The following is a 121,896-nucleotide window of genomic DNA, read 5'->3' on the forward strand; positions in this document are numbered from 1 at the left end:
GTCTTGAACAACCAAAAAAAAAAAAAAAAAAAAAAGAAAGAAAGAAAGAAAGAAAAAGAAAACCTATAAAAGTCGCTTTTGCAGTATTGAAATCCAGAAGGTTCCTAAGAGAATCCTTGAGATAAATCATTCTCTGCATGGACACAGAATTTGGCAAAGCAGCCCGGTGCTTTCTTTTATAAGAGTTGCTTTGCTAATGGTGTCTCTCCACAGCAATAGAACAGTGACTAAGACACTGTCAGAACCCTAACCTACAGAATGGAATGGAGAGCCTCTAGATTTAATGAGTAGAGGGGGCTTGACAGTTACTAAGATAGTTCTTTCTTTTTGATAATTAAAAAAAAATACTCCTGTATTAAATTTGTGATGGTAAATAGCAAACTATTCTTAAATTGATTAAAGAAGGAGATTATCTTATACTTACCAGGTTTGATGGGATGATAAATGGATTCTAAATTTTTTTGATGATGTGTGCCTTCAAAATATATTTTGTGTTTTCAGTAGCAATTTAATTCCTAGGAATTTATGGCATACTATGTTAGAGATTATATTAAAAACTCCCATTAAATGTTAATAAGATATTAATATTATATTATAAACATGATATATTTATTGAGATTATAGATTATCTATTTGATGCAGTATAATACACATGGCATAGAGTATACACAGAAAGGTATTAAATGGTCACAAATCATATGACTTAGATGTAGCCATACAAAATGCATTCAAGATAGATCTTTAAGTAATAAAGTCACAGAAACAAAAACAAAAACACAATAAAATACAACAAACCAAAAAGCTCTACAATTTCGCATGCACATATGAATTTATTGTTATAAACATGAGTGTTTTGCCTGCACAGTGTATACCAAGTGTGTACATGGTGCCCCACCAAGGCCAGAAGAGAGCATAGATACTCTGAAAAAGTGATGTTGTACCACCCAGTTGTGAGCTATCATGTGGGTGCTAAAAAACTGAATCTCAGTCTTCTTCAACAGCAACCAGTGCTCTTAGCCACTGGGCCATCTCTCTAGTGCTCCCCCCCCCCAATATATTTCACAAACACAGATACAAATAAAAGAACAAGGTGTCCCAATGTGTAAAGTTATTTTAGTAGTTGTTTGGAGTTATGATAACTGGTGACCAGCTTCTCCCCCCCCACATCTTTTTCTCTGCCCTGTCCATTCTCCCTTCCTTCTTTCTTCTTTCTCCCCTCTTTTTGGCTTCTTTCTGTTTTCCAAACATTTGGACATACATTGTGTTGTTTTGTTTGGTGTTCTTGTTAACTTTTTCATACATTTTCCTCTTTGGAGTTTTCTTAAGGAATTGAGGTGGGAAAAGAAGACAAAAGCTATTTGTATTTATCTTAAGCACTCAGTGTCCCTTTTCTTCATGATTCTAAGTTCTTTTACTCCGCAGATGAAGAGGAGTAAAACTAGGTGAGACCCAGAGTCCACTGTGTGGCTGAGCAGAAGTCTAGAAAGGCTTCTTTAGCTACTTCACAGTTTAGTTAAATAATTGATTTCTTTGTGCCCCTTAAATAGTTACAGGACTGTCCTGTGAACACCCAAATGTGGTATTTAAAAACTGTTTAAAATTTATTTTTTATTTCATATGCATTGGTGCTGGTCCCCTGTATATCTTGTAAGGGTGTTTGATACTCGGGAACTGGAGTTACAGACAGTTGTAAACTGCTATGTGGGTGCTGGGAACTGAACCCGGGTCCTCTGGAAGAACATTCAGTACTCTTAACTGCTGAACCATCTCCTCAGCCACCATAGCAGGGTTTTTTTACTTGTTTGTTTTTTGTTTTGTTTTTGTTTCTTTTTTTTTTTTTCAAGACAGGGTTTCTCTATATAAGAACCCCAGTTTTCCTGGAATTTACTTTGTAAACCAGGCTGTCCTCAAACTCACAGAGATCTGCCTACTTCTGAAATCTAGTACTTTACATATAATTGTTTCATGATATTTAATGTTATGCATTTTTCTCCACGACAGAAGAATTTCACTGTAGCTTTTATATGCACAACTAAAGTGATTTAGTGTTTAAGTTTATCACATCATTTTTTTTCTAATTAGCTAACTTTAGGTTTTTAAATAGTCTAATATCTGGCTAAAATTATTCAAGGGAGCCCCAAGCAAGCCATATTCAAAAGGGCCCTGATTAAAAAAAAAAGGTGGTAATAGAAATGATTAGTAAGTAATACAAAGTCATTGAGAGCAGCAATCCTAAGGCTCTGGATCTGACATTGAATTCTGAATTTGAGTTCAGATATTAAAGGTGGAGCATTATGGGAGTTGTTCAGTTCAGGTTCAGGGCATGCTGAGTGTTGAAAGTGGTATAGGCAGGACATTAAAAAACACTTTTTTGTAGTAACAGCCATATACATCTCATCAGCTGATGGTCTGAGCAGGGACAATATTAACCTCATAGTATGTGTGAAATTTTTGCTATATATATACTATATAATATATATATATATATATATATATATATTAACTATACTTTCCTGTTTTTCTTTTTTCCTGTTGTTGTTTTTGTTTCTTTCTTAAGACCCAGTTTTTCTATGTCTAGCCCTGATTGTCCTAGAACTCACTCTTACTAGTATACGACCCAAAAGTGGTCTTGAACTCAGAGATTCACCTTATCCCTGATTCCCAAGTGCTAGGGATTAAAGGTGTGTGCTACCACTGCCCAGCTAATAACTATATTTTCCAATCTTTTTTTAAAAGAAAGAAAGAAAAAGAAAGAAAGAAGAAAAATTCCATCAACACAATTATCAATAGTGCTTCATTAATCTGGAGAAACCAATCAAGAACCACTATTATTAGGATTGCATTATGATTCCTCTTTTGTACTTATGGGGACCTGTGGGTCACAGACCTAATGCTAGGGGTGCCAGGCCCAGGATTCAGGGAAGTGAGGATTTACCTAGAGGGAGATGGGAATAGCATGCTACTATGATCAGCATGTAGCAGGAAGAAGTCCTGGTAAGGAAAGGAAGAGCATTCCTTGAACAGGAAGATGGCCAGTCTTCTGGAGTTCCAGCAGCATCCTCTTACCTGTCTGTGCTTTGCAGTGGTATGTGCTTTTGCTGAGGGTACTGAGGATTGACCGAGTGAGCTATCTGTCCAGGCTGCCTGAGCTCCATTTAATCATTAAAATAGTTATTCTTCATTCTTGGGTCAGACTAATGAGTGATAGGGCATCTGGAAGCAATTCACCATGCTCAGGAATACCTGAGCTTCAACTGCACCTAATGGAAACCCATGGCCTCTGGCTCTGCTGCTTGGTCAATACCGAATTCTAAGTCCCCTTGTAGAATTCCACATTTGCCTTGGAAAATGTTTTAGAACAAATCAATAACAACTTCAAGGTAAAAAAAAAATCTACACACTTAACAGCTTTTTCCTTTGATATGAATGTGTAAATTGAATTCTGTCCCAAGTTTTAAAAAATAAAAATGGTTGACTTTCCAAAAATGTTTTCATTGGCTTTAGAAAACTAAAACACACCAGTGTTTGGGTGACTAATACTTCCTGTAAAATAAAGATAGATCAACACATAATTAAGTTCTGGCTGAGATATAATTGTTGTCTTGGAAACAGTTTTGGGTATGAATATGGTTATGTTAATGAAAGTCTCCCTGATTCCTAATGATGATACAGCTGATTAATTAGGCCAGGCTACCCACTTAAAGGAGTTAAGAAACAAACAAAACAAAATAAAAAAGCCCACAAAAATAATTCCGGAGAGGAGGAAGAGCGGTAAATCTCAGAATTGTTATTCGTTAGTGCTTGTAAATATTCTAGTCGGAGGAGTAGGCTACAAGTGCTTTCTGGGTCATTTGTGGTTTTCAAAGATCCTTCCTGTCGCACCAGCCAGAAAACGGGGAACTAGGCAGAATGCACACCATCGCCACTACTTCTTGAGGGTGACATCCCAGTGTGTCCTCTGTCCACAGCCCAGGTTCCAGCAGTTTTTGTCAGAAGTTCTACTTAAAGCAAAGCACTAAGGGGCGCCTGCAGGCGCTTAAGGGTTTGTCTGAGGCCGAGCATGAACTCATAGGGGTGAGAGCGCAGCTCAGCTTAGATCACCCTCACTCCGGTGTGCATGCGTCTGTGTGCGAGGGCGCCCGCGCGCACGTGTGTGTGTGTGTGTGTGTGTGGTGTGTACGTGTGGGGAGGTGTGTGCCAAAGGGGTGGGGTGAGGGGGAGGGAGCAGGGCCCTAGGTGCTGCACGAGGGGAGGGAGATCTCCCGCTCCCGCCTCTCCCCCAGGGGCACCAGCCACTGCCTGCTGGCCCGGTCACCTCTCGGTGACGCCACAGGCCCCGCGACCCTCGGGATCGCCGGCTGCGCGCCCCGCCGCAGGGACGGGGATGGCGCAGGGCTGACCGTCTCCTCCCGCCTCCCGGGAACTCTTCCGCCCCACCCGGGGCTCGCGGGACCGCCGCACCGCCCCGACCTGATTGCGGGCCGGGCCCCCTCAGCCTGAGGCCCTCGGCGTCCCCAAGACAGTGCCCGGCCGCGCCGGAGGAGGAGGACCACGACGAGGTGGAGGAGGAGGAGCCGGCTGCTCGCACACCGCGGCCCGGGAGCACGGGCTCCCCGGAGGGCGCTTGGGGCGTCCCGGCCCCGGAGGAGGGACCCGGAAGCAGAAGCGCCGCCGCGAGTGGAGCCGAGCCGTTTGCCCGAGCTGCCCGGCGCCGGCTGGGGGTCCCAGCGTCTGGATGGGCGGCGGCGGCGCGGGCCGCGGGCGGCGATGGGCGAGGAGCAGAGCACGGTGAGCGGCAGAGGCGGGGCGCGGGCCCCTGGCGGAGGCTCGGCGGGCCAGCCCGAGTCCCCCAGGCCGCGTGGGGACCGCACCGGGACAGCCGGGCCGCTCGCTGCCGCCTCCTCCTCCTCCTCCTCACGGCCGAACGGCGGTGGCGGCGGCGGCGGCAGAGACCCGGACTGCGTGGACGCGAGCGCCCAGGAGCCTGCGAGCAACCGGGCCCCGGCAGGGCAGCCCGCGCGACTGCCACTCACCGGGCCCCTGGACCCCCAGAGTCTGGAACTGCAGCTGGAGCGCGAGGCGGAGGGAGCGGGGCCACGAGAGGCGGCCCCCGGCCAGCAGCCCCCCGACGGGCTGCTCCTGGACGTGCTGGCCCAGCGACACCCGCCCTCCGCCAAGTCGCAAGTCTTCTGCTCCGTGTACTGCGTGGAGAGCGACCTGCCCGAGGCTCCCTCCGCCTCGTCTTCGTCGCCGCCAGAGTCCCCACCTCAAGCACCGCCGGGGCCAATTCCCGCCAGCCCGCCGCCCTCCTTCCCCAGCTCCCCGCTGTCGCTCCCGGCTGATCCCCTTTCCCCCGACGGCGGCAGCATCGAGCTGGAGTTCTACCTGGCTCCGGAGCCCTTCTCCGTGCCTGGCCTATTAGGAGCTCCACCCTACTCTGGCCTGGGAGGGGTAGGGGACCCCTATGCGCCCCTCATGGTGCTGATGTGCCGGGTGTGCCTGGAAGACAAGCCCATCAAGCCCCTACCCTGCTGCAAGAAGGCGGTGTGCGAGGAGTGCCTCAAAATCTACCTGAGCTCTCAGGTAACTCCCCACTACTCTCTGCCCACCCTCAGTCCTGGTCATTATGGCAGAGCATTAAGCTCCCTATCAAGGAAAAAGGTGACTAGGTTCTCTTACCCAGGGTCTCCAGCTAGCGTTCTGGTTGTTACTGAGTGTGTTTTACCTACACTAGTTTATTGGCTGGTTAACTCTGCTCTGAGATTCATTCAGGTTTTGGTTGGCAGCTGCAGGAGGAATGATTATTTGTCTGTGGATTGCATGCAAGAGCTTGTTCAGAGGAAGAGTAGAAAAACTGCCTCACAGGCCTGGCATCCCAGAAACTAACAGACAGTGAGCATAAAATAAATATTTGTGGAGCTGGTGAAGAGAAGGTTTGGAATTACTGTGTCAGAGCTTTGATAACCTGCATTTTAAATTCGTTGCCTTTGTATAGCCAGCGAAATGTAAAAAGGAAAAACTCTTGCCTACTCTTCTACACTGAAGTTAAAATACTTTTTCTCCACTGAAATTTTAAGCCAGCGCAGTACTTTTATTTCCTTAAGAGAGAGACAAAACAGAATGAGGCAAACAAAGCAGAGAGACTCGAGGTTTAACCAAACAGGCCCTCCACGTAACTTCCCTCCCTCCGCCTCCTCTGAAGGGCTTGTTGGTTTTTTTTTCTTGGAAAGCTTGAGAAACATAGCAGCCCTCCTTCATGGTTTTCAGTCTGTGGTGTTTCTGCCAGCGTTTTGCACAATCTGTAATGCCCTTTGATCCCATGTCTGATTGTCCTAGGCCTATTCATCTTTCAAAACCTTGTCTGTTCAGGTGCCAGCTTTTCTGTGAAGCTACTTTACCTCATCCTCCAGGCCCCTGCTCAGATATTTTAAAAATGTGTCTTCTAATCTTTCCCGCATTGAAATTGTTCCCTTCCTGTTTGTCTCGATAGACTGTCTGGACCCGGATTTGTTTGTCTGTATTGGCTGAAGGCAATTGAACAGGGCTCTGAACAGTGTGGTTCCTGTGTGTTTTATGGGCAGCTCCATTGCTGGAGTCTGGTCTGAAAGAGTGTAGTGTGCCCAACTGAAAGTGCAAAGGCAAACTTACACAGAATGGAATGTTACACTAACAGGAGCCCGGCCCAAGTGGCTGAGATTAGCCACATGCCTCTGAGAGACTATGGTGTCTGCTTTAGGATTTATCTACCAGTGGAGACTTAAAACAGGAATGTCTGCTGCTTGTTTGTGGTGGTTTCTATGACATTGCCCTTGTATGGGTAACGCTGGCTGCCGTCCATGTATACAACCTGATGGTGGGATCCAGACAATCCCAAGATATGGGCCTTGCTCCAGAGAACTCATGGTGAGAGCAAATGCATCAAATATATAGTACAGAATAGCATCTAATGAGATGTAAACACCGATACCAAGGAGCACTTAGCATTTATTCATTCATTCATTCATTCATTCATTCATTCATAGGCAGGGTGTTGCTATGTGGCTCAGAACTTCCTGAGTTCTGTGATTAACTTTGTCCTATTATGCCCAACTCCAGTCTTTAACTACTAAGTGCTCTTACAAACACCAGCTGGTTTTGTGGTGTTTAATGTCTATATTCCTGGTGGGTTGATACCCTACCTAACAGTTTCTTTTTTTATGATAGGCCTTTTCTCCGAAGTAGTTTTCTTTTCTTTTTGTCAGCATAAGTTGGTTTTAGGAAGTTGGTGGTGTTTTGCATTGCAATGAGAAGGGAGAGAAGGAGCAGGTTGAGTGCACAGACAACAACAGGCTCCTTTGAAGTGACAGTACTGTCTGAACTGTGTCTGCAATCTATGACATCAGGTGTTCCTGACCTCCCAAAGCAACCAGCAGGAATCCTGGCAGCAAGAAATGGACAGTATTTCAAACAATCACAGCACAAATTAAGTCCAGAATGGCAGGCATGCTTCTACTTCAGGGTGCTGTACTTGTACTCTGTGTCTAGGTATCTGCCTCCCTGTCCCTTGGATTTTCCATCTATCACCCCACCTTTGTGTCACATATCATCCTTCACATATCATCCTGTGGTCTTCACTGAGTGTCTTTATAGGTGTGCATTTGCATGTGTGTGTGCATGGGTTTTGCACATTTGTGCCTCTGCTACCCAATGATGGGTTGCAGGTATGCTCTCTTTATGTGGATGCTGGGCATTTGAACTCAAGTCCTCAAAACTTGAGCAGAAAATTCTTATCAACTGAGCCATTTCCCCAATCTTTGTGACTACCTTTTAAAGGCTGAACTTTATCCTACACTCCCTGTGTCTCTTCCTCGGTTTTTAGCTTTTCTCTATAGCACTAATCTACCTTGTTCCTAAGTAGATAGCTTCTGTGGAGACAGGATCTGTATGATTTTGTTAATTTCTACCTACTTAGCAGATAACAGATATTTGCTCAATAGGTACTGAATTTGTAAAGTCACCCCAGAAAGCTTAGGTTCTAAATTTTGCTCTGAACATTTTTGTATTTAAGATAAAAAATAAACTTAAAGCAGGTAAATGAAATAGGCTACATTTACTATTTGATCTAAAAGAGTTTAAGCAAACTTTTAGTTTATACAAACTTAAGTCTTTTTCCATTGGGTAAAATACAAGATCGTTGTTGTAATATTTCTGATATGATCCTGAATTTTAAGATCTCATCATCTTTATATTCAGAGGTCTATGTTTCATGGTCATCTATGCCTGAATCTTTTCATCAGTGAAATTTAACTGTAGACAGTGATCTGTGGAGAATCCACCAGTGCCTGAATGAAACTATGTTTTAATGTGTGGTTGCAGCCTTACTGAACCAAGGCAAGAGGCATTGCAGCCAGGCCTGATGGTACAGATCTGTAATCTCAGCGCCTTGGGAGTTTGAGGCAGAGAGATCACAAGTTCAAGGCTTGCCTGGGGAACTTTGTGAGTTCAAAGCCTCCCTGAGTAATGTAGTGAGACCCTGTCTCTAATTTTAAAGGTGTGTGTGTGTGTGTGTGTGTGTGTAGGGAGTGGCAGGAGGTTGGAATTATATATAGCTCAGTGGGGGAGTGCTTACTTAGCCTGGGTGTGACTTTAGGTTTGATTCACTATGCCAAAAACAAAACAACAGCAACAAAAATAGGCAGGGGAGATGTTGCATGTTTTCTTTTTTCTCATCTGATAAGATTTTTTTTGTCCTAAGCAAATGTGACAAGCCTTGATTTCAAGGTCTCTTAAGACCTTTGTGGGGCAAAGGATGTATTTAGAGACCTATTAGTGACATTTTTGGATTTGAGATTGTGCCACATGCTTAGTACATTATTTAACAACATTTAAGAATGTAAAGCAAATCAGTAATAAACATTTTATACAAACATTAAAAATGCATATTAATTGCGAGTTGGAATCGTGCCTGGTTAAGAGGACTCTTCTGAGGAACAGTGCTGTGATCTTTGAAAGAAGATAGGAATTTGGGAACTCGAAATGCTTTCAGACTTGGAACAGCAAAGACTCTTTCAGGGACTGAAGCTGGGGCCAAGGGTGATGAGTAGGTGTCAGCAGTGTTTCAGAACAGGCCACAGCAATTAGACAGTGACAGTATCTCAACGCTATGATGGGGTAGGGCGAATCTTGGTGGGATGACTTTATAGTGCATTAGGTTCCTTGTATCTTCTGATTGAACTGTAGATTAGAGCAGCAGTCACTGCACTGACTGATTTAGATGTCATGGCACACCAAGAGAGTGGGCCTTACCTTGGTTTATATTGCTTAGGTATATGCATGTTTTGTACATACATTTTTAGAAGTGCATTTCCCAGTGTCATACGTGGCTAACATAGTCCCCAGGATGCCAGCAATATCTCCCAGTTTCCCAGATTCTCCCAAGTTTGTTTGTTTGTTTGTTTGTTTTCGAGACAGGGTTTCTCTGTGTAGTCCTGACTATCCTGGAACTCACTTTGTAGACCAGGCTAGCCTTGAACTCAGAAATCCGTCTGCCTCTGCCTCCCAAGTGCTAGGATTAAAGGCATGCGCCACCATCACCCGGCTTCTCCCAAGTTTTGATCTCAGCTTATTTGGCCTTTGCCACATTATTCTAGGAAGAAAGATAATAATCTCTTGCCATCTTGGCTTTGTAGAATCTTTCCTTCATGATTCTGATTTAGACAGAACAATATCTTATAAACATGAAATATTAACATTTAGTACCTTGGATAACTCAAAGAAAGAACTGAGCCTACTCACAGACTAGGTCAAGGCAGGAGCTGCTGTGGGTTTTAGCATACTGCTCAGAAGAGCAGGAGACTGGTAGATTCCTATGACTTGGAATATGTACACCTGTCTGTCCCGTGGGTATTTATAGCAGCAAGGAACACATTTCTTCTACACAGTGTGTGGAAAACAGCTGTTACATGGTAATGCCCTAACAAGATGGTTACTGTAGTCACCAGAGGAAAGTGACCTAGGGCCAAAGGGAATTATCTTATTAATAAATCCAAAGCATCCAGTCGTTATAGGTAAAGAAGTTTAATTTAAATTCTTTTCTGTAAAGCAGGTAAACATCTTTTGTTTTATTGAACATGGAGTTTGAATATCATAGTCTTCAAATAGGTAAACTTACAGATTCTACCAAGCCAAATGTTTTGGTAATCCTGAAAGCGTGAACAATAATGTAAGCATGAACTCTATTTTGGGGTCACTTTACGGATTTCCAAAGTGAGAATTAAGGCCTCTGTATACCTCTCTCTCTCTCTTTGTCTCTCTCTCTCTGTGTATGTGTTGTTTGTGCATATTTAGGGGAATGTGTTAACATTTGTCTGCACACCTTTCTGACTTGTGCCCTTGTTTTCCTCTTCTCTTTCTATACTATTTCCCTTTACCAATTGTTTCTGTTTTTCTTTTTCTTATTGAAGTCTGTTTTTATCTGGCACTTAGTTTCCGCAGGGTAATCTTCCATCAAGAGCTGAGCTCTGGGGCCAACAGACCCTGGTACTCCTGCTCTGTGGCTGTTTTCCTTCTTTTACAGCTGGCTGAAAGAGAGGCTCTGTAGAACAGTCCTATACCACATGCCCCTGTTAAAGATCTCAGATTATACTCTAAGTACTACTGGCCTTCTGTATCAGCTGACACAGATGTGATTTTCATCATTCATTCATTCATTCATTCTGAGACAGGGTTTCTCAGGTTTGTCAAGATAGCTTTAACTATCCTGGAACTCATGTAGACCATGCTGGCCTCAAACTCAGAGAGATCTGCCTCCCTCTGCCTCCCAAGTGCTGGGATTAAAGGCATGTGCTACTGCCGTCTGGCTAGATGTGATTTATATTTTCCTTCTAGAGTGGATGGAACTCATTGTTTAGACTTGCAACACTCTTTAGTCCAGAGGTACTAGACAGAGTATTCTGGTAGAGGTTGAGTGCTCAGAATTTTAGTAAGAATTTGTGATAGGCAAAAGACAGGCAGCTGGTGGTAGTTTTTTACAATGACCCTATTTGCTATTTTTGCATTACTTTGTACACATGTTAAGTGGTCTCAAGAAACCGTCATACAAACTTGTATTTTTGTTTTCATCTAAAAGCTCTTTTTAAAGTGATTAGGTACTTGTTTCTCCTTTTCTTAATCTCTAGTAGCTTTTAAGATCATTATAGGAACCAACTAATTTTTTATTAATGTGTTATGATTTCTGTTACTATGTTTAATCCAAAATAATAATTAATAAATCTGTATATAGTTGTTCATAAGTATGTATATATACATATATATGTATATATATATACCTACACAAGCACACACCAACATGTATGTTTCAAAATACATTGCATTTATTGGAAATAGAATATTTGTAAGCACCCTCTTTATTTAAAATATTTACTCCAATGACTTAAGAGAAAACGTAATTTTAGCTAATTTTGCTTTGGTCCATTGATAACAGTTTCCCTGATGTTTAAAGAAAGAACTTTTTTTTTTTGTGATGCTGATCGAACCCAGGGCTGTATTATGCTCATCACGCGACTGGCCATGAAGCTTCAGTCTCCAACCCTAAAGTTAAAACAAGTATTTATTTTGTTTACACTTATTTTGTTAGAAGGATTTTACGTGCTTAACCAAAATGAAACTTCCTAAATCAGGTTCTGTCATAAAATGACAACTCACTTGTCTATTAAATATAATGTTCAATATCTCCCATTCTCTATTACTTCCAACCATCTCATTTATGTCATCTCTGTTGGGATAATTGTGCTTGAAATGTGTGTATATATTCACAATTACTGAGAACAACCGTCCATTCAAATCTAATCTCTAATCATTCTCATCTGTAGTTTATCATGCCATATTAGTTGACTTGAATGTTAGTAACTTCTGTATTCTAGGCACTTGTCTGCTCTCCAGAGAAAAGAAAAGAAAATAGCAAAATCTTTGGTTTGCTGGAGTTTATATGCTAGGCTATGAAGAAGATAATATGTAAATTATTTACTGTATTAGAGGCAACTAGAGCTATGGAGAAAAAAGAAACAAGGAAAAATTGATAAGTACCAAAGAGAGAATTGTTACTAAGTTTATCACTTGGGGGGGTGTTATAAACAGTTTCTTTTACAAAGTCCCTTTCCAGTTAAGACCTTTGTAAGCCAGCAGTTGAACAAACCATATGCTAGCACATCAGGAAATGGCAATAGAGTTTCAGAGGTGTGCCAAGAATGGCAAGCAGGCTCGTGTGGTTGATAATGGCAGGACTGGTAAGTGTGGTAAAATGACAGAAGGCGGAGACTTAAGACAATAGGCAGGCTTGCCTTTCATCTGCATACAATGGAAGCCACAAGGAAGTGCTGAACAGAAGTGTAGCCAGGTACATGTTCCTTTGAAGGGATTTAGAGTCTCTGGAGAAAGTGTTGTAAAGATCAAGTAGAAGTAAAAAGATCAGTTTGAAGATGATAGTATTATGCCAAGCAGGAAATGTATAGTTTAGACTAAAGTGAGAGAGATGTATGGTTTGAACGGTTTGAATTTTGAATATATTTTACTGATATAGCCAACAATTTACCGGATTTACTGATTGCATGTGACAAGAATTAAGGCCGATTCAAGATTTGAATCAGAACATTTAGAAAAGTGGGTTTGCCGTTCAGCAAGATGAAGAAGCCCGGTAGGAGGACAAGGTTTGGGAAAAGGGGGACTCGGAAAGGCTAAGTATAAAATGCTGTTGAGATGTTCATGAAGGACTGTCACAGGTGGTTAGTGTCTGGCACCAGAGGAGAGGTCTGAGCAGAAGATGTGAATCAGGCCATTGGTAATGTGTAGATGATATTTAATGTCTGAAGCCTGGATGATGTCACCTTGAGAGGGATAACAGAAGGAGGCTGAACACTGACTCTGGTCCTGTCAATTTGCACAGATATGACGGAGTGTGTGTCCCAGGAAAGAACCAGAATTTGGGAGGGAGAAGCCAGTTTGTCAAGAACAGAGATGAGTAAAGATGTCTTGAAAAGGGATGTGGACCAGGGCTGCAATGCTTGTTGGACAGTCATGAGGACCTGAGTTTGGAGCCCAGGTACCCACGTTAAAACTGGGTATTGTGGCACACGTCTATAACCCAAGTGCCAAGAAGGCAAAGATTTATTTACAAGAGATCTTATAAAGCAAGCAAACAAAAAAATCAAGGTGGAAGGTTCTTGATGCGGACTTTTAGTTTCCACACTGGTATATACAGGCAAGTCCATGTGTGCATACCCCCTATGTGTATACACACACACACACACACACACAAAATATAAGAAAGGAGTAATCTTCTGCTTCGTGTATCTGAGTCCCAGCAGGCTGATAACTGGAAGTGACCATCATCTTTCCCAACAAGGCTGCTAAATGTGAACAGATCTTTTTTCATTGGCAGTTGTGCAGTTGGCCTTCAGATTAGATTAGGTCCCAGTGAATAGGACAACTTACTTCATTTCAAAGTGTAGGTAATAGGTCAGTGGTTCTCAACCTTCCTAATGCTGCCACCCTTTAATAAAGGTTTAATACAATCATTTTGTTGCTCTTCCATAACTGTAATCTTGCTACTGTTATGAATTGCAATGTCAATATCTGATATGCAGGATAGCTGATATTTGACCCCTGTGAAAGGGTTGTTAGACACCCTCCCCCCCCAGGTTGAGAACGGCTATAGTAGGACATTCTATGAGAACACTGAGGATTGGAGATAGTCAATAACTTTCTCAAAGTCACTGAGTTAGCAAATGTTGAAGTGGGATTTAAGCTTAAATCTGTTTGGTTCTAGAGCTGGCAGCCGTTTTATATCCTTTAAATTAGTGAACTAATCAAAAAGGTGATGTTGACCAAAGACCTGGGAAAAGCTGGGACATAATGTTGTAAATAATTTCCATTTTCTCTGAGAGGGATGAGAAATGTACGGAGTAAGGAATTGTGAGGTGGGTCCATCCCTTTGGGAGGATTTACTGTCTCTTGAGAGCACACTGTGGGAATCAAGTGGAAGTGAAAAGCAGATTAGATGAAGAAGGGAGTATTCCAGGGAGGAAATGTTTATATCACACAGAATCCAATTCTCCCAACTGAAGGCAGAAAAGAAACATAGTTGTACAGTTTAAGAAAGTGGGAACTTCCCACAGAACTTAGCAGGGAAGGCTCCGGTGCTGAGTAACCAATGGGAGCTCAGTTTAGGAACCGGACTTAACTTGCTGCTTGCTTTTGTTGACTGTGCTCCTGTTTTCTTCCTTTGAGTCATTACTCTTTATTTTAACTTGCTTTTCACCACTCTTAGGAATGACATCCAGATGGCCCCCAGGCCTTTCCACAGTGTTTGGTGATGTTTACTCATTTACTCCTGTGGTTCAGGGGTCCTTCCTAGGCATTGCCTCGGGATACCATCCAAAGACCTTGCTCTTTCCGTTCTTGACTCTGTCTTTTGACCACTTCTAGCAGGATGCCCCCTCCACCCATACCTACCTGTACACAGTTCATCTTACATCTTCAAAATGGATTCCTGCTTCTGTTCTCTGCCTTCCCAGAGCCTGTTTTCTGCTTAAGGGGTTCCTGCTTGCATTAGTCATACCCAGTTCAGAAGCTCGGGGATGGGGGGTGGGGGGCGGGGTATATGCCTGAGTTTTTCTTTCTATCCCTGCATGCAGTTCTTTCTGCCCCATGTCCTAAGGTGTTTTTTGTTCAATAACTTTATTCATTTCTGCTGCCATTTCCTTTGCTCCTGCCCTCCACTTGACCCCCATCTTCTTAAACATTTTATCTTTATTTATGTGTGTATGTGTGTGTGTGTATGTATGTGTGTGCATGTGAGTGTATATCATATATATGTAGGTATATATGAGCAGAAAAATGCATGCATCCCCTGGAACGGGAGTTACAGTTGTGAGCCTTGGGTCCTCTGGAAGGGCATGGGAACACTCTTAACTGTGGAGTTGCCTCTTCAGTGGAGTCTGTGCCTCCTGGATTCTGGTGACTCCATCCTGGGCTCTAATCTTGCCTCCAATCTCTTTCCCAACACTGAAGGCAGAGGGTTCTTTAAAAGGCATGGCAATTTTTGGCTTTCTCCTTTTTAGTTGGCCATTGGTGGCCTCTTGCTTTTTGAATAAGAGTGTGAGCTTTGTGTGTATATGTCCCTACATGATCTGACGCCTGTGCTTTTCAAACTTTGTCCTCAAGTAGCCTCAAGCCTGTAGCCATGTTAAACTTTTTGTTCTTCGAAGACCCATGGCACTCTTGAGTCTTTGCCTTTGGTAGCATGGAGTCTGTCTGAGGAGAGCTGTCATTCTTTCCTTGTTGTGCACCTCTCTGCTGCTTCTGTTTCTCCTCATTTTTCTAGTCTCGGGTTAGATATTATGGATTAGCATTCTACCATTTTCATTTATGGCTATAAAACAGTGTTAAGAATCTTTCTGGAAGACTCTACTTATTTCCTTATATATAAATTGCCCCTTTCTTGCTCTGTGTTAGTATTAGATGATAAAAGAATGTGCAGGTAAAGAGCTTAGTTCTCTTTTGTTTAGGGACTTTCAGAACGTCTTGCTGGACAAGCGTGAGGGCCTGAGTTTGGATCTCCAGCACCCAGGAAACAAGTAGGTGTGATAGCATGCAGCAAACGAAGCTTAGGTGCAGCTAGGAAGCCTCTGCCTCAAACATGTACACATGTGATTCACACACGTACACTGTATATATATATATATATATATATATTTGTATGTGTACACATACAAATACACAAACTAATTTTCTTTTGTTCAGAAATAGTGCGTGTAAGGGGGTTTTCTTTATTTCATTAGATTTAATACATTTACAATGGTGTTGTCAATGTACATAGCTTTGTACTAGATAATGCTGTAGTTTAGATAGTGAATATCTTCTCAAGGGACCAGATGGTGGAGCCTTCTCTTCTGCTTGTGACCATATTCTGAACTGATAACATTCTTAGGTGGTGGGGACCAGGATAAGGAAGTTGGAACATTGTGGACATGGTTTGGAGGAGATATTGGGACTCTGCCATCTCTCTATTTTCTACTTTCTGGAGCCATGAGGTAGTAGCCTTCTCAGCTATGGACTCCCATTGAGGGATACTGTGCTGCCACCGTCCCAGTGCACCAGTACGAGTAACCAGGAACTGAAACCAGTGAAACTGACCTAGTCACGCTTTTTGTTTCTTATTAGTTGACAATCTCAGGTATTTTGTCACATTAAAACAAACCTAGCAGTCAAAACTGTCCTTTGAAATGAAACATTAACTATTTTCGTATCTTGCTTGAGAACCTGCAGAACTTTACTTCCATCCCCTCACACAAATATCTTGGTTCCTAATACTGCCTGTAGGACGTGGTGTGGTCTATGGTTTTAGCCCCTTTTGTCACCAAGTGTCTTCTTTCACGGCATAATATCCTTTCTGTGGTCAGCTTCTCTCGGCCCTCAGATCTCTGCCAAGAACCCATGTGACCCTTTCTTGCTGTCAGTGTTCTCAGAGTCCTTTCTACTTTGTCAGCATGTCCTCATACATGCTTGTAGGATGACTGCTGTTTGATTCTGGAATATCTAGGACTCTACTCAGTACCTTCTCTATTTTCATAACTAGCACCTTGGAGTGGCATCCAGGATAGTTAAGTGTTAATACTTATTAAAACCAAAGAGAGTGGTTAAAAATGGGGTAAGCTTAGGTTGGAAAGGTAAATATTTGAATCTTTTGACATACTATTGTACAATATATTTAAAATTTGAATGTGACTAGTTGCCATGACTGGAGTATGTCTTATACTGGCCCACCAATCACTGAAGAGTTTCTTCTCTGGTTGTAACCCTTGCTCTGGTAACTGTGCATGCTGCTTGATGAATATTTCCAGAACACAGGGACTTAAGATGACCATTTTATTTTGACCATGAGATGACACCGTAGGTCAGGAATTTGGGAACTGCTCAGATGGCTAGTTCACTCTTGGAGTTTCTCATGTGGTGGTCGTCAGATGTCAGGCTCACTCTCGGCTTGCAGCTGTTGTCAGGGAGTTCAGCTGTGGCTGTCGACCAAAGTGCCTGCTTGCCCCAGAGTTTTGCCTTAGAGATGGCTCTCTCTAAAGTTAGTGTCCAACCAGGCGAATGCCAGCTAATCGTTTCCACCCTGATTTGCAAGTACTCAGTGCCACCTGGGCAAAGCAATCACATGTCCACCCACGTTCAGTGGAGAGGGGTGTCCCTCTACTCCTTCAAGGACTTTAGAAACATATTTTAGTAACTATCACACAATTTCAGATAAAATCCTGATACATTGTTAATTTAGATGGTAAAAATTTTGGAGTGTATATTTTACTTTTGTTTGTGTTTTTCAAGACATGGTTTCTCTGTGTAGCCCTGGCTATTCTGGAACTCACTCTGTAGACCTGGCTGGCCTCAAACTCACAGAAATCTGCCTGCCTCTGCCACCCAAGTGCTGGGATTAAAGAAAGGCGAGGGCCACCACCTCCAAGGTTTTTACTTTGTTTAATGTTTATGTTTTCCTAACCATTTGCACATTTCCAATATATCATTATATTGGTTAATAAAATTTCATCCTGTATTTTTGTGTTTGAATAATTTTATAAGGGCTCATATGGAAACTATTCCTTCTCAGAATTACTTAATTTTACTGTAACTGATTACGTAATTTTACTGTATATTTTGGGGTCAAGCTCAACTTAATCATTCTGATTAGTATTACTTAAAAGCATTGTCTCTAGAAGAGCTTTCTTTATATCAGAATTTTAGTCACAATGGTAGTTAAAAATCTTCTTTGACAATTTTTACCTTTCTGATACAGCAGATTCTTTTATCATGTATATGGAACTGGTATTATATTTAAGGATACTTTAGAATTACCCCTCCTAGTTAATCCTTATTAGGTCACTGTTAGAGTTTTGTTGTTTATTGTAATCCTAGTGTGTGTGGATGATTGTATTGTTTGCTTAGTGTCTCCTTGAAGATGTAACTTGAAATTTCCAGAAGCAAGTGTTTTATACTCAAAAGTATGCTTCTCTGTACTTGAAGAAGAGGGGATCTGTAATAGAGGGGACCTATTAAAAGTGGGACCTATAATAGAGGGATCTATAAGAGAGGGGACCTGTAATGGAGGGGGATCTTTAATGGAGGGGATCTACAATAGAGGGATCTCTAATGGAGGGGGATCTCTAATAGAGGGATCTATAACAGAGAGGATCTGTAATGGAGGAGAATCTATAATAGAAGGGTCTATAACAGGGTGATCTGTAATGGAGGGGGATCTATAATATAGGGGTCTATAATAGAGGGAATGTACAATACAGAGATCTCTAATAAGAAGTCTTTTTCAATAGAGGGATCTGTAACGGAGGGGATCTACAATAGAGGGGTATATTGCTTGCATGATGTAGCCCTTTCCCCCTGGCTCAGGTAACTTAATTCAGGGATTAGTCCTTCACATGAATGACTAATCCCTTTTAAAGTCTTCCTAATCTACTGCCTCAATATTATTCTCTACTGTAGAACTGTACACTAATTATAGGCTACCTTGCAAATCATTTCTCTTTGTGGTATTCACTCTCGCTATGCTCCCTCATGTGATCACTGGCCATTCTTAATGAGGCTGATTAGCTCTGGCTTGTGTGTGGCAAGTACAGTTACCACAGCATTTTCTCCTAGTTGCTGAACAATCAAAAGCAGCAGGGAAATGAGACATTTGATTATAAGATATTTTCCCTAATAATTATAATTTAATTAGTTCATATCTATTTAAGAACAGCTGTCTGGTAAATGTAGAATCAACTTTGATGTGACCTTGTTGTCCTACACTTTCTGCTTGAATATGTGACCTTGGCAGGTAGGCCAGTTTCATCCCACTGCCAGACATACCCTGGACATGTCCCCATTTAGGTCTACTTAAGTGACTTCTCTCCCTATGTGCTACCATTGTTTTCTTCTCAAGATTGTTTGTGGAAGAAACACCTAATGATAGGTTCCCAAAATTTAAGAAAGGAATAGTATTTTGGTATATTTAACTTAAAATTATATGTGTGGGTGTGGGTGCTTGCATGCATACAAAAGCACTAACTCTGTGTGTGTGTGTGTGTGTGTATATGTATGTATGTGTGTGCTTGCATGCACACATATATACTGTGTGTGTGTGTGTGTGTGTGTGTGTGTGTGTGTGTACTGTCTGCTTGTTAACTTCAGAGTTCTGTATTTGTGTCACAAGGATATTTGCTGATTTTGAAAAACCCAGTTTACTCTTTCCCAAGTGTAGTTTGAATTGATCAAAATAGATAATTCTAACATTTACTTTTTGTGTTGTCCTGAGTTCTAACCTTACCTGTGAGTCAGTCTTAGTCTTAATGAGCAGGAAGTGCTTAGAGGGCAGGCTGATGAGGGAATGCAGAAAGGATAGCGAGGCTTTTCTGATTCATGGCTTCTGTCTGTGTATCTACTTGTTTAAAGACTTACAAATTTAGTGCTGTACGTTTAGTTGATAGTGTGCTACATATTTAGTGCTGTACGTTTAGTTGATAGTGTGCTACATATTTAGCAGCAACAACTTTCTCATAAGCTATGGGTGGGAGGCAAAAGTCAATCTAAGATTTATCAAACTTAGGCAAATGCAATGTTTTCATCTGTCATTGGGTAAGGCACTGTCTCAGATACAGTGAGTGTCCTCAGTGTCAAAATGAACAGAATGCAGATTTAGAAACCCAGAATCACCAACAGCTGACCAAATTTTCAAAACTAACAAGGGGAGTTCTATGGCATTGATTTATATGGCTAATTAATTCATTAAACTTAAGATGTAAAAAAAAAAGTCACTGGATCTTGTGGATTGTTCCATAATTAATTCATTAAAGTTAAGATGTAAAAAAAAAACAAAAAACAAAAAACAAAAAAAAACAGTCACCGGATCTTGTGGATTGTTCCATTTCAGAAGTCTCTTGGTTTGTTACAATCTTGATAGACCCTGTAGGTTTGCTCAGAGCACTAGCTAATGAGGCCAAGGTCAAGTGGGCAGTCTTCTCACAGTCAACTTGTTGATCAGTGGCCACATCCTTAACTCTGCATAGTTATGGAAGGACCTGAATGCTGCTGATCATAAGACCAGAGCTCAGATTAGTTTTGTCACCTTTTTTGAACAAACAAATCACAGATTGAACAGGCAGCCAAAAGTTTCAGAGCTTTCTCCAGAGAGGAATCCCATTTTCCAAAGCTTGCTTTTTCTTCACTAGAGTCAAGCATATAGAGATCGTCCTTCAGTTCACAGTGGACATAAGAGGAACATGGAAAGGAGGAACTCAACTTGAGTCTTCATATTCTATTAAAATGATTTAGCACACAGCATATTTGGGAGCATATACACATCTTTATGAGACATGTGGGTCTTTATATAGTAGTCCATGATCAGTTTTCCCAGAACATTTAAAAATATCAACAGGTGAAAATTAAGCTCCCCATGCAAAGATTAGGGTATGATATATGACACTAAATTGTATGTTACGGATTGTTGAGGACAGCCGTTCTAGGAAGAGACATATGTGCTTTTAGAAGTAGTGAAAGTTGGAACTTGGCTGGTATCTGAAAAGTGGATGTTGTTGTAGAAGGTGGTAGAAGGGGGCTAAGGGCTGGACACTTGTGATTTAGAGTAAGCAAACACACACACACACACACACACACACACACAAAATCAAAACACACTTGTGCAAATAGAATGTGTAGTTGACCATGGTTGGAGAGATGTGTGGATCAGTCCATGTAAGCAGCTACAACTGAGAGCTGTTGAGAAGTGGTGAGCGGAAGTAAGACCTCCCACAAAGTAGAGCCTAGGCTGGAGCCCCAGCTTAAGAGGGCTCCAACAGGACAAGGCCTGGCCTTCAAAAACAGAAGGGGGTAGTATGTGTGCAGCTGTGGAGGAGGGTGCACAGATCAGCTATGGGTCAGATTCTGTTGCTCCTCTGCAGAGTTGATACTTTACTCCAAGTGTGATGAGAACTCACTGGACCATTTGGTACAGCTGTAGAGATGTCATTAATGTTTTTAAAAAGATTCTCCCTTCTGTGTGGAGCGTAAACTGTGTTTCCAGGGGAGGATAGCGGCAGGGAGGTGACTAGGAGGCGGTTGCTGTGACAGCAGAGGGGCAGTGGATTTGCACTGTCATGCAGGTGCTGCAGATGGCTTGTCTGCATTATGTCTTCTTGCCTTTTGCCTTTCAAAGGTGTGGAGGGTGCTCTGCTGCAGCAGTAGACCCAGCCAGTGACTTCAGCCCTCTGTTGTAAGGCCTGGAGGTTGTGCAACCCTGTGCACCAGCTGCAGTCTTATCACCCAGGCAACACAGACAAATGTCTCCTTAGCTTGATTCTCCTGCCAGCTTTCCCCTGTCTAGGATGGCTTTCTGTTGGCTGGCTTGCTTTTGTGTAGTTTGGGGGCACTGTGTAAAAAGCCATTGCCCTAAAATATAGATGCATACATCTGTCTATATATTTTACTGTCTGTAGTTACTTTACCAATTATTAGAGCCAGCTTTTTGTCCCCTCCTCCTTTAAGTGCCTTTTTGTTTTTCTTGAAAGGAATTTTCTGCTTCATTTGATGCTTAGTACTTAGCCTTCACTACCCTGTAAAACAAACAAGAGCTCCATCCTCTCCTCATGTAGATAGCAAAGGTGCTATAGCCACAGCCGGTGCTGGTAGTTCTGTTTCGTGCATGCCCTTGTTTGTTGAGTTGGTTAGTAACTGCCCTTTGCTTCTCCACTTAATTGTGTTTAATTACCTATATTCCTCTTTCTGGTTCTTATTTTTGTAACAGTGTTCTTTTCTAAGTTACACTTCCTCTGCATTTAATGACACAGGCTCTGGGGTCACAGCTCCGCCATCCACAGGCTGTGCTGTTTTGATGTGGCTGTCCCGTTCTTTGTTTTCAGTAAGCGTATAATGATAAAATGACTGCTTAAACAAAGGTCTGCTCTGTTGGTTCTATGTTGAGTAACTGAGTTGCCCCTCCCTCCCACACATTGATTTATTTCCCTCAGTGCCTGAGGATTTCCTCTGATACATTCTATGTTTATTATAAGACCAGTAACATTTCAATTGACGTTAATTCCAGTGTGATGTTTTTCCATGTGTGAAAAATACTTCGTGTTAACCTTTAGCATAGATCTGTAATCCAGTATGATTTGCAGGTACTTTAGAAGAGTATAAACGTGTACATATGGTTCACTGTCAGTTGTTCAGCTTATTGCTAGAAGAAGGCAATTTACTGAGTATTGTTTACTAAATATAAGACATTTTCAAAGTAGATAGTGTGATCAGTGAAAGGTACTGGGTAGTGTCCAGGAATACTTCAATATTTTAAGTATTTATAAAATAAGTTTGGAAAACTGAATGGCTTCACTGTATTTTATGTTAGCAGAACATTTCAACTATACAGGAACTTGGACTCTTTTTGCCTTATTTTATCCTACTTTGTTTTCCCAAATGTTGCCCTTTTCATGAAGGTGTAGGCAGGTTGCCTGCCCATATGCTGCTCAGACTGCACAGGAGCCATAGAAACATCAGCTTTGTTTTGTTTTGTTTTGTTTTTTGAGACAGGGTTTCTCTGTGTAGGCTTGAAGTCCTGGAACTCAATATAGATCAGGCTGGCCTTGAACTCATAGAAATCCACCTGCTACTGCCTCCTGAGTGCCTGGATTAAAGGTGAGTACCACCAGCACCACCACCAGGCTCACCTTTTTTAAGAAAAAATAAAAGGTTTCTTTGTATTTAGTGTGTGTGTGTGTGTGTGTGTGTGTGTGTGTGTGTGTGTGTGGTATAAGTGTGGGTGCCCACAGAGATTAGAAGACATTAGATCCTTTGGAGCTGGAGTTAAGGGTAGTTGTGAACCACTCCACATGGGTACTTGGATCTGAACTTGGTCCATTTGGAAGAATAGCATGCACTCTAGAAAACACTTTTTAGAATTATTTATTTTATGCATATGTTTTGCTTACATTTGTGTATGTGCATCACATGTGTGCTCAGTGCCCACAGAGACCAGATAATAGTGTAAGATCCCTTGGAATTAGAGCTACAGACTATTGTGAGCTACCATGTGGGTGCTGAGAACTGAACTTGGCTCCTCTACAGAGCAATTGTTCCCCTTAAGTGCTGAGCCATCTCTTCAGCCTTTAACATGCTTGTTTAACTATTAAGACATCTCTCCAGTTCTTCTACCCTTGTTTGGTCATATTCATTGTAAAAGGTGATGCATTTCATAAATATATTTTACCCAGCTGTATCATGTACTTTGGCTATATTTGTTTCCCAATAACCCTCCTTTGCTGTCCTCAAGGGTCTGCTTACACTTTTATGTCATATATATGAGTAAATGTATATGCCTAATAAACGCATTTTCTTGTGAAATTTGTTGATTTTAATTTCACCTGATTCTATAATTTAGCTATATAGTTATACTACACTAAACAGATATGAAGGTACCTCAGGAATGCAGCCTTAAAGTTCTTTGGATATACTTTTGAGAGGATACCTGAAATATATAATAGTTGTTTCTAGTTTGGGGGAAGCTTTCCTACTGATGGCTATAGTGACTGCCTTATTTACACTCTCACCAGCAGTATCCAGTTTCTTCCTTCACACTCTCCCCAGAATTTTCTGTGGGGTGATGGAAGCACAGTGTGGTTTTGATGTCTATTTCTGTGATAACTAAGGATGCTTGAGCACTTTTCATTTACTTATTGTTCATTTGAACCTTTTTCCCCCTCCCACACCCCTTATACTGTATTTTTTGAAAAGTGTCTAATGGTTTCATTTATGCACTTATTAATGGCATTATTTGATTTGGGCTGTCATTTCCTCTCATTCTGTATGCTCATCTTGTTTTGTGATTTTGGTTAAAACTTAATAATTTCATGAACAACCTTTCATCAGTTCTCACTGTTATTTCTTCAGATGTTTGAACCCTTTTTAGAAAGTTCTTTTTTATGTGTTAGTTACTGCTTTGTTGATTTGACAGAATAGCCTGATAAAGGCAGTTTAAGGGAGGAAGGATTTATTTTGCCTGACAGCAGGCAGGGAAGTAAGGACAGCAAGAAGCTAAGGAAACTGGTTACATTGCAACCTTTGCCAGGAAGCAAATGTTAACATTCAGCTATTTGTCCTTTAGTCAGTGCAGAACTCCATACTACTGAGTAAGGCCACTCGTAGTTATGGTGACTCCTTCCATGTCTCTTCATATAATCTCGATAATCTCTTATAAGCATACCCAGAGCCTTGTTACTAGGTGACTCAACCTGACAATATAAACCATTATGTGCCTTTACTTGAAATGTTTTCCCCATTTTCCCCTTATGGTTTCAGAGTTTCAGGTCTTACTTGAAGCTCCTTGATCCATTTTGAGTTGTGTGGGAGAGACTCTTCACCGTGTGAAAAGTCAATTTTCCCAGTACCACTGTCGAATAAGGTGTCTTTTCTCCAGTGTATGTTCAGACCTTTTGTGGAAACTTTGATGGATATTTGGTGCATATTTGATTCTGAGTTTTTATTCTGATTTATCTATCTATCTTTGTTTTGGTTTTGCCTACAATTACTGTTTTGTAGTAAATTTGAAATTAGGTCTTGTGACTCTGTAGTGTTGTTTTTTGTGCTTTGGATTGTTTCAGCTATTCATTTAAGACCTTTGTTCCTCCTCCTATTTTTGTGAGGAATGTTATTAGAAGTTTGATGAGGATTACATAGATTCAGTAGATTCCTGATAATATAGCTATTTTCACAAATTTAATTTGGAACAGCTTTTAATATCTGTATAATATATAAATAGTCATACCTTTGATAACTTAGATATGAAAAGGCAAATGCTGATGAGTTCATGATATATCTAAGCAGTTTTTTAAAAAGTGTCATGTACTACCTTTGATCAGCTTGAGGGCTATGAAGAGTCAGCCATCTTTCTTCAGTTAGTAGTTTTGGCAAGGAAAGGAAAAACAGATAAGACTATCATTGTAAAATGACTTTTATAGAGTATCTTGTTTTCAATGAAATGAAAAGCATTTCTTAGGTAGTAGTCCATCCTTTTTTGAGGGAAATACGTTCTAAACACCCTAGTGGGTAGCCACAACTGAGGATGGAACTGAACTCTGTGTACTATGTTTAGATTTCCTATAGGTGCATCCATACATATAATAGTCTAACAAATTATGGCCAATAAGATTAACCGTAATAAGATTGGTAGCTTTGTCAATAATTAGATGAAATAGTGATAATGGCATAATACTTTAATAAGAGTGCAGTTTCTCAGCATACCTTATTGTGTTTGCTCCATGCTTGTCATTTTATGATGGTAGTATGAGATGCTAGCACATACTGTTCATGATCACAAGTGAGGCGAGGCTCCTTCATTTATTTCTGTTGTTGTGATAAAATACATCAACGTAAACCAATGTGGGGCAAAGGAGGGTTGTTTTAGGGTAGGTTACAGTCCTTTAGAGAAGTCAAGCTGGTCCCATCCACAGGCCAGAGCAGGAACAAATGCAGCATGCACGCATCCTCACTGCTCAGCTCATTCGCTCTCCCCTCATGCAGTTCAGGATCCAAATCCAGGCTGAGTCTTCCCACATCGAGTAATCAAGACAGCCCCTCTGGACAGACCCATAGGCCAATTTGATCTCCACAGTCCCTTAGAGACACTCTTAGGTGTTCTAAAGTAGACAGATACAACTAACTGTTGCAATGAGTGACACTAACATTGTATCATAGACTAGTATTTGCAGGTTATTGGAATACAAGCACAGGTATAACAACTGTTGGTCCTCTAACAAAGATGGATAAAACATGTCTAAGCAAGTACATACATGGGACAGAAGTGCTGGTCAAAATGATTTCTCATGTGCCACCAGGACCCACCCGGGACAACTATGCAACTTAAAACATTAATTATCTATTTTTATTTTCACTCAGTTGTTCAATCTAAAGTGGCCACCAGGTACCTGAAACCATGGAAAGAAAAAGCATAGTTAAGCTACATTTTCTATTTTCCACACTACCTGAAACACTCAGTCAATTAGTTCATGGACTGACTTCAGATGGTTATAAGACTTCATGGATGAAACTTGTACCTTGTGTTTGAGGCCATGGAGAAGATGAACCTGTGAAGAGCAGGACCTCTCTGGATACGGTCTCCTGGCACCTTGCTCTTTGTATACCTCAACTCTAAAACCTTAAGAGATGTGCCCATCGTTTATACGTTAACAACTGTAGGATATTTTGTTATAGTAGCCTAAACAGGCTTAGACAACGTCTTTGGTATTTTCTATGTTCATTTTAAACACTCAGAAGTATCCGTGTAAAATCAGATACAGAAGCATTGCCCCATCAGATTCCATTACTCTGTTACTCTCCTTTTTCTTTTGGGTTGACAGGGGTCTTGAACTTTTAACTATTTTGTAAAGCCAAAGATCACTGTTCATGCCAACACTTTGCCTTCTTCTGTAATCTCTCTTGTTTTAGTTAGTGCCAGGCTGGCCTTTCTCTCTGTGTTGAGAAAGTTGCAGGTTTATAATGGAGGGAGGGTAAGAACTGCTGGCCAAACAGACTTCCTCTTTTGATAGTGTCACATATTGATTTGAAATGTCCTCTCTTACTGTTGAGATTCCCTCTCTGTGGGTCTGTCTTTGACCCCTTACTTTTCATGCTAATGTATCTTGATTATTATATAATGTAGCTCCATGCTGGTAGATGTGCTGATCTCTGTAGAGTAGACTCTTCAAATTGTTTTTAGGAAATATTTATTTTTGTGTGTCAGTTAGTGCCTTGCTTGTGTGCAGTAAGTATACCACATGAGTGATGGTACTCACAGAGGCCAAAAGAGGGCTTTGGATTCTCTGGAACTGTAGTTATAGTTTGTTGTGAGCTGCCATATAGATGCAGAGATCTGAACCCTGTTTCCTCTGAAAGAACAGCAAGTACTCTTAAGCAGTTCCTCCAAAACCTCAAAGTAGATGTGTGTTTTACCAATTATTTGTGTAAGAGTTTAGTATCACCAGACTGTCTCGACCTGCCAGCTTCCAATAGCGACACAGAGACTTATATTTATGCATGCTTAGGCCTTGTAGCTAGGCTTGTTCCCAACTAGCGTATATTACTTAATTAACTCCTTTAAGTTCTGCCACGTGGCTTGCTGCTGCTCCTTCAGAGCCTAGCACCTGTTCCTTCCTCCGTGTCAGGCTGGAAAACCTTGAACTTCTTAGTTCTTCTTATAGTTCCTATCTCTGGCCAGATGGCCTGCTCTTTCTCTCCTGTCCTACAGTAGGCCATCACCTTTCTATTAAACCAATCAGAGGTGATGGAGAAGAATGTTTACAAAATATGATGCAGGTGCTGAGCAATTAGAGTAACAATAACAGAACACAGGCAATTTTCATCACTCCACTGGAACAAAAATCAACATTTGAATGACTAATACAACCTTTACACAAGGCACAAGAGCACTATACCAACAGTTCACTGTCTTGGTTAGAGTTTTTATTGCTGGGAAGATACATCATGACCACAACTACTCTTATGAAGGACAACATTTAATTGGGACTGACTTACAGTTCAGAGGTTTAGTCCATTGTCATCATGGTGGGAAGCATCATGGCACACAGGCAACCATAGACCTGGACAAGGAGCTAGGAGTTCTACCTTCAGACACTCAGACAGCAGAAAGAGGGAGTGACACTGGGCCTGGCTTGGACATTTGAAATCTTAAGTCCAACCCCAATGACACAGGTCCTCAAAGAAGACCATGTCCTTCCCAACAAGGCTATATACCTGCTAATATGCCACTTTCTCTGAGCCTATGGGGGCTATCTTCATTCAACCATCACAGTTACTTATTCAAAGGAATTCTCTAACACTTATCCACTCTTCTTCATACATCAAGGGTAGGCTAACACCTACCTTCTGTGAAGGACAAGACTGGACATACTTTAGGTTTTCCAGGTCAAAAGATATAAATCAAGAATTTTGTGCAGTTACTTTTAAGTACTAGAGAAAAAGTGTAATAGATTTGCACCTATTCTAGATAAAAAATTAAAAATGATAGTAGTTATACCAACAAGATACTTAAAATTTATGATGTTCATTAACTGCTGTAAAAATTTTTGTTTCAGGAAACAATTTGCTTGGTGAGAGTCCAAAGTTATCAGTGTTAATTGTGTCAATGTTGACATGTTCTTCTGTATTGGGATTTTATGCATTTCACTCTTGAACTGTCTTTTTACACAGACAGTGCCACATGCTGTGTCAGTCCACTGGTCCTGTGGGGTGCTCATGACTCTGAAGTCTTTCCTAGTATTTTCTTAGCTATAGTGTCAGTGCAGAATAAATAGTGCTTTGCTGTCTAATCTGCACTTCACTGCACCTGTCTTCAAAGTGTGAACCTGATGTCTATCTTTTTTTTTTCTGATATATAAAAAAAATAACAGCAACAATGACAACAATAATAGATACAATAGGACGCTGGAGGGATGACTGTTAAGAAACAACACTTGATGTTCTTCTAGAAGACCGGAATTTAGTTCTAATTTCTCATGTCTTGTCAATTATAACCTCCTGTAACTTCAGCTTCAGGGGGTCCAGCACCCTTCCTGGGCACCTGTACACATATGGCTCACCTATACACACAGAATATAAATATAAAAAGTCATTGAAAAGAAAAGAGTTGCCAGAGGATTATGCAAGTCCTTCAAAACTCTGTCGAGTTATGGGGTGTCTCCAGTTCCTAGTGACCTGAGCGGCACTTAGAGGGCTGCTCTGTATGGTGTGTGTTGTTGCAGCTGAGCTCTGCTCTTGCTGCACAGAAGCAGCCAGGGACAATGATAGCTCTCCAGCACGAGTATTGTTCCAAGCAAAGCTTTATTATTTGTGAGCATGGACATATGAGTGAACTATGATTTTCACATTGTGGGATTGTTTTCATTTTCCAACCACATGGAAAGGTAGAAACAAACCATTCTTGGTTTATGCTCTATACAGATTGGCCAAATGGTTACTGAACTGTGACCTGTGTCAGTTTTCCCTCGTACTAGATCTTTCCCATCTGCATACAAACTGGCTCTTGCAGCTCCTTTAAGGAACAGGATCCAGGCAGGGGTGGGGGTTGTGGTGGCACTGGCTGCTCCCTTTATCACAGCTCTCCACTTCTTTCTAAAGACACCTTTCCTCCCTATCTTCTTACATTGTCCTCTGATCCTACATCATCCTTCCACTGTGACATTCTTGTGAGGGTCACCATGGTCTTTCGCTTCAGTTAATTCATGGTGCCAATTTTCTTCTGTTCTTCATACATTACTTGATTTCTCAACAGTATTTGAAACAATTGATCTCTTACTCCACTTTGAACTATTGTGTGTATGCATGTGTACATATACATGCATGTGTGTGTGTGTGTGGTATGATTTTAAAGTTGGTTAGGACTTTATTTAATTTAATGTTTCCCCTGCACCACTGGGGAGTAAATCCAGGGCCTCAAATGCTAAGCAAACACCACACTCCAAAATCTATCCTTTTTGAGACAGACTTGGTTATGGTTTAGATGAGTCTCCAAAGCCCGAGTTTAGTTGGTTCTCCCATGTCAACTTCTTAAGTAGCCAAGACTTCAGGCCTATAGTACCATGCCTTGCTGGGATTTTATATTATAATCCCTACATCTATATTAATAGATGCTTGGTGCTCTATATCTAAAAATTAAGTCATGATTAAGTAAGTGAAAGATGTGGTTCTTCAGATAGTGACACCTTAAATGCAATTGTGTGCAGTGGCATCAGTATTCGGCAGCACAGGTGCAGAGCTTGACTGTATCTTCGGATACAGTGATACTGGAGGTCCTACCTTGGGCCCTTGGGTTCCCCAAGGACTCACAGATCATGTTCTAAGACACTGGGCTCCCAAACTGGTTTTATGCAAACTGTAAAGCAATGTTTCTCTCGTATGAATGCTCTGGAACTCTTGCCGGCATGGTTAACATAGGAATTATGAAGGGGTGCAGTAAAGAAAGTCGGACACAAGCACTTCCTGGTATGGTTAAGATCCTGATTGTAGGTAAAATATCCATAGCAGAGAGGAAAGAATCAGACTGAACATGGCCAGGGCTATCTGGGGTGGGGAGGAGAACATAGGGAGAGGTAGCAGAGAGATGGAGAGAGAGCGGGCAAGCAAGAAGAGAGCAAGAGAGGGAAGAGTGAGTGTACGGGCAGGAGGCTGTTACAAGGAGAACAAATGGGGTCTGGGAGGAGGGAGGCCTGGGGAGGCTAAAACGGCAATGTGATCCTGAACTTGTCAGAATGTAGACCAAAGTTCTGTGCTAGGCAGCCAGAGGCCCACATAGAGCACTTGGCTTAGGAGCAGCTGGTGCTGCATTAGGGTTGGGTGTGGCTGCTGAGGTAGCCTAGAGCAGGGAGGCTGTCAGGAGGCTGTTGTGGCAGCAAGGATGAGCCAGGACAGGAAAGGGCTGAGAAAAGAGCTTCACAGGCCTGAGAGAATGAGAGGTACAGTAGCATGGGGCATGGCTCTCCAGGGCCAGAGCTTGGCTCAGTAGAAGCATGGGTTCTCTACAGAGGTGACCATTGGTCAGAGCCTTTGCCCATGGCAAGGCGTTTGTGCCTCTGTCCCCCAGCCACTGGGGTGTGGTCACTTAAAGAAATAATATTGTACATTTTATTTATTTATTTATTTATTTAGAGACAGGGTTTCTTTGTGTAGCTCTGGCTGTCCTGGAACTCACTCTGTAGACAAGGCTAGCCTCCAACTCAGAAATACGCTTGCCAAGTGCTGGGATTAAAGGCGCGTGCCACCACTGCCTGACAATATTGTACATTTTAGAAAATAAATCATCTTCGTAGAGGGCCAAGGAAGAATTTATAAAGGAAAGTACACAGCCAAGCGGGAGAGGCAAAAATCTACAAAAGAATGTAATTTTAAAACATAAACTTAGAGGAAAAAATACAAATGAGCTGTGTGTGTGTGTGTGTGTGTGTGTGTGTGTGTGTGTTATATGTATATTATGTGCACCTTCTCATTATGTAAATTTTAAAACATTTAAAAATAGCTAGGGTGGTATAGTCCTTATATGCCCAACATACCAAAATGAAAGAAAGAAAAGTAACTGGATGTCTGCAGATGAATACATAGTTTCAGACCTTGGTTTTATATCTTGAATATACTAAATTCTGCCTGCCATGCATTTTTTTAACTGCCTAAAAAGGCCACTAATGCTGTGTGCAGCATTGCATTCCAATTACACTTTCATCTCTTTAGGATAGAGTTGTACTTGAAGATCTGTGCACCTGCTACTTGACCCTGGGTTTTATAGCTCCATGGGTGACTCCTGGCAGATTTGTGGATTTAGATCTCACTGTCTGAAAGAGATATCTCTGAAATAGTCAGGAAATATTAGAATCTTTGATGACCTGGCTACTTACGGCTTCATTTGTAAAGCCAGGATCCTAGTGCTGAACAAAAGTGGGATGCAGAGTCTTCCAATCTCTCCAAGGATTTCATTATGGCTCCTAGGTTAAAGAATCTTTTTTAAAAAAAATATTTGATATATTTTTTATTTACATTTCAAATGATTTCCCCTTTTCAGGTCCCCCCACTCCCCAAAAGTCACATAAGCCCCCTTCCCTCCCCCTGTTCTCCCATCCACCCCTTTCTTTACGTTTGTATTACTCTGCATATTGTCTTTTATTTGGTTAATATGCTGGATGTGAAAAAGAACCTTGGCTTATACATAAAGATCCTGGTTTACGGTGAAGTTCAGCTTGCTTTTTGCTTTTGCAAATTATGTTATTTATGTTTCCTTTGTGTTACTTTGTTGTGGCTTTAACCATTTGCCTTTTGACTTAAGAGATCAGTGGCATCTAGAATATTACATTCTTGGTTGTTTTAATGTACCTCGAAAATCTCCTCCCAGCCTGTGTTTTTTTCTTTTCTGTTGTACTTTAGTGTGTGATGCTCTTTTGTTTGTTTTCTTGCTGCTAGACTTCCCTCTACCCAGAACTTCAGGAATGCTAAGAGTACTATCCACCCCACAGCAAAATCTAATCCAGTCTCAAAAAGTAGAATATAAAGATTCACATGTTGCTCATATAATTGTGATGTGGCTTTAGTGTCAACCATCGAGATTTATGAAATACACAGTCTCAGAAAGACTTGTTTGTAGTTTCTGTTCCACAAATGGGAATGACTGTAGATTCTGCTTTTTTTTTTTTAATTATAGCTAGCAGAAGAGTTTATCTTCTATTTTTTGTGGGTGGGGAGGTAATGATGTTTCTTACTCATTAAACTGACACAAAAACTGGTTCTGAGCCAGGCAGTGGTGGCACACGCCTTTAATCCCAGCACTTGGGAGGCAGAGGCAGGTGGATTTCTGAGTTCAAGGCCAGCCAGGTCTACAAAGTGAGTTCCAGGACAGCCAGGGCTATACAGAGAAACCCTGTCTCAAAAAACTAAAAAAATAAAAAAAAAAAGAAAGAAAGAAAAAGAAAACTGGTTCTGGAGAAACACAGGGAACAAAACCTACTGTTGATTGTTTTGTGTTTGGTGGTAGGGGAAGTAATAATGTCCTCATGTTTCAGACTTCCTGTCTGTACTCTGAACACCCAGCCGAGTCAGTGCTGTCCCAGTAAGATCTTCTGGAGTGTCATTTCCATCCCAGTGCTCTCCTAGTTACCTAACTGTATACCCCACGTGACTAGCGACATGGAGAATCATCCTCTGAGTTAAAAGTTAATGTGCCCATGACTCAACAGTCTCCTCTAGTAACCCTGGAAAAAGGCCGTCATCGGTGAGCAGTGGCAGCAGACACAAGGATGGTAGGACAGCAGCGTTGAGAGAGAAGTGTCCTGAGTGAGTGCAGCTACTGCAGTTTTTATTAGATATATTCTTTATTTACATTTCAAATGTTGTCCCCTTTCCTGGTCCCTCCCCCCCCTCAAAAAAAATCCCCTCACCTGTCGCCCCTTCCCCTCCCCCTATTTCTATAACAATACTACTCTAAATGATCACATTGCTGGGACCTGGGAAGAAGACTGGCTTTAGTCCCCAGGTCACCCGGTCAGTCTGCTGAATGGCTCCAGCTCTCTAGATTGTTACCCTCCGTCTCCTCCACATTCTCCTTAACTCTTACCTTCCTGATCTCATTCCATCACTAGCAATTTCCTAATGTTCTCTCCTCAGCTCATTTATCTCAGCAGTGCTTCTTTACTCCCTGTCACCTGGCAGAATCTTGTTGACTTCGTTGACTCCATTATTTCAGCCACTCTGTGTGGCTCCCGTACCTAACTTCTGCTTTTAGCCTGGATCCTTCTCCTAAACATGAGCATCCCTTTCCAGAAGGAAAGTTTAGTAAAACATTTCCTCTAGACCGTTTGTCACAGCATCCTCAAAGGCTCATGTTTAGTTCTTGCCTTTTCTATCCTGTAAACATCAGCTCTCAGTCCTCATCCCTACAGCTTCACTCTCTGCTTCCACGCTTGCCCTCTAGCTCCCTTTCCATGTACTGTTTTCTGTATGCTTCTGTGTGCCCAACTCCTCAGCTCCTTTATCTCATTACACACTACTAGAAGTACAAACTACTGTGTGGTAAGGAGAGAAGCAGCTAGGGTGAGTCAGCTGTTTTTTCTTTTTAAATGCTTTGGAAACACTCAAGTTCACCTAGGTCTTCACCCTGCTCCTTTCCTGTAAACTCAGGATGCTGACATTTTCCTTATACATTGATTTTACTTTTCCCCATAACCTTGTAAAATTTGAAGTGACCATTTTGCAACAGATTTTAAAAAGACTATAAAATTATGAATTTATAATGGACAAGAAATCTCTTGTTCTCGCTCTGGTCAGAAGTATTACCTGTCATGTAAGTTGGATAAGATTCTTTTTGACTAAACTCTCCAGGGTCCCTTTGCTGCTTCATCCCCCAACTATAGGTTGAGTACCACAATATGAAAGCATCAGCAAATCTGAAATCTGAAAGGGCTTCAAAATTAAAATCATTTTGAGTACTGACATATGATGCTCAAAAGGCTTCTGGAACATTTTAGATTTCAGATTTTTAGATTGTTTAAAGTCCATGCAACTATTCTAACACTCAGAAAAACTAAAACAAGAAGCACTTCTCACTCGAGCATTTCAGAAAAGGTATATAGACCAGGACAGATCTATCTTTACTTATACCCTAGAACCTGTAGTTGACTAAGGGCAAAGTCTCGTATCTCAAGGTGGCTTTGATCATCTAAGAAATATATGATGAAAAACTTAACCGTCTTATGATGAGGACAAGGGAAAGCCTGCTGGCTCTTGTCAGCTCTTGTTCTAAGTCTTATAGTCGAGGTCTGACAGGAATTGGTCTTGGGATATTTTATTTTAGAATTCCTCCTGTGGGAACATCATTCCACTTTTAGCCTGCTTGTGACATCAGTGGCTAACCACAGGTGGCCAAGGAACTTAGCACTTGCATCTGGCAGGAATTCAATTCTTCCTCAGCTGCCACCCAAGCATCCAGTTTCACTGGATATCTGCTGTTGTGTGAACACACTGGATATCTGCTGTTGTGTGAACACACTGGACACCTGTTGTTGTGTGAACACACTGGGTTGTCTGCTGTTGTGTGAACACACTGAGTTGTCTGCTGTTTTGTGAATACACTGGACACCTGCTGTTGTGTGAACACACTGGGTTGACTGCTGTTGTGTGAACACACTGGGTTGCCTGCTATTGTATGAACACACTGGATGCATACTGATGTGAAAACTGGATACCTGCTGTTGTGTGGACACACTGGGATGCCTGCTGCTGTATGAACATACTGGAATGCCTGCTGTTGAGTAAACACACTGGACACCTGCTCTTGTGTGAACACCTTTAAGTGTATCTCTTCCCCTTTTTCTCCCACTTCTTATAAAACATTTTTGAGGCTATAATACAATTATATAATTTCCTCTTTCCCTTTTCTCCCTTCTTTAAACCCTCCTATTCATCACTCTTTGCTCTTTTTTGAATTCATGAACTCTATTTTCATTAGTAGTTAGTGTGTGTATGTGTGTTCCTGAATACATAAATACAGCTCACTCAGTCCATATAATGTTACTATGATGTTGCTTGCTTACTATGATGTTATATGCTTTCAGCGCTGACCATTTGGTGTTGGATGACCAGTTGGTATGCTCTTCCCAAGGGAATACTGTTTTTCCAGATCCCAGCAATTTTTAGTTGCCTGTAGTTCTTTGTCTTTCTAGGGTTGAGGCCCCATGAACTTGCCCTATCCACATAAGCATGTCTATTGGTGTCCTTGTTCAGTTCATGTTTCTGCAGCCATGTTGGTGAGACTTTGTGAGTATAGCTTTTTGTCATTCCCAGGTGACGTGGTCTCACAGCAGACTCCCTGTTCCCCTGGCTCTGACTGTCCTTTCTCCCTGTCTTTCTCAATGATCCCCAAGCCCTACTAGGTGCAGGAGTTGTGTTGTATCAGTTGGGATTGGGCTTTAGAATGCTGCACTTTGATTGGTAGTGGTTTTCTGTAATAGTTGTCTGTTGTCTACCTCTTTAAATATGAAAAATTTTCATATTTACACAAGGGCTAAAGAATGAAATGGCTTGGTGACTAAAAGTACTTTTGTTCTTGTGGAGCACCTAGGTTTGGTCCAGGGTCCAGGTCCACAGGGTTACATCAGGTAACCCATCACCAACAGTAACTCCAGGTACAATGGGTCTGATGCCCTCTGGCCTCTGTGGGTACCATACAAAAGACACACATGTAGTTCACACAAACTCATGTGGCCACAAACATACACATAAATAATTTCTTTTTAAGATTTAAAAGAAAACTAAGAGTCATGGATATCTTTCTTTTAAGCCTTAAAAGCATAGCTCAAAATCACTTTTATGTTTAATATGATCTCACCCTATGTTAGGTTCATAGCCTGCAGTGCTGGCCAGGTGATTGACAAGGGCCACATTTGCCTGATCTTGAAACTAAGGTTGATCCCTGTAGGACCACTTGAGCAGGAAATGAAAAGATGAAGACAGTTTTGAGAACAAGTTTGAAGCAGTGTTAGGTAACAACTGGGAATTGTGTAGACCTTGGCATTAATACTGTAGAATACACAAAACCCCCACTAATGCTTTCCACAGAGTTCACGCTTGTGCCTCCTATACAATTAAACAGCTATAAAACTGGAACAAATATGTAAAGCCCAGGAGATCTCAAATTAAACTGGTAACACTTTATGTCACTACCCTGAGTAGATCAATTGTGGTTTCTCTCCCTACCCAGCACCCACTTAAACAATCAGTGCAGATGCTGATTGCAGCCACTGGTCATGTGATGGCTCAGTTCCCTCATGCCTTATCTCTTCTAAGCATTGAGAAAACTTGGTTTCAGTGGTGGGCTTCATTGTTCAAAATATACAGTTTATGTTCTGGTTTCTCTTCCTTTTTGTTGCTCATAATTTAGAAGCACAGAATCCTGCCACTTGATACCATTATTGTATCCTTCCAATATGGTTTTAATGTATGTGAGACTCTATAAACTAAAGATATATGCTAATTAGTATGAAGACATGAATAGTCCGCTGAAAAGAAGTTTTGTTTTTAAAACCTGGGTTGGAGAGATGGATTTGTAGTCAAGAGTATTTTCCGCTCTTACAGAAGACCTAATTTGGTTCCTAGCACCTATACCGGATCACTCTCAACTTCCTGTAACTACATCTCCAAGGAATCCAATACCCTATTGGATATTGACCTCCATAGTCCCTTGCACTAACACACACACACACACACACACACACACACACACACACACACACGCTCACATACACTCACGTACATACTCACACTTGTGCACACACACAAAATTAAAAATGAATTAAAACTGGTTTAAAAGCAAAACCAAGCCAAAACCTTTTGGGCCTACCATGTATCTTAGAATCTTCTCTCAAAAACACTGGCACACGTGTGATACATTATAATCTATTAGTGTACAAATACAGAGGTTTTATAGATATCTAATGGTAGGTATGGCTTATTTATTATCTTTTTTATATGAATATAAAATGATGTAAAGAAAACGTTAAAAATTACTGGTACTTTATTTTAAAATATCCATTTCAAGAATCCCTTAGGAAATATCATTTGTAAGGTCTTATCATTAAATATTCTAGGGATGCATCTTGTCTTTCAGATCTGAAGGCGTAGTGGAAAAATAGACACTAATTCTGATGACACCGACTTAAGATATACAAATATTTCCATGCTTGTGTCTTAAGGAAGAAATCCATGTTCTAGCTTGAACTGTTATTACAGTCCAACAGTATTCTGTATTAATGGAATGTCCAGTCCTGAGTGAATTATTTTGACAAAAAGATTTGTATATAAGATTTTAGAATAGGCATAAGTCCTTAGACTGCAAGAGTGGCCTGCTTACCTCCCTTTCATTCTTTATTACATTTTATTATATACATTCATTTACAAGACACAAGTATTCATTAGCAGCATGATGTACAAGAAATATCTTTCCATGACATAAAATTAAAACTTTTTTTTTTTTTTGGTTTGAGACGAGGTTTAGGTTTATCTGTGTAGCCTGGGCTGTCCTGGAACTTGCTCTGTAGACTGGGCTGGCCTTGAACTCGCCTGTCTCTGCCCATAGTGCTGGGATTAAAGTCATGCACTGCCACTGGTTGCCCTTGGCAGGCAGTCTCAACTTTCTAATCAATTAGGAGATCATCTCTTACTTATTGATTTGATATTTTGTAGAATATTAATTTTTAAGTTGTCCTTTGGTTTCTTTATTAGTTAAATATTCTCTCCAGCTGCTGACTTAAAAGATTTTTCCCAACAGGAAATAAAAGAAGGAAAAAGTATTATAAGAGGCTAGAGTTGTTACAACTTTGCAGTTGCACATATGTTTTCTTACCTTCTTATGCCACCACCTTTTCTGTTTATTTTTTAGCGGGACTCAATCTCCAGGGGCCTGCTAGCTGTTGTTACTCCCTGTGGAGCCCCAGCTGACTGCAGCCTCCTGCGTGTGGAGACTGCAGATGTGAACTGCCACATGAGGCTGCCACGTTTTTGTCATCAATCTTTTAGTGTTCATTCTCTTCCCTGTTCCACCTTGCCATGGAGCATCTTAGTCTGTCTCAAGTCAGTTTGGCATTCATGTTTGTAGGATTGCATCTGAAAGTTTTAGAATAAAGAATCCAGTGAATGCCCACTGAAGAGTCCCACACCGATTATTTTATGTAACATGGGTGATACAATATGTTTTATTAACTAGTAATTAAAATATGACAGTAGGAATAAATTGAAATAATTGACTAGATAGATTCCTGCTGATTCGTAGTTGAAATCTGAGCCATAAGTGTTAAAGTTAGTAGTTATTGTTTGTGCAAAATTTATATACTCTGCTTTGTTTTCTGTTTTAAACTGAATCAAAAACTGAATTTTGATTCAGATAGGACTTTTCCTGTGTGTGATAGAAGACTCAGTGCCTCACTGAGTGGGGTTTGTATGTTTTGTGCTGAGAGAGGGAAACAATGACTTTTCGTATGCTGACTGATATGATTCGAAGCAATGATAAGTGAAAAAAATGCACGGTTGGTGAAAAGCAAGCAGGAGGGACCCCATCAGTTATCCCAGCAGGCGGGCGGGCAGGCGGGCAGGTCAGGCCTCTAGAGTTACTGTTTCCATCCAGGTGGGGAGAGGTGAGGGCAAATGCCAAGGTCACTCTGGGTGTAGAGTTTAGCTACTTTTAGATTCTCAGTATGAAATGAGATTTAGTTACAACCATTTTTATGGACTCCAAACTCCTATAGGTAGTCTGGATTGAATTATTTTCTGTTAGAAGGGAGATTACCAGAGTATTTATTACTTCCACTTTGACTCTCCCCATTGGGACATCCAGTGAAACAGGCAGTGTCAGGTCTGGTGCTGAGTGGTCTGGAGCCTGCTTGACCTCTGAGGGATTTAGCTGGTACCTACTTCCTAGCACTGAACAATGTGCTTATGACCCCAGTTTTATCCCTGGAGCCCACACAGCAGCATGAGAGAACTGATTCCTGAAAGTTGTCCTCTGAGCTTTATGTGGGTGCCATGGCATGCTAATGCTTGCACGTACACACAACTGCTAGATAATAAATAAATGAGTAAAGAGAGATTTACCACACACCAAGATGAGAATGCGTCAGATATTTCAGAATCACTTACATCTAAAATAGTCTACCAGATAAATATAAGCAGATGAGGTGGTGGGATATGTTAATTAGCTTGGTTTAATCACTCTATACACTGTATGCTCAGACCATCATAATATATATGATTATTGTGTTTAAAGACCAAAGCCAGCAAGATTGCTTAGCAGGTATAAGAACTTTGCATAAAGTTCAATTCCAGGACCTTATGGAGGAGTGAGTCAGAGGCAGTAGGACAAGTAGTCCTAGCTACCATGTGCTCGCCACTATGTTACAAACATGTCCGTGCATGTAAACACACACATACACACACACACACACACACACAGAGAGAGAGAGAGAGAGAGACAGAGAGAGAGAGAGAGACAGACAGACAGACAGACAGACAGACAGAGACAGAGATGCATACACAGAAATAAGTGTCAAAACATAAAGATATCTTTATCAGAGGAAAGGCAGACATATTCTGGGTACTTCCATGTGCCTGTAATTGCAGCTGGCACCTGGGCAGTTTTACTTATGTAGAGTCCTTTGGCTTTAACATCTGGTGAGGTGGATGGGTTCTGGAAAAGAAATTTAGATTAAGGAAATTTAAGAAAAGCCCATGATAGAAATCCAAAGTGGTCGATATCAACATTTATGCTCAATCTCATTGTCCAATAGCCAAGCAATATCAAACCCTGGGGGGGGGGATCTACTTCCAATACATGTTTTTAAATTAGATTTTTGATTCTGATCTTTTCTTTATATGGTGTGATAAGTTTCTTTTGTTCCCCCCCAAATTCGGTAGTCAAGGTTACCTTTCTCCGATGTGATTTTGAAAACTGAATCTTGTCAGAAATTGTTAGTCAACACCTGGAGGCCTGCCAATTACACCATTTATGCCTTGATACAGGACATCTAATCTGCTCCTGACCCTGTCCCTGCAGCACATGGAGCCATGTGGCTATGCCGGAAATGTCCCCCATCGGACAGTAGCATCTCCCCTCCTGTGCCTGCGCCTTTCAGCTCTGGTTAGGAGCCTGCTCCCCCCCCCAACCCCCCCAGTGATACCTGCCAGCCTCCAGCCAGGCTGGGTTTCCTGCCCTAAGAATCTTATCCTTAACAAGAGTGGAAGCTGACTAGAGATAACCAGAGCAGAGAAGTCCTAGCCATGGGAGAATAAATGTCTGCCAAGTGCAAGGCAGTAAGAACAAAGCCTTCTTCCTTATGGCGCCATCCCTGGAAGAAGGCAAGGTTCTCATATGCTCTGTGGAGGTCTGTGCCTTTTAAAACTAGAGATGCCTTATGGGAACGGAGAAACGGAATTATGAATGGGTAAATATGCACAAATATTAGGGACCATGACTCATGTCAATTCTTTCTGTTTCTTAAAAAACTGACCTCCCTACTCTCCAGCCATGTAAAGTCTTCATTTAGATTGTGTGAACAGTGCCATACAGAAATAAAAAGCTACTTTCTAAAGCCCTTGTGTAGGAATTAGAACAGCAGAAAAAATGGTGGATTCTGTGAACTTGGTCTCTGATGTGGGGTATACTTGGGCCACAAAGGGGTGCTGCATCTGATGCTGCTCAACCCTGGGATATCAGCATATTGAGACGTCAGAGAGTAGAAAGCCTCCATGTGAACTTGTTGATGCTGCAGTTTAAAGACAGACATGCCTCGCATAAGGGTTCAAGGTGAAAAGAGCTCACAGTGATGAGAAAGCAGAAAGATAGTCTGTTTTTCAGGCAACAGTATAAACTTTCTGTCAACTGGAAAGCCACATTAGAGGCAGATTTATGTGGGCTGGGCTCTTCACAAACTTTGTTCTTAATTTTAATTAAGGTGTACTGTTCTGCCAGATGAATTGGAACAACCCAATAATATGTATCAGTAGACATTACAATTGTTTTTGGTTTTGAATTTTAGCATTAAAATTGACTCAAGAAGAATATCTGTACACATGTCAGTATTTTAGGCTTACTTTTGTATAATAAATATAACTATTAGATATGTTTATATACACACACGTGTAACACACACAGACACACACACAGACCTACACACAGACACACACACAGACACACACAGACACACACACACAGACACACACAAACACACACACACACACACACACACACACACACACACGTACATACAGTCCTTAACTAGAGGAGGGGTTGAAACAGGATTACTCTGTGTAGCCCAGACCTACACACAGGCACACAGACACAGACACACAGACACACAGACACACACAGACACACACAGACACACACACACACACACACACACAGACACACACACATGTACATACAGTCCTTAACTAGAGGAGGGGTTGAAACAGGATTTCTCTGTGTAGCCCTGACTGTCCTGGAGCTCACTTTGTAGAATAGGCTGTTCTCAATCTCAGAGAACCTTCTGCCTCTGCCTTCGAGTGCTGAGATTAAAGGCTTGTGCTTCCACATTTGGCTTATTTAATGTATTTAGAGTCAAGACTTAATATAAAGTTCTTGATGATTTTCTGAAGCCCGCATTTCAACTTACTGATTTGCTTTTAATTCCTGTGTTTTTAATTCCTGCTTGACTTTAAATCAGTTTATCAATTGAATTATTTCAATGATTCTCCTTTTCAAGGATTTGTTTTATTTCACTGTAATTTTTGCCCATGAAGTTTCTTTCTTGACTAATAGTTTCTTTTCCTCTCATTGTTTAAACCTGTAAGCCCTTCATATTTTCAAATCTCTTTTGTCTCCAATGCTTGAAGTACAGATGTTGTGTTGTGTTTCTGGTGAGTGCATACATAGGTTTGTGTGTGAACTTTCACATTTCTATTTTCCCCTTATTCTCTGGGCTAAAGAGCCAGACTAACAGAGACAGTGAGTATTATTTAGTCTGATCTGGTCATGACTTTGTTCTTCTTGGGGTCCCAGCACTGAGTATGCACTCCCGTGAGCACCTTGTGGGCTTAGATACACTACCTCTTGGAATGATGTTTTATGTGTAGCCAGAGCTGAAGAGAAGCCTTTTGCTTTTGTAAGGTATTAGAGTTTAGATTTTGAATCCTCCAAAGGCCAGCATATTACAGGCTTAATCTCCTTCCTCTGGGACTCTTAGAAGGTGATGTGCCCTTTAAGAGACTGGCCTAGTTGGTGGAATTTAGTTAAATCAGACATATGCCCCTGAACAACTCCTTCTTTCTCCTTGCTTCCTGGCTAGCAATGAGATAAATAGGGCTTTGGAAATCAATTCTTCTGGTAATATAGATTGTGATATTACATGCCCAAACCAGTAGAGCCAACCAACCATGAATTACAACCTCTGAGACCATGAGCCACAATAAACTTGTCCTCATTTTAAAATTGTTATCTACATCTTTAGCTGTAGGTTGTGTCTGTCTCCGTCCCCTCCCCATTTCTGATCCTGGATATTTTGTTTTATTAGTTCCAAGGTGAATTGCTTAATTGGGTAGCAAAAATATTTTGCTTCATATTATTTGGCCCTGTAGCATGCACATGACTTATAGCAATGTTTCTTCTTCTTTCTTCTTCAATTTACTGCATTGAACCAAATTTTCCAAATTATTTGTCCTAAACCCAGGCATAGGCAAGCATTATTCTCCATCCAGATGTTAGCATGGAGTGTTGCCATTTGATTGTTGGTTGGAGAGATGCCCTGTATATATATCTCAGGGCTTTCAGTTATATCATTAGTTCTTAGAGGGCAGGGAACTAGATAGAATACACTTCCCTGAGCAGCTGTGGCAATATTGCTGTGAATATAAAGGATCTGTTCTTTGACCTTGTACCATGTTTTTCTACATTCATATTTATGCATCTGATGCCAGGACCTGGGTGAAGGTTCAGAGTAGGAGCATCAGGCTGTTGTGTAATTCTTGTTCTTCTCATCCACATTCACAAACAGATTCCCAAAAGGAATGAAGGTAGATCATATGGAAGACACAGTGGCACAGTGGTAGAATGTTTGCCTAGCATTTGTGAGCTTTTGGAGTTGAAGATCCAGGTACTACAAAAGTAAAATAAAATAACCTACCTTGGCGGTACATATCTGTAATCTTGGGAGAGAGAGGCAGGAAGAAGCATAGATTTGAGACTTCTACATAATAGGTCCAGGCCTTCTTGGGTCACAATAGTGAGACGCTGTCTCATTTCTCCCTTCAAGGAGGGAAGGAACATTTATTAATGCCATAGTAGCTATTGAATTTCTGCAAACACATCTCATCCAGCTGTTTCATAGAACTGGAACTTTGAAGAATGTGTTTTTTTCATTTCATTTTCCTAGAAGTAGAGGTAGTTTTCTGTTAGTTGATGCTGTCTGTTAGTAAATGAATGAGAGAAAGCAGAGAAAGGGGGATGGGGAGGAGTATTTATGGGAATGAATTTTTGCTACAAATAAAGTAGAAACTTAAGGGTTCTTTGGAAAGTAGTTTGGATGGTATTTTTTTGGGCAAACGTGAAAGAACATTTCGTTAAAGTGGACACAGTTGTTAAAGGCTAAGGCAGACTCATGAACAAACATTTCACTGAAGCAGACACAGAAGAGAGGATGTTCTGCTAAAGCCAAGCATGTGAAAGGACATGTGATGGAGGATTCTTTGCTAACAACACGCATGTATTGGTCTGCCTTACATTGCATAGCTGAGCTGCATTTGTCGGGAAGCCATAGAGAGAGAAATGCACCAAAAACCTGGTGGTGGTGTGCTGCAGTTTGTTTCACTCCCAAGGACTCGGGCTGATTGGATATACATGGTGAGACAAGACACATGATGAGGCAAGACACATGCTGAGGCAAGGCGTGTGTAGGACACATGATGTTTGGACGGCATAAATAGGACTCCACAGAGTGACGGAAACACAGCTTGACTTGCTGGTACAGCTATCTGTGCAATGCTTGAGGGTCTCTCCACTAATCATCACTTCCCTGAGAGACACAGCAGCTGAGAATTTTGTTTTGTTTTGTTTTTTGAGACAAGGTTTCTCTGTATAGCCCTGGCTGTCCCGGAACTCACTCTGGCTGGCCTTGAGCTCAGAAATCCGCCTGCCTCTGCCTCCCAAGTGCTGGGATTAAAGGCGTGCATCACCACTGCCCAGCTACTGAGAACTTCTTCTGGTGTTCCTGTTGGTCCCTCCTACTGAATCTAGCTGAGGCTGAGGCCTGGCTGTCTCTGCTAGGTCACGTCACTGCTGTTGCTAACCCAACTCTACTGAACTGGACTGGACTGCTGGTATATCCATGAAGTGTTTGCAAGTGGATCAAGCTGCCACTGCCTGCTAACCTATGAACTGAATTCAAAACAATACAAACAGGAGTTACTCCATAGAACCTTTCTAAACAGGTCCACTTCCCCATATCCTTTGTTTTCTACTACCTGTGGTGGGTGGTGGGTTACAACAGGAAAGGTTAAAGTGTTTAAGAACCATCATTAAAAATAGGATTTAGGGCTGGAGAGATGGCTCAGTGGTCAAGAGCACCGACCTGCTATTCCAGAGGTCCTGAGTTCAAATTCCTGCCACCACATGGTGGCTCACAACCATCCATAATGAGATCTGACGCCCTCTTCTGGTATCTGAAGACAGCTACAATGTATTTACACATATAGTAATAAATAAATCTTAAAGAATTAAAAGTGTTAAAAAATAGGATTTAAAAAATTAAAGTTACACTGAAGTTCTATCCACAGAGTAAAGTGAATCTTGATGCATGGTGCTTTGATGCACAGTAGCAGTTACTCTTATTACATGATATTAGCTAAAGGCTGGCTTTTCCCTCTTCCTTTCTTCCTCCTTTTTCCCTTGTACTCTGTGCTAGTATGTAGTTCTCCTGAAAAATATGGATACCAAAGCCTTTGCTCTTGTGTGTGTGTGTGTGTGTGTGTGTGTGTGTGTGTGTGAGAGAGAGAGAGAGAGAGAGAGAGAGAGAGAGAGAGAGAGAGAGAGAAAGACAGAGACAGAGACAGAGAGGGGAGAGAGACAAACAGGGAGAGAGCGACAGAGACAGACAGAGGGGAGAGAGACAGATTTTATGTGATCATATGTTTATGATCATTGCATATGTAGAAACTAGATGTCTGTATAGGATATATTTTTCAGTCACTCTCTACCTTATTTTTTTGAAACAGGATCTTTCACTGAGCATGGAGCTCACTGATTGGCTAGGCTGACTATCCAGGAAGGCCCAGATATCTGCGTCTTCTGCACTGGGGTTGCAGGCATATCATCCTTAGTTCTGAGGATTCAACTCAGGTCCTCTCACTTGTAGAACAAGCACTTGTGCTGATCTCTTTCTTTTGAACTCACAGAAAAGGAAGTGCTGAGAAGCCATACTCTACGTCTGTGAGACACTGGGAAACTCTGCACAAGCTGCCTCCCGCAGTGCTGTTTTCAGTGGACCTTACCTGAGTGCAAACATTTTAGAACCCTTGAAATGGTTGAGATTCTCATGATGCCCCAGTTATTTTTGACCAGTTTCAGTCAGCAGCCGTTGCTTCCTGCTAGGCCTCTTCCACTCCCTTTAAGGGCATGGTGGCAGGCAGATCTCCATCGCCCTTTACCAGATCCTAAGGGTAGGCAGATCTTCGAGCAGCAGGGTTAGCTTCCACAGGAGAAGAGGAAGCAACCCAGTTGCTGCCCCTCCTCCCCCCCAGGCACTGTCTTTATCCTCTCTGCTCTGGAGAGAAGTCAGCATTTAAGTTGCTTCCTATGTATTTGCTTCAAAGCCCTGGGATTGGAGTTAGCAGCTAGCAGAGGCTCTGTTGATCGGACCAGAAGTGATTTCATCTAGGTAGACTGCCAGATGTAATGACTTGTCGTGCTTTTGTTTATCTTCTTGCTGCACTTAGGCAGTTATTAAATATGTTCAGTTTTATTCTGGTTGATGTCTGGTTTGCTTTCTGTTGCTGTGACAAACACCATGACCAGAGCAATTTGGACAGGAAAGGGTTTATTTCAACTTACAATTTACAGACTTTTGTGAAGGAAAGTCAGGGCAAGAACCTGCAGGCAGGAACTAAAGCAGGGACCATGGACAAATGCTGCCTAGTGGCCTGCACCCCATGTCTCGCTCTGCCTGCTATCTGAGGTAACTTAGTGCCACTTGCTGAGATGTGGCACCACCCACTATGGGCTGGGCCTTCCCACATCAACCATTAGTCAAGAAAAAATGCCCCACAGGTAGGTCTACCAGATAATATTGTGGAATTCTTTGTTTCTTCCTCTTCCCAGATGATTCTATCTTGGAATAAGTTGACAAAAACTTCTACTCCAGTTGATCATCCTCTTTGTCTGGTGTGAATATGTGTGATAGCACACACTTGTAATTACAGCATTCTGCAGGTTAAGTAAAAAACTAGTGAGTTCAAGCCATGAGCCTCAGCTACAGAGTGAAATTGCCTGACCTGGAGATATGACTTAGCAACTAAGAGTGGGAATTGGGTTTGAAGAGTACCTCCATGGCTTTTAAACAACTGACTGTAACTCCAGTTGACATTTCTGGCCTCTGTGGACACTAAATGCACTCAGTGCACAGAAATATATATGTGCAAAACACACACACACATGTAAAAAAAAATCCAAATTTATACTGATAGTATAATCTGCATATCTGTATTATTCTGCCCTGGAAAGGTGGCTCAGAGGTTAAGAGCACCGACTGTTTTTCCAGAGGGCCTGAGTTCAATTCCCAGCAACCACATGCTGCTACATCTGCGTTATTCTAATTGTCTCCAAAGTGAAGAGTTCATGTGACTCTGAGGATTTGTGAGTTTACCAGTTTTTATTCATGTGATGGAAATTGCTTTTTAAGATATCAGAAAAAATTACACAGACACTTTTATCTCCTAATGTGACTTTGATAATAAAAACTATTTCTTATTCAAACTGTGGCAAAATTCACAGAAAGGCCACTAAGCATTTCATTGCTTCAGTCTTTGATAAAGGAACCTGTCATGTCACAGGGCCTCTGAGGGTGAAGGGCTTTAGCTTCTTTAGGGTTGGTAGGCCTGTGGACAACTGGCTAGTCAACTGGGAACTGGCTCCAGGCTCTACCCTCTCAGCATTTACTTTGATGGATTCAGTTCACATGTGTGCCCAAAGAGACAAGAGGCGAGATTAAGCCATAACTGAGCCAGGAGGCCATTTAAGGGTGAGATTGACACATTACTTAGCCCAGCTTCTTCAGGTCTGCTAAGTCACTCTAGACAGCAGCATTGTAGAGGAAGTGTGTGTGTGTGTGTGTGTGTTGTGTGGTTAAAATGTAAGGAAACATAACAAAGCAAATGCTAAAGGAATCTACTGCTATACAGAGTGATCTACTTTCTACATTTAGCACAGGTTAAGCCATTACTTTCTGAGGCATAACTGTGGTCTTCAGACTTGCATGGTCTAATGCCAGTGCACTGGGCCTTCATTCTTCTCACTTCAGGATTTTAAATTTCTTGATTTACTATTTTAGCCTTGTCAGTAATTTTCACTAATAAACTAAGAAGTCTCTCTGCTTGGTTCAAAGATGGGCAACATGATTGTAAATGTGTCATTTACCTGATTGGCATTGGTCCCATTTCAAGAGAAAAGAAACATTTGATTCCAAAAAAAGTCACCTTGAGTCTTAGTAAATAACATTTAAAAACAAGCTTTGTTTTTATTTTTATGAATGTATATATATGTACTCTAGCCAACTGTCCACAGGCCCACTAACCCAAAAGAGGCTAAGGCACTTCATCCTCAGAGACCCTGTGACAGCATATACATATATGCATACGCATACACATACATGCCTGCAGAGGCAAAAAAAAAAAAAAAAAAATGGTTTTAGATCCTGTGGGGCTGGAGTCACAGGCTCTGGGACCCAAACTCAGGTTTTCTGCAATGCAGAGTTCTTTAATCACTGAGCCATCTTTCCAGTCCTGTAAAGATATTTAGTAGGAACACAATGCATTGTTTCATGATGTTTCAGTTTAGTTTTTCTTTTTATTGTAGTTTGTTTTTTTTTCTCTTCCTTATTCCATCTCTGTGTACACTTTCATTAGTGGTTCTGAATAAGGTGTTTTTTTTTTTTTTTTTTTTTTTTTTTTGGACAGAGTCTTGCCTAGGCTAGTCTTGAATTCACATGATCTACTCTTTTAAGCCGCCTCCCCAATTCTGGGATTACAGAAGTGAGTCGCCACGCCCAAAAGGCAACTTTCTTGGGTAAATTAGGTGGTGTCTCCTTTTGGGTTCTTAGTTCTTGACTTTTTTCTTTGCCGACATAAGCACCTTGGTGTGAATTTAAGAGCTTATAACACGAGGCTGGCCAAATACCATTTGAATATCCCAATCCACTTTCTCATTAAAGAGTATGCATTGAATTTGACTGAATAGTTTAGAGGAAAGAGGTAGTCAGAAATGGTTTCATATCTAGTCATCTGAAAGAGAAAACATACTTAGAAGAAAGTAGTGAGAAGTTATGAAGGGATAAATGAATTGAGGCAGTTTAGTTGTTTCTAAATATTAAAATACAGCACATAGAATACAATGCAAAGTATTCCCAAACAGCTGTCTCGGTTGGCTGAACCAGGATAAGCTTTGAGTTGAGTACTTCACTGAGCAGAATGTAGGAGCATTGCGCTGCAAATTAGTATTTGCTGATAAATATGAGCTGACTGCAGTGAATATGACATTTTAATGTACTCTATCATATCTGCAGTGGGCTGTATATCAGTTATATTAATGCTGCCTGTAGCCATTATGGTTAATGGTTCAGAAATTTTTATAATACCATTGGATTCTATTTAAGCCATTTTCATAATTACTGCCATTTGATTCAAGCCTTTACAACTAGAGTATTCTACATATTCTAAGAGACCATGAGTTTTGTTGCTTTACACAGAAATTTGTTCTGTTCCAAATTCTTATGAATTTGTTTCTGCTTTCCATTGGTGCCATAGCGTACTATGACAATAAACAGCTTGTGGGAATATGATTAATTTTATTTTTATAACATGCTTATCTGCTGATGTTGTATTAAAGTATATAAGGCTTTTTGGTTTAATTTGCTTTTCACTTTATTGGAACGTATAATCATTTTTAAAATATTTATTCATGTGCATTATGTTTGAAAATTGCAGTCTTCAAATTGAAAGTATCTGTTCAGTACTGAAAGTAAAATGTCATTATACAGTCATCTTTTTCATGGGTAAGTTTTAAATATAGAATAGAATATTAAATATTTCCTAAAAACTACTACTTCTACATTTTTCTTAAAGTATTTGTGAAAAATACTGAAAAATATTTGAAATAATTGATATTTTCTTTGATTTTTTTTATTGAGTCAGCTGTATGTTCCATAGCCACAAAGGTTTTATTGTTCTAGAGCTATGCTAGTTACCCAAAATGATATCTTTATATAAACATGAAACAGGACACTGACAAGTTAAAGAAGACACAGGTGGGTGATATAAGGGCAGGGGGAGTGTCCATGTCCACATGCTGTTTTAAATATGATTATGGAAGTATTTATAGGTGATAGAAAGCTTTTCATTACAAAATGAGAACTTTAGTTTTTAAAATACAGACTTATGCTTTATATAGTTCTTCCTCACCTATCATATCTAGTTCATAATATTGTAGGAAAGTATCTAAACTCTTCAAGAGAGATAGAAAAGTACTCCACATTTATTTATTGTGTTCTAATGATCTACTCTGTTGCATGACTGAGTTACAACCAAGGAGTGAATAATCATACCTTTAGCCCTAGCACCAAAATCCCCACTTGACCATTATTGAGTAATATTTATCAGTTAAATTAAATATAACTGTATTGTAAGTAAGCAGTGTTCTCATTGTGTAATGGGTTAGCATGACTCCTACATATATCATCTTGATGGCTATATGTGCAAACATTTCTGTTAGTTCGTCACTATTTGCAAAAGCATTTATTTCAGGTAAGACTTACACTTTTCTGCTTGTTGCTATCTAATTCCGAGGCTGATGTAGACACAGCTGAAGAGGGCACTGCCTTCATGGGCAGTCTCAGGCAGCACCTTTTGTGCCTTTGTTCATAGAGTGGGGCACAGTGGTTAGTCCTGACTAAAATCAGTGATCCAGAATCGGCAGAAAACTGGTCTCCACCTCTATCAAGTATCAACTGTAATTCTACAGTTAGAATAGGCAAGGAGAGTTTTTGAGTAATAGTGATAGCAATGACTCACAGATATTAGGTGGTACTGCTTTCCATATGGCGCTCTGAATACTCTGTATGCTCACTGAGTCATTGGACCAGCATCATATGGTACCTATAGACAAGGAAATTAAGGTACAAATGGAAAATCAATTGATAATTGATGTAAGCTGCCGCTTCCTTGTTATTTCTTAATGACTTGATACATCATTCAGTCAAGCAGTATGTCTTTCTTTCTTATTCAGGAAATGGGATATGAATCCCCCTCAGTGCTGTCTAAATCTAACAGGACAGAATCGTTAGCCTTGGGAGGTGACCAGATCTTTCAGCCATTTACAGTCAGAAGCTATTCAACACCAAACACCAAAGTTGATCTTGTCATTATCAAAGACTCAGTTCTTGCAGTGACTCATACCTATATGTAGGGCATACTTTTTCTGAAGAAGCCATTATTGTAATAAAGAGAAGTTAGTTTTTAAGTTGAAAGTGAATGTCATGCCTAGGTCATCTGCTGTTTACTTCGTTATAGTACTGTTGGGAACTCAGTCATGTGTCTGATTGACCAGAGTCAAAGCAAAGTTGCTTCTTCCTTCAGAGACTCCGGCTCTCTCCTCTTGCTGATGTCATCCCTCCCTCTCCCTCTGGCCCTCCCTCTCTCTTATCCTCTCTTGTTCTTGCTCTCTCTGTCACACACACATAGACTGTATAGGGATTTGGGGCATTCTGTATTATTTTTAAAAATTAGATAACAATTGAAAACAACCTCCAAGTTTACCACTAAGATAATGAGCTAATAAACTTTTTTAAAAAGTGAATGCAGAATTTTGACATTCAGTGTACATTACATGAATAACTGAAGTTTTGTATTTCATTGATTTCATGTAGTTTTCTCCACTGGACAGGACAGCTGTCTGCTACACTGTGGGAATGACTGCATTATGGCAATACTATATTAACATTTATTCACTGCATTTTGTTTTCTATTTGCCTTTACAACTAGAAGTCTTCAATTAAGTTGCGTATTAATGGAATTGCCTTTAGTAAGGTTTTGTAACTAAGGTTCTAACTCTTCCATAAACAAGCAGGAGCTCTATTACTTCTGTTATGCAGCTTTGTCTCTCCTCTTAAAACCTGTTTTAAGGTTCCTTTGTTAGATACTTAGATAAAGTACCACAAAATAGATAATCTGCTTTAAGGGAAAAATATTCTTTTTAAGTAGTTACTCTAAGATGTGCCTAAATTCTCTCCATTGGTACTAGGATTTGTATAAACCTTTAAGCTCAAAGGAATGTAACCCTATATTTAAAATAGAGATTGAATCCAATCTTTATTTGTGTATATTCAAGCATCACTGAGTTTTTACTGGAAGGTACTGAGTTGTAACTTTTTTTTTTTTTAGGCGCGAAACTGTTTGAGGAATAATAAACTTAAGAGAGCTATTTGAGGCTTAGGTGACTATAAAAGGAATATCAGGAAGAAATATGTTACTCCATATCATAGAATCTCAAAAGGTCTTTTGGTGAGTGGTCTCAACCACTTTCTCAGGAGCTGTCTAAGGCCACCAGAAAACACAGATATTTACATTACAATTCATAACAGTAGCAAAATTACAGTTATAAAGTAGCAACCAAAATAATTTTATGGTTGGTTGTTACTACCACATGAACTGCATTAAAAGATTGCAGCATTAGGAAGCTTGAGAACCACTGGTGTTGATGGTATTTGAGTATTTAGAAGTGATGATATATTATGGTGTGAAAGTAGCAGGATTGGTTGGAAATCTGAATAAAGACAAGAAATGCCCACCCTCTTAAATACATACTTCTGCCTGCCTTTGAACAAATAGACAGACAATCTTTCTTCCAGGTTAATAGAAATAGGGATAGAGAAAACCAGCCATTTTAGCAAAACAAAACAAAAAACAGGAAAATGTTAAGGTCTAAGAATGTGTCACCCTGTAACAATATAAGGTGAAATGTCATCCTTATATCAGAGGAAGAGTAAATCCCATCTATTTAGCTACACTGGGTTAGATGTGGATTCCTAGGATTGCTAGTTACTCAGACATTGGGCAGTGACTGGCGGGAAGATGAAGGGACAAAACCAAAATGGCGAGAAGCACCAGAGCGATCTCAGTGCTGCTCCTCCACAGAGAAGTCAGGATATGCTCCCTAGCATGGTGCATGGCCAAAAGGAGCACAAGGGGAGGGAGCACGTGGAGAAATAACCAATTGCTCAAACTACCTCAGGAGTGGGGCTCAGGCTCCTATGAATTTTATCATCCTCCCTTTACCTTATTTACTTTAAATAAATATATTTTTATTTGTATAAATAAATGTGTAAATGATAAGTGAAGATCGATGGTCACATGTATATGACTTATTACCCCACTCAGAATTTTAAGTTTCCTAGGCAGAGTTGTGTTGGTTTGTGACTTTGATGAAGATACTGACATCATAGAAAGCCTTCATCTCATCATTTTCAAACTGGGAATAATTATAGTAATTCTAATAATAAAATAAATTCCCATGAATATTACAAAGAGAAAAATGATGTGTACAAAGTCCTTTGATACAGTGTTAGGTGCATACACATGGTTGAATTTTATTTTAATATTTTGCCATAACTGCATTTTACTTTCAAATACATTATATTTTTGTTTAGCCAGGAGAATTCAAATTATATTGGTGCCACACGTTGACTATAATTTACTATCTCTAAGAAGCGACTATGACTTAGTGTCATGGCTACTTAGAAGCTAGGACTAGATCCTCCCAAGTTCAAAACCAGTTCAAGGCTGGTCTGGGTAACTTAATTAGACCAAGCCTCAAAATAGCAGAAAGAGGACCAAATGTGTGTGCAGCATTTGCTTAGAATGCACAGAATTCTAGCTTCAGTTTCCTATATTTCAGTGTGTGTGTGTGTGTGTGTGTGTGAGAGAGAGAGAGAGAGAGAGAGAGAGAGAGAGAGAGAGAGAGAGCATGTGTGTTTGTATCTGTCTGTATGTCTGTATGTACGTAAGAAAGAGATCGATTGATTCTGAATATCTAACGACTTTCCAGTTAAAGAGCACACCATGAATAAAAAGTATACTTGTAAGTCCAATTAGCACTTTTTTGTAGAAATACCCAGCTTAAGGTTGTTTCAGAAGATTATTGGTTTGTGTAATCACTATAGACAAGGAAGCTTTTGGCTTACACTTAATGCCATCACTAAATACCTTAAATTCACTTCTAAGATGCATTTTCATGGTTCTAGTATGTCCTGCTGTGATGATTTAGTTAGTTAAAAAAGATCTGTGTATACTATGATGTATATCTGTAAATGCAACGCTATATATAAGTGTGGCTTCTAAATTCCGTGCACGATGATTTGCTTGTCAAAACCTGTCTTTGAATACTTCTTAATTGCATTGCTGGTCTTCACTGAAGGTCTTTGAAGCATGGAATAGCCTTGGCTGCTGCTTCTCTATCGTTTTGAAACTAGGCCTTGTGTTTGCCTGCTAAGCTTTGATATAGAAATTCCCTAACTCAAGTAGATTAAGAATATGTTAGGGCAAGACAGTGAAATAAAATCAAAACTTGTTTATTTGTGTTAAAAGAAAGGTGTTAGAATCCATAAACTGGGTAGAGACGAGAAGAAATGGAGTGGAAGGGCTGGTCTCCGGCTGCCATCCTGAGGTATAAACCCTTGGAGAGCCTAAGTGAAAACGGTCTGTGTATTTTTCACATAGTTTTGATTCTTGAATCATATTGTTTTACTTACCAAAAATAAAATTAAATAAAAAGGAAAATGTTAAAAAGCAAACCTAAAAATAGAATAAGAAATGGACAAGGGCACTTAACTGTTTACCAGGCTGACTGAATAATCATGCCAAAGAATTAACTCAGAAAAATTATAGACACCTCGTTGTGACACTTATTCAGAGACATATGCTCTGGGGGGGGGGGGGGGAGAGAGAGAGAGAGAGAGAGAGAGAGAGAGAAGAAAACTGCAATAGTTTTTCTCACTGGAGAAAAGGGCTATAAAAAAGTAGGACATAGAAAAGAGTGGGGATAGAATTGGAGGCATTAACCTTGTAACCAGAGTTTAGAGTAAGGAAGGAGAGAGATAGGTGATGCAGCCTTGAAGTAGTATGCTTTAGTAGAAACCTGTGCACCTCTAAAGCCAAGATCCTGGGTTTCAAATAAAATTAACTCCTCATTCAAGATGCAGCTCAAGATGCAGCACTCTGGAGAATCTGCTGATTCTAGCTCCGTGATAAGGAATTCTTCAAGACTAATGCAGACCTGCCAAAAGATGCTAACTCACTGGGTCTCTTCTGGCCAAGCCTGGGCCAGTTGGAAAGATGGTAATAGATTGTAACATGATGATTTGAAGAGGAAATACTGAGGATACACATGTGCCACACACACACACACACACACACACACACACACACACACAATCATATATGTATACATATGCTCACATGCATACACACATATACAGCATGCAAAGTCCTCTCTTACTCAGAATTACAGCTACTAGAAGTAAAAGAATAATACAAGGCTATGTTTTGCAACCCCTACTTTAGTGTCTAGTTCAGGGACAGATGAACATATGGGAAAGCCACTGTGTAAAACATTCTTGGGAGAACCAAATATGGTTCTGTGTCCAAGCACCAAGTTATAAATTATATGTTAATCACAGAAGGAAGAGGCAGTGCTGTGATAGAGTGCTCTGGCAGACACCACGGTAGCTAAGTAAGTAGTAAGTACACTTGCCATCAGCAGCAGTGGGGAGATGTGCTGTGTGCCTCCTGGCCCGCTGTTTGGCAAGACACCACACCAGAAAAATGCTCACCTGGGTTTTCTTAGGATGAAGCAATTAACACATCCACATTAGGAGACATTCTTCAAATTAACTGACCTGAATTTCTCACATTTAATGACAATATTTTCGTCAGATGAAGGGCTGAACCAGTGGAACCACTAGGACAGCTGAGTAGATTCTGTGCTCCTTGACCAACATTGAATTGTTTTTTTAAAAAGCAACTGTGAGGAGCATGAGAGGGGAAATTTAGGACATGTGAATATGGCATTTATATTAGGTAAAATACTTCATGCGTGCTGTGTCCTCATCACATGGTTATGTTGTGATTAAATATTTTTAAATGATTAAGCACAATGAAAAATAAGTATGTAAGAGAGAAAATATCAAATGTTTAAAAATAGAAAACTAGAAATAAATTAGTGGATAGGTGATAGCCTAGTGTATACTTTTTTCTTTTTAAAAAAGATACATTAATAATTCCTTGCCAGTAAAGGAATTTGGCATATTTGAATTTGCAAACAAGGAAGATTGGAACAGAAGGCAACATCGTATTTCCCTAAATGTGTATTAGCTCTGAAATGGTTTGAATATATCCAGTTACATCATTTTGAGACCTCAAAACAAAACTTCTTCTTAGTTGCCATGTTAGTGTAGATCCTTTGAAAAGTACTTTCTCCTTTTTAAAATAATTACCTGTAAACATCTGTTTCTTGAAAATGAAAAACAGGGCAAAACAAACCAGTGCTAAAATTATGTCCATGAAAATCATATATCACCAATTTTGCTTATGAGAGCAAAGTCTCAGCTTGCTATCTGGAAGGCCAGCTTTGTGGAGGGCAGCACAACAGATCTTGGCAAGAGGTTTTGCGGGTTCTGAGGTCTCCACCTGCTGCCTCTCGTTTATGTGACTTCTCTAGTGCAATGGGGCTGGAGTGAATGCCCTGTGCCCTAAAACAAGACTTTAGACAGAGACGTTTATCTCCTGTCTTTGGTCTGGAGACATATGTCTATCAAGATTTTGAATATTCTGTTTCAATTTATATCAAGAAAATACTACATCCTGCTTCTTGTATGCAGGATAGGTTCTGGTGCTATGTAGAAAACTAAGATTAAACAAAAAATTAAGCATGTCCCTATGATAAGTAGGTAATCCACAGAAAGAGAGCTTGAGACTGTTAAATCAGCTTCTCTGAGATAGAAAACGGCTGTGGTTTAAGAGGCCACACTATGAGGACATTATGCTGTGAGTGCTGGGTTCTCTGAGGTCCCTTGACTTTCTCTGTGTCGTGATTCTTTTTCTCAAAATGGAGGACTGGGCCTAGTCATCCAGATGGCTTGGCCCCTTACAGAACCATGATTCATGGACCTGAGATCTGGTTGTCTATTTTTTTTAATTGGCCTGCTTTCTGATACTAATTAGTGCAGCTAGGCTGCCAAGTAAACATCTGCTCAGGGCTGAATTCTGGATAAAGGCTCTCCCTTGGCTGCGCTCGCTGGAAACTATTCATGCACATAGAATATTAGATAATCTCCATGAATACTGCAAAGTGTGGGAGCAGGATCAGACTGTTAGGCCAGTACGCAGCTAGGAATCTCACAGAAAGGGGGAAATGGACTGTCATATAGTAAGGCTTATAGTTAGTAGCATATACATACATTAATATAATAACACTGCTATTTTGCTTGACAAAATGTTGAGGTATATGAGTGAGGTGAGTGTGTATGTGTGTATGTGTTTGTATGGGGTTTTTTTTTTAGGCGATAGTCTACTATAGAGAAAATGGTAGTAAAATGGTTGATATTAATTAGGTGGTATTAATACAGCCCTTAAGAATCATTTTAACAGTATGTTTTAAAAAATTTTAGAATAATTATTCCCTTTGATCTAGTAATTTTAGTTCTGGTAATCTAGCTAAGAAAATAACTTCTAATACAGAGGCCTTTTTGCACTGAGGTATTCATTCCACTGAAGTGATTAACTGGATGCAGTGGACTATGGAGGTGGTCTATGGCTGTTTGCTGATGGGTAGCAGAATGGTCAATATATTCTCTGCTTCCTGGATACCGAAAGTGAACACACACAGTAATAATATAAAAAGGGCTTACACTGTATAGATGTGAACAGGTAAGATTCTAAAGTGAGTTACATATAGACTGAATATGATAGGATGTGTATAGGGGGCGGGGGGAGAGAAATTGTCCAGAAAGTAAAAGGACTTGTTTTAAATGGTAATATTTAGATAATAAAACAAGGCCTAATGTTTCTACTTTTCCATTTTCCAGATCTCATTTATAAAACCATTTATTAGTTATACAAATACAGGTCATCTCATTTACCTATATGATCTCATTTCCCTATATGATCAAAAAATATCTGCTTCCTGGATGCTCTGCTTTTCTAGTTAGGAAAATAAGGTATTATGCCCTTCAGTAAATAAGACTGTCTACTGACCAAAGCTGTTATCAGATATTATCTCATGTGCTCCAAGCCCCCAATATGTCCTTATGAGAGAAAAGAGAAGTACAGTGGCCACAGCTACAAAGTAAGTAAATACAGCATTTGCAAGTCTGTTTGATAGTGTGTCTTAAGAGTCTTACAGTAATTACACACTTGACCCAACAATGCAGGGAAAATGTACATTTTCCCTGATACTTCTATCCAGTGAGACCCAAATTATAGTTTTTTGTTTAGGAATAAAAATAGATATTTCCAATTTCTCAAATGAAATATAAGGTTATTTAGCAATCAGATAAAATTTGTATAGTTTTATCACCTTTAGCAGAAGTCCTTTTAGCCAGTGAAAGTTCAGTAACTAATACATTAATAAACACCAGTGGCAAATGTTTGTGTTATTTAGCTTTTGGTCACTAAGACAAAGAGAACATAAGAGATCATCCAGTGAGAACCATTTTGGTTTATAGTGTCAGGATTCAGCCTATGGTTGGCTGGATCTGATCTTTCTGGGCTGTAGGATGTGTGAACCTGAGGAGTTGTTGTCTGGAGTTTCCAGGAAGCAAGGAGAATTGGCAGAATGGGGCTAAGGACTAGGTCTACCTTTCCAGGATACATCATTCAAGCATACCATGCCTTTGCATTTCATTACCTCCCAATTTTCTATTGAGAGTTTGAATGAAACACTAGATTAATCCACTGATGAAGGTATAGTGAGAGATTAACCCTTCAATATCTGAGACTCTTGCAGGGACACTTAATCTATAAACTATTCTACTACTAACTTTTCTTCTAAGCTGTTTAGGAACATTTATAGGAAGCTGGACTGGGAAGAATGGGTAGTTAGAGAAAGTCACAGAAATTCCCTTTTTCAATGATGACCAGCCCCATCTAAGAGCATACCAAGCCATGAGTATGGGTGGTTCTTACAAGGCTGGCCTTACAGCATGAATGAGTCTGCTGTGGTACTTGACCCTGATCACTTTTATCCTCTTTAACACTGAGTGAGGCCATTTTGCATGCCTCCTCACCCTTGTTAAAATAGTCCCAAATCATATATAACAGGGTCATTTTTTCACTTACTGTCCCTTATTATCAGGGACACCTGATCATTACAGGACACCTGATCATTACATAACAAACCCCATACAAAGCTGTACTAGCCTCTTTTTAAATTTCAACTCATGTGTATTAGGTATATACTCTATGCCATGTCATCAGCAGGGTATAGGAGGTACAGGAATAAGTAAGCCACAGTTCCTATCTTTGAGGAGTTATAAGACAACAGGAAAAACATAGTATAAATGAAATTACTTGAGCAAGCATCGTTTGCCAAAGGTACAGAGGATTGTTTTAAGATCACCACATGCAGTTTTGATAAAATAGGAAAGTCTTTTAGTAGTATTTGACTGCTGTACTAAGATCTGAAGAATTTACATAAGAAAATGTTCATAAAAATACATCCCAAGTGGTATAAAATGTGTCCTAGCATGTGTAAGAGCCCAGAGGAAAGCAAATATGATGGAAACATAGCCTGTGATGGGGGAATAAGGACCCCCCCTAAAGTGGACAAGTCATGAATTAGGGCTGGTTTCACATAATGAGAAATTTTCATTTTATTTCAATGTAAGGGTATTGGTTACTTTAATTTATGAAATGTGATGATCAGAATTGTATCTTAAAAATAATGCTCTGGAAGAAGAATCCTGTGTACTGTTGGTGGTGATGTTAGCACAGATGCTATAGGAAACAGTTACAGCAAAACTACCATATAATCCAGGGACCCCGCTAGAGGATATTTCCCCCAAAAGATATAATCATTTTTCCCCATACCCTTTGTAGTCCTGGTTTACCTATGCCATGGGAAGAGCTCAAAAGCCCACCAGTGAATGAATGCATAAGGAATGTACATGTATGTAGTGGAATGGATACAGCAGAAGGGTGCTCTGTCCTTTGCTATACCCCAGAGGACATTGTTTTGATCGGGATAAGGGTGCACAAACCACTTACCACACAATTGCACCTAAACATCAAATCTAAAAGCAACAAGCAGTAAAGGTTAGAGTGGAGTAAGAGGGTCTGGAGACATGAGGGACTAGGGAGATGTGAAGGATGCCAGTGATGCTCAAGACAACAGCACAGCAACCATAAAACGATTTTATATAAGTATTTAAATTTACTTAAATAAGTAGTTATAAAAAATGGACATTTATGCACATGGGACGCTTCAGGTTTTCCTTAGCCCAAATACTTGTTCATTAACTTGGACTTAGCAAAACAAAAACAAAAACAAAAACAAAACCCTTTCTGGTAATATTTGCCAGGTAGGGAGCTATCAAAGGGTCAAGATAAGTTAGAGACATCTGAAAATTGCTTAGTATCTGATATTACATCTCAGTGTGCTTCTCAAAAAGAGAAATTACATTGAATTTATGATTTTTACAATAATAAATAAAGTAAAAGCAGTTATTGCCCTATAAATTCCTGAGTCTAAACATTCTACATACCCATTAGGCAAACCTTTATTTTGAAATTGGTCGTAAAGTTTTCTCTTCTGTTTGTTTTGAAAAACTGTGTTGATCCAGCTGGCCCCTAACTTCATGGTCCTCCTTTTTTGCCTCCAGAGTACTGAGGATTACGGGTATGAGCCACCACACCAACTCCAGTGGAGAACAGGCTAGTACTATCCATTAAATGCAAGAATTTTCTTTAAAGCCAACAATTCTGATCTAGGGCATTCATCTTACTTAAGAAGTTGTGTAGAGTTGAATAATGCATGTAATATATTAGACATTCTAACAAAGCACTAAGAATAATTAAATATCAATATGGGAAGTATGACTGGTTACAATAAAATGGTATTCTCTACTGGGAGTTATGAAGAAACAGTAAAACCTACTCAAGTTACTATAAATGCAGCTCTGGGACGAACTGCCTGGTAAAGAGAGTAAGAGAAGTATTGTTCACAGGCATCTGAGTTTGGGGAGAACAGGGGAGATCCTTACATTCCTCATCCATCCTTCAAAGTCTCTGGAAGGAAATCCAAGCCTTCCATGGGATTCTGAGAAACAGGGCCGGGCTGAGACCAGGGCTTGTATTTGTGTCCTACTTCTTTCTTGAAGAACCATGAGAATTTACAACCTTAAAACACATGAGTTTGAATGTTTAAATGTACTTCAGTAGGTAAATATAAAAATCTAGAGGGCAAAGGGGAAAACACTTAAGTAATAATACAGGAGCATGATTACACGAAGGGGAGTACCTAGAACTGGTTATGTAAAATCCAGTAACCCATTAATTTTGTAGTTATTTTAAATATTTAATGTTTGTTTAATCACTTTCCCTTTCTCCCTCCGTGTGTGTGTGTGTGTGTGTGTGTGTGTGTGTGTGCGCGCGCGCTGTGTGAGTATGTGCTTGTCATAGTATGAGGTGTTCAGCTTTGGCTTATGTCTTCAGATAAAATCTCTCATTTCATTGCTGAGTGCACCAGGCTACCTGGCCCATGAACCTTTGGGTTCTCCTGTCTGCCTCCCATCTCGGCACAGAGATATTAAGACATAGGAGCATAGCACACCAAACGTGTGCTGCTGCATGTGGCTGTCTGTGGGTCCTAGAAATTCAAGCATAGGTCCTCATTGCTTGCCTGGAAGGTTCATTATCCACTAAGCCATCTTCCCATAGCCAATATATTGAATCTCCAAGTGCTGTGAGAATTCAGTTTGTTAATTCTGAAGCGCCTGACCTGCAGCTCTTCTCTGAGCACTCACGAAGCTGAGCACACTTCGATATTCTTTGTGGTCACGTGGCTACCTTTTCTGAAATCCTTCTCTGACCTTTGACCAGTTTTTTTTGCTGGATTGATAGTATTTTTTACTCTTTATATTTTCTGGTTATGTAAGACTTGTCATTTCTGTTTTGTGAATACCATTTCATGATTATGATTTTCTGCTCTTCTATTTTTTTTTTTTTTTGGTGAATATAGGTTAAAATTGACCATTTATATAATGAATGTTTTCCCATCATGTGTAAGAAACATTTTCTGTTCCAAAAGTATTCTCAGGTGTCTTTAGAGGCTTCTTCTTTTTTTCTTTTTACACCTTCTTTCATGTATATAACTATAACCCAACTCATGTAAAGGGGACATCTAAGACTAATGGTGGAGATTTAAGGGACCCACATGAGTTACTGAAGCAGCTGTCTGCCATTGTAGCATTGGTATACTTAGCTTCCCTGTGGAATCCTTTTGGTTTCATACTCCTGGTCCACTGTTACAGGAACTGTCCTCAAGACAGCACCACAGTATTATAATCCTGGAGCTCCCTGATTAGTTTTAAATCTGTAGAACAAGTTTTGCTGCTGTCCTTTTCTTGGTCAAGTATTTACTTAATTCACTCATGCCTTTATAATTAAATACCATAAGCTAGCGAGCTGTTCAACTTTAGATATTGAAAGCCTCCCAAAGCTTTACATGTGGAGGCTGGTTCCCATCCTGGGGCATTATAGGAAAATTAGGAGGTGGGAGCTAATGAAAGAAAGCTAGGTCATTGGGGACATGTATTGAAGGGAATATTAGGGTGCTCCCTTCTGTTGTTTTTTACTTTCTAGATGTCATGAAGTAAGCTTGTTTCTTCTGCCCCATGTTCCTGCCACAGGCACTGCAGCGCTACTGCAGGCCCACAGTGAGTGAAACTGAGCCCCGAGACTGCCTGTGTTTGCAGACAGCTTTTTTCCAGTGTGTCCTCTCAACATAGAAGGGGAGACACAGCTCTCTGGGGTCGGTTTCATAAGGGCACTAATTCCACTTGTAGGGACCCCACTTTCATGAGTCAATCACCTTTCAAAGGCCCTTTCTCCTGATAGTTACAATGTCATGTAAATGTCAGTTCTAAGATGAGGATCTCGAGCAGTAGAAAGTGTCAAGATCTATATATGTTTTCAATTTAGCTCATAATATTGAGCTTACTTTCCCCCCAAAATAAAAAAGGAAAACTGCTAGAAATTTCACTTGACTTAAATTGGAAGCTGCTTCCAGGTTGGTTTTACACCTGACAATATTGAATCTCCCAGTCCCAGAATGCAGTTTTTCCAGTTCCAGAATGCAGTGTGTTCTTCCATTCATTTACTGCTTCTTGACTACAAAGTACTTTCAGATGTTTGTCTGAGGAGATAATTTGTTATATTTGTCTCTGTTGGAAATGTTTTTATCATCCAAAATATCATTGGTTCTTAAGATTATCTTTAATTTCTCATAACTAGTATGTAGAAGTGTAAGTTTGTGTATTACTAACCAATTTAGCATCCTTGCTTACATGGAACAGAGAAAGCCTTGAATGAATGCGAAAAGTTGATGAAATCCTGAGGGAGTTTGTTTTGTTGACATGAGCACAGCTATGTCAACAACCCAGTGCCTCAGATGTCCAGTCAGCAAATCCTTCCTGTGGTGAGGCTCAGAGGGCCAGTAAAGCCTTCCTCTGGTCTGAGTGTGAATGTTGACAGCCTACACAGAAACTATCAACCACAGCTTCCTTCTTTCAAATGACTGCAGCTCAAGATAGCCACCCTACAGAGACCCTGTTCAGCTAGATAGAGTAAACCTGCCTCTGCTTTAGATAAGTAAAATGAGTTTCTGGTTGCTGTTGCCACTAGTGGTGCATCTCCACTGGGCCTCAGGTCCTCTGTACATATGTCTATGTGTCTGTCCTTTTTTCATTTCTTTCATCAACTACAGTCAAGATTCCAATTCCAACCTGTGAGGCATCTTGCACCTGCTAGATTCACATTTAAGTCTAATGGTTTATCTGTTAGAATTCAAATTCTCAACACGTACAATCCTGAAATCTGCAAGTTATGAGGGATGGTATTCCTCATTTCCAATGGTTCAACTCTCGTTTCCTCTTTTCTTTGTCTTGCTTTGTTTTGGTCATGCACTCTACTCAGTGTTGAATAGCAATGACACTGGGACCACTGCCCCTTGTCCAACTTTGAGAAGAACGTGTCAGTGTTTCATAATTATGGGTGTTAGCTGTGGGTGTTCTTGGAGCTACTCCTCATCACACTAAGGACACTTTCATATAACCCTACTTTGCTGAGATTCAAGGTTTTTCTCTTGAATAGATGTTGAATATATCAAATGTTTTCCAGTATGTGATGATAAAATGACTTTTCTCCTTTATTGTGCTTTAAGTTTTATTTTCTTAAAAATGCAATTTTTAAAATTTGTCACTATTAAAGCTTTGAATTTTAAGCAGATCTTTGGATTGATGTTTCATGTAGAACATTGGCACCTGTCTCTTCACCAGCAGTCATTCCTGACCTATTGCCTTCACCATGAAGCTCCAGGAGCTTTCCCAGTTCAAACCTGACCTCCTTCAGTATTTCTCCTTTCCTAAGAAAAGTACCCTGAAGGGGACATACGGACAGGCAAACCTTTCCTGTGTCTTCCCCAAAGCCAGCCAGCAGCAGTGTATTATCCCTTTCTTTCAAGACATCTGTGTGTCCTCTTGGATCATGATTTATCTCATCATCTTCTGGGAATGGCAGATGTCTTGGTACTGAAAGTCTTGCTCACTGATTGTTGTGTTTTTGTAAAACCAATGCAGAATAGACGAACTCAATAGCTGCCAGTACATTACCACAAGCTGTAATCACAGCATGCCTTTTTTTGTTGTTTGAGAATGTCATATATGCATGTGTGTGTTTTGATCAAATCCACCCCATACTTTCCCCTTCAACTCCACCACTATTCCCTGAACCATTTTCTATCCTAATTTCATATGTTGTTAAAAAAAAAAAACAAACCCAAAACCAAAAAACAACAACTGGGTTCCTGTGTGTGCAAAGACTGTCTACTGAAACATAACTGGCCTTTCACAGGTCTGAGGAAAACTCCATACCACATTATAAGTCATCAATTGCCAATAGATCCTTAGCTAGGGATATAACTTAATTAGCTTTTCCCAGCACTCCATAGATTCTTACACTCTGCATGTTGGAAGTCGTAGGTGTTTATATTAACCTCCATCTGTTTCAAAAGGAACTTCTCTGATGAGGATTGGAAAATGCATGATCTATAAGCATAAAGAACCCAGGAGGAGTGAGTGGTACAGTTTGATAGAATTATTCTGTCCAACCTTGAACACTTGGGCACAGGGTAAAAGTTTCTGAACAGAACACCAATGGCTTATACTCTAACAAGAATTGACAAATGGGACCTCATAAAACTGCAAAGCTTCTGTAATGCAAAGGACATAGTCCATAGGACAAAATGGCAACCAACAAAATTGGGAAAAGATCTTTACTAACCCTACACCGATAGAGGGCTAATAACCAACGCATACAAAGAACTCAAGAAGTTAGTCTCCAGAGAATCAAATAGCCCTATTAAAAAAATGGGGTACAGAGCTAAACAGGGAATTCTCAACTGAGGAAACTCAAATGGCTCTAAAGCACCTAAAGAAATGTTCAGCATCCTTAGTTAGCAGGGAAATGCAAATCAAAACAACACTGAGATTCCACCTTATACCAGTCAGAATGGCTAATATGAAAAACTCAGGGGACAGCAGATGCTGGAGAGGATGTGGGGAAAGAGGAACACTTCTCCATTATTGGTGGGATTGCAAGCTGGTAAAACCACTCTGGAAATCAGTTTGGCGATTCTTTGGAAAATTGGACATAATACTACCTGTGGACCCAGCTATACCACTCCTGGGCATATACCCAGAAGGTGCTCCTACATGTAATCAGGAAACATGCTCCACTATGTTCATAGCTGCCTTATTTATAATAGCCAGAAGCTGGAAAGAACCTAGATGTCCCTCAATAGAGGAATGGATGCAGAAACTGTGGTATATATACATAATGGAGTGCTATTCAGCTATTAAAAACAATGAATTCATGAAATTCTTAGGCAAATGGATAGAACTAGAAAGTGTCATCCTGAGTGAGATAACCCAGTCACAAAAGAACGCACATGGTATGCACTCACTAATAAGCAGATGCTAGTCCAAAAGCTCAAAATAAATAATTTACAATTCACCCAGCACAGGAAGCTCAAGAAGAAGGAGGACTTAAGTGAGGGTGCTATGGTTCCTCTGAGAAAGGGAACATAATACTCACAGGAGCAATAAGGGAGGCAATGTGTGGAGCAGAGTCTGAAGTAAAGGCCACCCAGCGACTGCCCTACCTGGAGTTTCATCCTATAAACAGTCACCAAACCCCGATATTATGACAAGAAGCGTGTAACAAAAGGAGCATGCCATGGCTGTCTCCAGAGGGGCCCTGCCAGAGCCTTACAAATACAGAGGCAGAAACTATTGGACTGGGCTTGGGGTCCCCAATGGAGAATCTGGAGGGTGGTCTGGAGGAGCTGAAGGGGTTTAGAGCTCCATGGGAAGAACAATGACTTCGGACACCCAGATAACCCAAGACTCCCAGGGACTGAACCATCAACCAAGGGGTACACATGGTTCCAACCAAAAATGTGGCAGAGGAATGCCTTGTTGGATATCAGTGGGCGTGGTCTTTGGTCAGGTAAAGGCTCAATAGAGGCCCCAACAAAGGGAAATGGATGGGTGGGGGGGTGGGGGGTGGGGAGGGAGGTAGGAGTGTGTAGGGTAGAGGGGCATATACATGGAGTCAGGGGGTGGAAGGAGGGGTAGGGAATCTTTCGGGAGGGAGCTTTTGGGAGAGGATAATTGGGAAAGGTTTTACCATTGGCAATGGAAATGAAGAAGCTACTCAATTAAAAAAAAAAGAATTATTCTGTCTATTTGACAATAATATTAGGTTATTCCTAAAGGTCAATGACCTAACCACATTCAAGTCTTTGCCTAGTAAGTGTTACAGGAACTTTGCTGTAACATTACATCAGGCAGAGAGGGTCTGTGATTGGACAAGGAAAAGGGGGAGGAGCTAGGAGTTACAGAGAAAGGGCATATGCTGAGAGGATTGCTGCAGGAGGAGATGAATCATAGCTTGTGACTTCTTTTCTGTGTGTTTTGTAAGGTTAGAAATATTGGGATAAGACTTTTATCATTGTCAATTGCCATCTTGTAATTATGATTATAATATACATAAATCTAATTGACTAACTAATTAAGCATTAAGAATCTGGTAATTGAGCAAGGCTGGGAAGAGGGCAGGTGACTGAGCTAGGGTCACAGCAGTGTGGGACCCCAAGGGACATAGTGTTGAAAACCACCAGTGCCAATACCAGAGCGGGACGGTGACTGGCAGGGTAGGAGGGTTGGAGGTTTACACTCCAACCACTCCAAAGAGTCCTCAGTGGTCCAGTGCCACCGGGGAGAGTTCTCGGGGTGTTCTTTTTAAAATATTTCCTGCAGAAGTAAGTGGTACCAAGCATGATTTCTATCTCAGTGGTAATGGGCCTGAAATCCAATCAGAAAGGGGTTGGTTAATCCCATAACATTCCTGCAGTAGAGGGCTTCTCTTGCCAATCTATAGTCATTACTATACAATAGCTTCCAGGGTTCACAGCTGGATAAGACTGGTGGTTAGGTTCTCCCAGTAGCATGAGAGAGGCTGCCTGCACCATGGAAGCTAGCTAGTAGGGATAAAACTTTCATGATGGTAGCAGCCTGATTTTTCCATATCCTTTGACTCACATATGTAATATCTTCAGCAACAGGGTCTTAACATCAAGTTCTGGAGGGTAATGGAAAAGCAATGACCTGTAATGTTTCAGGGTGGTGTGCAAGCCCTTACTGACCAAACTCCATTTTTGACCATAGGACACATTTTGTCCTTGTCTAGATTATTTCCATGTAAATTGGTCAGACAGACTTGCCCCAAACATCCTCTCTAGTTAGGATAAAGCTCCAAAATCAATCTTCAGATCAGCAAGGTTCACTTCAAACACACAGTCCTTGAGGCTGTGGGATGCATTTCTGGTTCCTTCCTATGACCAATATTGATCCAGAGCTTTCATGTCTGACAGATCTTTCTTAGAACATGGATGAACCACTTTCTTCTTGGCTCCCCTCTACTATCGTTCACCAGGTAGTTGTCCTTGACAAACTCAGTGGTGCTATTCAGAGGGGCAATAAGGCTCCTTTGTACTATTAATGTGAGAAATGCTTCAACTGATAATCCTGCTTGAGTTTTTGCAATATAGCCAACTTTATCATGATATCTTTCATTGGTGGATTTAGTTTGCAAATGCTTTGCCAGTGTTTTTGCATCAATGTCTATAGAAGAGATTGCTCAATGTTTTTCCATGCAACTTCTGTTGCAGGTCTTGTTGTTATCAGTGTTATGCTAACTCCATACACCACCACACAATGGTTTCTTTCTCTCCTCTTCCCTCTTTTTCAGAAAATTATTGTGTAATAATAATGTTATTTTATCCTTGTCTGCTTAGTGACTTTGCCTGAAAGTCACCTAGAACTGAAGTTTTCTCATTTTGTGATATGCATCTTTTTCATGGTTTAATTTATTATTTTATGTGTGTGTTTGGTGTTTTTGCTTCAGGTTCCTAAGTATGGTTTTCTTTGCACTGAGGCTGCTTGTACCTGGTAGAACTACAAAAAGAAGAAAAAACCTCTTAAGGTGTCATCATAGGACACCGTGGAAACTGCTGAGGAAACTAAAAAAGCATGTGCAGATGGCCCAGGAGATAAAGTACTTGTGCGAGTATGAGGACTAAAGTTTGAAGCCCTAGCACCCACATAAAAAGCCAGTGAGAGTGGCAGCTGCCTGTATTCCCAGTGCTCTGGAGAGGGCACAAGTTGGCCAGTTGGATAGCTAGACTTATAAGCTTAGTAAGAGACCCTGCCTCAGTAAATGTAAAAACACCTGTCCTTGTTCTTTGGTCTCCACACACCTATGTGCATGCACACAGATGTATGTGATCGACTAACATGTATCCATATGCCAAAAAACAAGAACAAAAATATGTGCCCTGCAGCATCAACCTTTTTGTGGTTACTGATGCTGGAAAGCGGTGAGCTGGGAAACCATTTGCACAGTGGTGCCCAGCACTCAGTTGGTTAGTGGATGCTGAAGGTGTCTTGATGTTGTTGTTCACTGGTCAGGATGCAGACAACATGATCCTTTGGTATCAATTAAACAAAAGGCTATAAACACCTTGTAAAGTCTCATGTGTAGCACTTAAAACCAAGGTCCAAATCAAACTAAACATTTGGTAAATTGAGTTTGAGGCCCCACATTGTAGCTTTTTTCTGTCCTTTTCTTTGGAGAATTTAGTTAATTAATCCACCACTTCAGAGGTCCCTCTCACCTTAGCCACTAAATTACTTTTGAGTTCTCTCATGTGGCAAATTAGCCATCTAGCATAGGTGTTAAGTGGATAATTATGCTTCCTACCGACACCTTAGAGATTGTTTTACAGTTAAGTAATTTTTTTCTTACAAGATTAAACTTGTTCAGAAGAAGTGGAGAACATATTTTTCAGTGATGTAAGTATTGGCATCAGCATTGAACACAACAAAAATGCAGTCAGTTTATGTGTTCAGAACATCAGTGTACTATAGACAGAAGTTGGCTGGCATTTTGAAAACATGGGTTTGATGACATTTGGGGAAATGTTTGGTATCACAGTTATAGTAGCAAAGGATCGTCTCAATTCTTGGAACCATATGAAATTATTTAGGAATGAAATGACTGATGTTTGGCGTTTACTTCAAAATGAGAGGATCTAAATGCAGGATCTAAATGAATCAAGTCCCGAAGGAACAGAGTACTTTGGTCATAAGTTGACAATTGTTTAAATGGGAGAATGAATACTTGAAGATTCATAGTGGCTATCTTCCATTTCCCCATATGTTTGTAATTATTCCTAATGAAGGCTTTATAAGACACTGGGCAGATATTAATTGAAGTGGTAATGTTAAACCCAAGTTGCAAAAACTGTCAACACTAATCACTGTTGTCAAGGTCATGAAGGAAAGTTTCATGGATTAATGTACTCTTACCTATTATGTTTGTTACTATTACTACAAAAATATTACTATAAAATGTAAAATGTTGGAGTGTATGCGTGTGGGAATATAAATTTCCATAGCCAGGGTGGTGAAATGGCTTGGGGTAGGGTGCTTGCCAGTAAGATTGACCATCTGAGTTGAATCCCCAGGAGCCACATGGTAGAAAGAGAACTGTCCTATGACCTTCACATGTGCTACATGTGCTGACTCCCCAAATTAATTTATAGTAATAAAATAATTTACTACAGCTATCATTTACAATGAAAGAATGGCTTCTCTCTAATTAAATACTTGCCACAAAAATATTTCCCAGTTTGTGTGTGTGTAATATATACATGTAAAGAGCTATCTGTACTTCCATGTTTATTACATCATTGTTCATAAGAGCTAAAAAATGTAGAATCAACCTAAGTATCTATTAGTAGATGGAAAAAATATGCTTTACATTGTCATATTTATAAATATACATACATATTAGAATACTATGTAGTCTATTAAAAAGAGGAAATTCTGTCATCTGCCATAGCATTACAAATGTCGAATGATGTAGGCACACACAGAAAGATAAATGCTAGATAATCTTAGTCAGTTTAGAACCTGAAAAGCATGAACTCAGAGAAGCAGAGAGTAGCCAGTTTTCCAGAGCCAACTGGCAGCAGTGGTGAGAAAGACATATGGGTATTGGGCAGATATTGGTCAAAGAATACAAAATTTTAGTTAGAAGGAATAAAATCAAGGGACTGTTGTCCAATGTGGTCACTATGGTTAATAATGAGAAGCTTGAAGGTTGCTAGGGATTTTAGTTTTTCCTTTTCAAAATAATAAATATTAAAACCAGATGTAGCCAATCCACAGTGTATCCATATTTTAAAGCATCATGTTGTACAGCGTAAACACAGATAATTTTTCTCAATTTAAAAAAGCCATAAATTGGTCTCACTTAGAAAATTTGCTGTATACTGGCTGCCCCTTAGTCACCCAAATTCAGTCATCGGCAGCCTGCTTCCTGAACATCTGGTAGACCCAGGTTTTATCTGCAAGCTACTACTTTCTTAGCCTGTACTAAATGGTAGGTACATTCTCCCAGAAGAGCTTGAATGATTTATTTACGTAATGTGATATGTTACACCTTCTTTTAAAACCTGGAAGTGACTCAAATTGAATATATAATTTAATCTAGAATTCTTAATATGATCAGGAAAGCCTGTGTGATCACGTTTAGCTGACACTCCATCTTCGATCCACATATTTCTGTTCCAGGCTTAGTAAACTTTATCCACCAGCCTGTGTTCTGAACATAGGCACATCAGGTTCCTCCTGTCCAGGAGGGAACCATAGTCCTTGGTTCCTTTGCCTGTGGAAACCTTCTCTGTATCATGACCTCTTCAGGCTCAGTGGAAAGCCGCCACTTATCCATTACGGCAAAGATAGCAATACATTTAAAATCCTTTTCTTCCAGTAAGCCCAGCATAACTGTCTCCTCCTCTGTAAGTCCTTCATGTTGCCTGGCCTGTGAAGTTTGCAGAAATCTAACAGGAGACTAATTGTGCTGTTATGTTATGTGCCATCCAAAAGTAAAATTACTGAAAATTCAACCTAATTCTAATCAGTTATTGCTTGTAAGACAAATCTTACTTTTGCAGTATTATAGGGTTTTTTATTTAAGTGTATTCTTGAATAACAGAATATATATTGTTGGATAAATAAATGAATACACTTGCTTACTCAAGATACTTGTCAGATAATCTTTTGAGAAAACTGCTCTGAAAATGATACACATGTAGCTGCCAAGACTCAGATAGGTCATGAGTCACACTGTACTTGAGAAAAGGTGTGGTTCTTAGGAGGAAGCATGCGTTAATTGAAAGGCTTGAGTCATTATTCCAACTGCCAATTACTGGCTTCCTGAAAATAATTCAAATTCTGAATGTGTAAGTCTAGAGTAGACTAGGAAACTTAAAATCTTATAAAACCTTTCCAGGGACTTTTGTGTACTTGTTCTAGAAGTCAGGTCTGTCTTATACTAAGAAAGCCAGAAGAGAGAGAGAGAGAGAGGGTCAGATGGAGATAGACTGATGCGATTCCTAGTGAACAATTGGTAATATGTGCCTGATGTCCCCCTGTGATCAGTGGAATGCTGTGTCAAGTCACTAGCTCAATGTTGTAGTGTAAGGATTTTGGGGCTTTGAGAAAGAATAGAGTGAAAACTACAAGAAATAAGGTGTCCATGGAAATGGAATAGGTTCGCAGAAAGCCAAGAACCACTGAAGAAGAGCAAGTGCCTGGCTGGATGCTAGATGGCACCCAGTATGGTCAGGTAATAAACACTCCCTGCTCAAAGAGTAACAAGATAGCCCTGACCTTGGGATGCCTGGATTTGTTCTACTCTCTAAAGTATGTGGCATGTCCTTAAGACCCAGCTGTTCCCAGATAGCTATAAAGTGCTGCATCCATCACTGCCACTTACATGGCTAAAATAAGTAAATACTAACAGGAAAATAGAGGTTAAATCCAAGTGTCAAGCTAGGTGCAAGTATCCCAGGCTCTTAACCACTAAAATGGGCTGTTACCCAACAAATGAGAGAAACTCTGCTTCCATGTGTTAAGAACTGAGTGCTTGTCTATTTTTACAGGGGAAAACGTCCAGGGTCCTCAGAGTAACACCCTGACCTTGTGATCTGATACAAGTTCATTTGTTTACAGCCTTTTCTGTACTGATAGTTTTGGTTTCCATCCAATTTTTCTACCCTCTTATAAGGGTATGATTGTCAGTTCACATGAATGTTTGCTGTGTAAGTCAATGCAGTCTGGGTGAATGGAACATGGCAGCCCTGCCCCAGAGAGCTCTGCTTTTACCTCCAGGCTTTTCATGGTATTGGTTTTTTTGTGTTTGGAGCAGTTTCATCTTTACTGGCTAAGTCCTGATGATTTTAAGCTCTCACATGAAGCAGCACTCATTCTGAGAAGGCTGTCTGATCCTGAGAGGTCAGGTCTGAAGTGACCATGCTTCCCACATCTCTTGGTGACACCACCCTGTCAGATTGACATGTCTTCAGTCTGCGTCCTGACTTCCTGTATCATTCCTGACAGGCACCTGCTGAGCCTTAGCACTTAACTCAGTGTCTAGTTCTGAGCAGGGCTTCACAGATGTCCACAGAGAATGAAAAAAGTAACATTTTTCTCATAAACCCAAACTCTTACTGATCGGTGGGTACTTTTGTCTATATGGAAAGGTTGTACGGACTTCTATCTTGAGGTATAATTCAAAATAATTTACTAGAAAACATAGTTGGAAAGTCGGTGGCATAGGGATGTCTAGCAGTTAGCTGGCTGAGCAAGGAGACCAGCCCAGGTCTGAAAATCTGGTTTAGTCTGGATACCATACAACATTAATTTATCCAGAAAACCACAGAGCTGAACTGGGAGAGAAGTGATACCAAGAATGTCACCATTTGCATTTGGAATGGGAACTAGGAGACAGACACATTAAATATGACAGAAAAGGACTGAAACAGGAGCCATTAGCACAACTCATTTTTAAGAGTAGTAACTTCAAGAAAGTAAACTTATAATAAAGGAGAATCAGGTTGTTTTCCAGAGTAGTGATGGGTGAATCTAGCCAGAGCATCATAACCTCCTTTCACACACACACACACACACACACACACACACACACACACACACACACACAAACACAATACACAAACACACATATACACACACCATATAGCACACACCACACATACCGTGAGAGGAAGGGCGGCACTGGAAACTCACATGACAAACAATCACAACTCAGATTTTGACATGCTATTCTGACATTCTGAGAAACGGAGCATACTCACCCAACGGAGAAAAGAACGCAGGAAGAGTGAGGTGGAAATGGACAAAAGCTACATGGTCTGGAGAAAAGGAAAAACATAAATAAAGATCTTAAACTCATGTAAGAAGTTAAACAAAAGAAGTTAAAGGTAGCAAAAAGTTGGGAGGACTTGGTAATGCCAAGAGAAGCCATGAGCTAACCTGATAACATAGAAGAGTATAGCTTACTTTAAGTAAATGCCCTTGCCAGTATATTAATAGACTGTTGAAGTATAAATTAACCTATAATTTTACATGAAAGTTGTATAAAATGTGTCAGATACATGTTTACTTTAAAAATATCTTCCCTAATATTCACTTGATAAATTTTCTCATAGTTACAAGATTTTATCATTATACTTAAAATGACATAATAACACCAATATATTTTCAGCTTTTTTATATTTCTTCATTTGGTGTATGTGTGTGTAAAGGAAGAGACTTGCTTGTGCCAAAGTATGCATATGGGGTCAGAGGACAACTTTTAGAAGTTGGTCTTCTTCTATTTTGTGGGTCTTGGGGATTGAACTTACATCCTTAGGTTTATGACAACCCAGACATTTCTTCTTTTTCCTATACCAAAGAAAGGTGTTTGGTTTCTTTTCTTACTTATTTCTAAGATTGTGATAACATTGGAGCTATTTATGTGTTTGTCAGGGGAGTCCCACAGAAAACATTAATTTTGGGTCATGACTGTTATAAACCAATAACTATTGAACTTAAGAATCACTTTATAACATCACTCTTTCTAAAATGTGCCTAAAGCATAGGATTGAAAACTGCAGTGAAGGTGAAATCTCTGAAATGCCTCTTGTTTGGCAGGTCCTAGGGGCTTGGGTCATCTGCACACAACACAGCTGGCTCTCTGCAGTTTCCAAAAAAAATAGTATAGATCATTGCTTCTTTAATGAGCCTGTGGCTCGTCAAATAAGTTCACAAATGTACTTGTCAGAAAACACTTAAGCATCCTACAGATCCTGATTAGTTTTGGTACTTAGTATAGGTTTCAAAATGACTAGTATTCATTATGCTATCTGGAAAGATAGTTGATAATCTTTTCTTGAAAGCATGACGTAATTATATACTCTATATACAAAGCCACTGTATGCAAAAACAGCGAACCTTAATGACCAGTGGTCTTTTTCTTTTCTGTGTTTCTTCACACAGGTACAACTTGGCCAAGTAGAAATCAAATGCCCTGTCACAGAGTGTTTTGAATTCCTGGAGGAAACAACTGTTGTCTACAATTTAACCCATGAGGACTCCATCAAGTATAAGTACTTCTTGGAACTTGGCCGAATTGACTCCAGCACCAAGCCGTGCCCTCAGTGCAAACACTTCACAACCTTTAAGAAAAAAGGACATATCCCCACTCCTTCCAGATCAGAAAGCAGATACAAAGTAAGTATGCTCTCCAGACTGGTAGGTTAAAGGTCACAGGATGGAAGCAGCCATGACAGGCTGACTGGTAGTGGGCATTATGTGGGCTTCCCTATCTTACCCCTTGTCCATGCCCTAGGTAAGTGGACATTCTCTGAGATTCTTACATGTGGCTGGGGATACCCATGTTAAGAGATCACTAGAGGATTTAACTGAAGTTTTCTCTTTGAGTTTAATCATCTTGGAAATTCATTTAGTGACTTAATGGAAAGGCCAAGCTTTAGAGTGACAGTCATCACTATTACCAAATGCTATGTAAATACTAGAACTTGGTTTCTGTTTTAGTAATTAGCTTGACTTTCTCAGTGGTCTCAATTTCTTTTTCATTCATTCACTATTCGTCAAATGCAGAATGTTGACATGCACTTGGTCTTTACATACAGTAGGTGACAAACGTGACACAACCTGCTTCAAAGCACTCTCATAAAGGTGTGTTTGCCAGTTTTTCTGTGACTGTAACAAATACCTACAATAATCAGCTTATAGAGGGGAAATGCTTTTGTCATCTATTGGCCAGTTAAAGACATTTTAGTCCAGGGTCCTTTAGCCTGGTTGTTTTGTGCCTGTGTAGGAGAACCAGCTGAGTAAAACTACTCATCTTGTATTTGTGTAGCAAAAGAGAGATGGAGAAGGGGTTGGATTTCTAAGGTCTCCTTCTAAGGGCATAGCCCCAGTACCTGAAGGCGTCCCATTAGGCCTTGCCTCCTAAAGTTCCAACACCTCTCACTGAGAACAAGCCTTTATTTACCATATAGGAATGGGATGGGGGCTGCTTAAGATTCAGTCCATTGCAGAAAGAGATATATGCAATGCATATGTAAGTAGAGCACCTGGGTAGACACTAGCCAGGATGACAAGAATAGTCTGATAGAAAAGGAATTGTTCTGACTGACACAGAGGAGAGCATTTCAGAGAAAGCCTGAATCAGTGCTTAGGCCCAGAGGCTGAGGTGGGCTGAGCTGGAAACAGGTAGAAGGGAAGGGGGAGAGTCAGCTGTGGAGATAAGAGCAAGGCAGGCTGAGTCTGGTACAAAGTCTTCATAGGTTTGAATCTAGTTCTATAGGTACCTGATAAAAATCAGACCTTGCAGCACTCAGGTTGCCACAGTAAGGCAAGACGGAGGACAGCAATCCTAAGCTCGGTTGTGGGATGCAGTCTAGGGAGCTGTCAAGACACAAGTGTGTATTAGCCCCACCCAGAACAATCAACTTGCAATGTGTTGCACCTCACTAGGAGCCTGACCAGCAGCAGAGCAGAGGACATTTAGTATTAGGCAGTAAGGCTGTAGCAATGTGGCCTGTGTCCTTCCTCACCATTGCAGCAAGTGACTGTTTCAAGTCCTCTTCATTTAGGGGCAGTTCCTGCCCATGTGCTGTGTCTTTGAAGGAGTGGCCACACCATTATTCTTCCTGTATCCTGAAGGAGACTGGTTAGTGAGTAATTTCTTTTGCTCACTTTGATCCTGGTGAGCTAGAGTCTGCTTGATGAGTCCAAGTCTCTTTGTGACTAATTGGCCTTGGAAGACTAATTGGCTTCACTCTTTAGTATTTTTATTTATGGTATTGTTATGTTCTCTAGTCTGGTTAGTGCAGAACCATCAGGAAGGTGTTTTGTCAGTCTTCTGAAGAACATGACATCTTGAGCTTATGAAGCCATGTAACTGAAATCATGGCCCGAGGATGTGGGATCTTAATAGAACAGTTTTGTTGGGTGATGCATAGTCTTAGGTTGAGGAACCAGTCCAGTTGTGTTTTATTAATGTTATCAAGAAAAGATTAGTTTTAGGACTAGTTATTTAGTTTTAGAACTAAATTATTTCTTTCCATAACTTAGAGTATTGTACTTTTTTCTAAATTACTTTCAGAATTAGATATACATATAAAATATGCAGTTATGGAATTTGTGTTAATTAAAACATGAAAGCATAATTGAATCAAAGTGAAAATAATTGAGTAACTTAAATTATAATATTATTACTAAATGGGCAACAAGTACTATAATTTAACTTACAGTTGTCATAAGAATAAAATATGTCTTGTTTTATCAAAATTGTATCAAGATAAGGATAATATATCACCTTCCACATGTATTTAGCTATGTGTAGTTTTGAGGGACCCAAAGGTTTTGGATAATATATCCCAATAAATAGGATTCTTCCAGTGTTTATCAACAGGGTTATAATTAAACAGAGGAGCAGAGGACAAATGTATCAGGAGAAGAAAAGTTGCTTTGAGGAGAGCAGAAATTTAGAACAAAAGAAATGTTGTTCAGAATAAAGCAGTATAAATCTTCAGGGTTTGGGGTAAGAATCGTAAACTAAGAATGTGCCAAACAGCTTTATGTCACTGTAACAAAATCCAGTTTACAAGGGGAGAAGATTGCCTCCTAGCTTTGGTCAGTGATTTTCTGTCTGCTTTGCCTTGGAGTCTGTGGAGTAGCAGGAAACTGCAGAGTGGCAGAGGAAGCCAAAGAGAAGGGAGGGGCTGGGTCTCAGTATGCCCCTTGGGACATACCCACAACAACCAACTGCAGTCCCTAAATGCCACCACTATACATTTCATATCAACCTGTAGCTTTGTAGGTAGCAACCCAGCCTTCATCAGCATTATCGATGGGCCTTTAGAACATTACAGAGAAATTGCAGCACGACTCAGAACAGCTAACCTGCAGATTTCAGCAAGAGCACGGCTGCTGCTGATTGTAGGTATGACTGTTTTTGCTGCCCCTGTTTATTCTCCTAGAGGAGAAAACCCTAACAGTCAAGAGGCATTGATTCTCCCTGTTCTATGCTGGCCATATTTTGAGGCAGGATTCAAGTAATTCCTGAAGGAGCACTTCTTACTACTTTAGTACAGCTTTCACATACCATCTCTCATCACTAACACCCAAGCTGTATGTTAATTAGCACTACCCAATTTACATGCTCCAAAATGTCTTGATATTGATGTAAGGGTGGAACTGACATGGTCATGCTAGCAAGGCCCATGGCATACGTGTTCTTAGGGTAGCACTCTAAATTGACAGTAAAATTTTGATACTTGAGGTGAGTAAATAGACATTCCTCCCCACTCTCCCCCCCATTTTGATGTATTTTAATCATCTATCTCAATAACTAAGTTCACTTCCAGTTTAATCAGGTACTTAAACTATGACATAAATTAACAAACAAAAAAGGTTGCCTGTGATTCTAAATGTTTCCAAATAATTTAATATCTTTATGATATTATTTATAACTGTACACAGGTTTTGTACCTATCAACAAGTCCTTTTTCACAATTATTTATTTCAGTAGCACTGTTCTTGAATCACTAAGTTACAGCATTTTATTCTAAGATGTCAGTCACTCTGAGCATTTACTATGGTTTTAGCTATCAAGTCAGAAGCACTTAAGGGAGCAGGCTAAAATTCATTTCAAATGTCATAGTCATTTTCTAGCTGAATGGATATTTCTCACATAAAGATCAAAACTGCCCTATGTGAGCCTTTCGTTTCTATGTTTTTTGTAAAGATCATTTGTTAAATATTTATTCTTAACAGATGCCAGTGGGACAGATAGAATGTAGCATTTGCAGGTAATCACAATTCTTGGGCACTTATTTGTATCTCCAGGTCCCAAATTAGCAGTTTTCATCTGGCAGTAATTTGGATAAAATGTGCTGTATTCTAAACACCATCAAATTCATATCACATTGAATAAGTGTTTTTCTGAGTTGAGAAATACATACCAAGGCAACCCTGTCAAGTCAATTTTACTTTTTCCTTCAAAATATTTACATTTTCTCCCAGGAACTCATGCCATGTCAAAAATTTATGCAATTCCATTTCTATAAGACTGACTTCAATTTCTGTTTAAAAATACAATTTCTTGCCTAAACCATCCCTTCAATGGCCCAGTGTCATACTTAATGCCTGTCAATTTGCACACATGTTCACAATGAGAAAATTAATATGGCTTAAATGTACTCACATGACAACTAGAGACAAACGTATCACCCACACCTGAAGTTTGTCTCCATAGAGACTATCATTTAGGATATTACGGTACATTTGTGTAGTTGTCTGGTTAGAGCCTCTCTTTCCACCTGGTATCTAGGGGCCCAGGTCCAGGCTGGCTTTATTCATTGCTGCTAAGCAACTGCAACTTGCCAGTATTCTTATGATTTCTACTTGCTACAGAAACTAATCAGTGGCCAGCATGTAAATAATAAGTGTCCTGGAATAAGTATAGGTGGAAATTGTTGGGAGTGTGGGAGAAGAAAAGGCAGGAGCAATTAGGAAGGTTATTAAAGAGTAAACACATTAAACTTTTTAATGTTGAGTTTACCAACGTAGATCAGCGTGATTTGTATTCTCAGCCTGTCACACTTTCTCTAATACCTTGAGCTTAGTTATACATCTTTAATAGGGTGGGGGTGGGGATAGTAATAGCACCTCTGCTCTAAGAGTGTGGTGAGGATTGAATGAAATCACACATAAAGGACTGGCACCATGACTAACAGACAGTAATGTTTCACAAATACCAGGAACCACTGTGGTCATTGTTGTTAGGCAAGAGAGCAAGATCAACATCCCTCAGTATCAAGAAGGGAGGAGAGTTAAAAAGGTTTGAGCCGGAGTCAGTCATAGGGCAAGAAATGGATGATAGGAGCAGGAGAGGGGTGAGATCAGCTACCTGGAAGAAGAGCAATGGGCTAGGTTATGTAGGTCATCAAAATCACTTGAGTTATAAATATGTTGATGACCGTAAAGGCCCCTTGGGACATCAGAGAGATGCCCATGAACCATGAATCAGAAGTGACTTATACAGATCGTCAGTAGTGGAGGGTTATAGAAAGAGAGATTTCTGACTTTATTAGTTAGGGTTCTCTAGGTCAAAACTGGTAGAATTTATTTATCATCTGTTTACCATGTATCAATCTATCATCTATCATCTATCTATCTATCTATCTATCTATCTATCTATCTATCTATCTGAGAGAGAGAAAGAGGTAGATGAAAGAAAAGAAGGAAGACATAAGGGAAAAAGAAAGGGAATTTATTAGAGTGGTTTACAGGTTGTGTCCCAGATATAGCAACATTAGCTGACTCCCCACAGAAAGTCCAAGAATCTAGTAGTTGTTCAGTCCACTAGAAGATTAGTATCTCAGCTGGTCTTCAGCATACACCAAAAGGCTCTACTGCCAGTGAACAAGAATGAGAGCTAGCGGGTAAGAAGCAAAGGTCTTCTCTTCCTTCTTCCATCATCTTTATATCGGCTGATACCCAAAGATGTGGCCAGATTAAGGGTGGATTTCCTGCCTTGAAAGATCTAGATTAAAGGTGTGTCTTCCCACTTCAAATGATTTAATTGAGAAAAATCCCTTACCGGTGTACCTAGCCACTTTGATTTTAATTAATTCCACATGATGTAGTCAAATGGACAACCAAGAATTGCCATCAGAACTAAACTCGTTATAATGAAAAAGTGAGAGTTCTACTGTTTCAGGGAGAGAAGTAGACAGGATCAGTTTATCACTGAGGGTCAGAAGCAGCTTCTTGTAGTTTACGGAGGCCCTTCAATTCCAAGCTCCCCTCTCCTCCCAAGCGAAGACTAAGAATGAGCCACTTCTCATTCTGACTCAGTTTGCGTTGAAGGCTGTGCATATCAACACAGGGAGCATGTCAAAGGCACCTCTGTGGCTCCTAAAGTTAAAACTAATAACAGCCCTTCACTCCTCAGCACAGTTGTGCTGTGTCTCCCCATCAGATAGAAGGAAACGCCATTCAGATGTCCTGGAGAAACATCTTATAGCTCTAGCACATTTCTGCCCTTCTGTAATGGTCATAGGCTCTCTGGGCAATCATATTCCCTAAAGCTCCACACATATTCTATTTCAGTATGTGGTGAAAATAATTCCCAAAGGGTTTTCAGAAGGCTAGTGGGTCAAAGGTGGTATAATATGTGCTTAGTGTTCCTTCTGTTTGAAATGACAGGAGAATATCTTTCTATGTGCAAAAATATTCCAGGCTTCCCCATGAATGTGAAATTAGTATTCTCTGCCACTCCTTTCTACGTCCTACCCTCCCCCACACACCATCTTTTCAAACTGACTGCTTACAAAAGAGAAGCAGGCTTCCATTCAGCCACTAGGGTCAGTGTAGCTCCTGAAATGGACTGGCTTCTCTTGAGACTGATGTATCATCCATGTTAGCAGCTGACAGAAAACAAATGTGGCTTTTCAAAGGTTGTTGCACAAGAGAGATAAAAATGAAGTTGTCCAGCCAGGTTTAAGGAAGCTGGTTAAACAAAGGGTGTGTTGCATATGTTAACCTTGAAGTGTTTATTGATGCTCAGTGATGATGTAAGCCAGCTAGATTTTATGAGCACATTTCTCCTTTTGTTTATTTATGAAGGGCCTTGCCAAACTCACCTGTCTTTCTTCCTTGGTTTCATAAAAGAGCTATATTTTTAGAAAAAAAATTCCTGCCCTTCTAACAGTCAAATATTGAAATTCACCTGATATTTTATCCTTATATCTACCCCTAAACACCATAAATAATAATAATAATCCAGACCTAAAGGTAACATAAATTGACCTCAGTAGTATTCAGAACTGATTTTGTTTTCTTGATGTTTTAGAACAAAAGACAACAAAGAATCAATTTTAGTATTGACTAGTCAGGAGGACCATAAGTTAACCACATCTAGGGCTGGTGTACAATGATCAGAAGATGTTCAGGAACTAGAAGGGTTGGGACTGTGCTTTTCTTCTCTTTTTTTCCTCTGTAAACCTGCCTTTTCTTGTTTACTCTTCCTTTTGTATAATCCTAGTGAGGTGCCACCCTGGCCTAAGGATGGCAGCATGCCAACCCCTCTCCCTCTTTTATACATTAGTGAACAAATGGGTCATGGGACAAGATGTAGACTCACTCACTTCCTTAGGCCTTGCTTTTGGAGCTTAGAAGGAGTCTACAATTTCCAGATGAGCTGTCCTGAAGTGGTGATCTCGGATGAGGGAAAGGGGGCTCTTTGGAGCAGTCCCCTGTTGCAGTTCCCATTTAATGCTACACTAATTACCTCTACGGTGGTGGTGATGGTGGCAGCAGCGGCAGTAGTGTTGCACCTTGCTACACACACACACACACACACACACACACACACACACAGAGAGAGAGAGAGAGAGAGAGAGAGAGAGAGAGAGAGAGAGAGAGCCTTTATATTTTAATATACTGTAAACAGCTCAATGGCTGGGCTACTTCCAAATCTTCATGTGGCTAATACTCTCCCCTCCAATATTCCTAAGTTATTACTTACTAAAACCTATGTTCCATCTTGGTTGCCCTGAACACAGACCTGCAACCCTCTTGGGCTGAGTTCCCCAGCATCTACATGACAGCCGTGTTTTCTGTCTGGCACCTCTTAGATGTGACATCTACTCCTCCTTTCCTGGCATGGCGGCTCTCTTACTTCCTGCTCCTTCCTCAGTTCCTTGCCCTGGAATCCTAAAATCTAGCTGTTGTCTCCCTACCCTGCCATTGGCCACCAGCAATTTTATTTACCAATCAAAACCAACTGGGGGCAGAGTCCCTCAGCATCTTAAGTTTGGATATGCTGATTCTCATGTAATTTTGGAAGTCAAATCCACAATAGTTCTCCTTTGCAAGTTCTGATACATCCCCCTTAAAAGACATGTGTTCTGCTTGAAAAAAATTGTTTTTAAAGTTTTGAGGTGAATGTAAGCTTTGGATAAGCTTAGCACCTCCGTAGACCTTATCCTGACCCATGTGACTCTGCTTGTTTTATCTACTTTTGGTCCCCAGTCTTTCAAACTTTCATCTTCTAGCTTGGTTTCATCTTTCCTGGGAAACCCTCAGGCAAGGTTCATTTGACCACTCCTGGACTCTATTAAGGGACTCTTGCCTCATGAAATCTGAAGGTTCCTGTACTACTAGAAGAAACACCAGCAAACAACGAAATTTTAGAGAGTAGGCTATTGCAAGTCTGCCAAGAGAATGTGGCCACTGTTATTACCCTGGCTTTAGGACTGGATGTTAAAAAGGATCAAATAGTGCTTCTTGGAGGTGTTCAAGGCTGTATATCAGACTCTGTTCCTCCTCTCTGTAATACCTGCACATGCTCATATTTAGGAGGGAGAAGAAGGCAAAGAGAAAAAGAAAAAAAAGGATTTTCTATTCTTAAGGAAAATCTTATAACTCCTTTTCTGATAATTTATTACATTGGTTAGATTCCTTAGGACATACTGTAGGCTGATTTTTAGATGATGACTCATACAAGGAGTGTCTGAACCATTTGTATCAAGGTGAACATGCTAGGGCTATAGGGATTTATAGAGTTTGTTTATTGGAAAAGCCAGCAAGGCTCAAGGAAAGCTAGCTGAAGTGTCCTCTCTGTTCTGGCTGTTAGAATACTTGTTTCTGTGTGTGCTCTCAGGGCCCTGTCTAGTACTGCAGGTGGACTGTGGCTGACAGAGGGATGTAGCACATGTTACAGCAACATTCTGCCCATTGGGCAAGACCACAATCTTCCCTGAAACATCTTCTCCAGGGTACTGAAATGTACTTGGCAGATCATATGACGTTACAGACAAGATATTCTCATTCTGTTCTGTGTGCCAGCAAAATTAAAAAAAAAAAAAATCAGTATGGTCAGTACCTGTCACTCAAGTACTACATGAATCTGCTGCAAATGAATTGCTTCATTATTGAGAATATGGTTAACATGATGTTAGAATTAAAGAAATCTCTCATGGAAAACTGAGGTAGCGCTCGTCTTCAGAGTGACTTACATATGCATGGATGTTGTCTAACATCTTGAGTGTAATAAGTAATGACTTTGGTGATTTACTTAAAATTATAGGGCTAGGCATTGGATCATTTGGTTAAGCGCTTGATGTATAAAACAGAGAACTTGGGTTCAGATCCCCATACTTACATAAAAGTTGAAGATACAACATGTACCTGTAATCCCCAACCTTGGGGAGGCTTGGAGAAAGGCTGATGCCAAAGGCTTCTGGCCAACCAGCATTGCCAAGCAGTGAGCTCCAGGTTCACCGAGAAACCCTGTCTCAAAAATAAGAGAAAGGGCAAAAGAACAAAACATCAGACATTGACCTCTGACCTATACACACAATTGCAGAAACCCACATGAACCCACACATATATACAGCAAGTATATACACAAATAAATTTTAAAAACTATATATGGGAATATGGGAATTTAGTGAAAATTTATTGCAGATTTCTTTATTTTCAGTTCTTATTCTTAAGTGGGTTTTTTTTGGGGAGGTGTGTGATGGTGGTACTTGATGAGTTTACAGGAAAACATCACTTGCTTAGGGCTGCCGAGTTTGAGTACCTGTCACCTAAGTGTCGGCATGGCAACTATTCCTGCAAAAACAAATGTGGTTCCAGTGTCAGAAACACCTTAAAGTTAGTTTGTATTTCTTAATTCATGCAGAAGGGTTTGCACCTTATTCAAGATGACCAATAAAGTATCAAGAAGATAAAATGATTAGGGAATGTCATCTGGTGATGTGATAATGCCAAGTCAGTTCTTGGATTTAGTCAGATTCCTTTTTACAGAGCACTTACTAATTGCCAGTGGTTTGTGTTATTAGCTTAAAGCATCCATCCAGGAGGCAGATGAGGACTTTAGCTTCAGAGAATTTATAGACTCTTGGGGAGATTGGATATCTGTACGCCTAATATAAATTTCCTGGTAAAGGTCCTAATATGCTTGGGAAGCATAGGGAAGATATTTTGAAGCAAGAAGCTCCCTCAGGATACATCAGTGGAAACATCATGTTAATTAGATCCTTTTCAATTATAGGAACAAAGAGGTGATCTTTCTCAGGCCTCCCCGATGAGGTTTCCTATACACACACACACAACCCCCTGGAAATGGGAAGGAAGAGAGTAGGCGTCAGGGAGAACCAGACAGTCCTGGCAGCATAAGAATACAGGCCAGTGTCAGTTGTCTTCTCCGGGGATCTGCACGTGCTCAGCTTCTTGTCTTTGCCTTCACAGTAAAGGCCAGATGTATGTGAATCCCCATCTTGCATCTAAAGAGAAAAGATACAGTTTGCTTCTCTTTGTTAAAGAGGGAGTGACCTCTGCTGCCAAAACAAATGTCAGCTATTCCTTAGGCAGCTTGTCAACCATGCCAACCAGTAGCTACATGTATTTGGGAGAATCTCTGGGTCCAATAGTCTGTGGTCAAAAGGATGGAGTGAATAGACTGATCCTTTTTAAACTTTAGCATGTGTATATGTAATGGCTATTCCTCATTGTTAACTTGACTATATCTGGAATGAAATACAATCCAGAATTGGAGGGCTCACCTGTGATCCAGATTTTGAGGCTGGGAGAGACAAGTTTCTGACCTGGATCTTGTCATGGAGATCGTAGGGCATAGTGGCTATGAAAAGCTTAGTCAAGGTAGTACATACCTTTAATCCCAGGATACTAAGGCAAGGAGAGCTCTGAGTTCAAGGTCAGCCTGGAACAAAACAATTCCCAGATCCTGGTGCAATGGTACACACCTTTAATCTGGGCCACACCTATTGCTAGAGACCTACATAAGAGCATTGGAAGAATAATTTTGCTCTTCTCTGCCTGCTTGCAATTACTTGCCAGCACATCTATTGGAATCTACTTCTACATAAGACCAGTTGAAACAACTAGCCTTGTGGGGCTGATCAATTACTATATCCTTGAACTTCCCATCCACGGCTGACCCTTGTTGGGGAGTTGGACTACAGACTGTTAAGTCATCATAACAAATTCCCTGATGCTATAGAAACTCTCCATAAGTTCTGTGAATCTAGAGAACCCTTACTAATACAGAAGTTGGTACCAGAAGTGGGGTATTTCTATGACAGCCTGACCATTTTTAGGAGAGGACTGTGGAAGAACTTTGGAACTTTGGGCTAGAAGAGCTATTGGTTGTTAAGAGCTGTGTGGGATGCTCTATAAGAGCTTGGAAGATAATGTTAAGAACAGTGCAGAAGATGGAGGCCTGGCTTGTGAAATTTCAGAGGAAAGATTAAAGGCTCCTATCAGGATCACTGCTGTTTTGATTGTGAAGATTCTGTGGTTTTTGTTAATTGGGGCTGAAGAATCAGCTGTGATTAACAAGATACCAGAACTACTAAAGCGAAAACTTTGCTACTGGGACTATTGGTGCTAGTTAGCTGGAGCTAAGAAATTAGTGGTGATTAAGAAGAGACCAGATCATTGAGGTGAAATCTTCTGGGAAGTGTTTTCTGAGAGCACAGAGGCTGTGTTCCAGAGATAGCCAAGGTTATAATATACCTCCTCCTGCAACTGGACTTGGTAATGTATAAGAGTCACTCAGGTGGTTCTGGTTTGGAAGGCATGAAGGGGTCATGAAGAGTAGCTAAGGCTCAGTACTGTGAGGGGCCATGGAAAGCCATTGTAAAGGTGCAGCCTCCGTTGCAATTGATGGCCCAGGACTCAAGGAGACATGCAAAGTATTTGAGACTTGGCACCATGAAGAAAGCCTATGAAAGGTTGTTGGTGACACCTAGTTGCAGCAGAAGACAGCAGTGTTTTGGAGATGCCAGTACCATGAGATGACCACCAAGAACAGCAGCAGTAGTGGAGTACAGGCAGCTGGAGTCTAGAAGACAGGTGTGTGCTACAAAAGGAAGAGCTGGAGAAGGGACCCAAGCCCTTGGAGGAGCCCAGAAGATCGTGAATGGATCCCGGACATTGGACACTTGGAGTTTGATTTTGCTTTTGATTGTAATAGTGCCTTGATATTTTTCCCTCTTGAAGTAAGAAGGTATTTTAATGGAGCCCATAGCTAAGAGACTTTGAATTTTAAAAGTGATTAGATATTTTAAATGGATTGAAATTTTAATATGTAAGAATTTGTAAAGACTGTGGAATTTTTAAAGTTATTTAGATCTGGGGGTGAATCGCAAAGTAATGGTTAAGGCTTAAGAATGATGTGTTTGCGTGTCAAGTTGAGAAGGGGTCAATTGTACTGGCTGGTTTTGTGTGTCAACTTGACACAAACTGGAGTTATCACAGAGAAACAAGTCTCCCTTGAGGAAAGGCCTCCATGAGATCCAGCTGTGGAGCATTTTCTTAGCGATCAAACAGGGAGGGCCCAATATGGGTGGTGCCATCCCTGGGCTAGTAGTCTTGGGTTCTATACGAGAGCAGGCTGAGCAACCCAGGGCAAGGAAGCCAGTGAGTAACATCCCTCCATGGCCTCTGCATCAGCTCCTGCTTCCAGACCTGCCTGAGGTCCAGTCCTGACTTCCTTTAGTGATGAACAGCAATGTGAAAGTGTAAGCTAAATAAACCCTTTCCTCCCCAACTTGCTTCTTGGTCATGATGTTTTGTGTAGGAATAGAAACCCTGACTCAGACAGTGTGAAACACCTGAAAAGACTCTTGGGAAATGTAAGCTTTTGACTCATTACATATGGGCTTTCATGAGCCCCGTGTTTTCAACAATCTCCTAGGTGGTGCTGATTTCATTTGTCCTCTGATTTTCCTTGAGTCTTGTGTTAGTGACCTTTCTCACTGCTGACAAAATACCTGCCATTCAAGAGAATGCAGCCCATCGTACTGGGGAGCATGGCCACATTACATCTGCAATCAGAAAGAAGAGTGGACAGGAAGTGGGGCAATGCTCTAAAGCTTCAGCACTGCCCCAGTGACCCACTTCCTCTAGTAAGGCTTCACCTCCTAAAGGCTCCACGACCTTCCCCAACAGTGCCCCCAGCTGGAACCAGGTATCATATATCATATTCAAACCAGTCCCAGTGGGAAGGAGGGAGAATGGTGTGTCTGTGTGAAGATAGTTTTATTTCAGAAGGCAAACTCCATGTGGCAGGCCTGTGGTTGTGAACTGGCATCTCTTGAGGGCAATAACTGAACAAAGGAGCAAAGGAAAAGGCAGTGTTGTATTTACATTTATGTAAGGCTAATTTTGAATGTGGTTAAGGTCATAATGAATGACCTTCATGGCATCTTCAGACATGTTCTGTAACTATTCAGGTATATTCTCTGAGTGCCAAAGTTGCTGTTATTCTGTATTATTTTAGCTCAGTGTGACTTTTTATTATTCACAGTTACTTCAGATCTTGCTTTACAGTTGCTCTCTCAGTTTGTCTCCATATCTGTGTTGGTAAGAACTAGTTGGACTTTTTGTTGGGTACCACATTCTCTGGTTTAGATACCAGGTGCCAGATTCCTTCATTATGGTACCTTAAGATAATCCCATATTGGTAATTATCATTGCTCAAAATCTGTAGGTGTGATAGTTCAACTTTTGTCAACTTCTGAGTCCTTATAGTGTCCTACCTTTGTGAAGTGAGAATGAGAAATACTGTGTGAAATGAAACACATCATTGCTGTTCGAAACAAAGGAAGGCATGAAAGATATCTTCTGTGTCTAGTGGACAGCAGATGCTCCCAATGAGTGTACTCCATAAATTATTGTATACCACAAAGGCTTCCTTTTGTGGTGTCCTAGGTGTCACTATCAGGATCACATGCTCTTTCCTCTTCAACAGGACAATCAGTGCTCAGTGCTGACTCAGAATTGTGGCGCTGTCGTTGTTACTGTGCTTTCCGCTGGAGGAAGCACTTGTAAGTAAAGCAAGCCTTTGGTAAGAAAAGCACTGGAAATGACTAGAACATTGGCTCAGGGGACAAGTGAATTGACAAATGGTCAAGTGTTTGGATTTGGTGCCTCTGGGATTTACTCTGTGCTTCAATGGGGAAGATTTTCATACAACCAAATTGTTTTCAAAATGAAAATGTCTCATGTTTAATTAATGCCTGAGTAGTCTCTGAACTATCCTTGTCAAAACAGTTTTTTTCCTCTTTCAGTAGCATAGTATTCCTATATTACTGGGGATTTGTCTTGTTTGTTCTTGGGGAAAGTATTTTAACTAATAACCTTTTATCTAAATTCCCAAAACATTGGCATTCTTATCTTTGAGGCACTATGCTGATTACTTTTTTTGTCAACTTGACACAGGTTCAGGTCATCTGGGAAGAAGAAATTTCAACTGAGACAATTATTCCATCAGTAGAGCATTGTCTTCAATAATGATTGATATGGGACGGCCCAGCCCACCCTGGGCAGTGCCACCCCTGGGTAGCACTGGGTCCTAGGTTACATAAGAGCAGGCTGATCAAGCCAGCAAGCAATGTTCATCTATGGCCTCTGCTTCAGTTCTGGCTGCTGTCCCTTTTCTTTCCTTGAGTTCCTATCCTTCCTTCCCTTCATGACAGACTGTGATTGGAATGTGTAAGCCAAGCAGCCCTTTTCCTATCCAAGCTGCTTCTGTTTACCATGTTTATCACAGTGATAGAGAACATTCAAGATATCTCATGAGCACTAATAACTCTTTCTTTCACAGATCCAGTGTCCCACTTGCCAATTCATCTGGTGTTTTAAGTGCCACTCTCCTTGGCATGAAGGTGTTAACTGCAAGGAATACAAGAAAGGGGACAAGTTACTGCGTCACTGGGCCAGTGAGATTGAGCATGGGCAGAGAAATGCCCAGAAGTGTCCAAAGTGCAAGGTGAGATGTGCCTCAGCAGGAAGGGAACGACACCCACATTTAAAGGGACGGTGTTCACATCATAGATGTGTAGCATGTTCATAACCATCTAATCACATGTGCGGAGCTTTGCCATGTCATTCTTAAAGAATAATTGTACTGCATGTCAAACTGAACATATGTGGACATAAATAGTGTCTATTGTTGTCATTTTCATCCAATTGCAGTCTGACATTTTTATCTTAAGATTTACATTAGAAAGTTATGTGTGTACTTTTCAACAAAATTTCAACAAAAAGTAGTACTTTTCAACAAATTTACTTTTAGGCAACCATATTGGGCCTAATTTTCTTTAAGAATAATTTTGCAGTTGCTTCCTTGAGACCTAGCACTAGATAAATTAAATCTAAATTATAAAAAATTAATAATGGTGAATCCAAATTGTAGCAAAAGCATTTTATACACTATTGTATTGTTGAACATGTAATGTTTTGCTGTGCCAAATTCACATTCTATCTCGTATATGTAAACAGTAAATAATACAGTGTGACATTTATGCTGTATACTTAGTGACAAGAATAACTTTTTGGAACAAGCTCTTTCTGTATTGTTGAGGCTGAACTGGAACTCCTGGGTTCAAGTGATCGTCTGTCTCAGCCTCCTTAGTAGCTGAACCTCCCGACCAGCTTGACTTAATTCTTGAGATTGGCACATAGCTATTTAAGGTTTTTTACTTTTCTCTGCCGTGTAGAACAGAGGTCATTTCAGTCGTTATCTCTGTGCTGAACCAATGGCTCTGTGAACACTAGTTTTGTCCACTGTAGAGCAGGTACAAGATGAGGTGGTCCACCCTTCTCTTGCCTAGCACTTCATTCAGAGGACTTCTCGGTTTCCAGCCCAGGCCAGCCAGTGGGTGCTAAGGAGCCATTCACTCACTCTACTGGACACTTCTGCAGCACTCTACTTCACATCCTAGATAGTCGTAAAAACAATTTCCCTTTAGTCTGCTCTCAAACTGTACTCTGAACAAATGGCCCTGTGACATACAGTGGAGGATTTCTGAATGAATAGAGGCAGTGCAGAAAATTATGCAGTTATGCCATCTGTATCCAAACCTGACATTAAATGGAGGGATGGAGGAAAAGGTGTACTCACTGAGGGCCCTAACCATGTCTGCAGTTTCCGCAATACAGATAAATAGCAAAGAGACAGTGGGAAGGGCTGCAGCCCATAAAGCAGGTAAAGAGGCTTTCAAAAGAATTGCCCTTTAAACAGCCCAAAGGAAAGAGCCACAGAGCCCACCCACATGACAGCCTGAAAATAGCCGAAAAACACGACCGGTCAGTGCAAGCCATTTGTTAGGGCTTGTTTTGACAGTAGACGTGGGTTTTTTTTTTTTTTTTTCCTTCCAAGAGTGACTTTAAAGCTCTATATTTTCTGATTTTTTTTCTTTCTTTTTAGCCTTTGAAGTCAATAACCCTCTTTTTCCTCCAAAGAAATCTTTTTTCTCCTAGGAATTAAGGAGACATATTGAGTGAGTTAATATTTTATATTCTAAGAGCACTTTTCACAAAACATCCATTAAAATTTACAGATAAGAAAAAGGAAGATGGAAGAGGTTTTTTTCAAAGAATTTTCATATACAGTGCTTCCAAATGAACAATTTGTTTTCATATAAATAGCCTTGATATTTATAGCAAAATGTATTTGAATTTTGACAAAACTTACTTCTATTATTTATTTTGTTGTTTTGTTTAAGTTAATTTTGTAGAATTAATAGTAATTTGTATTTTTAAGTGTTTGTTTCTAAACTCATAAACTTGATAGAAATTTGGGTTGAACGGGAAAGCACTCATCCTGCACTCCATCACAACACCACATCCACTGTGTTTCCACAGCCCATGCCGTTGTGAAATCATTTTTAGGAAGGTTTTATGGGCAGGATCACGCTTGTTCAGTGTCATTAGTTTCCTATGTAACCACGCAGACATTTCTAATGTCAGTAAACATTTCCATTAACTGTGTCATCTCTGCTTAAGTATCCTTTCCCTGATGTTTGGTTCTGTTTACTACACTACAAATATGATGTGAGCAATATGTATCATGGATACATCTTCTTTCCTCTTTTGAACCATTGTGAAGGTAAAGCTACCAAGTGCAGGGTCACAGTGTTTTCCATATTTGGTGGATAATGTTAGGGTACTAAATTCTAAAAGTGGTGAAACAGCTTACTTCCCAAAAAAGTCTGTAGATCTCTGGTCAGCTTTTCTTTCTTTCCTATTGAGAGTTCAAATATACTGTTAGTCATTTGCTAGTTTAGTGGTAGTGACATACTTCCTCATGTTTACATTTCCACTTGCTTATAGGCTGGATATATAGTCACATTCTTTGGCGTTTGTCATGAACCCTTAAATTTTTTGTTTGTAATCTTTGGCCATTTGTGTGGGCTAAGGTGAGGCTTACTTGTTTGCATCGAATTCTATGAACTCTGTATTTCAAAATTCTAAATCCTCTTATAGAATATTCTCTCTGCTTGCTTTTTCTTTTTTTCTTTTACTTAACTGATTTGCACATATTTTTAAAAGATCTATTTATCTGAATATATAATTTTCTTTCTCTTTGAACATATATACAAGCACACATGAATATCACGCACACATATATTTTATATGCTTACATGTTATCCATATGCATTTGCTTCTAAGGTAAAAAGTCACTTATCTACAAATTTGATGTAAAAGTTTAATACAAGTGTCTGTTTTCTTTCTTTCCTTTTACTTTTTGATACATCATTATTTTAACACTTAAAATGTAATCTAACCATAATTTATTTAGTGTTTTTTTATGAATTAGATACTTAAAAATGATTTTCCCCAAATGAATCATCTTGGCTAAACTGTATTTGTTAAATAGTTCTGTCCTATCAATTAATTTGCAATTCTTGCTAAGCAAATAACACATAATACTGTCTTTGCTGGGATCTCTAATCCTGTGGCTAAGTTGTTAGACAAATTCTATAAAAAAAAAACTAGTGAGCTCCAATGACTATGCCTAAGTGAAACACATCACTCAAGTAGCATCAGAATGTGTGATCCTTGTGTGAACCTTGTGGGAAGTGTTTTAAATACAGCTGGTTCTTCCTCTCCTTCACTTAGCAAAAGCTCTTCTCTCACCATGAGACGCCTTTGCCTCAGGTGGAAATCACAGTTTCAGACGTGGCATGCTACTATGAGAAAATTTGACTTACGTAAACAAATCAAAATTAGTATTTATATTTGATCTTTGGGGCCATCAAGATGGCTCAATAAGTTAAAGGCTCTTGCCATGGAACCTGTCAAACTGAGCTCAGTTTCAAAACTCATGTGGTAGAAGGAGAGATCTGACTCCACGGACTTGTGGTACAACCTCAACAAATATGCTATGGCATGGCAGTAGACACAGCATGCATACACACATGTATACAGTCACCAAGGAATAAAATATATTAAAGAGTATAATTGAATCTAAAAGACATTACAAGTAAGTGTTGAAAGCCATTCCTATCATTTAAGATCAAGATATTTACTCATAAGTAATTGTTTTGTATTGAGGTAAACATACAAAAACCAGTCCAGAGGTTATTCATTAATTATTTTTATGAGACTGTAATAATGTCTTTTTAAGAATGAATTTGCTTAACCATTTTGATGAATGTCATTACCTCTTTTTAATTAATTAATTAATACATACACCACACACACACACACACACATACACACACCACACACACATACACATACACACATGCATACACACACACATACAAACACACACACACACACACAAACACACACACACACACACACACACACACACAAATACAAGCAGGAGCTCAGAGAGTTCAAAGAGGGTATCAGATACCCTGAAGCTAGAGTTACAGATGGTTGTAAGCCACAATGTGGGCACTAGGAATTGAACCTGGGTCTTCTTCAAGAGCAATAAGTGCTCTTAACTACTGAGCCACCTTTCTAGCAACATCATTACCTTTTTTTCTTTCTGTCTTTTTTCTCTTCTTCCTCCTCCTTTCTTCTTTCTTCCCCTTCCTCCTCATCCTCCTTTTCGTCTTCTTCTTTAAGAGACAGTATTCTCATCATGGGTGGCCCAGATCTTGGTTGTAGACCAGGCTAACCTGAGACTCACAGACAGCAGTTAAATTATCATTGGTAATGTTTAAAATATTTGGACTTGCTCATAATTAAAAGTAAAATTCAGCCAGGATACAGGAGCCCTGTAGTGTCATGACTGTGGCATTGCCTAGCTCATAGACAATCATCTTGTGTAACCTGTATATCATATATTCTTTAAGGATTTGGAGTGTCTCTTTGATTTTTTACTTTCCATGCTTTTCATGTTTCCATTTAGTAAGCAATAGCTTACTAAACCAAAGTTGAGTTGCTTCCAAAATTATTAGGGAATCTTTTTTGGTGGTGCTTGCTGAAGGCGGAAGTAAAAAGGAAATTTATGCTACCTTCTTCCTTAGTGTCAAATTTAAAAACTTTACTCACACATTATGACATTAGCCATGGTGATCCAACCAGGTAGCTATAGCTGACAACTGTGATTCTCCTTTCTCACAGAAATAAACTTGTGCTTCTGTTTGGGCCATTTAGAACTAATTAGAACTAATTACCTGGGAATCACATGAGGTTTAAGGCTAATATGTAACTAACAGGATTAGTGAAATAATATGAAACAATGGTAGTTAAGTAATTTATTCTAAGCCAACGCATTCCTTATTTTAAGATAAAGGCACAGTTACTTTTCTGCTTTTAAAGGAATTGTCAGGGCTATAGTCAGTGGGTAGAGTGCTGACCTTTGCTTTTACATACTCAGAGTTATATCTCACACACACACACACACACACACACACACACACACGCGCACACGCACACACACATGCACACGCACATGCGCGCACACACACACATATGCCTGCATGCATGAGCCAAAATTCTGATAGGTAATGCTAAATTCTAACATGCAGTCTTTATTTCTTATACTGTTAACACGTTAATATCAATAACAGTGCTGTCTAATGTATTTGCTACCACACACCAGCCTTTGTTAGTTATCTTACAGTCATCCCACAGCAGCTGGCTGATGCTGCAATTATGAGTATGTGCAGATATAACCAACCACAACGTTAGTTCTGTGAGAAAAAGGTAACTTGCTAAATATATATTACATTCATTTTTTTAAATTGTTTTTTCTTTTCGTGTTTTTCTTTCATGCCCTTCATTTTTAAATTGTTAATTGATCTAATTATAAAATATAAGCAAATGACACTATGGTAATGTAGCAACATACACGTATATGTAAATATATAGTATAATATTAAAAGAAATGGGATATATACATGTGTTAATACTTAATAAATTTTAAAATTAAGATATTATCAATATCTATGCTTTATCAGTATTAAATGAAGACAAAATGTGTATAAATATATCTAAACATGATTACATGTGTATACACATGTATGTCCATGTATATAAAAGCTTGTGTGTCTTCCGGTTTCCAACTGCACCCAGAGCTGATCTTATGCCACAGCGCTCCATACCCAAATCCCATCGGGAAAGAGAGCTGTTCTCTCAGGGGTGCTGACTCATCTGTGAGCACAGGTAAGACCACCACTTCTGCTCAAATTCCTGGCCCAGGTGGACCCCACCCACTCTGAGCCCTCAGGACACAGGAACCAAGGAACAGTTAGGGATGGGATCCTTCCGGTTTCCATCTGCACCATGGAGCTGACCCTGTGCCACAGCTCTCCGTACCTAAGTTCCTCCCAGAGAGAACTGGTCTCCCAGGAGTTATCACAAACAGGCTTGCAGGAAGGACAAGCCACAGTCAGAGACAGCAAGACCAGAGATAAATAACCAGATGGTGAAAGACAAGGGCAAGAACATAAGCAACAAAATCCAAGGCTACTTGGCATCATCAGAACTCAGTTCTCCCACCACAGTGAGCCCTAGATACCCCAACACACCAGAAAAGCAAGACTGATTTAAAATCACATCTCATGATGATGATAGAGGACTTTAAGAAGAATATACATAACTCCCTTAAAGAAATAGAGTGGAACACAGGTAAACAGCTGAAAGCCATTAAAGAGGAAACACAAAAATCCCTTAAAGAATTGTAGGAAAACACAACCAAACAGGGAAAATAATTGAACAAAACCATGCAGGATCTAAAAATGGAAATAGAAACAATAAAGAAATCACAAAGGAGACAACCCTGGAGGTAGAAAACCTAGGAAAGAGATCAGGAGTCATAGATGCAAGCATCACCAACAGAATAGAGGAAATAGAAGAGAGAATCTCAGGTGCAGAAGATACCATAGAAAATATTGACACAACAGTCAAAAAATGCAAAACATCCATGAAATCCAGGACACAATGATAAGACAGAACCTAATGAAAATAGGTATAGAAGAGAGTAAAGATTTCCAACTTAAAGGTCCAGTATCTTCAAGAAAATTATAGAAGAAAACTTCCCTAACCTAAGGAAAAGATGGCCATAAACAGAGAAGAGACCTACAGAACTCCAAATAGAGTGGACCAGGAAAAAAATTTCTCTCATCACATAATAATCAAAACACCAAATGTACTAAACAAAGACAGAATATTAAAAGCAATAAGGGGGAAAGGTCAAGTAACATTTGAAGGCAGGCCTATCAGAATTACTCCAGACTTCCCACCAGAGACTATAAAAGCCAGAGGATCCTGGGCAGACCCTAAGAGAACACAAATGCCAGCCCAGGCTACTATTCCCAGCAAAACTCTCAATTACCATAGATGTAAAAACCAATATATTCTATGACAAAACGAAAGTTACACAATATCGTTCCACAAATCCAGCCCTACAAAGGATAATAGATGGAAAACACCAATGCAAGGAGGGAAACTACACCCTAGAAAAAGCAAGAAAGTAATCTTTTTTTTTTTCAGCAAACCCAAAACATTATAGCCACACAAACAAAAGCAACATAAAAAAATAACAGGGAACAACAATCAGTTTTCCTTAACATTTCTTAATGGACTCAATTCCCTAATAGACATAGACTAACAGACTGGATACTCGTAAATAGGACCCAACATTTTCTTTCTTTTTTTTTTTATTGGATGTTTTCTTTATTTACATTTCAAGTGTTATCCCCTTTCCCAGTTTCCCTCCCTCCAAGAAACCCCCTATCCCATCCTCCCTTTCCCTCCTTCTGTGAGCGTGTTCCTCCAGCCACCCTACTCCTACCTCTCTGTCCTCAATTCCCCAACTCTGGGGCATCTATCAAGCCTTCATAGGACCAAGGAGCTCTCCTCCCATTGATGTCTGACAAGGCAATCCTCCGCTACATATGCAGCTGGAGCCATGTGTACTCCTTGGTTGATGGCTTAGTCCCTAGGAGCTCTGGGGGGGGGGGTCTGGTTGGTTGATATTGTTGTTTTTCCTATCGGGTTGCAAACCCCTTCTGCTTCTTCAGTCTTTTCTCTATTGGGAGACCTGTGCTCAGTCCAATGTTTGGCTGCTAGAATCTGCCTCTATATTTGTAAGGTTCTGGTAGGGCCTCTCAGGATACAGCCATATCAAGGACCCAACATTTTGCTGCATACAGGAAACACACCACAGTGTCAAACAAAGACACTACCTCAGAGTAAAGAACTAGAAAACAATTTTCCAAGAAAATGGTCCCTAGAAACAAACCGAAGTTGCCATTCTAATATTGAATAAAAGCAAATTTCAACCAAGAGTTATCAAAAAGGATAAGGAAGGATACTTCCTATTCATCAAAGGAAAAAAGCTACCAAGAAGAAATCTCAATTCTGAATATGTGTGCTCCAAATGCAAGAGCACCCTCATTCATAAAATTAACTCCACTAAAGCTCAAAGCACACATCGCACCTCACACAATAATAGTGGGAGATTTCAACACCCCCTTCTCATCAATGGACAGATCATGGAAAGAGAAACTAAGCAGAGACACATTGAAACTAACAGAAGTTATGGACCAAATGGATTTACCAGATATCTATAGAACATTTCATCCTAAAAACAAAAAGAACATACCTCCTTCTCAGGACCTCATGGTACCTTCTTCAAAATTGACTATATAATTGGTCACAAAACAGGCTTCAACAAAACAGGAAGATTGAAATAATTCCATGCATCCTATCAGATCACCATAAACTAAGGCTGGTCTTCAATAGCAACAAAAACAATAGAAAACCCATATACACATGATAGCTGAACAACACCCTGCTCAATGATAACTTGGTCAAGGAAGAAATAAAGAAATTAAAGACTTTTTATATTTAATGTGAATGAAGGCATGACATACCCAAATTTATGGGACACAATGAAAGCAGCACTAAGAGAAAATCTCAGCTCTTAGTGCCTCCAAAAAGAAATTGGAAAGAGCATACAGGACACAGATCTCTCCTGCTCTCTGGTCTCATACTCAGAAATGTATACACTGCCCCTCACCCCATGCATACACCCTGATACAGATACAATACTAGCAAAAATAAATACATGAATATATAGGTAAATAAAAATATGTATATTATCTGGACCAAGTAGACTTTATTTGCCAGGGCTTAAGCAAAGGGATACAAATAATTAGGGTATAGAATAAGCAGCACTTCACTGGTGCATTCAGAAGTCCAGTGCTGAGAATACTGTGCCTCCCTGAACTCCACTTGGAGAGTACACTGCTTTTGTCTTTCATCTCCTAAATTAAATGTCACTTCCTCAAATAAATCTCTTGCGCTTACACCAGATCAGGCTCGTCCATTAACTGTTCTTCCCCCACACTCTCCTTTTCTTCATAGAATTTTTTATGGTTTGGGAGACATGTTTTTGTACAATTGATTAATATCTGTCTACACTTTAAATTACTCAGTCCTTAAATTAATAGATGCTTGAGGGAGTCCAGAGCAGAGGGAAAGGTTAAGATGAATGAGAAAAAGAGAAAATAGAACTCAGAGTTTTCTGAGGACGAGAAGTACGGGTAAAGGGGGAGGAAGGTAGTGAGAGGCTAATCAGTACCAAAGCTCTATGCTATGGAATTAGATATTAAACAGTGTTCATACCTGCTTCAGAGATTTCCCTTCATCATAAACTAAGACAGAAGTATACATAAAACCTTCTGTAGCTTACTGAAAACAAATGCATTGGAGACGAATGATCATTGGTGTTCGTTTTAAAAGCTACCATCACAATGGGAGATACCAAACAATCATGAAGTCCACATCCTATTTGTGTCTGGGAACTCTGTCTGACAGTAAAAGCAACTGCTTTTCACTCATTTGGTTTTTAACTTCTAGTAATTGCCTATCAATAATAAGCTCTTACCTACTCCCCTTGACATTGTCTGTTGACTCCCTGATGGTAACTAAACACTCATATTTATTTCGTCTTTTATTTTATATTGCTTTTTAAGACAGAATCTTACTGTGTAACCCAGGCCATCCTCATTCCTTGGGCTTCCAATCACTTGATTACAGGGGTCTATCACTACTTAGTGTACTTTCTTTTTCCTATGACTGCTTGTTGGATAATGTCTAAGGAGATCTTGTTAGCTACAGTTGTTAGTTTGAGTACAGAGTTTTTTGTGGGCATCTCAGTTGGGGAAGTGATTTGACCAGACTGGTCTGTAGGCATATCTTTGGGACCTTTTCTTGATTATTAATTGATGTGGGGAAGTTCAGCCCACTGTTGATAGTGCTACCCCTTAGCAGGTAGTCCCAATTTGTTAAGGAAACTGGCTGAAGGACAATAGAAGGCTCCCATCTGGTATCTATGACCTGTCAAGTCATAGGTTCTTGACCCCAATAATGGTGCCAGGTATGGGTTTCATCTTGTGAAGCAGGATTTAAATTCAACCAGAAGATCCTTGTTTACGCTCAAGACATCCATGATACTATTGTAATGGTCGTCATGTCTTCCATCACTGCTATAGGTCACAAAGTTCACAGCTTTTAGTACTAGTAATTGCCTTTCTCTTGTAGCATCGATAGCACCTTCCAGAACTTTGAAAGTTGGCCAGTAGAAATAAAGCTTTGTTGTCCCAGCTTGATTTTTCCATGTCCCATAATTCAAGCGTATGAGGTCTTCAACAGTAGGGTAATACCATCAAGTTCTGGAGGTAACAGAGTGAATTGGCAATAGCTTGTAATGTTTGGGAGACTCTAATGTTAGGACCTTACTGGCCAAAAGTTCCTTCAAAATGGGACATAATATCGAACAAATTCCAGGTATACACAGAGATTAGTGTGTGTCTGAGCCTTCATCAAAGGAGCTTCTTTTTGCAGTAGATAGTCTTTTGATTAGTGCTGAGACCCATAATTGTCAAAGTGCAGGGAATAAGAGAATGGGATTATATCACACTCCCTCCTTTCAAGGCTCAGGAATTATTGCAGAAGAGGGGGTGGGAGTAAAAAAAAGTCTATGAGCTAGAGGTAGTGGATAATTACAGCAAATTAGTGTATTCTGGATATAACAAGGCGCTTACATGTAGGAACTGTGACACTATACACAATATGTGGGCAAACTCAAGCCAGACAGTGCCACATGCAGAGGGGAAGTAGGCATGAAGCCCCACCACCTGAGGACCCATTGGCAGTTGGAATCTACTAGAAAAGGGAGAGTCATTATTGGTTTTGTTTTAAGGTTATGGCCCCTGGTATCTCAACCGTTCTCCAAGCGTCATTGAGTATATTTGTACAGCAAAAATTGGACTCAATGGATTTTTTTTTTTTAATGAAGACACTAAGTTGTGTCATTAGGGAAGAAGCGAATAGTTATGGAAGGAGTTGGGGAGAGAATATGACCAAAACACATGACATGAAATTCTCAAAGGAAAGAAAGCCCATTAATAACATTCCTCCATGGGCTCTGCTTCAGTGCTGCCTCCCAAGTTCTGCCCTGAGTTCTTGACCTGATATGCTTCAGAAATCCATTACCTGAGAGTGTAAGCAAAACAGACCCTTTCCTCACCAAATTGCTTTGAATGTGACATGATATTTGTCACATCAACAGAGATCAGAAAATAGGAGATCAGCCACTGTGCAGTCCCTTCTACATTCGAACGCTACATTTCTGTCAGCTGCAACTACATCTCTATTGGAAACTAAACAATATTAGATTCTGTTCTTCTTAATTCTATTGTACTTAATAGTTGAGATTTTTATTTAAGGAATGATTTTTTTTAATTATTAAAATTAAATGAGGGTTTACAAAATCAAAATCATATCATGAAACAAGGATTACATTTTCTTTGCCTGTGCGATCACTTCAGGAAAAAGGTGTCCCAATAATGACATATTTGTTAGAGTTACAACTCAGAGCTCGAACGTCTATTCTTCCTGAAGTTTTATTGATTCTCCTTTATTGAGAGGAGAAATAGATCCCACTTGATTTACCTTTTACTTTAATAGCTAGCTTCCAGGAGTTAACACCATCTGTCATGTGTATTCCATCATTATGCTTTGAAGATCTGGAGACTAACGGCCTTCCTATTCTAAACTGGACAGATTACTTCGAAGTTTCTTTCCACACTTGAGATTTCTTAGTACACTTTTTAGTTCACCATTGTCCATTTGAATTTTACATTCCTATAGCTCAGTTTTTTTTTCTCAAGTTACAGGCACAGGAAAGGGACAGAGAAGCCAGCATTTGGAAACAGGTTTCTATTTACCCTCACATATTATTTAGTTTACCATTAGATAAGAATCCTAGGCTTATAATATTTGTATTTGATAGATGAAGACTATCTGAGTGTTTGTACTGACAGGGGTTGTACAGGATGGTTTTGTGTGTCAACTTGACACAGGCTGGATTTATGTATGACAGAGAAAGGAGCTTCAGTTAGGGAAGTGCCTCCATAAGATCCAGCTGTGGGGCATTTTCTCAATTACTGATCAATGGGGGAAGGCTCAATGTTGGTTATGCCATCCCTGGGCTGGTAGTCTTGGATTCTATAAGAGAGCAGGCTGAACAAGCCAGGGGAAGCAAGCCAGTAAGAAACATCCCTCCATGGCCTCTGAATCAACTCCTGCTTCCTAACCTGCTTGAGTTCCAGTCCTGACTTCCTTTGGTGATGAACAGCAATGTGGAAAGTGTAAGCTGAATAAACCCTTTCCTCCCCAACTTGCATCATGTTCGTGATGTTTGTGCAGGAATAGAAATCCTAAGACAGGGGTGAACTTTCTCAGGTGTTTAGGACAATGAGATTCTAGCATTGTTCATGAGATTTTCTTTAACTTTTCTCATTACAGTTACTCTTCCTTCTAATTCATTCTTAAAGATCCCAAACACCATTTGAGGAAAATATATATGCAAATCTAGCCCTTTTATAAATTTCTTTCATGTGTATGAGTATTTGATTTCATATATCTATATACTATGTGCATGCCTGGTACCTATGGAGTACAGAAGAGGGCATCAGATCCCTTGGGACTAGATTTACTGATGATTTTAAGCTGCCAGGTTGGTAGTAGAAATTGATCCTCGTTCCTTAAGAAGAGCAGCCAGGCCTCTTAACCACTCAGCCATCTTTCCACTCTCAAGATTCTTTTAAAATAAGAGTTTAGTGTTGCATCTAGAGCAAAATATCAGTTGGTAACAATCACATAGAAATAACAATTTAGTTCTCTTTTTTCTGATTAATAAAGTAAATATTTCTTAATGAAAGATAAAATTGTATACACAGACCTGCACTAATACAATTTTTAAATGGGTTGAATATTTATTAGTTCTTTCATTTTTATTCAATCTTTTAACTAAATGAGACCTACACCAAAATAAAAAACTAAATTCTATTTTTACTTTTTAGGTAATCTGTATTTTATTGAATTATAATGTAAATAACCTCAGGAAGATTGGTACTGTTTTATTTTTATGTATTGTAATATTACATTTAATTTTTCTATTAATTAATTATGAGATGTTAAATGAAATAATTAGTTCTTTATATTATGGGCACAAAATGTTTCGTTTTTCATTTTTGTCTACTTCAATGGGACCTTAATATCAAACTCCTATAGTGGCTAGCATCAACCTTTTGTCTCATGACTTTTAAGTGTCAGAGAGGTAGCATTGGTATATAAATATTGAATTCCTGAAGCAGGTCTCCTCATCTATTATAGATGGAGAGAAGACACTGAGAGGTAATAAATCATGGGGCTTTTGTGCCTCAGGAGTTACCAGTTTAATCCAATGTGTTCTGATGCTAAACTGTAACCAGCTGAGTGGTTAGTTTGTTTCTACAAGAAGGAAATGATGAGGAGATTGAACCTATGAAAAAATAAAATAAAGACATCTATTGTAAATATAATATTAACCTGTCTTAAAGTTTGATGTTTTTAAACTAAAAATAACATTTTTATCAAGTTGTAACTTTAAATATATTTTCTCCAGGACTTTACTTAGCATGTTAGATTTAGTATACCTAGGAGGTTAGGAGTTCAGAATTCCAAGTTGCTTAGCAAATGTTAGTTATGAATGCCTCTTGCTGACACAAATCTGCACTGTCAGTTTATTTCTAGAGTTAAAAAATAATAAAGTATTTATATAATCATATTCATTACTTTTACGCCACTGGGATCAAAGCAGTTGGTACGAATTCTAAGATTTGTTTTGGTTCATGCTTGTAGGGAGTTCAGTCTGATGTAATTGGAAGGCACGGCTGAGTGACTGCACCCATGGCACCAGGAACAGGAGGCTAAATCATAACATACCAGGAAGTGGAGTGCAGCCAAGGCCTGGGCTGTCACCGTCAAAGACCCTTACGTACACCTCACAGTTAGTCCCATTTCCCCCAGGTTTTGTAATCCAAATACTTTTCAGAGCTCAGGTATAAATAAGAACGGTGTCACATGGTGCAGTTAGAAGTGGCAATAGCAGTCTTAGTAGGTTATCAATGGCACTGCTGCTGTTCTCACAAACACCATTAACTGTTATCTCCATCTTAGTGCAGCAGAAGGTCCAAAAGTTGACAGTAGGTGCTGAGTGCTTAGGGGTGGATTTTACACATGCCTTCTCCTAGGGCCTTGGCAGTGTAAACGCTCAAAAATATTTCACAAGTGCCTTGGCTCGTGCTTCTAGGTTTTGTTTTGTTTTGGTCTTTTGTTGTTGTTGTGTGTTTTTTTAAGACAAGGCCTCATGCAGGCCAAGTTAGCCTTAAATTCTCTCCTAGTGGTGGAGAAAGACCTTGGACTTCCAATTCTCACACCTCCTGGTCCTCTTCCTGTCGGCAGACCCATACTCAGTTGATTGGGTGCTATGGATTGAATCAGGCCTATGTATGCACGGTACGCCCCGTCCTGGGCTGAGTTACTTCTTACTGCCATCTGCAGGCTGCATGGGTGATCTCACATTTATTGACAAATAGGCATAAGAAGGATGGTCACTGGACCAGCGGCTAAGTTACTAGGAGGCCTTGTATCAGATTTTATTTACAATTTACATATGTCCTTCAGACATTCAGATAATTGATGGGCTGTACAAAGCCTGTACCTACTGCTATGGGACAACATATACAAAGAGAAAACCATATAGCTATAAAGGGGAAGGTGACAGTAGCAAGGATCATCCTCAGCTTTGGGTTGATAGGGACCCTGAAACATAACGGCTCATATGCCCTGACCACACACTATTAACTCTTTGTACTTGAGGAAGAAAGCGTAGAGTCACAAGTGAAATACATAAAGTTGTAGATTCTGTCAGCAACTTACCTGCCAAGTGTCAAACAACAAACTCTGGCAGGTTTGACTCTTGTTTTAATTATAAAATTCCTAACTACATTAAAATATTCCCCAGTATGCATTTCCTAAAGCCACACTACAAGCTCCTAATGATAAAATTAATATTGGGAACCTTACAAATATGATTATAAACAAATTGAAAACTTTACTTCAGGGATGCTCATAAGAGTTTTAATTTGGTAAAACTGATATATTTTACTTGACATGTTTTGCTTTTTAAAGACACTAATTACATTTCCTTCTGTTTGTCCCTTTATCCAGATCCATATTCAGAGAACAGAAGGGTGTGACCATATGACTTGTTCACAGTGTAACACTAATTTTTGCTATCGATGTGGAGAGAGATACCGCCAGCTCCGGTTTTTCGGAGACCACACATCAAACCTCAGTATATTTGGATGCAAATATCGCTACCTCCCAGAGAGACCTCATTTAAGAAGATTAGTTCGAGGGTCAGTCTGTGGTGAGTAGCACACACACCTGTTCTTGGGTGCTTCCTTAGAATCTGAGGAAGGGCAGTAGCATGAAAATCCCAGCCACTAGAATCTCAGGGGCTTGCTATGTTCCAGGGATTCTAGTAGGTCCTTTACTGAAGAGTAAGAGGAGAACCACTCCTTTTGTGAACAAAATTGAATAGTTAAGATTGTTAATATGATATTCTTTCATGATCAGCACTTCTGAAACACTGAGAGAAAGCCAATTGGTGGCAAGAAGAAATGTCATATTTATTTTTGTATGGACCTAACAGATATCTGAATACAAGGATGTGCTGTTGATTCTTTCAATATCCCAAAGAAATAAACAAAACAGTAAATCTAGAGACACAATCGATGATTTGTTGCCATAGCAGAAATTAAATAAAATTTTAAATTAAAAATGTTTAAATAAGATATAATTTATGGTTGTGAAAAATTATATTTGATTATTAAAAATGATGTCCTAAGAGAATTGTTACTGATCTTGTAATAAGAGAAAGCATGCTTACTCCTGTCAGAATCATCTTTAGAAGCAGACCTTACCATGTCCTACACTGTCAAGTTTACTCTACCTAAAGGGCAGACATATGTTCCTTGAACTCAGTGATGGTTGGGAAGAAAAAGTCTGTGATATTATTACTTGTATAATAACAAGTAATATTACAGTTGTATCCTGTTGCTGTGAAGAAAATGTCTTGGTGGATACTTTAAGATGATATATTACTAAATAGACTAAGCTGTATGTTTAAAATATGTAAACCTTGGTACTGTATTCTAGATTCTTCCACACAGCTCTATGGATACACAAGCCATTGTTCAACAAGACTTAATATCTCTTAACTGAGTTTTGTCATTGATGTAAACAAAAGAAAAATGCATGTCTAGGTATTATGTTAAACGGACAGCAATTCATATCTAAATTTACTAGATATTAAACAATGTTAAAAATTGATTCTTAGGGGGCTGGAGAGATGGCTCAGCGGTTAAGAGCACTGACTGCTCTTCCAAAGGTCCTGAGTTCAAATCCCAGCAACCACATGGTGGCTCACAACCATTTGTAATGAGATCTGATACCCTCTTCTGGTGTGTCTGAAGACAGCTACAGTGTACTCACATAACAATAAATGAATCTTTAAAAAAAAATTGATTCTTAAAACTGTTTTTTTCCATATCTAGTCATCTAATTCCAGAACTATTTTCTATGAATTAAAAAAGTTAATTTTTTCCTGCTAAACTCCCAACAAATGGCTGAATTATATTTCATTCATTGGTCAGTGATCATAACTTATAGATGGTATTGCTGTGTGGTTCTTAAGTAGCTGTGTGACTACTGCAGACTTCCTGTTCCCTTCACACTCTTTGTATCATTTTGTTTGTACAGTTATATCAAAAGTCACAGCACAGTAAGAAGGCATAAATAACTGTCCTGGTTTTGTCTATGTTGGAGCCTTTCAGAGTCATAGGGATTCTTCTGGTGGCTTCTAGGCTGCAGTTACATGTAACAACGGTGATTATTATCACCGATCAATTATTCATTCAGAGAAGCCACTGGTGCTGCCAAGCATGCTATGCCTGCCAGCATCGGAGCTGAGCTGTCTTACAATGCTTCCTGTTAACATTTGTTTCAGTGATTCACTTGGGTAACTTCCAGCACATCACTTATTCAGTGGGAAGTTCCTCTAGCAGTTGTCTTCAGGCATCCCATTTGGAGTTCAGTCTATTAGACATTCATATGATTTCTCTCTTTATCTAGCAAGTAAGTAAAGCATTTTTCTTAGACATGGGCCTGGTCAGACAACCATGATCCCTAGTCTAACTCTCTAACTTTGTGAGCTCAATAGATTATCCGCTGAGTCACTCCTTCCTTAATCGTTCAACACTGTGAATATTGAAAGTAGGAGAAATCTAAAGGAAAAGCACAAAGATTGAAGTGTGCAATGTAAAGGATTATAATCTGTTTTGGTTATAAACAGTAAGGGACCTGTGGGTACACAGCATATGCCCATGGCTTTGTGGCACTGCATACTGTGTATCAGTTCTACATGTGCCCTTAGTTGTTGTTGTGCTCCTTTAAGAACTACTGTAACCGGTTGCTCAGTAACTGAGCAGTGAGAGCCTTTAATTTTTAAGCTTTTGTTTTCCAGCTGGAAAGCTCTTCATTGCGCCTCTCATCCTGGTTTTGGGACTGGCACTAGGGGCCATAGCAGTTGTAATCGGTAAGAAACGACATATTTGAGATTAGAATTCTCCTTAACGGCAGTAGAGACAGTGTGAGTGCACATGTAGTGGCATGAGTCAGTCAGTATGTGGTTTCTGCTCTACCTTGCTTCAAACAGCCATGCAGTTCAGGGTATATAAGTCAGAGGAACATGCTTCCTACAGGATGTGTTTATGAGACTTTAATATATGAACATATATATTAAAGGGGTAGTTCTCAAACTTTGCATGATACAGCTAGTCTGTAGAGCTGCTGAAAACACACATTGCTGGATCCTACTGTCAGTTTCTAGCTCTGTGTACTGGCTGGACCCATGGGTTTACGTTTCTAAAAAGGTCTCAGATGCTATTAATGCTGTTAATCCATGGGCCACATTTTAAGAAGCATTCCTTTAGAAAGTTCAACTTAAACATTCTGGATAGAAGCTACTTTGATCATTATTCCCTATAGAAAATAGGGTGCTTTTGCTGAATTAAATGATTTTTCCACATGTAGACTTATCTTTATAGATAATGAATGTGGGGGCAAAGAGAATTACAAAGTATCTCACATTCATGTAATTATAGCCAGTTGGGACTTATAGAACAGATGTTCTTATCTGTGCTGTCAAGTAGAGGGATTCACATCTCATTAAGATCTCAAAAATGTTAGAACTGGGAACCACATGTATGTTCTTAAATAAAATGTTATACCAACCAATAATGAAATGAATATTATAGTGTGCAAATTACAGGATTGTGACAATAAAGACATGGACATAAGGCTAGATGGTTTGTTAGAAAACATTGTCTTTGTTGTTGTTTTTTAATTAGACTTGCATGACTGAAGGTAATAAAGGGGTCAAAGGACTATAGGGAAATAGAATCAAGTAGTATAGAAAACACATTCCATAGTATTTTTCTGTTTGTGAACTGTTAATAATGATTGCTATAAATAGTTTGTATATAAGTAAAATTGGGAAAATTTAAGTATATATGTATATACACATATATGTATACATAGACACACATACATACATTCATAGAATAACTCACACACACACACATACATTTATACCTCAATCAGCACTTTCTTCCCTAATTGCCTTTATTTTTTCAATCCCTAGGTTTATTTGTATTTCCTATATATTGCCTTTGTAAAAAACAAAGAAAGCGATCACGGACAGGTATGCACTGGTGATCCACAGAGGATTTCACATGACGTCAGCCGGTACCAGGAGGAGCCGTGCAGGATGGTGCACCTGTCTGTGAGTTGGATCCTTAAAACTACCTAGAGGAACTTCTGCCATCTTGTCTCCTGTGGTTCTCTGCAGGCCACAGTGCCTCTAGCTACGGTGCACTCCCAACATGGCATCCTGTCCTTTCCTTAAACAAATTGCTGCTTTTAAAAAAAAATGGTCACTTTCGTTAACTATACACATTTATATAGTAACTCTCACCTCGGTGGTTCTTGGAAGAAAATATTTTGAGAACAGGGTATCCTCAGATGTCTTTTGAGGACACCTCACAGGAGTGTTATTTGGATTGTCTGAACCTTGTGCTTCCCCCAGGCTGTCTCTGAGACTTGGTATGCAGAGCTGAGTCCTGCCTGTCTCAACAAACAAGGCCACTTTTCAGAAGAAAAATCAAAGTTCACCAAATGCACCTGTTGTCATCTGTAACCCAAATGGTATCATCGTTTTGTTCTTTGGATACTGTAATTGCTTTAAAAAAAAAATCTCAGCACCCAGAAGGGAGTTAATGAAACTAAATTAATGAGAAAAACCATGAGTTGCTGGTGCGTATATGTAAGGAATTGAATGTGTGTATATAAACACGTATTAAACCAGGCTCCATGACCATGTGCTCATCTATTTCCATGTCTATTATCATAGAACCTTTCAGCCTTGATGGTTATTTTTGTGGGCCTAACTTGGTAATGTACTGAATTAAAGCCAATGTCAACAACAGATTGTTTCCATGGTAACTGTCTGTTTCTTGCTCTCCCTATGGTCACAAGCACACACAGTGATGTATGCGATGTCACTCTGAGACACACCAAACCTTGTAAACTGACAACTATCCATAAGGGTGGCTTCAGAAAGTCCCCAAATTTCCAACACTTACTCTTTTCAGATTTCTTGGATTTTGACACACATACTTTAGCCTGTCCTAGGATTAATTAAAAAAAAAACTTTTACCTTGAAGAAAATTGCTTAAACTGATAATTTGATTCCCATTCTGCTCATTATTTAATTACCGCCTTATAATCCTAGATAATTCTGCTTTAGGTCAAGTTTTTAAAAATTATTGAATGTTCTACTCCTTCCCTCTTCTGCCTTTTTTTTTAATTTGTCCTCAAGTTTTTTTACAAAAATAAATACTAGTTTTGGAGGATTTTGCCCATGTTTACTATGTGGGTGCATAATTTGTTCATATCTCCTTAGAGAGAGACAACTTGAAAACAGCTTTTTTTTTTTTTTGAAACTATGACAACATAGTTTCTTCAAAACATAAACTGCTTCTGGAAAAGAAAGCAAATGAAAATATTTTCAGGAAGTTCTTTTGAGTAAGGAAATGGAATTTAATGGCGCAACTCTATTTCTTTGCTTCTCCCATTAAGTTTATCAAAACAAAGAAGAGATGCTAAGAAGCCCAAGCTTTCCATTCATTCCTAAATTCTCAAAATTAGCTGGTTACCATAAATGTAACTGTGTTTGGCTTGAAGTGGGCACACATTTACATGGCTATTTCATGGTTTCAGAAGCCAGAGTGTAAGAACTTTATACCCTTGTGTTTCACTGAGAACGTTCATGTCTGTGAAGGACAGTCCAAGTTTAAGCTAGCATGCTGGTGTTCCTTCTGAGCAGTAGAGAAAAGCTGGACAACTTTCTGCTAAGCGGCGAGTTTCTGGCGAGAGGAAAATGCGGCACTGCTGGCTCCGGAAATGCATGTTCTAGACTATGGTATGAGGTAAGGAACAAAGGTATCTTACCGTGCCTTCAGCCGTTCTTCTGGCAAGTGTGTTCTGTCTGCTTTAGGTGTGCTAGTTTTAGACCAAAACAATGAGGACTTTTAGACCAAATACATATCTCTGCCCTAAGATTGCTTAATTTTTAGAAATTCTTCTTTCCCAGGTTTGGTCATTAGCTTGGTTAGATGTGAGTAGGATGGATGTGTCTCATGTATCGATGTATGCATATATTTGTATGTCATATGTAACCATACTATGTTTGTACAATACCTCCTGAGTGAACAGGGACTTTTGGGTCTGAGATGGTCTGTATTCTTGGGTTATTGTGCCTATTGTCTTTGGCCTACTCAGGGATTTTTATTCTAGTCTTTAAATATCTTATCTTTTACAGGTATTTTTATATGATTTGAAAAATTTTCCAATATATGCGTTACCAAGTGATTTTGTTACCAGGAAAGGCTGTTTCATCAGAGGCTGGGAGATTGCACAAAGTCTGAACAGGCATCTCATTTGTAAGTGCGTAAATTTGTAAAATAATTGTATGCATTTTTGTCTTTTTAAAGAATATGCATTCGCATACACATGTATGTGTTTCCTTTCCATGGTAGTAACTGACAAGTAATCATTTGTGAATATTTTACTAAGTCTTAAAAATCTTGAAAAGAGTCAGAAAAATTAAAAAAAAAAGTGTTTCTATGTCAGTGCCAATTTTGAAGGTAGAACAGTAGTAACCTTTAGAGTATATTCTGAAAACTGCTTTACAAAATGAAGTATATATGTTAAGTGTTCTTTTGTCTATGGCTTGTCATTATATGTTCCCATTGTAAATGTATATGTGTTCCTAAAGAAAGTCAGACCATATAGAACTATAAAATACAAAGTCCTCTGCTTATCTACCCCTTGTTTTCCTGGGGGTGACTATCAGTGGTCTGAGAACTGTCTTTCCAGATGCTTCCTTCCTTCCAATGTACAAGTAAGCGTGTATCCTTATGTGTGTAGCATGTATGTGTGTTAATTTTCTACAAATAGAATGACATCCCTATCTCTTTGTCTTTTTTAAAATATTAGAAAAATAACTTTCTATTAAGTGTTTATCCATTTGAAAATTACTGTCTAATTCAACACAGAGCTATGTTTTTATCTGACTGACTGAGTCAGTCAGCCAGTCAGTCAGTCAGTTAGGTAATAGTTGAATGGGAGACAAGGTAGCTTTCACTCATCACTAAACATCTTCTCCCGCCATGTATTTTGTTATCTACTATGACTTTTTCCATGGGACTTTGAATTTTATTTTTACACAATATTTGTAATAAAAATTTTCAAGATATAGTTAGAAAAATGACACTATAGAAATAATATATTCAAGGCCCTATTTGTGAGTAAACAGTGGAGAGTGCCTACTTCTAAAACAAGGATCTTTGAGAGGCTTTCTCCTTAAAAGATTAGCCAGATACCTTACAAGAATTTAAAGGAGAAAGTTAGTCTGTTCTCAGTAAAGCTAAAGTGTAATGAGCTATCTTTTTGACAGTGTGAAAAAGATGAATTGGTTTTCAGATTGCTTCCTTTTAACTTTAGTGCTCCAGCCAAACGGATGGATGTCTATAACACTGGCCATCTTCATGTGTCTCATTTATGAAAGGCCGGAGAGAAAGGAAAAGCCCCAAACACAGCAATATCCTCTTCCCACCTTTATGGTCCAGCACTTAGCCACTACCATCTCCTACAAGAACAGACAGGAAAACAATTAAAGATGAGTTTGACACCAAGCATGTTGCAATGTGTTATCTATATCTCTCTGCTGTGGGATCAATATTCAGTGGTACTTCTTGGGAAATGCCCAACTCCATAGTATCGTCCCAAATCCCAAGATCCTGCTTGAGTTTTTATCTTTTCATTTCACTGCCCAGATATATGCCCCAGTATTCCTGTAATACTCTACACCTCTGCAGTCACTGTCTGTCCTATGTTAGGTCCAAACACGTTTTTGTCCACATTTCAGGCATCCTCAAAGAAGAGGAGAGACAGGTTGAGAGGAACAGCTCACCCTGGTCTGTGTGGCCACAGTGTTTCTCCTGTCTTCTCTTAGATTTCAGGGCATCTACCAATACATCTCCCATCCCAAACAGATGAAACTGTTTTAGCATCAGAGATTTATGATAGCTATTCTGATTATTAAAAAAAAAATAAAAAAAAAGCAAGTGTCCTAGTATTAGGCAGTATAAAGTACAAAACCAAGAAAATCTAACTTTGGATGTTAGTTTTATAAACAAGTTGCAAACAAGCCTTAACATGAGTCCTTCCATGTCAGTGGTTAAAGTCTGTCTCTGCTATTGTTTTATGCTAATGTCTGTTATAATTGCCAGCCTTAAAATGAATGCACTTTTCCCCAGTGTCTGTGCCATTTAAATAATTAACTGATAAAACAGAAGTGACAGATGTATGTTTTTCAGCATCAAGGGTGGATTCATGCCAGCAAATATGTCTAAATTCTTCAATCGTGAGGAATCAGAAGCTGATTACTTTATGTAAATCATTTTTAAATATTATTTGAGTGTAAAGCACTCAAATATAGAACTCCTAAAATTTTAGTAATCCTGGATTTTTTTGCAATAATTTTATTGTTTAGAACTCATAGCAAATAATGCTGCTATATAATAATTTCACTTGAATCTTTGTTTAAAATATTAATTCCTAGTGAAAGTTTTAATTGTATTTAATTGTATTTCATAGTCCATGAATTCTGTACAAGAATTTTTCTTACTAGAAACACAGTAAATAAAATAGGTGGATCACTTTTTTTAAAACTTTATAATTTAATTGTACACTTTTCTACAGTTATAGACACTAACTTCCAAGATGACATATTACAATGTGTCTCTACAATGATCATATCAATAAGACTAAGATACAGAAACAGTATTGTCAAAAGGAAACAAGCACTCCAAACTTGTGTAATGTTACTTTTTGAAAGCAAATCAATGGATCGGACTCCACTGTATCTGTTCTTTTGAGTGGACAACTAAAACTGATTTCAAAGCCATGCACTATGTGGAACTTGTATGTATCACTCTGTGAGTCTGCAGCTTTAGTTGATGGTATCCAGACCCAATGGACAGAGTCTAGTAGTGTGAGACTATTGTAATTGTCTATCTGCTGATTAATTAAAGCATACCTTTATATGTATCTTACACATCTTTGTTCATGTTGTCAGTTGTACAAGCATGTAATCATGTATATTAAAAATTATATTTTTTCTTTTGACTAAAAAAGTGACTGTTTTGAGAATAATGACTTAAAATGTAAAAAACATCTTTGAAAAAAATATATTAAATAGTACCAGTGCCCTTTGAGGGTCATTTCTTTATGTCTCTAAAAGACACTTCACTGGTTTATTGGATTTTGTAGACTCATTAGCATAGATGATAATGTTTGTTTTTCAATTCTGAGTAGTATGCTGCCACTGTTTTTCCTTGTGTACAGCAGTACTCCTGTACCTTGACCCCATGTGCCTATTGTTCCCCTTAGTTTTCCAGACTTTGATTTATTTTACTTCCACAGTCTTCCTCACTTCTTCATCTCAGCCAAGTGAGGAATAAATTGTCTTCACCATTAACTCTTTTCACTGTAATGCAATGAAGTTATGTTGAAAGGTCTTTGAGACTTGACTCTAGTAGTAAAAGTATCATCTATCTTTTTTGTTTGTTAACTGAAATGGATCCAGAGTGCCTAGATCAGTTTTCCTGATTCTTGATAGGAGTTCAGGAACTCTCCCTATCCCTCTGCCAAGTTAAGTCAGACAAATGAGATGCCAATTGGACCACGGAGTTGACAGTACTCTAGAGCCAAACTTAAGAAATTCATGACCACTGGAAGATTAGTCCAGCAGCGTCTGCATATCTAATGGACGGAAAGCACATATATATTGACACAACCTGACACATAGTCTTTTATGTTATAGTTATGATTACTAGTCTTTAAGTAAAAACATCCTCTAGCTTGAACTTAGGTTGGACTTAAACAGAGTAACAATTGTACATAATATACAGTGAATGATTTGTGCTCTTTGGTTATTATTAGACAGTTTCATAATCTAAAGTAGATCACCTTTACTATAACCAGGAGTGGCCCTATTCTAGAGAAACCATTTATCATTTGTAAATAGTCAAAGATTTTGATTACTTGGATTTATATACATCAGCCACATTCAAAATGTACTTAGTGTAGTTTGACTGTTTAACAAAAATATTCAGAGAACCAGACTCAGCATTAAATGGTCCTAGGAGTCACAGAAACACTCATTTCAGGTTTTCTCCTTGTGGCTGGCAGGCTGTGCTGAACTTACTAGTCCATTTCAGTGTCAAGGGTTTACTTTGTGAGGAGCTGGGAAAATTGTCTTAATGTTCTAGTTAAATTCTTAAAAATACCAGTTTTTCATTAGCATTACTCCCTCAATATCTAGATATATTGTTTCAAACAATTAATATCTAAATACCGAATGCACATATCTAATTTTTAGCCTATAGAAAATTAGCATGTTATGTTTCTTTACAAAGAAAGTCTAGATATAGTATCATTACTTTTTAGCAGCTGAATGCAGACCCTTTCCTAATGCCCATTTTTAAAGTTGCATATGATAACTCCTCAATAGCTAATATTTATTATGAGCCATTTTCATCACAATTAAATTTCTCTAGATAGTGTTTTGAAAACTTTATGAAACCTTATGAAAACCTTACTGTTATATGAGATTCAGAATAGTAATAGGTTATGTATAGATAGGCACCATCTGTCCAAACAGAAACAATCTGATGCAGATTTTTATGAAAACTAACAGGCATCCAGGTAGGAGCTCGACAAGTGGTTCAGCCAGAAAGAAGCCTTAGGTCTAGGGTTGGCTGGATTCACTTCGGAATCCTCCTAAGTCCACAGTAGAATCTTTAAACGGGCCAGTCCACTTTAGGTTTTATATTCTTTTTGCTTGTTTTCTTTCCTGCCCTTTCAAAATTGGTTCTGGGATGAAAGGCAGAAGACATATTGCATGTGTGCACTGCTGCAGGTGTCTGCAGTGATCATCATCCTTGTATCCCTCTCCAGCCCTGGCTTCCCATGACACAATAAATGTAGGGACTTTCATTTAAACTCTGTTCTCTAGGACTGCTGACACCTCTGCTAACCTTCTAATAAAGCCTCTTTTAGCCCCTTGTGGGAGGAAAAAGAAAAACATTGACACACTCTTTGCTTATTAAAATAATTATTAATATACTAGTAAGGAGTACATCTTTAAGTGTTACGAAAATCTAATTAATTCAGCAGCAGGCACATTTGTAAGTTCCAGGCCAGCCTGGTCTACATAGTGAATTCCAGGACAGCCAGAGCTACACAGCAAAACTCTGTCTCAAAAACAAACAAACCATCAAATGCCAACAAAACAAAAAAACAGCAGCATGCAGATGTCAGTACATTAACGTATCATTTTTATTAAGACTGTACAGGAGTGCTGGTTGGTTGGTTTCTCTTTTAAGCAAAATTGTTAAGACATTTTCATGAAAGATATAATTTACTTCTCTTGCAAAATTTTAAGGACAATTACATTATCTATGCCTTCTTTTTTAAAAAGTGTTAAAAATGCCAATATATATCTATTGGGTCTTTAATCTGTTGCTACTGCATATTCAGAAATTGACATTCTAATGAATGATTACCTTCTCCTATTTAAATATGAGGCCATATCTCATTTTAATTGATGAAAATAGTAGTAACAAGGGATAATGGTTTCTTCATCTTAACATGGGTGTTTTGCATTACTAATTTGTACCAAGTCTTGTCACTTTTTATTGTACAGTTTAAAATTTTCTATGAACTTTAGCTCCTTTCCAAATAAAATGTCATTATGTTTTTCATGTTTAAAATATTTCTTTGATTTTTAAAATTTTTAAACTGTTTCTGCATTCCAGTAGTTGCCTTGCTAATTTTGATCTTCATAAAACTACATGGAAGAAGCCATTCTGAATGTATTTTTAGTAAGTAGGCAGGTAGAAATAACAAGATAGATGTCATTGGTATTCTTAATCCCTGAAAAGAAATTAAAAAGGGGAAAATAACCAATTTTAACAAAATTAAAAGGTGGAAAAATAAAGGTATCAAAAAGACCTGATTTCTTATATTGTTGAAGAGGTCACCTTCCAGATAAATGCTTTATACAGCTAGTCCCGTGAATTGTACATAGTGTGTGCTCTAATGTTAGTGCACTGATTATTGAAAAGAGAGAATTTTTGAAGAAAACAAGGGAGATCAACATTGTTTCCACTATCCAGTAATACTAATGCTACTGTGCAGTCCTAAACCTTCCATATGGTGCTTGTGTGATGACGTTATTTGTTATATATGTTATTAGTGCCTTATTTCTTTCATGTGACTTTATTTCTGATCAAAAGAGCCATAAATTTCCTGTTAGTTCTTTGATCCCTCTATGTCAAGCATGCTAATCAGGTGTCTTTATAGATATACCTAGTCTGCATTGCTACTGAATCTGCTATGTTGTCTCTAGAAAATTAGATGTATTTTTTCTTAAGTATGTTGTTTATTTTTAAGCTAAAGCAAGAAAATGAATATTAAATACCAGAAATCAAAGTTATTGGGATTAATTTTTATTCTAAAACACACACACACAAAGACGGAGTAAACTGGAAACAACTGATGAGCTCATCTGCAGCTCAATTATGGTAAAGCCACAGAATTTTGCAAATACTAAAAGTAAATATAACTGTGGCACTTTAGAAATCTATCTACAACTTGACTTTGCCAATATTCTATCATTAAGTTTCTTATAGATGCAAAAAATGTAGTTGTGACAATTTACATATTATCCATTCACAGTAGACTGTAGCAACTTGGAGCCGTTCTGTGTATTATTTACTCTTTTAGCTCTGTGCCTTTTATCTTGTGTTATACAAAATACTGACTTTGTTGTAAGTGATATATACATATATGTGTGTGTATATCATATATGTGATAATGATGATTAAATGATTAAATTAAACCAGCGGTGAAGAAAAGACAAAAGACATGGGTTATATATGGGAATGTATAAATATTTGACAAAAGGAAAAAAATTCTTCCTGCCAACCAATACACCCTGCTGGAAATGGCCAAGTTTTTTTTGTTGTTTTTTTTTTTCTTCTGCTTTTAAAGTAATGAAATTAAAAAAAATCCATTACCTCAAGAGATTTTAGTGGTTATGTCATTTCTACTAAAGGATACATTGCATGTTCCTTCTGAGTAAGTACTTGTAATATGCAACACAAGTATCAGATCACACAAACTGTGGGGATAAGTCTTTGAAAAGATGGAGTCTACTTGCAGACTCTCAGTAAGGTCCTTAGTCCTTTTATTGTAGCTTTTTAAAAAGGTTATTATTTTGGATTTATTGTTTTAAATTGAGATGGTAATATTAATTATGATATAGGATCTCATGGAAAAATATAAAGAGACACTCTACTTGGATGAAACTAGTGGAAGTTAAATGATTCTAATTGTCACTGTGTGTACAGTGTAGATTACTGTGGAGTGCTGTTTACTGTATGATGTGTGCAAATGTCATGCAGAGTCATCTAGTAATACCTAATAAAAATTTTCGAAAGAGAAGACTCTTGGTTTTTTTTCCCAGTAGATTTTGATTCCAAGTAAATTAAAAGGCAAAATCAATCAATACCCACCCATTATAAATTAATTTGGAATTATTGAAGTAGTGATTATTCTTCTGACTGAGAGCACTGGATAAACAAAGGAAAATAGAAACCATTACATCAAATATATAAGTTTTATACCCTAACAATTTTTTCCTAGTCCTGTTGCCTGGAAATGGGACAATAGTTGGCCAAACAAGATGCACATGATTTTGATGAAGAATTAAATGGATAAATATAGGTGTTACATTCCTACAGTGAAACGCTAGAGAACAACAATCAAAGTGAAAAAATGTCAAATAATGACTGAGAAATCTATGCACAAAGAGCTGAACTCACAGGTATTGTGTAGTATAAAGTAAGTCAGACATAGTGAAAAAGTATAACGTAGAATAACACTGATCAAAAACAGACAAAACTAATCAGTGGTCAGAACATGGTTGCTGCTTTTGAGGAGGGGATTGTTGACTAGGGAGGAGAATGAAGAAACTTTCCAGAATAGTACAATCTGTGACTTCATGATGTATTCATATGTGAACCGTGTTATGCATTGAAACATGGATACTTTAAATGTATCTTGAATATTTATTATACCAGCTCTTGAAAGAACAATGGAAGAAAAAACATAATTTGAACATTCCAGAAGAAAAGAGTCATCCGTAATCCCAGATATGGGTAAAGGTGACTTGGATATGGCGTCTGCTGAGGTGTATACCCTAGTCTCCTTTTTCAGCTCTCGTGTGCTTTAGCTCTTTGTACTTCACTACTGTCAGGAGAATAAGGGGACTGTTCTTGAACACAAATTCTGACACACATTCTTAATGGATTTGGGGGTCACAGGCTGAAAACCTGTGGCACATGCCCCTTCATACATCCAGGTGGTATCATCTAAAATTGATGCCAAGTTATATTCCTAGCACCCATTTAAAAGTAGTCTTTCTGTTTTATCCTTGCCAAAACTTTAAAATAGTATTTGCTATTCGATGGGTGAAAAGAATCGCAAATGATCTTTTTTAAATGACAGCTAAGCTGGTGATGCATGGTGCACTGAGTTTTAAATTGCATTTAATAACTCTCGTTTTAGTAAGTACTCATCTCCAAGCCCCATGCTATAAATTTAAATAGAAAATAGTTACTACCCCTCATTATAACAATAGTTGCCAACAACAGACACATGCATAATTTAAAAACTTATTTTATTCACACAACATACCACAAATGTTTGCAACATAAGCTCCAAGCTAAACAAGCACTTTGAATTGTAAATTTGTATTTTTTCTAGAATTCTAGTTCAAGTGTTGAGCAACTCTACCAGTGTTGAGCAGATAGCATGTGTCCTGGAATGTAATAGTGTTTTTTTTAACTTCATATCCTATAATTTTTCCCCCCAGTTTTGGCACCATATTTTAAAAGATGTTTTTAGTGTGGTATAGTGTATTAAGAATTGAAAGATCCATCACAGTAGGGTACCTCATTACGGACATTCCCATTTGTTCTTGCCTATTAGTCTTTCCCATGCATTTAATAATTAATTTATATTTCAACCAAGGATAATTAGGAGTTTCCTGTTGAAAAGTCAATGATTATATCCTTCAGAAATTTAGCCATGGTGCAGGTTTTAACTCTGAGGTCACAGTTGAGGTAGGTTTGTGAAGATGGTATGTATATAGCTCAGTGCTTAGCTCAATTCCCCAACTGAGAATTATATACTTCCAGGCTATGTAATTCGGGGCATGTTGCTTAACTTCACTGTGATTAGGTTTTCCTTTTTGTATGGAGATAGCACATGTCTGAAGGCAGTCTTGAGGCTTAACTGGGTTTAATATGTGTCTAAGTGCATATCATATTACCTTGCTTTTCATAAACTTTCAGTAAATAATAGCTCATACTTCAGTTAGTGACTTTCCTTTGGAACATAACCAATACAAGATGAATCTTTAATGACAGGAATGAACACTAGAGAAAGTTAATTTACTCTGATATTACACATTGAGTCTAGGATGTCATCTGAAATGTCCCCAAAGATAAATTGTTTTAGTGACTAATATCTAACACATTTCTGGAGTTAAGTATTGGTTAAATATATAACTTTGCTCAAGGTCTCAGTTACCTTGTTTCATTCAACACACATTGATTTGTACTCTGAGAGATTCTGTGTCACTCCCCTGACGGTGTAGCTCCTGTAGGATGGTACCATTACTTCCCATACTCCACCATATCAAAAAGACCGAGTAGTTCAGAGATGGGGCACTTGAGTTAATCCAGTTAATCTTCCAGCCCAATAGTCTTTGAATTTGGTTCCACAGGAAACTTTTATGTTCCTTCTTTTTTTTTGTTTTTTGAGACAGGGTTTCTCGGTATAGCCCTGGCTGTCCTGGAACTCACTCTGTAGACCAGGCTGGCCTCGAACTCAGAAATCCACCTGCCTCTGCCTCCCAAGTGCTGGGATTAAAGGCGTGTGCCACCACTGCCTGGCCCGTTCCTTCTTTAAGAGTGTGACTGGAATGTAGCCCTGTAAGCTTCCAAATGCCATTTGTCTGTCATCTAGAAGAGATGACCACATGTCTGGAGTAAAGCTCCCTCCAGCCTGTGATTGCCAAACAAACACAGGGAGTAGCAGAATCCTGGTCTAGAGCTTCCAGAAAGAACATGGCAGTGCTAATATTTTGACTTCCAGGACTCCGAAACAACAAAATTCTGCCTTTCTGACCCACTCAGTTTAGAACAAAGCCGCTAAGTGGAGCTGAGAACTGAACTTTTCAACATTCTCAAGGATGTGCTTTAGCCTCTAAGACCTCAATGTTTGGTTGTTTTTCTAAAGTGTTGAATTAAATGACCCAATCCTTGGTTCTCTTTCCCATAATACTCACAGTAAGCTTCTTTGACTTCCTACCAGTGTGGTAGCTGAGTTCTGAGAGCAAACATTTCCAACTGGCCTTGAAGCAGAAGCCCTGTTTTCCTAAGGCAGGGCCAGTGAACTGAGCCATCACCGATGAATTCCCAAGCAGTCACAGCACATCTTTGACGCTTGCTCCAGTCTCCTAGATGGAGAGACGGACTGGGAGGCATACCTGCCATTCGTTCACTCATCCCCTACCTTTTGAGTTCCTGTTATGTGCCAGACTATTTTAATTTCTGATGATATATCAGGTAACAAGACAAAAACTCCTGCCTTCATGATACTTATGCTCATTGCGAATGGAAGGAATAGACCAGTAAGTTAAATATGTAAATTATAGAGATGAGAAAAATTAAATCCCAGAAGAAAAACAAGCATCATTGGTATAGGCTGCTGAGAATGTGGTGTGTGAATGAAGCTAAAGGAATTCAGTTGAAGATACCTATAGGACGAGCATATAAGACACAGGCAACAGTAGTACCCAGGGTCCAGACAAGGCTACAGAAAAGCTTGAATAGATGCCAGGATCTAAAGATGGCTTGGAGTGCAGATGGTAATGAGAGCAGATGAAATGAGAATTGGTTAGATTTGAATGTAGATGTAACAGGACTTGCAAGTGTGATGGAGAAGCAAGTCTCACTCAGCCCTCAGGATAACAAGTCCTCATCCAGCCTAGATGTTCTGATAGTAGGAGGACCCTATATCAGTGCATTCAAGGACTTCAGGTGTCATACTTCCGTGCCTGGGCTATCTGGCCACCCCAGGATGCGCTTTACAGCCTTAAGCGCAGTAGCCCATGTACATGTACAGTATTGTGTAGCTCCTCTAAAATTAATTCAGAACAACTAGTCCATAGCCACAGCCACAGCTCTGTTGTCTGGTTAGACTTCTGTGTCTCCTTAGCTTGCTCCTGCTGTGCGCTCTCTGGATGTGGGATGTGCTTGGATATCGAACATCAGTACATTTAACAGGAAGCATTAGTGGAAGAAGCAAGAAACATGACTTTCCTTAATATTCAGAAAAATAAGAGTGAAAGATCATGGAGTTCGCAATTGGTCCAATTTCTCACAATGGGGAAAGAGGTTGTAGCAACCAGTCCTAGGAGAGTCCTAAGTAAAAAGTGCCCTAGTATTTTATCAAGCTTCCTGTCTCATATACTATCCCAAACATTCCCTTAATTCCAGCTACTTGTTTCTCCATTATTTATTCAGCAGGCACTATTGAGCACCTGTAAGAAGACGGCTGTGATTCCCTAGATCCTCAGAAGAAAAAAAAAAGGCAAGTCTGTACCCACAGATACATAGGAAAAAAAACAGGAGGCTGAGTGCAGCCTCTTTAACCATTGGCTGGCTACATTGACAATGTAAAGGGAAGATTTTGCACATGGTCCAAAAAAAAAAAAAAT

The 121,896-nt window shown here is 39.5% G+C and overlaps 1 protein-coding gene across 2 annotated transcripts; it reads left to right on the forward strand.

The window, feature by feature from the left end:
- The first annotated feature begins 4,709 nt into the window (after window positions 1–4,709).
- Rnf217 (ring finger protein 217) lies at window positions 4,710–108,903 on the forward strand. 2 transcript variants are annotated; one of them, XR_007975244.1, is made up of 7 exons: window positions 4,710–5,583; window positions 74,637–74,870; window positions 89,317–89,481; window positions 104,523–104,724; window positions 106,882–106,953; window positions 108,061–108,201; window positions 108,505–108,903. XR_007975244.1 is itself a non-coding variant. In XM_052169628.1 (6 exons), the coding sequence occupies exons 1-6, from the start codon at window positions 4,768–4,770 to the stop codon at window positions 108,132–108,134; spliced, it is 1,563 nt and encodes a 520-aa protein (XP_052025588.1). In that variant the 5' UTR covers window positions 4,710–4,767; the 3' UTR covers window positions 108,135–108,903. The 2 variants fall into 2 exon arrangements, 1 of the variants encoding a protein (XP_052025588.1); XM_052169628.1 differs by having other exon boundaries at window positions 108,061–108,903.
- Window positions 108,904–121,896: the final 12,993 nt, after the last annotated feature.

This window comes from Apodemus sylvaticus, chromosome 23 (assembly GCF_947179515.1).
Source record: "Apodemus sylvaticus chromosome 23, mApoSyl1.1, whole genome shotgun sequence".
NCBI classification, from domain to species: Eukaryota; Metazoa; Chordata; class Mammalia; order Rodentia; family Muridae; genus Apodemus; species Apodemus sylvaticus.

Excerpts from the sequence above, each read along its gene's own strand:
- Rnf217 (XM_052169628.1), top strand. The coding sequence starts at position 4,768 with ATGGGCGAGGAGCAGAGCACGGTGAGCGGCAGAGGCGGGGCGCGGGCC. Across the intron at positions 5,584-74,636 it reads AAATCTACCTGAGCTCTCAG|GTACAACTTGGCCAAGTAGA; the intron begins GTAACTCCCCAC and ends TTCTTCACACAG. Across the intron at positions 106,954-108,060 it reads GGCCATAGCAGTTGTAATCG|GTTTATTTGTATTTCCTATA; the intron begins GTAAGAAACGAC and ends TTCAATCCCTAG.